This window comes from Phodopus roborovskii, unplaced genomic scaffold, assembly GCF_943737965.1.
Source record: "Phodopus roborovskii unplaced genomic scaffold, PHOROB, whole genome shotgun sequence".
Classification (NCBI taxonomy): domain Eukaryota; kingdom Metazoa; phylum Chordata; class Mammalia; order Rodentia; family Cricetidae; genus Phodopus; species Phodopus roborovskii.
Window position 1 is genome coordinate 12,258,499 of NW_026125444.1, and position 144,179 is coordinate 12,402,677.

A 144,179-nucleotide genomic window follows, 5' to 3' on the forward strand; every position below is an offset into this window, starting at 1 on the left:
AGCCCTGTTTCTAAACCAGGTGTGGCTCCAGACTGCATGGGAAGAAACTGAAAAACGACACACTTTCCATAGAGAATCATTTGCTTCCTTCTTCACACTTGCTTCTTCAAACTTTGCCATTTCCTTGACAGATAGTGGCTCATGAGTGTAATGTTGGACTTCACAGACAGCACCCACAAGCACTCCCTCTCCACAATATACACTCCCTAAAGGACAAATGCTGTCTTCACATTACAAATAACAAAAAGTCAAGAGGGGGTAACCTCAAAGAATGCAAGATCTGGTAAGATGCAGACAAAACTGGGTTATGCCGATAAAAGGGGTGTGAGGTGTGACCATCTCTACACTATCAAGGCCAGCCGTAGCTCTCCTGTCTCCTAAGACAAAACAGAAACAGAAAAGGAGGAGGAGGAGGAAAGAAAAGGGATCTGGTTAGAGAATAATTTAATAAGTGGTACCCCAGTGAGCTCATGCTGTGTGAAGTACAGTCTGGAACTGCAATGAGAAAATATAGCATGCACACTACAGAGATGTAGCTACGAGGTAGGGGAAAATGAACATAGACAAAGCAGGAGAGAATGTACAGGAACAAAAGATAGGGAAATGAAAGAAAAAGAAATGAACATGCATATATATATATATATATATATATATATACATATATGTATATGTATATATATATATATATATATATATGACACTGTGTCAGCTTCATATTAACTCATCCAAAGGTTTCCTAGAATATTTTCTGTCCATTTTCTAAATTAGAATGGCAAACACATTTTAGATAACACTGAGCTGACAGAAGAGCCCTAACTAGAAGCAACATCTTGTGATTGCTGGTCGCCACATATTTAAGCTTAGACAGGAAAGGAGAATATAAAGATAGGCATTTAGATTATTGTGAAGAAATGCCATTTGCTTGCTAAATGAGAAACAGTCTTCATGATGCTTCCGGTTACACTATCTCATGTATTTGTGGAATTGAATAGAAAACATTTTCTAAATTTCACTATTTAGTGCATTCATTTTAATAGGCTAATGTTTGTGTTTTACTTGCAACTTGGAAGACACTTTTGTGTGTCTGATAATGACCTCTTTTGTTCCTGTTTATTTCACTATATAAAGAACCCTTATTAATTGGGCCTACTAGACATTGTGACATCCCTTTCTGAATCTTTGTGAACTGTAAGAAGAGGAAAGGTGTAAGTTAGTGTGTTCATTTATTTAACCAACTGAGAAAGTAGATGGCTAGAGAGGGTGAGGGAGTGAACACGTTTTTTTTTTTTTTTTTTTTGGAAGTGAATTTTCTTGGATTATTGTCAGAAATGAATTAGAATGAAGTTGTGTGTGCACATACACAAGTGTATATGTAAGCACAATCAAATATGAGTATATTTTTTATCTATTGTTACATTTGTAGGATGTGTCAATATAAGAATCTAAGTTTAGGTCAGGACTTTCATGTTTCTTCAGATAAATGATCCTATTGTTTCTGTCTGACTTACAATTGTGTTGCACATAACAAAGTATAGCATCTGAAAATACTTACTTTGGCTTTGGTCCCATATTAGGTCCTAGGTTACCCAGGCATATACCATCAAAGATATCTTTGAGACTAGTGTTTCACTGATATAACAAAATACCTAAGATAATGAACACAAAAAGTGTATTTGAGCTCCCATTGGTTGTGGTTCCAATCCATCACCCACTTGTTCTGTTGCTCTGGGCTTGTGGTGTTGAGTCACATCCTGACAGGAATGCTTGACAGAATGGACACTGCTTATAGCAGGATCTACAGAACAGAGAGGAGGAAGGAGCCCAGTGTCTCACAGTGTCCTTCAAAGTCACACCCCCGATGACCTAAATCTCCCAGGAGGCCCTGTTTCATAACAGTCTCTCAATAGCATCATCATGGGATCATGTCTTTAATACACTGACTGCCATTTGGGAAACTGTGAAGGTGCAAACTACAGCAAGACCACTTCTCCTCAGAGATGCTTGCCATAAACATACGCCAGATTGTGCCCGTCCTTCCTTCATTTTTCTTCTATTTGCTCAAGAGGGAGCAGAGCTCTCACTGTTTCTGGAAAGTGCCATCACTAGTTCTGACTTAACTTTACTGTTGAAGGTGTTCTTCCTTTTCATATAGATTTTGGCAGGATAGGTGTTGAGTGATTCACTGGAAATCTACATGAAAGAAACCAGACTGATACTGATGTTACCAACATAAACCTAAATCATTTTTGGAGGCTCATCTTCATATATCTTCAAGAATTGAAATGTAATTCTTTTAAAACGGACATGTACTTGTGAGAAATTATCTCAATTACCTTTTACACTTTTGCAAACATAGAACATGCCCGCATGAAAATGCTCCTGAGTGTACACTTTGTCACTGCTAGCATCACACTGTTCACTGGGAACTTAACTGCTGTCCTGCAAGCACTGCCAGATCTCTGTCTTCTTGCGTTATAAATTTAACTGAAAATCTTCTGAAATACTTGTTCAAGGATCTCAGTGTAGTTGGTTCACAGTACCTGCTGACTGAGACTAAGGAAAAATAGAAAAACTGGTCTTTGGCTATTCACAAAATATTACAGTCCATTGAAGATATTTTGTTTAAATCTTCTTTAAAAAATCTCAGGAGAAAGTCAAATCCTATTAAAAAAAAACAAACAAACAAAAAACACCAGCAGCAACAACAACCAAAAACCTAAAAACTTACTAGCAAACATTAGCAATGAAGGTGATTTTCCAGATCATGGGCACATTGCTCTTGCTATCTTTGCATCTTGTTCTACCTTAGTGAAAGAAACTCAGAGGCTCCCTATGGGCAGTAATTAGCACATGCCCCAGGGCTGGAAATCATTTCCAGAGTCTTGTATCTCCAACCTCCCCGCTAAACAAGAGACAAAGACCCACATGATTACACTGTGTGTGCTTCCTTCCTTTCTGGGATTCTACCTCATCTCTCCTGTGAGCTGGCTTCCTTCCTAATTTTTTGTTCCTTGTCTCTATATTGGTTTTTGATCTGTTTTATTTTTCCATCATGTGATCTCTCAGTGTTTTAAGCATCTTCCTTGTTTGTTGTCCTCTAAGTGTCTTTTTCTAATTATATTATCTGACACTTGCCATTTTTTTTTGTTGTCCCCAATGTTATCTGCCATTCCACTTGCAATTTCATTTTTTTCTTCTTGACCAACACGTAGTAATTGTACACATCTACAGTATAAGCCATGATAATTTAGTTCACATCTACAAGATGTAATGATCAAATCAAGATACTTAGCAGTTGCAGATATTTATTATTTCTTCCAGGTTTGGAGTCTTTGGACTCCTTTCTTCTACTTCTGCATAAAACAAATGATGAGTTGCTATAAATTATCATCATCATACTGTACAGTAGGGCACATTTCTCCTGTCAGAACCCTGGTCATTTATTATCTCACTTCCCTCTGTACCTATCCTCTTAGGTTGAGTTCTGGAGCAGAACAACTAATCTATTGCCAGTGTTCAAAACTTCTCTCTCTCTCTCTCTCTCTCTCTCTCTCTCTCTCTCTCTCTCTCTCTCTCTCTGTGTGTGTGTGTGTGTATCTCTCTCTTCTTTTTTATAGTATAAAATATAATTTCACTCACATCATGCTTCTTTGGCACATGTTATACTTCCTAGTTTTTATGCCAGCTGGACATAAGTCAGGCTTATCTGAGAAGAAGAGAAGGAGGGGTCTTATTTGAGATAATTATTTCATAGAATAGCCTGTAGGCAAGTCTCTAGAGCATTTTTTTTTCGATTAAAGATTGATGTTGGATGGTCCAGCTTACAGTGGGTGGCACTGATCTTGAACACAAGGTCCTGAGTGATAGAAGAAAGCATGTTGAACAAGCCATAGCAAATAATCTCAAAGACAGCGCTCTTCTAAGGCTGCGCATCTGTTCCTGCATCCGATTTTCTGCTTTGAGTTCTTCCTCTGACTTCCTTGGATACTGAAGTATGATGTGAAAGTGTAAGCAAAATAAACCCCTTCCTCCCCAAACTGCTTAGTGTTGTGGTCTTTATAAAAGCAATGGAAACCCCAAGACAACAGGGTGGCCTTCTCTTTTATCATTGTTGCCTTAGTTCCTGGTCATACCTCCAAGACTATCTAAGACTAGGCTTTGCCTCATCCTGTATGACTTTGGTATCCTAGTAACTTCTAAACCAACTCTCACAGTAAGTCCTAATACCTTTTACAACTCAAGGTTGACTTCCATGATGAAAACATTTTTCAAAATAGAAATGCTAAATGGTTCTCCCCTTGAAATAATAACAATGATGGTTTACTACCAAAACTATTCTGAATTGTCTAGTCTGTCTAGCATGGAAGACAGGAATATGGAATTTCAAATTAAAATAAGATTAGGAACACAAGGAGGTAAGTGACTAAATTAGCTTTGATTAAAATAATGACTAACATAGCTAATGCCTGATTGCAGCATAGAACTCAGGCAAGGTGAGTGAGAAAGAAGCACTCTCATTAGAACTAGAGGAAAATTTTAGGGAAACTTGTCTATCTAGAAGTTGGTGTCCCCCACATGCTTATAACAATTAATACGTTTTTGCATGGGTCTTTCATTTAAAATATCACTATTGTTGTGTGAAGAAAATGTAGGTGTTGATTTTAGTTGAAATAATCTTGGCTTTAGTTGAAAGGAAGGGACTTTAAGGAATTAAAAACGAAGTATTAAAGTCAATCAAATCTAGACTGACATGCCAACAAGGGTGTGGGAAAGTTCACAGGAGCTTGCCTCTGGAGCAAGAGCTACAGGCACCGGGCTGCTGAGAGAGGGAGAATTTAGTCTTTTCCAGGGATATTAAACATCTGATAGTTCATTCAATTTCAAGTGGTCAGTCTTAAATATACACAACGGTCAACGCTAAGCAGGAGCTTTACTTGTATGTGAAGTGTGTGATGTGTGTGTGTAACAATAATTAAAGAAGAGTTTGTGAGTAATTAAAGAAGAATAGTAGGAAACGTGGGAAGAGTTGTAGCAGGGAGAGGGAGTCGTGGGAATTATGAAAAGAAAACAGTACTCATAAATGAAATTCTAAAAATTAAATTAAAAAAAGCAAAATCTATTGTGTAATGAAAGGGTCATAAAGGCATGTACACATCCAAAAGAAACTGATTAGGTCAGCGAGAAAAGAAGTTATTAATAATGTAGATGAGACAGTGACAGTCCAAAAGGGGGACCCTACTCTTCAGATTCCCAGGAAGAACAGTGGAGACATTAAAGAGATGGGAGCTAAAGGCTTGTCAGAACTGGTAAGGCACATCGGTATTTAGTTCCAGGTCTCCCAAAGTATCCCCAAAACCATAAACGACAATTTCCTCAAAACACGATAACATTTTTACAGACAAAGGGGCAGTGAGCTATTTAAGTGGTTAGAGGCCCACCAAACCTGATGACCTGCCTTTGAGTTCAGAGACGCTAAGATGGTTTGAATGAGACTTCTAGTCTCCACACCTGTGGGGCATTTGAATATGCAGTCCCAGCTGTTGGTGCTGTTTGAGCGGTGCAATCTAGTTGGAGGAATTATGGTATTAGAGTCCAGCTGTGCGGTTTCAAAAACCACTCACCATTTGTAGTTAAAGATTTCTGTTTTCTGTTTGTGCTTTGAGAAGGTAGCTCTCAGCTTCCAGTTCCAGTTGCCACGTCTGTTGTGGGCTGTCTCCACCACTATGATCTCTAACCCTCTGAAACCATACACAGAATGTAAACTTTCTCCTGTAAGTGGCCTTGGCCATGGTGTTCTATCATAGCAACAGAAAAACAGCTCATCGGGACAGACACACATGGTAGAAGAAGAGAACAGAGTTCTGAGGCTTGTCCTCTGACACCCACAGGCATGCCATGCACACTCCATTTCAGGTAGACTTGGTCACTCTGGGTATATTCAGCATGGCAAATCCTCATCTCTGATCTGTCAGTAAACCGCCTCCCCCCAGAAGAGTCTTTTGTTCTCCATCTTTTCCCATCACTTTCTCAATCCTAACCACGCTTTGTACTACTTTCAAAATCACACCTCTCAGAAAGATTTCCTTCACCTCCAGGTCTGCGTTATTCCCAAGGGGCTTGTACTTGCACATCATCCCACAACTATCACTGTATCTCACCACTATCCTGGGCACCTCATTGAACTAAGATATGCAAAGACTGGGGTGGTATCTGCTCAGAGCCTGAGCCATAGCCACTACTGAATAAATAACTAAATGTTTAAAATTAACGAAAAAAAGTGAAATGCAGGTACATTAAATATTCACAGTCTCAAAATAGGATACTCATTATGAAACTAGAGTATTTCTTCATGATGGAGCCCTATTCACCAACCTAGAGAGTTATTGGAAAAGTATTTAGAAAATTCATGTAGAATTTTTATGTATATTACTTTAATTAAATATTTGAAAGGTACAAATTATGTACTTTACTTTAAAGAAGCTATGCACACGTAATCTCTACTCTCCGCCATTGAAAATTAACTTCCTGATTTCACATCAACTTCTCTTTTAAGAGCTTCCTTCCTTTGTCTCTGTGTAATGGAAGGTGACTTTCAGAGAGGAAACTGGTTTCTGTCAACCCCCTCTCCCCCAGGATTGTCTGATAATGCACTATAGGTGCTTTTAGTCTTCTAACATTTTCTGACAGACTCTCTACTTTCAACAGAGCACTGGCTTTATATAAATGCAGTTCCTGCCACAGGCTTGTCTTCATAAAACCTTGGTGCCAAATCTGCTTATGCCACGAATGTGTGAGTTGACTGAGAACACTGGTATTCATTCCTCTGCAGGTCTCCTCAGAAAAGGGGAAGGGTCAGGTGATGGTAATTCTGTCTCCATCAAATGCCTATAAAAGACAGGCAAATTGGGGGAACATAAAATTTTCTAGGAGATGTGTTAAAATAAAAGGAAAATGTTAGGCTTTCATAACGATGACTCTTTGATAACAGTCCTCGAAGACCATTATACCACATCCAGTTCTTGGCAGCTGAAAGGACGGTGATCCTGCTGCTGTTCCAGACAGATGTGTCCATTTGAAGGAAGCAGACTCATGAAGGCCTTGCACTTTTATAGCACAGGAGAGCTGTTAAGGCATATCTATGCTGGTAGCTCCAACCCTGGGGACAGTAACAATCAGAGGAATGTGTAATACAGAATATGAATTGCTGAGTTCAACTCTCAATGTTCTGATCCACTAGGTGATTTTTTTCGTTCATTTTCCTTTGTATTCTTGATGCTACTGTTTTAAGATAAGGGCTTGCTGCATAGCTCAGGCAACTTTGAGTTCATTGCAACCAGCTGAAATCCTAGGGCCTGGGATTATAAACTGTTATTTGACTTCTCCTGGGGAGATGTAAACACATGCCTATTTATCCCAGTAGAGCATCTAGGACAGAGATAATTCACCAAAGTCTAATAAAGTGAACCAATAGGCTCATTGAGCTCCTTACTGCAACATGGGTGACTCAAAGAAGACAGCTACATTACCAAAGCCCACCTGAGCAGTGGCAACTCACAAAACCTTGAGAATCAAGTTCAAATCTCTAGAGCTCACATAAAAACCAGGATGGAATTGTGCTTGTTTATAGCCCCAGCACTGCTTGAAGTGGAGACAGGAGGATTGCTGGGCTTGCTAGCTACCAGATTAGCTCCAGATTCAATGAAAGCCTTTCTTACAGGGATTGAAGTGGATAGTCATAAAGCAGAACCCCCAGCTCATTCACTAGTTTCCGTGATCTTATATTCGAGCCCACACCTGTACACACATGTGTATATACAAGGCACATCTTACACACATACACACATATACACCAACACATACACACATATAAACAAGATGTTCTTTATGTGCACCTATGTATTTATCTCTTCTTTTGGTTTTGCTGCCTCCATGTAGGTCTGAGTTCTCAATTTTTAAGGATTTTCAACACTCAGCCAAACCCTTTGGATCCCTTTGTGCTTCTGTTCTGCTAGCATTGGAGCATCAGCTGTATTTATCTGAAGATTCTGTATTGTCTTTCTTTGTTAAAAAAAAAATACACACACATACACACATACACATTCCTTCTGGAGACAAAAATGCTAATGGAAAGGATATTCTTTTAGCACTGTAAGGAATTTATTTTGATGGGCCTCCTTGCTTTTAGTGTATTTAGTGAGAAAGCAATCACCTTTGAAACACCATTTCCCTGTACATAATATTCTATCACCTTCATCCACAGTGCACACACAAAATTCGTTGGCTTTCAAGATTTTCTTTTCTTAGTTATAGCATTTTAACAATCTATACACTTATGGCTTCCTATATATTCATTTTGCTAAATTTCCTCTGGTATTTTTAAACATAGGTTCGTTCTTCAAGAAATTTGATAGACTTCATATATTTTCAGCATATGCTGTTTTATATTTTCTCCCTGTTTGTCAGCTGAGAGACTACATACTACCAATATCAGACAGCCTCATCTCAGTCCTCATATCTCCGAATGCCTGTTCCCTATTTTCAATCACTTTCTCCTTCAAATTGCATCAATGTGTCTCATGTTCAATATTTTCTCCCTGATTTCTTCCCCATGCCCACCTCCTCTTTCCCTCTTCCCTTTTCTTCTTCTTTCCCTTGCCTCTTCTCCATTTCTTTTCTCTGCTTTTGTTGCTCTGGGCAACAAACCTCAGGCCTTGCAAATTGTGGGCAAATGTTCTACTCCTGAGGTATACACCTGCCCTAGTTTAATTGTGTTTTTTTTTCATCATTTCCAATATCCTGTTAGATGCATCACATGATACTGTTTAATCTTCAGTTCAAGAATTTACACTAGATCACTATATGCTGGCCCATATCTCTGGTAGAAGCCTTTCACCCCCATCAGAGATCAGGCCAGTTCCCAGGAAGCCTGGTGAGTCAACCCCCCCCCCCCCCCGCCTGCATCCACCCAGCTTAACTCCAAGTGCCCCTCCTCTCCTCATCACCATATCCCATGGCCCACACCTCTGGTGGAACCCTTTCACCCCATCAGAGAGCAGGCCAACTCCCTGAAAACAAGGCAAAAACCTCCAACCTCACCAAAGCTAATCCAGGATCCTGACCCCAGAGGACCCTTGGCCAGATCAGAGACCACACTCAAAGTCCCATACTTGACCAGCAAACCCTTGCCAACCAAAGGCTATCTAGGCCATCAGAAACCCAGCCCCTAATGTGGGTACAGACCCTCTACTCAACCACAGGCCTCAACAGCCAGAAGAGCAGTGAGAAAAGAGAAACCAAGGAAGAAAACATCCATCCAACAATGACACATTCAGAGATTGGCACCTAGATCTATAACCACTCCAAATCCAGATGCCTAAACATAAGTGAAAGAACACAAACAACAATAGCTGGGTAAATATGTCACCATCACAGGCTAGCCATCTCACTATAACAAGCCCTGAATATTCTAACACAGCTGAAGCTCAAGAAACCAACCTTAAAAACAACGTTGTTATGTCAATAGAGGTCCTTAAAGAGGAAATAAATGCCTTAAGAAATGGAGGAAAAGACAATAAAAAAAAAAAAAAAAAAACAGAGCAAATCAATAAATCTCCAAAAGAATGTCAAGAAAACAAAGCAATAAGCAAACAAACAGTTGAAGCAAATGGATAAAACAGTTCAAAACCAGAACATGAAATAGGAGCAATAATGAAGTACGAACTGAGGGATTCTGGAAATGGAAAATCTAGGTAAGTGAATAGCTACTGCAGATGCAAACATCACATACAGAATATAAGAGATGGACAGAAGAAAGAATCTCAGGCATTGAAGACATGACAGAATAAATAGACATATAGGTCAAAGAAAATGTTAAATATAATGTAACACAAAATGCCTAGGAAATCTGGGACACCATAAAAAAACCTAACCTAAGAATAATAGGAATAGAAGAAGAATTCCAACTCAAAGGCACAGAAAATATATTCAACCAAATCATATAAGAAAATTTTCCCAACTTAAAAAAAGGAGATGCCTATGAATGTATAAGAAGTTTACAGAAAACCAAATAGATTGGAGCAGGTTAGAAGACCCCCCTCATCACATAATAACCAAAATATTAAAAACACAGAACAAAGAAAGAATATGAAAAGCTGCAAGAGAAAGGGGCCAAACAACATATAAAGACAGACCTATTAGAATTACACCCAGGTTCTCAATGGAAACCCTACTAAAAGCCAGAAGGGCTAGGACAGATGTTCTGCAGATTCTGAGACCACAGTTGTGAGCCAACACTACTATAACCCATCAAAATGTTGAATTAACACAGATGGAGAACACAAGCTAGTCTATGACAAAGTCAAATTTTAACAGTATCAACAAATCCAGCCCTATGGAAGGTACTAGAAGTAAAACTCCAACCCAAGGTTATATACACCCACAAAAACACAGGCAATAGCCTTCTACTAGCATGATCCAAAGAAGGAAAACACACAGACACACAGACACAGACACACACACACACACACACACACACACAAACACTACCAGCTACCCCACTACCACCAACTACGACAAAAATGACAAGAAATAAAAATCATTGATCATTAACATATTTCAATATCAATAGACTCAATTACCTAATAAAAAGACACAGACTAATACAATGGATGCAAAATCAAGATCCATCCTTGTGCTGCATACAAGAAACAAACCTCAACATAAAGATAGACATTACTTCAGAAAAAAGCATTGGAAAAAGATTTTATAAACAAATGACTCCAAGAATAAAGCTGGTATAGCTATTCTAATATATAACAAAATTAAACAAAAATTAATCAAAACAGATGGGGAAGAACATTTAATACTCAATAGAAAACATCAACATGTATGCCTCAAACACCTGGGCACCTTCATTTATAAAGGAAACAGTACTAAAGCTTAAATCACACAGTGACCCTCACACACTGATAGTGGGGGACTTCAATACCCTAATCTCACCAATGGACATCCAGACAAAAATTAAACTTAGAAATGCTGGGGCTAACACACTTATGAACCAAATCGTCAATTTCGAAGAACTTTCCGTGAAATGCTGATAAGAAGGTGTATTCTTTTGTGTTTGGGTGAAATGTCCTGTAGCTATTTGTTTGGTCCCTTTGGTATCATATGTAGTAATCTGGGAGGGGGAATCCGTAGCTGAGTTTCTGCACACACTGTTCTTAGATAAAGGTCAATCATTTGTCAAAATTAGTATTTGGAACAGGGAAAGGCCTTGCTTCCCCTGACCTGGGGAAGGTTTTGCCATTTCCAAGGGTCTGAGGCATTGGGGTCCTTGACATGGCCAGTCTCGTGTCATTAATAAACATTCACTCACAACTTCACCCACTTCCTACACAAAAGGAAGGTATTTGCCAAGCATCCTGACTTGTTAGGGTTTATACTGCAAACACTAGTCTTCTCTAACACAGGGTATAACCAAACTCTCCATTGGGCACCTCAAACATATCCACTATTGCCTTCAGCTGAGATGTTTAGAGTCGCCAGGGTTTTTACAGAAAGCTGATTTACTCAGTGATGCTCCATCTCTTAATTCTTTCTTACTGAGGGTAAATTCTGAGTCATTTAGACATCCCTTACTTCTGCTCCTTGGTTTTCAACGCAAAAAACCACAGCAGCTTTGTGCTTTTAGTCTTGCTGCCTCGTTACTGCTCAAACTAGGCTGGAAAAGGAAGAACACAGTTTCTCAGTGGCTCTGCTGAAATTCTATTCTGAATTACTCTTCAGTATCTTTATTACATCGTTCAGATTGTATAACCTTTTTTTGTGGATGGAGGAAGATTAATGGAATTTAACCTGTATCAATGATAACAGAACTGGAACATACCTGTCCTCTTGGTGGGCTGAGGCCTATTTTCATGAAACGTCATTGGTGAGCAGTTTCCATGTGCTGACAAAACTCCTCAGTGCAACAGTGAAGACAGACAAAATTCCCTGTCTTTAGTTACTTGGTTGAAATTCTAGTGAAAACAGGATACAGAAAAAACAAACACAGAAGTCAATGTTGGTAGTGAAAAGTTCTATGGAAAAGATAGATCAGATTAAGAATGAAGAGAGTGAGAGGGATAAGGGGAGGGAATTAGCTCCGTGCTAGAGACATGGAAACAGACCTCAACGGTGAGGAGGCCATTGGGGTTGATATTAGAAGAGTGTTTTTACCTTAAGGAAAACAAATCATAAGCCTCAAGAAAGGCATCTGATATTAGGTTATTGAGACAAAAGGATTAGCCTTCCTGCAGAGGAAATAACAGTGATAGGCTCCAGGAGCCTCTGCAGACAGATCACCAGGAGCCTTGTCAATCATGTGGACTGCAGTTATGGTGAGGTGACTTTGAAGCCAAATGAGGAAACGTTAGTCTGGACTACAAAGTAGAGTTGGACCTCAATCTCCTTGGTGATGTTAGTCAACATGCCTGATAGCATGCTTCTTACCATGCAGAAGTCAGAAGTGACTACATTGTTACCTTTGGAAGCACCATGTGTGTAGCCGATATACCAAACCTTTGCCTGAATATCAGGGTTGGTTTAGCAGGCCTGTCCTAAAATCATGTGACAGAAAAATGCACTGTTTTATAAAACATTTCTGGAAGCACAAACTGTGGGATCAAAGGGTCCTAAATTCACCCCAACTCTCTGGTTTTTAAATTGTATTTTTAGTTTTTGAGACAGGTTCTCACTTAGCTTAAGGATTGACCTCAACTAAGCCATGTAGCCAAGACTGGCCTTGAACCCTTGATGCTCCTGTCTCTGCCTCAGAGTGCTAGGAATATAAGTGTATGATGACATGCCTTCTTTGGATTCAGCTTAACTTTTTTTTTTTAAATTTTGTTTTCTACATGAAAAGTATGTGGAACATTTGATTCTTTTAAAGCGCTATGAGATTCATTTTATAGAGCTTCACTTTGATGCCCTTATTACTCATATTTATTTCAGATCAAAAGTTGTTTCTCTTTATAAGGATACTGACAGTGATTGTACAACAAAACCAGAATCTGACAGGCTTCCTAATTCCTGGGGAAGTCTACAGCACATCTTTGTCAATATGCATGGGCCATTTCGTGAGTATTCACAAGTTATTCTCCTTTCCCTTTTGAAAAATAATTTCAAATGAATTTGACAGAGGAATAAAGAGGTCCAAACAAATTACATTTTCTCAAAGTGAATGAAATAGAAAAACATTGAGTATCACAGAAAATATGTATCATTCAGATTATTTCCATTATTGTTAAGGTTATTTTCCATGAAGGAAAGTCAGCTACACATATCAATTATGAGTCTTCAATGACTTACTGCCAGTAGTTTGAATTTCTTTAGTTATTTCAAGTGTGATATTTTCTCTGTATATTAAAGATGCAGCCAATTTGACCATTAAAGTCACTGCCTGCTTCATAGCTTAAAAAAAAACAAAAGCAACTTGAATCTTCTGTCATGCTGGCCTAAACTTATATTTGCTTATAGTCTTACAAGCTAACCTCTTCATAATGAAAATGAGAAATAATGAGTTCTGCTTCATGGGAAGCTGATGAAAATGGTAGAAAGCTTGTTTATATGCAATCTTAAAATAAGCAATGACTTTTGCTAATTGTATATTTACCTAGATATTCAGTGGAACCAAGTGTTTTTGCCAATGATGATTACAAATGGACATTTCCCACAGTACAGTGAAATATTCTTACAGAATTTATACCATCAGGATAGTCTGATCGTTACTGTAGTACAAAATGTTGGGGAGTACATCCTGGAACATTAATTACCAAGCCTCTGGCGGAGATCCTGTTCACCTGGTGTGCTGGAGAAACAAAAGATCAGTGTTTGGATAAGAGAACATCACTAGAAGCTACCAGGGCACAGAAAGGGAAAAGGAGCACAATGGCTGGCAAAGGCCATTTCAGCGTCACTATATGAGACTAGAAAATACAGACATCTGCTTTGCATTTTAAGAAACCATCCTGGCTTCAGAGGGAGTCCTGTGAGGTGACTGTGGCAGCAGGAGGACCAGGAAAAGTTATGTTTACAGTCCAGGCAAGAGAAGGCATTAGCCTAACATGGGCAGCACAGTAGTAGGGTAGGGGAAGTGCAAAATTGCATCATAATTTTTCTAATGGATTCAATGTATAATACATAGAAAAAAAAGGTGACTAGACCTAATGTTTGTGAATCTGGAACTTAGTAAATTTGCTGGAGATTAATTCTTCTCCTAGCAGACTCCCAGTGGGCAACTGTGTGAAACCTGTTAAACATCTAGCCAAAGAAAGATCTTCATGGAGGTAAAAAACTGGAATGCATAGTCCAAATGACAATGATTTATTAAAGCCCATGTTTTCCCTGACATGAAGCATGGCACACGCAAAACATGCCAGCATCTAGATGCGGGCAGGAAAAAAGAGCCTGTCTCCTCATGGTCATTCCTATCAGTAGAGAATAACACTTTCAGTTTAAAAAAAAAAATCCATGACTTTGACATAGTAACTTAATACTGCTTCTAATAGTTTCAAATTATGTAGACCTCGCTGCATCTTCAAAAGAACTCTCTACTATTCTTATTAAATTTCTGCACTTCAAGTACTCTTGATAACACATACCATTCTGCTGCTTGTTGATTATGCAAATTTACCTTGTCATGAGTAAGATTAATATGAAGTTTGTATAACCTAATAACATATATGTGTGTGTGTGTATGTATATATCAATATATATCAATAAAAGCAATATAACCATGTGTATACTCTTCACACATAAATTTTATTTAACCCCATTAGCATTGCTTAGAATTGACTGTGTACATATTTTCTTGTCCTAGTTCCTTTTTCTTTTACTTTTGTTATTTCCAGACCCAGTAGCGCAGGCACCTTGAACTTGCTTTGTACCCAGTGCTGGCCTTGAACTGTTGGTCCTGCCTCTACTTCCCAAGTTCTGGGATTACAGGCCTGGCCTCCTCTTGTCCTTTCTCCAAAGGCATGTCCCCTATTTGTCTTTTCTCACAAACCGTGACAAGTCATTTTCAGGTATATCCTGTATGAGTAATAACTGAATATCAATTTGTAAGCTGACCTTTAAATACCTATTTTGCACACAGCACATACTATATTTTTTATCTTAACCTCCATTTATGTTTTGGTCTTTGTGTAGAAATATGTATCAGTGATTTCAACATTTGAGGACAAGTTTACCTTTGTGGAAACTTATCCAATAAGGTTTAAGCACATTAAGACTTCCTTAAAAACAAAACAAAACAAACAAAAACCATGCCTTTCTACTGCAAACTGTTTTCATCTGATTCCACAGGTTAATAATTCTGATTTTAAAAGATCTTACCTTGGAGCTTTAGCAGTGGTAAATGCCTATAATCTTAATATTTGAGAGAAAAGCTTGAGTTGTAACATCCTCACAAAAAAACCAAACTGAAGTTTTGTCTTTCCTATAGTGCTACAAGAAACTGGTATTAGCTATACATGCATGCTTTTATTAACTATCACAGAAATGTGGGAAAGAACATTAATTATGAAGCAGCTAAGCTTAGCAAATTACTGAATTTTAAAACTGCCTTCTAAATGGAAGTTAAAAGTCAGCTGAAAAATAGAGTCTACATAAAACCTATTGATTTTCCTCTGGGAATTCATTTGATTTCAAGTGAAAAAAAAAAAAAAAAAACTATTCTAAAACAAACAATACAAATTTAGGTGCTCGTAGAAACTGCAACAATAGTTCAAGAAATATTTTGTTACTAGAGGATAAGGAGGTTAAGGTTTTTAACAGATACATACCCTAACTCTTTAAAACAAAGAGACTAAAAAAAACCCAAACTAGATACAAACAGCTTTCTCAGGTGATTGTCAGGTACAAGACAACACAGCAACATCTGTAAAGAATCAAAACAGAACACGGTTCTCTGCATAAACACTTCCACACACATTCTTCTTCACCACGTGTGACTTTGTGGTCCACATTTCAAGTGCAAAACACAAGCAGACTTTCATGAAGATGCTGCCACAGTGTAGAATCAGTGGCACCTCTGACTAAGTGCCTCAACAGCTGACAGTCAGAGGTACTTTACCCTTACCTCTGTAATGGTAATAGAGGCTGCAGACTCTGCAACTGTTAAATGCACACTCAACTGGAAGGGACATTTATCTCCTTGTAAGAAGATCTCCACTTTGAAACTTTAACCCATCTCAAATTTCCTAGGAGTTCTAATCACAGTACTGCAGGGAAAAATAATACCTAGCATTCCTGAACTACTTCCGACCTCTGTGTAGATACAATGTTTCACATGAGTGCTCCTAAGTTCCCAGGATGCAGAGGCAAAGGCACATTATTTCATCTAGATTTTACTAGTTGCTGAAATCCATTCTTTCCTGATGGATGATAGATTTTAAACTACCTAGAGATCCCAAGGCACCAGCAGAGGAATATAGCTTTTATTTAACCCAAGATGACATTCTAAGATTTGGGGGTGAGTCATCATAGCCTTAATCAAGGTTGAAATTCTTAGTGAAAACCACATAGAAAGTGCCCTTCCCTCCATTATTTCTCTGTCCCTATGAATCTGTTAAAGCGTGAAAAGTATCTTCAGAGAACAGTGCCATAGCAGTTCTATTCTTTTTTAAGCGAGTCTCCAAAATACTTGTCACCTAAAACCTTGTAGACTCTACAGTGTACAAGATATGGTGAAATGAGGTTAGGATCTCTGGATTTGTTTGGAGGGGAAACAAGACAAAAGGCAGAATCAAATAATATAAAAGTATAACATGATTGACAACACACTTATAGGGGTAGCAACACAGAAACAAAGATGTGTTCTAATAAAAATACAAAATCAAATGGTGAGAACTAAGATATTTGAAAGAAACCACAACAGGCATCCAAGAAAAATAATCACTTGGGCTGGGAAATTATAAGCAATGGGCTCCTTCCTCTCTGAACATGGGCATGAGAAAGAAGTCTACCATAGAAGGTGTCAAAAGGAAAATTAGAGTACTGTATCCACAACACAATTCTGTTTCAAAGAACACACACATGTTCTTAGGGAAAGAATCTGGAAACAGATTTGCAAATTAAAGTGACCTCCTCTGGTATAACAGCTAAGCTAGTAGTCACTTCACATATACTCTGTTGTTTAAAACTCTCAATAGTATATATTCCTTTTATTAACGATGACTATGAGGATAAGATTTAGAATGTAGTTAGGAAATAAATTGGTCTAGCAAAGTGATAGAAATGGATTCTTTCTTAAGACCGATGATCTTACCAGCACCATGAGTTTGGGTAGGTTTCTAGTACTAGGCATGATTTCCCTCTTATTCAGGAAGCCCTAAGTCCAATAAGTGGAACTGTTGGTTACCAATGACAAATATCTTAAAATTCTGTCAACATCTTACCGTGTTGTCTAGAGTAGCCAGCATACCACAATAGGTCAGTGCCTCACTCAGTCATCATCAGAGAAGCTTCCTCTTGCAGTAGGTGACCCATAACTGTAGTCATGCAGTGTGAGATATTTGGAACACTTAGTCTAAACAGATTTTTTTTTTTTTTTTTTTTTTTTTTTTTTGGAAAATACAATCTTTCCTCATACAATACATCCTGACCAGTTTTGCCTCCCTGCAATCCTCAGTTCCCCCCTTCCTGTACTTCTCCTCTCCCCAGATCCACTCTCCTTCCATTTTCCTTCAGAAAAGAGCAGGCCTCTAAGAGACAACAGCCGTAAGATAAGGCAAAAGCTCTCATGCCGAGGCTGGACAGGGCAATTCAGTATGAGGAAGAGTCCCAAGAGCGGGCAAGAGCCAGAAACACACCCACTGCCACTACTAGGGTACCACAAACCACCAAGCTAACAGCTATACCATCTACAAGGTGGACAGGGTGCAGACCCTTGCAGGCCCCATGCTTGCTATGTCAGTCTCTGTGAGCTCACATGAGCCCTGCTTAGTTGATCATGTTCTGCCGGTGTCCTCCATCCCCTGACTCCTATATGCTTTCCACCCCATTGCTGAGGAGAGGAATCCCATGGAGACTGGCTTATGGGTCTCTGCACCAGTTCCCATCCGCTGCCATTGGAAACCTCTTCGATGGTGACAGGACAAGGCACTAATCTACAAGTATAGAAGACTATTATTAGGAATCATTTCCCTTTTTTTTCTTTTGCCAGTCATATTTGGTCTCTGGGTTATCCAATCTATGGTTCCTAGGCCAGGCAATGTTAGACATGGACTCCCTAAATGGGATTTCTTTCATTAAACCTCTCCTCTCAAGGTTCAGGTAACTATGCTGAAGAGGAGGTTGAAAACCTGTTAACTGCCAGGGCATGGAAGACCTAAGCATGATACTAGTTAGTCTTATCAATAAAAACCTGGAGTCCATAATCAAGGCAAAAGCTACAAGGTCAGAGAAGCAAAGTGGTAGCCCCAGTTACTGCTTACCTCTTCTCTAAATCCTCAGACCGGAAGGCCCAGATCCTGTCTCTTCCCTGTGTTACTTCTGTCTCCTCTCTGAACAGACCTCCAGATCTTTATGGTTAACTAGTGGCTAGCTCTGCTCTCTGATCTCCAGGCAATCTTAATCCGTCAGCAAACAAAGAAAATGTCATAACAGAGGACAGCAAGAAAACAAGATCTTGTAGACACTCAGGTCTGATACACACATAAACTCAAGAGACTGTGACAGCACATATAAGGCCTATATAGTTTCAAGCCAGGCAGAGTCCACTCCATAAATTGATAAACTCTGCTGAATAAAATTAAGACCATTTAATTGAATTAACAACTCAATATATGTAATATAGGACCATTTTATACAAGACGATTGAAAAGGTAATATAAACATGACCCACAAATATCATAAATTTTATTAGTTTATTAGTTGGTAAGAAATGGAATAACTTTAGTATTACAGAGAGAAGCAGGAAGTCAAATATACTATTTGTTTTAAAGAGATACATTTATCCTAAAATGAGTAACATCATCACCTAAACAAAACAATTCTGCCATGCCTACTTAAAGCAATTATTCCTTTTAGTATAAGGAGACTCACTCAGACAAGCATTTGTTCAAGTGAAACTCAGCTAACCATACATATACTTGTATGTGGAAGCACAACAAGACTTCTTTCAGCAGGGTGGCTAGGCGGGTTCTTCTGCAGACAAATGGAACAGCACAGGATGAAAAGTAGCCACCAGTGTTTCATAAATGCAAGCCAAGAAAGCCTGGTCCTCAAGTGCTATAGCATCATATTGTACCTCCCTGGACATATTGAGCATCAATACATTTTTAACATGTTCACAAGAAGGAATAAATAACTAACAATAAAATGTCTTTCTGTACAAAAGAACCCAACTATGTGAACATGGGGACAATTCTTTGACACAGTGAAGTGTCTTCTGAGAATTTCACAAAGAATAGTAACCTTTTCTAAAATTATAAACCCCACCCTCCCCCCCAAAAAAACAAAACACACACACACACACACACACACACACACACACACTACAGTGAAGGGAAGCACTAGATGTCTTCTGCAACTGTGGTATCAAAAATCTGGTAACAAATTCTTTGCTCTGTTCCAATGGTGACGGTGTAGGACTTGATGAGGCACTCCAGCCATGGGTATGCATCTACAGATCAAAGGAAAGATCAAGTAATCATTAAAGTAAATAAATAACTGGTAATGCTGACCTGGCCTATTTGTATTTTATCTGGTACAGCCCTCAAGCCCAGCGAGCATAAAGCAAGGCATTTCTGTGCATTGCTAGTATTTAAAAAAAAAAAAAAAAAACAAAAAACAAAAAAAAACAACAACAACTTGGCTATATATTTCAAAAGTTACCAGGCCCAGAGACTTGGTATTGAACACCTACCCATGGGCATTCCAACAGCTAACACAAATTAAAATAAAGCAAATGCATCCAAATTAAACTTTTCTCCAGATGGGCCAACATTCCCATCTCCTGGGAACCAATGCTACAACATGGGCCGACTGGCAGAACATACTCTCACCTGGAGACCTCTAGCAGTCACATCAGCAACAGATGAGCAGGCTGAGGGAAGGTGTGCTACTGAGAACAATTACGGGAAGAATCAAGCTTCTTAAAGAGAAAAGGAATCACTGGCCACAGAAGGACACAGTGCCTGCTAACCCTGGTATAACTTCATGCATGCAGGGGCATGCGGGCAAGCCAGTGCTGGTGCAGAAACAACTAAAGTTCATAAACTTTGAAAAGTAAAACCTGAAACTTTTGAAGTCCACTAACCCTGAAAAGAAAACCCACCCGTGAGTCTGACAAAATGAATGCAGTTTATCTGTAGGACATGTTTCTTGTGGAAACTGTATCCTTTTGGTGTAACTGCAGCCTCCATGTCTGTATGCTCTGTATGGAAACTCAGAGTCAACTGTACTGAGACCAAAACTGTTATGCTTTAAAAGTGTTATTTCAAAATATTTTAAAATTCCTTTACTTGTATTTGTCTTAGCCACTGCCTCATCAAAAAGTTACCAGAACCTAGTAATTCACGTGGATTCATGTTTTGCTCACTTGCACAGTCCACATATTAGAAACACACTAGGTGTTTTTCTCAGAAGAGAGGCATCTTTTGAATATTGCCTACCAATTTTTATTTCTGGAGGGCATAGCATATTCATGATTGTTTCTAGACTTCTCTGAAGGTCGTCATCAGTGAGGACTTCTGATGCTGGGATCTTGAAAAAGTTCTCCTAAAAGGGATGATAAAAAAAAAAAAAAGGCAATATTCATCATTTTAAAAAGTGTCAATATGGGGCTGGAGACATGGCTCAGGGATTAAAGGCACTGGCCTCTTTTGCGGTGACTAGGGTTAAAGGCACAGCACCCATACAGTGATCCCAGCAGCACTCCTATTCCAGGGGATTGATGTCCTCTTCTGATTTCCATAGGGACAAGGCGCACACACACGGTGAACATACATACATGTAGGCAAAACATTTATACAATAAAAAATAAAGATAAATTTTTTTAAAAGACAAAGCTTCAATGCACAGAATTTCAATATCCACTTTGTGAAAATGACATATTAAATGCATTAGTCTATTAAGGCTTTGGAATCCATCAACTGGAAAACAGGTCTGAGCCAAAACCTGATTCACTGTTGTAATTCTAAAACAGCTTTCAGATGAATATGTACATACACAGTAAGATCATACAGCAAGGCTGATAATACTTTTGTAAACTAGAAAGTAAATCTATTAAGTATGAAAGGATATAATATTAAATAATATCTATTTAATTTCTTCCCATTCTACTCTCAGTTTCAGAAAAAGTTTTTCTTATGTTGCTAACTATTCTATCTTAAACTCATAAGGCACATAGCAGCTTCCTAGTAAATACTTAGTAAGTGGCTGGGTGAACTGTGGAAACCAGAAAAAAAAAAAAAAAAAAAAAAGAATCTCTTAACCTCAACTTGGATTGTTTCCCAATTTATGGAAGTTAAAACAATCCCCCTTTTCCAAAAAAAAGTTTTTATCCCAACAAATGGCCAGCAGGTCTCCCTTCCTTTTAGCTTTTAATATTCATACTAGTGACTTGAAGATGCTTACTGGGGCTATCAGTTACTCTGAAAGATCTAACAATGTCAGAGTTTGGGACATGCAGTATTAGCTTGACCTCAGCAAGAGAACCATAAGCCATATGGGCAGTCAGTTATGAAAGACAACATACGTGAAGAAGTCAAGGTCTTGGCAAAACTTCAAGTCTACACACTGCCATGCACAGTGAAGGGAAAGTAACAGTCTCTGGCAAGAGGGAGAGGAAGACCCTGTGAATGATCAAAGCTAACGGTGGCCTCAAGAACTAGTCAGTGGACAGTTGCGAGTGTCAGAAATGACAGTAGTCTTCTGGGCTTCTCTACAGCTTACACAGCATTAATGTTTATCTAGTAACTTCATTTCCTTTATGATGAAACCACCTAGCTTACAAAGCACAGTGAGATGACAATGGCGTATAGCTAGATATCTGCTTTTTCGTCTAGCTTTGACATGTCTACATGACAGTGGGAATGACTCTGATTTTGATTCTTCAACTTTACATTTTTTTTAAACAACATGATTTATAATAAAAAAATAAAAGCAAAAGACATACAATATGAGATTTATGTGGCTATATTCTATTTATATATTTTAAGTTATCTTAAATCCTTTAAAGAGCAAAATACAGAAGAACTGAGTTTTGGCTTCAAAGGTTCTCAATAAGTTGCATTGAAGTTAACCTAAGAAGTATGAATATATTAAAATTTTAAACACACATTTTTAATTAAATGTATTTACTCATTCTGTTACTTACAGAGTCCTTAAGGTACACGTCCAGTACTCCTGTTCCATCATCCAGAGTGAAAGTCATCACAAACACATACTGCAGAGGCACGATGCCCAGAGCTAGCGAGCGAAAAGAGCACATTATACAAGGCAGTAAGATATCGTTATAAGGTAAAGCTGACAGTGTTTTATTCTAGCATACAGGGGCAAATGACACTTACTAAGATTATTTACAACAGAAAGAAAATGTGCACATAGAAACAGCCTTCTCCAGTATTAATTTATTGAAGTTATGCAACAGACCACTGTATTTATACAGGGTTAAACTCATGATATAAGCAACTTAATCCTAATACCTGACAGAAAGCAAGGAAAGTGAGTAATAAAATGCACCACATTGCATTTCAATCCTATGGAAAGTAAAACTAAAGTTACAGAACATCCTAAAAAGCAACATGTAGTTCAGTATTTTTAAATTTTATACCTCTTTGCAATATGACTATAGAGTATCCCTTATTTTTTTTTTTTTTTTTAAGAGATCTCACTTGGTTGTAAGGACAAAACTCAGAATTTGGGATTCTATAATTGGCTAAGGTGAAGAAGAATGAATAAATTAGATATAACAAATCACATGAGAATTCACCAGCAAGGTGAACATACTTTCATCAGAAGTTGAAGACACCACATCAAAGAAGTCTAATTAATTAATTAGAAGAATAAATTAGGCACAGACAAAATTTTAGTATTCAAGGACAATAAGACAGGAATAGAAGCCGGGTAGTGGTGGTGCACACTTTAATCCTAGCACTCAGGAGGCAGATGCTGGCGATCTCTAAGTTTGAGGCCAGCCCGGGCTACAGAGCTCCAGGACAGCCAGTGCTGCTGCACAGAGAAAAACAAACACACAAACCAAAAAACAACCAAACAACAACAACAAATTAGAAATTAATGGAACAGCTTTAAGTGCATGCTTTATAATGCTGCTATTGGATGCTGTAAATAAAGTCTAGGTGATAGTCATGTGTGCAAGAGATTGTCCTGGCTAAAGTCTTGGGAGGAAAGGAATAGCAATCTCAACACTTTTTACAATGCTAAGAATTAGAAAGATTTCTTCAGGATCTGTATTTGGGATCAGTGATTAAACAGAAAACAAGTGATCAAGTACTGAAATATGATTGTGATCAGAATGCTCAGAAATAATCTCAAGCATTTTGTGGTATATGAAAGAAAATGACGCCCAAAGGGAATGACAACTATTGGGAGGTGATGTTGTCTCAATTAAATGTTCTTATTTATAAGGGTGGCCATTGGCATGGTCATAGTGTCTCTTCACAGCAACAAAAAGCCCAACTAAAACTTATTTCAAATATTTAGTCCTCGTCTTTCAATAAAGTTATTGTAAACAGATTTCAATTTAGAAAAGTTAGGTTAGTTCTGCTGAAAATACCCATAAATGCTAAAGAACAGATAGGTGACATGGCAGACAGAACTGAAATTACAGAACACAGAAACTGAGCTGACCTTCTGCCACAGCGGAAGGAATCCATAGTCCTTTATTAAGAAGGGAATTTAGGTTTCCTATAGGTTTCAAGCTTGAACACTGCTTACATCTGAAATCAATAAGTTAAAAAAACAGTAAATACATAAAGGCAATCAAATTAATTTAATTACTACATCCTGTTCAAGTAGGGACAAATTTTTAAAGTTAGTTATTAATTAGAAGGGCAGAACACTGCCTATACTGTAATGTGTTTGTTTCAAAAAAGAATTATGATTAACTGTCTACATAAAATCAGTAAAAGATACAGTGAGTGTGGTGGCTTGAATCACAAAGGTCCCAGAAACGTATATGTTTGAATGTTTGGATCCTGACTGGTGGCCAGTTTAGGAAGGGTCAGGAAGTGAGGCCTTGCTGGAAGAGGTGCATCTCGTGGGCTTTGAGGTCTCAGAAGTGCACACAGGTCTGTTCTGCTCACACCAGCTTTCAGGTAAAATGTAAGCACAGGAGAGAAGTTGCCGGGACTCTTTGAATTTATGGCTCTATTAGCAATATCTGACGGCCACAGCATCACAAAAGCAATAAAAAAAAGTTATTCTGAATGAACAGTGAGTACAAATAAGATTTCAGGTAAATTAATGTTTTTAGTAAGCACATATTCAGAGACATAATTTACGATGCTTGACAGTCATCATCTGAAATATAAAATTGGACAATGTTTAGTACAATCTGCTTATTGTATTTTAAGTATATGTAAATTAATTTTTAGGCATGATTAAATGTTTATGAAATATAGTATGAAAACATGCTTATAAGTAAATTCAATAGGCATTTTCATTTATAAATTTGGGAAAACAGGGGTGACTGTTTTCAAGTTAATCATTTAATCAAATATTTATTAATTGCAATAATAAAAATAATGGAATGAAAATTATTCACTAATATTAGACAATGATAAGGCAAATTATTCACTAATATTAGACAATGACAAGGCAAATTACTGGCTAATTGTTCCTTTCCTAACTTAGATGGAAAGCAGGAAGGAAAAGGAACAAGGGATGGTCATGTCAGAACCAACGTCTGGACTACAGGCTTATTCAAAGGAGCACAGTATACGATGGGTTTTGATATTCCAATTAAGTGGTCTATAAATATTGCAGAAGATTTAAAGATGCGAAGACCCTGGGTACTTTAGGGCAAAAACAGCCAATTCATTTTACTTCATTGCTGAAGGTTTTCAGCCATCATGTATGAAACAAAACCAAGGCAAGCCCACCGGTCACTCTAAGGACCACAATCAGGGAGGTATGATAATGGCAGAAAGTCATTTTATAATGAAAACCCAAATTGTTTCATGAGTAATAGCAACTAGCAAATGCTACACATCAGGAGAAGGGCTGGAGAAAGCGAGGGAAGATGAGATGGCAGTATCTATCTAGGCTGCAAACAAGGCTTCTGAAAGCAGAGCATTTTCAGAGAGACTGTTTCATCACAAGTATAGGTGTTTCCAATGTTACTAAGCCCCTTTTGAAAATACAGTAGTTCATGGCATAAACAATACAGACATAGTTAATCCAAAGATCTTGAGCTGACCACATACCCATAGTGATACACTTTTCCTTGGATGAGGAATGGTGCTGAAAGGTCTATCAGCTCCAGGTCCTCAGGGCCGGACCTCACAGGGATCACACTGTGAAACTTGCTTGATAGTTTAGAGACTTCACAGAGCCTTCCTCCTTCATTAAAAAAAACAAACAAACAAAAAAAAAACAAAAACAAACAAACAAACAAACAAAAACCAAACTCTTCAATAACACAAATATAACCAGAGCAAGATGTGGAATATACGTAACATATTAGCGCAAATTCTATGGAGAATGGTAAAGAGAAGGGAGTTACAAATTATTTAAAAGAAAACTTAAACTCAGCAGGATAACAAGAAAACCAACTATTACATAAAAAAATACATTAAAAAAAGAGAAAATAAAAATAGTACAGTTCCATTCTTTTTAAAGTTGTCACTACACGGCTTCTCAAGGCTCTTTTCCTTCATTGAGGTATTACTTGAGGAATTTCATCTCATTTTTATGAAACAACAGTGACATCCAGAGGCCAAGACTTCACCAGCTGCACATGAACAATCAAATCAGCCCTCCTACTACATTATTTTTCAACTAGATCTGCTCAGATCCAACAAGATTATGGGCAGGAATCCAATAGACAAATGTAAATTTTATTCATAATTTGAAAATGCAATTCAGGTGAATGTGTTTGCTCATACATATTTGAATCTCGCTGGTGTTCTGTTTTGGGAAATGTAAATTAACAGTATTTTCATAGGTGTCCATAAAATATAGTTAACAGTGATTAATGTGCAAAACAACATTCTAAAAACTTAATAACAAGTCTCGTACCTTCTATCAAGATTAGACATTCATTTGAAAGAGGGAGGATGTTATCATTTTTCACAAAGTGAACGGCAACCTGCCGTCCTCCTTGGCCTTCAGTGAACCAGACTTTTGAGTCATAGAATGATGTATCTTGCAGCTTGCTGTTTGGAGCTTTAGTTGCAGCATCTTGCAAAATTTTATCTAAATTGTCCTCGTATGGAACTTCTTGCCTAAATTTTGAAAATGAAGTAGTATCAGAAGACAATATACGGATATTTCCCAAAATTCCAATTTAATAAATTATTCAAGGAAGAAAAACACAAAACAAAACACCTTAAGGGCTGCTAAGTGGTTAAAGCACTTGCTACTCCTGCATACACCCAGGTTTATTTCCCAGCTCCCAAATGGAGATGGACAACCACCCAAAATTCCAATGCTGAATTCCATTGGCACCAGGCATACACGTGGTGCACATACATACATGTGGGTACAACACTCATCATACATAAAAATAAGTGACTACAGAACAAATAAAAAAAAAACTACTTTATATGAAGATTAAATCACCTAAACTTTCTTAAATGCAGAAGACAATTCACTTTACAGACTCAATGGATTTTCTTCATAGGTACTTAACATTATATGGTTAGTGTATCTGTAGAAGTCTGGGGACATTTTATTACCATGTGGGTACTCCAGTCACCAGTGTGATAGCAGGCATCCTTACCCCTTGACCTATCTCCTTGGCCCATGCTTGGTTTAGAGTCCAAGGTTATAACCATTCCCAGTACCAATCTGTTGTCCTATATTAGTAGCTCTGTCTTCATCCCAGTTAATTCCACTGTTACAGGATGCCTACTTCAAAACAGTATTAGCTTCATCTGTCTTTAATAGTAATTCATACTAGTGACATAAATTCTTATGGTGTAGAAGTGGCATGCTTTGGTATCAAAAGGTCTAAGGACTGGTCCCGATTCTGTAACCAGCTGTTACAGGCAACCTTACATTCTCTAAGATGCTTTAGTTCAAGATCATGTGGGTAGAAAACAGACTCCTTGAGTTTCATGAAATTGGATTTAAGGATCAAATTGCTCCAAAAAAGACTAGAGTAATCTCAGATTTTGTAAGCAAATATATATATATATATATAATTTTAGAGAGAGATTAATGCATGGTATACAAATACAAATTATGTGGAAATGCACAGCTGGTTTTGTCCATGACAGTGCACTAGAGTTTCAGCTTGATGAACTCTGTCCTAATGTTCATGCACTACCTACATCTCCCAAAATACTATTTTCTTTATTTTGAGGTAATACGATACATTCTATTGAAAAGTCCAACTGGAGATAAAATTCATTATCTGAACAGGTTTTGAGATCAATACTGTTAAGTTTCAAACCTGGGACAAATGGCTGAGGTGCCCATTAAACATCAAAACTGGACCTGGCATCAAGCTTCTCCTCCCAGCATCCCTCAGCCTCACCTGTTATAGCATATGCCTCACACGCCCTGCCCTGCAGTCCCCTACCCTGAACGCTCCAGGCCAGGCCTGCCCTTTCCTCAGAGGCTCTTCCTTACATAATCCAGGTATTTTGGTTCCTAATTCTTTTGGACCTTTGGCCTCCTGGCTGCTGCACCTGGTCCCCTCCCTTTCCCTTCCCCTCCCTGCTCCTACAAGGCCCAGCTCAGTCTGGTCATGTCCACTCTAGACTTTCCCAGATGCCCCTGCTTCTTCTGACTATACTCTCCCACAAACCTATAATAAACTTTCCCCTCTACCATACTCAGAGCAGTCATATCCTTTGCTTTCTATTTATTTTTTTCATTAAAATACATATTAATAAGATTACAAAAAGGACTATATATTTATATAGTCACACAATAATTAGTGTTTGCAATGAAGACACTGCATTTACTATATTATCATTACCAAACATGACAGAAAATGTTCAATTGTATCAAACTTACTAAAGGTTGAATTTCAAGCCTGAAATTAGTATCTATTTTCAGTTATTATTACTAATGATGACTCAAAAGGATTTTCTCTGTTGGAATTTAGTACTTTCCATTTAAGTCATTAGCATTCCTTTAAATCACTACAAACTAAATTATAATTTACTCATTTTAGCACCTAAAACTTTACATACACACATACACACGGGCATGCATATACATGAATAACAAACAATATGGCATAAAAGCCTTATTAAATTTTAGGAAATACGTACAATGAATGACATTTAGGACAAAGAAGCTTAACAGATTGGAAAAGTCTTCTGGGCATATATGATCTCAGTTTTGCACGGATTCGATATTGCTGAGGAGCTTTTTGCTTCAAAATAGCACACAATGGTGTTTTCTCTAAATACTGGTGATCTGTAAGTACTGTAAAGAAATTTTATATTAAATCAGAGTAAATAATGTATGCTAGTCTTACCTGTGTTTGGCATGAATCCCCTTAAAGCAAAGATACACTATAAAATAGTCAATCTCAGCTACATAATAAATATATATATATATATATCTCATGGACACTATGCCAGGCACAGAGCAGAGATCCACCAAACTTACTAAACAGATGCCAACTACCTGGCACAAGGTATAATTTAACTATATACTATGTGCTTACATATCGTGTTATACCATTAAATATTATGTGCTATGCGTTTTTATAAGGGCCTAATAGAAATTTCCAGGAAACTTCTAATTTATGGAAAACAGAAAGGTATATTTCAATAAAAAAAAAAAAAAATAGATGTTACCTGTGTAAAATGTGAAACAGTTAAATGTAAACCTGAGACACCCCATTAGGCAAAAGCTTACATTTTAATTGGTTTTCATCAAATGGATATTAACAAAACATATTCAGTAAAAATTATCTACCACACAGGCTCTTGTCCTGGGTAACACAAATTCAACACTGTATTGAACTCCCTTCATTTAAGAGCCAGAATGTGAGGATGGAAATGATTGTTGGGGGAACCAATTATCAGTCATGCAGTGAGTGAAAGAAAGAGACTCACTTTCCAAGTGGGAAGGGGAAATGGGACAGGGGGAAAAATGCTGTGGGAGAAAAGAAGCAATTAGGGTTACAATCGAAGGAATGAACAGTACTGCCACGGAAATAAAAAATGGAAGGTTTGGGATAGCTGGAATGAGTTTACATTAAACAGCTCTTCCTCAGCTCCTTAGATATTCTAGGACAACCCTCCCCTATTGAGAAAACAGAACAGATGCACAAGCCCTACAAAGCCCAAAAAACCAGGGGTTGTTCAAGATTTAATTCAACAAAACCTTCAAGGAGTACATTTTCCTTCTTGGGGTAAGTGGCTAAGCTTTGTAGTGCAACCCTAGTGCTTTGTAGATCTGATCAATTTAAAATAAAATGAAATACTTGTCTCACTCCACATTTTGAGGTAATATCTTAAAATATTTAAATTCTATTACTTTCAACCTTAAAGAAAAATTGTTAGAGTAACATAAAGGCATCTTCAATATGCTGTTAAAAAAAAAAAAAAAAAAAAAAAAAAAAAAAAAAGATTCACCAATGGTAATATACCATTCCCTGGATCTACCTTTATCTTTCTTTCTCCTTAAAATTTTGTAACTGGCAACAGCTAAAATAGACTTTATGTCTCATTTTCTCCTAACAATTATTTCATGAGAAGAATTTGTTTCATTGACATAGCCACAGTCTGTTTCAAAGACAATGAGCATAGTTTTCACACTATTATGGGATTATCAGATACTTAAATCACTCTGTCTTTCTAATAGTAACAATACAGAATATTTGTCTTTCATGAATTCACATTCCAACTTCAAATGATTCCCAATCTATTTGTGTTTACTTCATGGCACTGACTTGACAAGGAGATACTTACTTTGTTGAGTAAGCATCATTTTCAGTATGGGTGTATTTCCTCACACTCAGATTCTGATCATGCACTTTTGGCACAGAGATTACATATACGACACTGGTTCTCAAGGCATCCTATGGAGTGGGCTGAGAGAGGACCTTGCCCTCCAGGGGAGGGAAATTATGCAGGTAACTAAAGAATGTTCACCATCTCTCTACTCTGAATGAATTTCCCACTGTTGTAATTTGTAAGGGAGTAACTTAGAATCTAATAGTTTAAAACAGACTGATTCATAATTAAACCAATAATTATCACCATGTTTGCAAAATGATTTTTAAACATTTTTTTTCAATCATTAGGTACCATTCTGTCTTTTAATAGTTTTCTATTCAATCACATTTTATTAGCAACTGAATTGATATATTCCAGTTTTACTCAATTAACCTTTATTTTGATGACCACATTGTTCAAGATTAGGTATTATCTATTAACTGAGAATTTCTTATTTTCTTGCAATTCAAGATGTTCTTGATTTATCTCTAATTTCCCAGTCTTAATTTTGGAATCTGCCTTTTCTCCAAAGATACCAGGAATATTTCTATAGGTCAAGTTCTGCCTATGCATTACATATGTTTATTGCTTCCGGAGGTCATTGCCTCTGGATGACAACACCTGTAATGGTATCCATATAGGCATTTAAAGCCTCAGTATGAGGCATCTTCATTTCCAGTAAAACATAAATCTCTAGTCCCTCATCCCATACTTACACTCCTTTCTTCAAGAGGAGAAACTCCCATTTTATAGCATTATACATTTAATGAACTACTTACTGAATTATTTAATATACTTCTGCTTAGACATTTTCATTTTTCTGAATTAAAGCTTTTCTTCAAGTTAGTTCAAATAACAGGAGTGAATGTGGTAAATGTGTTCTATCACTGTTGATATTAAAATTTGAAAGCATAGTGTAAAGAATTTCTTAAGTGTGCATAGTTAAATATATCATATAATTTTATTGAATTAATGTCAAGAGTATAATTTCTATCAATAACCTAATAACATACCTAATGCAATAAATTTTATATATCATGTTGATCTGTAACTTATGCATTTTCAATAAAGAGATATGCACATGCAGGGGTTCTCTCTTATACCACTATAGGATGAAGCAGGGGAATCAAAGGTAAACACAAACACTGACTGAAGGTCTACTGTCACTGAAGGTTGGAGTGTGTAACCACAGGCATTTGCATGCTGGTTACTGTACTGTGAGTGTTCTTACTTGTAGCAGAGACTTGCTGACATCGCTCTACATCATACAGTGATACGGAGCCTGATCCAGAGTCTACAGGGAGAGAAAAGGTATCACACAATTACATAGCACATTAGAAACTTAATGTAAAATTTAAAATACACAACACTGTCTAGAGAAACTGAGCAAGGACTATGTAAACATTGAAATGTTTATTTTCCTTAAATCTATTTGCAGATTCAGGTATTCCTAACCAGCTTCTAGCTGGAGAGAGGGCTCAGAGGTTAAGAGCACTGGCTGCTCTTCCAGATGTCCTGAGTTCAATTCCCAGCAACCACATTGTGGCTCACAACCATCTGTAATGGGATCTGGTGTTCTCTTCTGGTGTGCAGACATACACGCAGGCAGAACACTGTATAGATGATAACTAAAGAAATCTTAAAAAACAAACACACACACACATACACACAAACCAGGCTTAGTTACAAAAAAATTCAACAAGCAAGGTCCCTCCTTTCTTTGAGGAGAAAAAATATAATGAATTTAGAATACTGAATAAGGTCTTGAAAGGGAAGTACATTAATGGATTTAAATTACTTACTTGACTTCAAGAATCTCAGGTATTAAGACTGGCAAGCCAAGAAGGCAAGGAAAACTTGAAATCAACCCACATTTTGATTGTTGACAAAGGAAGGAAGGTCATTCGCAGAGAACACAGTATTTTTTTTTTTTTTAAAGAATGGCTTTGCAAGCACTAGAAACAATTACTAAGAGAGGCTGCATAATTAAAAATGTACTAATAAGTGACACGCAGGAAGCCTCCGATAAAAGCATACTTATGGTTACTTGATGTTTTGGTAGACACTGAAGCCATCCACAAGAAAAAGAAACATACAGTGCTTCTGTCGCAAGTCTCCACACCCCACTTCTCTCAGTAGTAAGAAATGAACTACTGACATCTGTTTCAGCACAGATGAATCTCAGAACACAGCATGCACAAAAGCAATCCCATTCAGTTCAACGAGAAGAATATCTTTGAGAGGTTTGGATAACTCATGATTATGCATTAGACACCAATACACATATACTCAAAACAACTTGGGTTGGTTAAGATAAAAGAGCATCATCACCTTTTTGTCCCTTTTACAAGTTGACAAGCAAAATGGTTGCTTAGGAAATACATATAGTTTTTTTTTTTTTTCAAATGAATACAAAACACAACACATACATTATAAATCAAATAAATACTATCACTCAAATTTGAAAATGTGATTATATATTTAAAGATGAACCAAGCTTAATTGTGCATAGAACAGATAAATGTTAAGGTGTTACTTTCATATACATACACACAGTATAGGTATATGGTTGAAAAAAGAGATATCAAAAAGAAAAGATTTAAAAAGATAAATGTGCTTCTAAAATTATGAGGAAGAAAAATGCATTATCCTTACTTGACAGTTCAAAGTTGTCCTCATTTGCTGATTGACAGATACTATTTGAGCGCTGATTGACTGCCAACTCTGCACCTTCTAAATCTCTAAAATTAAAGAATAGGAAACCAGAAAGTGTAACAAAATCAACAGAGTAAGTTTCAGCTTCACCCACAATATCCAGGAGTTCAATTTGGTATGATTCCAGTCAATGGTCTGTGGCTTTTATCAGATTAACTGAGAGCTCCAAAGCCCTCAACATGTAGAGAAGAAGTCAGAAAGATGACTAGAGCAGCCAGTCAATGAAATACTATAAAACCCAAAACCCTGGGAATGCAATTGTTAACATTATTAGTTACAATGATCACCTGAGCCTCAGACTCTGGAAGTGGACACAAGGTTTCCCAAGTTCTTCTTGACAGCCCCTTTTAGCCTCTCCTTGAAGCTGATCCATGTTCATTACTTTGTGAATCCACTGACCTGCAGAGTCTCTTTCTTTCTTTTTTTTCTTTTAAAATTATTTATTATGTTTATTTTGATTAATTATACTTTGATGATCTTCAGAATGTTTCTTTTTTTTTTTCAGGATTATTTATTTATTTATTTGTTTTTTATTTTACATGTCGACCCCAGTTCCCCCTTTCTCCCTCTTTCCCTCCCTCCCTCTTACCCTCTCTGCCCCCTCACATGCACCCTGACCACCCTCCCCTCCCATCCCCCCACCCCTATTCCACATGTAGGGCAATGCCATCCAGGTGGGGTCATGTAAATCTGACAGGTCATTTGAAGTAGGGACTAGGGCTTCTCTCCTGTCTCTAGGTTAAGGCAGTTTTCCCTCCATGGGGGATGTGTCCCCGAGGTCCTTTTGTGCACCAGGGATACATCCTGGCTCCACTGTCTGAGGTCCCTTAGACTGCTCAGTCCTTCTGGCTGAGGCCCATATTCAGGGGGGCCTGAGTCAGTCCCATGCTGGCTTCCCAGCTATCAGTCTGGGGGCCCATTAGCTCCTCCTGTTTCAGGTCAGCTCTCTCCAACCTGGTCATGTCTTCTCCCTCTGCATCTGGATTCTAGTTAGACTCAGTGTTTAGGTATGGGAGTTTGCTTCTGTTTCCAACAGGTACTAGATGAGGGCTCCATGACTTATCAACGAAGTCAGTTGTTGATCTCATTATCAGGGAAGGGAATTTATGGTAGCCTTTCCACAGTTGCTCAAATTGTTAGTTGGCGGCAGTCTTGCAGGTCTCTAGAACTTTCTTTAGGTTCAGTTTTCAAACCAATAATGGCTCCTTCTTTTATGTTCTCTCTCTCTCTCTCTCTCTCTCTCTCTTTCTCTCTCTCTCCTGTCTTCTATTCCTACCCTGACTCAATCTTCCTAGTTGCAAGCGTTTTCCTCTCCTCCCCTTCCCTTTCTCCTACTTCTCTCTCCATTCACACTCCCCCCCCCACACACACACACACTTCCCATGTGCAGATCCAGGGTCTCTAATTCTTCTCAGCCACTTCTCTTAGCCTTTCCTTCTTAGTTCATCTCCATCCCTTTGTGACCAACCAGCAGAACCGCTCTCTATTAGCAACCCCACAGCTGCCATGCTGTGTGTGTGTGTGTGGGGGGGGGATAAAGCAACCAAAGAACAGAAACTCCCCCAACAGAGACAAGAACAGATAATCTATACCAAGAAACACCTCAAATAGCATAACTACAGATGCCTAAATCACAGAGCAAAATACGTGCAAAGTGTTCAGAGTCTTTGGAACACTCATCCCTAAGTAGGATGTCTTCATCAAAGTGTTCCTCTCAAGGCTCAGGGACCAATTCAAGAGAGAAGGCATAAAGACTGTAAAAGCCAGAGGTGGTGATAATTCCATAGAAATGGCATCTTCCAGACACAAAAGGACTGACGCACATCTGGGCTCATAGACACTGCCAGAACATGCAAAGATCTACACAGGTTTAATCCCAGCACCGAGAAGGGGAGTGGGCACAAAGTGCCACCCTTAACCAAGAGTTCTTTACAATTAAGACCTGTTGGGAAAGAGAAAATCAGTTTTCACCAATGGAGTATCACTGAGTATATCACTCTTGGACAGGCCCCATGCTCAGAAGTAGAAGGCCAACACAAGATGGACTCCATGTGTTATTTATTTTGTTATCCTTTTTTGTCTTACTGATTTTCTTTTTTTAGTTCATCTATTTTGATTTGTTTTCCTTTTTGGGGGGAAGGGAGGAGAGAGGATAAGAAATTAGGTGGGTAGGGATGTGGGGTAGGATTTTGGAGTAGTTATGAAAGGGAAGAGAATATGCTCAATATACATGTATGAAAAAGTTTTAAAAATTGAAAAGTGAAATAGCATTCTGACATATGGTAAATTAAAATAATATGGAACTGGTAAAATAGAAACGTAATGTCAAAGGCAAATTTAAGTAATTTAATTGATGTAAATTAAATCCTAGATGACAATAATTGTATTTTGGCTTATATATAAAACGATATACTTTTTCTTTGAAGATATATGGATTTCTTTTCTAGAATATGGTGAAAATGTTTCTCTTCACAGTACCCACTAAAAACACCAAAGAAGCAAACTGAATTGAAAACATGTTATTTTCTAAAAACTTTAAAAATATCCCTTAAAATGTTTTAAAAAATGTTTAAAAAATACTGCCATACTTTGTGATGTATTTACTCAGAAGCCACTTTAAAAGGATCATCTTTTTGAAGTATGATTAAATATGTTCTTGAGTTCTCAATATATAATCACATAATCAAGTATCAACCAAGTTTGTAACTGTCTGAAACCTCTGTACCATTATTTGTTGCTATACTTAGTGTAGGAAATGTAAAAGAACATGACAAATGAAAAATTGAAAAACTGATTTTTAACTGCTGGAACAACATAAATTATAATGTTGGTTACTAACTCAACTCTTGTATGTAAAAATCACTTGTTTCATTTGGCTTATGTAGTCTAAAAAACATCATAGAGATACAGATAAGAATATAGTCCAGGGATAGTCTGCCTAGGAGGTGCGAGAGTCTGGGCTCGATTTTCAGCAAGACAAAGAGGAGAAATAGGAAAAAAGACTAAGGCCTTACAGAGCCCCAGAAACAATGCTACCTTGCAAAAAGTCTAATGAATACTTCATTTATGATTTCTAAGCAGGGGTATAAAATACTCACTTTTTCAGCTGATCCACGCAGGAGCTAGTTTCTGGCAAAACCCTGATCCCCCGACCATAACTGGTCCCTCCATGGAGATGAAACTCCAGCCTTAACAATGAACTGTTGGTGTCTGTATTAACAGAATGAAGCTTGGTATGGAGGCTATAGATTCTAAGAAAGCTTCCAATCTAAAAAGAAGATTAAGAATATTAGTTCAGAAAAGAGGAACTGATTTAAACAGTTTCTGATAGTTGAAACTTTCACGATCAATAAGAGTCAGTAGCCAAAGACACAACAGCCAAGGGCACTGTCTATCCACAGAAGACAATGGAAGCAGGACAACTCTGTGCCTAATATCAGTTGCATGGATTTCATATCAAATGTGAAACACAGCTACAGGACCATGCTTACGTACATACCCATGTGCACACTACATTACAGAAGCAGGCCCATTCAGAAGACCATCAATACAATATAGTGAAGGAGTCCCAAGACCTCAATGAAATTCTATTTGATAATGTTCTGAAAAGAAATTCTTTGAACTAGCCTAAAATAATATTAAAAATGAGTCATAAAATGCTCTCACTATGAGACATTAAAAAATTAATCATATAGTATAATCAAAATAACATAAAGGCCATATTTATTCCACAGGTGAATGCTCTTGCAAGGCACAGAAATGCTCCTGCTTTAGCCCTCTGATTACTGGTGCCATCCACACATGCCGCCACTTGTTTTCCCTTCGCCTACAAATTCCATGGAAAACTAAGTTCTAATATGGGATTTGTTTTTTTGTACTTTTATCACAGTCTTGTGAAAAACATTCTGTAAATTCAAATATAGAATTAAACCACAAGTTTGAACTATGGTCAATCTCAGCTGTTGTTCTAAATGTATCCTAAAACTTCTTTAACTAGAAAAAGATAACAAATGGGCTAACATAGTAGGGTATTCAAAGTCACTGACACTTAGAGACAAGTGTTCTTGTATGAGCCTCTAGTACCAGCTATGGGGGAAGACAGTGTATGCCCAAATTTTCAAATCCAGCTCAGGCAACTCCACTGTAATATAATATAGACATTGACATCTACCCAAAGGAATATGCTACATAATATAAACTAATATAGATACAGAGATATAGATATACTGCATGCATTTTTGTGAAGATTTATGAGCAAAAGGTAACGGAAATAAGGAAGTTTAATTCACTTGCATATAAACAGCATTCCTGAGTGTTGAATGGGAAGCTACCTTTCTCGTTTTCCCTACAAATTCAGTATAATTGTGTTACAATATATTAGAAAAGCATCAAAGGGAGGGAGGGGCCAGGGAGGGTTTAGTGATGGGGGATAGGAAGGGGGCAGGGAGGGACAGAGAGAGTAGGAATGGCAGAGAGATAGGGGTCAGGAGGGAATGATTTTACCTGCTTTTACATCAGAGGTAGAAAAGGGAAATAGAAGTTCAGGGGACAAAAATGTAAAAACACAAGGGATGTATACACTTACCATGAAAACTCCAAAAAGAAATACTAAAATAGTAAATAGTAAAATGTCTATTTTTGTATGCTTTTTGTAATATTTATTATTTTGATTATACATTAGCATAGCACATGTCTATAACTGTCAAAGGACTAGAAAAAGGCTGAAGCACAGAAAAAAAAAAAAGACCTCTATTAGTAGACAAAGCTTAGCTATCTGAAGTTAAATTTCTTTTACATCACGTTTTAAATATAAGGCAATTTGAGCCAAAAACTTTAGTGTCTTTCATGACATCTGAAAACTTTTTCCAGAAAGGGACGTGTATGGAGGGAAAAGGTCAAGACTGTTCTGAGGAGTAGGATGTGGGGTAAGACAAAAGTAAAATTAATATACACCCTAAGGAGAACAGGGAACATAGCTATATGCTGGAGTAAGAGAAGAATTTGAAGTGCAAGAGACTGAGATCATTGGACACTTTAGAAGGTCCCATGTCCAGCTTTACTGCAGAGGAATATGAAATAAATATTGTAAAATATTAAGGAGAATGTATAAACAGTGAATATACACTATACACCATGTGTTTCCTTTACTACATTGCATTAGTATATAAAATGCACAGGCAAGCATAGAGCTTATTTCTCTGAGCAGATCTCAGAGTAGAGGTGACAAATTGTTATTATCAAAAATGCCTTCTGGAGGCAGCATTGTAAAGCCTGAGTAAATATTATGAAATGTGCCGGGTTGTATTGTCTAATCTTATTAGTAATGCAATAAGATTCCCAAGCTACAAGCTAAGGAATTGTGACAAAAATGGTACAGTTTAATCCATTGTGAGGGTCTAATCAATAGATGACATTAGAAATATATAGCTAGAAGGAAGTCATTATGCCTCTCGGAAAGAGTGTTCTCCAATTAACAAAAGAAGCAGGTGCAGTGCTTTCATCTTCCCCCATAGCTAACTATTATTGGGCCAGTAGATGGCAAAAAGTGATAATGGCTATGTATGTTTTATGCTATTTTAAGAATTTTAAGGATTGCAGCAGGGGAAGAGTGTATTATTTCTGGAAGTTGATAATATTATGCTTCTTACTTCCATTGACTATTGCCATTTATAGAACATTTTTCCTGGTGCTATACAACCAATTATGAAATTATCCTATGAATGCTATGAAAATGCAAATCTGAACCTATCTTGAAGTCCTGACACTGCTAAGCTCATGCTATGAAGTCAGAGAAATATGATGTGCCATCTACTTTCTTAATTACGTGTGCTCATGTCACCCTCTAGTGGACAATGCAGAGGATACAGCAACATTAAAAATGCTGAAAACCCATTCCCAGCATTCTTGGTCTCTCTAACCAGAAAGATATTCTTTAATCCTCAACACTCTGAGCTCCGTTGCAATGTGCTACTTAGGTTTCAGGGAAAAGAAGAAGGAGAGGCGGCGAGAACTCACCTAGTTAGGACAGCAGCACAGGGGAAGCGCAGAGAATTCAAAAAATTAAATGGTCAAAGTAGATTACAGAGTTGAGTAAAAGTGTACATCCTTTCCCCTTACTAAAGAGAGGATTTAATTTCCCGAATGTTTCACTTTCTCACTTAAAATGGAATGAAGCCAGCATTTCCCTCTTGGGGTAATATCCAAATCATCTTGGATGCCTTGCAAATGTTACTCTGGATACTGCTATTCATGCTAATGGTATCTGCTACAGGAGACTTCCAAAAACTATGGATAAAAATGAAGGAAAACTCTTCTCTACCATCTGTGAGTCTAAATTCAGTAAGAACGACCAAGTTTCCCTAGACAGTAAACAAGGTCCAACAATACACAAAAACATACCCAAATTACTATGCACACTAGAGGTAGTAAGTACTTTCTCAAAGAATTATGCACAAAGTCAAGTCTACACTCTGCCAAAACTATTCAGAAAGTGTCAAGATAGTAAGTTAGGGAGCTAGAACCAGGGCTAGAATCTTAGTCGTGTGTCCACTCCAAGGAGCTAACTGTGACTTCACCTGGAACAGACCCGAGAGGTCAGTGCCTAATGCACTCTGGACAAACAGTGACCTGAGCTGATTCTGGACCTCAGCCTACACTTTCACACAACCATGAGGAACAAAGACTTCTTTCTGGCTGTCTAGAACCTGGCCTGGCAGCTCATGGAATAGGAGCTACAGAATAGATGAGCAGTAGCCAGAGCAGCTGCTGCAGAATCTCCTTCTGGATTCTCAGATTCTGCTACAGCATATACTGGTAACTCAAAATCTATTTTAGAAAAAGTAAAAAGGAATACATGGAGATTCTAAAGAAAATATAAAGATTTTTATTTGTTGAATGTAAAGTTTTGATTTGTATAATAATAATATTTTGCATCATATACATTTTGTATGAAAAAAGTCACATATTTCCACTGTTTCTAGTCTTCTTAATTACTTATAAGTGGACTTTGCAAGTGAAAACCAATAGTAATAGCATATGCATGTTGTCAAAATGTCACCCATTTAAATAAAATAATTTGTCATAATTATTTTCATGAAGATAAATATTGCTTTAATGATGGCCTTAAAGTTGCAATTTCTTTTAAAAAGTTTTTAATAATTTTATGTATCTTTGTTTTTTAAAAACATTTCGCTTATCACAAATCTTCTTTACTATTTCTAGAAAAAATATGTATATAGCCATAGTTTAAAAAAAAAAAAACAACCTACTAACACATGAGAATTCCTTTTTTGAGTTGTTGATAAGGGTTGTTTGAGAGACTTTTAAAACACTGGCTATTGCTGAAGACTCCATGACTTTGGACATAGGACCCAGGAAGCCTGAGTTGGATCTCATCTGAAAGACCCCTCCATAAGGCATCACAAAAGCTCCCAAAGGAGGAAGCACCCAACAGGCCTACCCAGCTGTGATGCCCACAAACAACAATAATGACCAACATAGCACGATAACAGTAGGATTATAATAGTGACATGCAAACCTTGGTGGTACCCAACAGCTCTTTAAACAAGAGGGAAATTGTGTCTGGGACTGTGAACCTAGTCAATTCCCTAGGACTAGTGAAGTGGGTCTTGGAGGAGAACCTACAACTGCCACTTTACTAAACCAACATATTTCCTAACTACATTCTAAAAATGTATTCTTACACACATACACACACACTCTCTCTCTCTCTCTCTCACACACACACACACACACACACACAGAGAGAGAGAGAGAGAGAGAGAGAGAGAGAGAGAGAGAGAGAAGGAGGAAGAGTGAGTGGAATGAGAGAGAAAAGTATAGTTCTCAGTTCTCATCCTTCATCAAAGAAAATTTCTCTTTAACCTCTTTAACACAGACACCATCACAGAAGACCGCAACCAATCAAGATGCAGAAATGTATCTCCTAGTCCAATGTATCCGTTAACAACATAACTGTACCTAAAGCTCAGGGAACATTTCAGAAAAAAGGAAATGAAGACTGTTTAAGAGCCAAAACTACAGGAAGTTTGTTATGAGATTGTATCTCCTAGAAATATCAGAGAAGCTAAACCTATTAAATCTTACCAACAGAGCTTGTTAAACATGATCTGAACAAAGACATGTTAATGAAAGAGGGGCAAGCCCACAAGGACTGCACCCCAAACACCCCAGACAAAGAACTACAGACAACTGAGGAACGCTGAGAGCAGAAGAAATAGTCTTCCCCAGGGAAGAACACAGCAACTGGTATGTAATACCAAATGGCCAGGTCTGAAAACATATATACAAGTAACCTTTATAAGGACTGAACAGATACTGTTTATATATTTAGGAAACATACACAGAGACAAAGGAAAAGAGGCCATGGAATTTTAAAGAAATCAGGGGATGGGGAGTACTTGGGAGTGGTTGGAGGGAGAAAGGAGAGGAAAGGGAAAGAGGGAGAGTAATGTAATTATATTCTCAAGTAAAAAGTAATTTAAAACGTATGCATAACTAAAACACATTCAGAGATTTAAACTTAATCTAAACACACATTTTATAACTTAAAACTTGAAGACAAATCGGGTTCATTTCTACACTCCAAATATTACCAACAATATATGAACAAAAATTACAAAACCAGGAAGGAAAACAAAATAGCATCTTTCTACTCAACATCACCTTCAGGGATTTTGCCACTTGAACATGGTTATCATAGACAAGAATGTCTATCACCAGACTCTGGAGCTGTAGAATGTGATTTAAATCACCTTCAAAAGGAAGATCTTGTATGGAGACTCTCCAAGAGGGAAACACCGTCCTCGTCCCGTCCCATACCTGCCATGGGACAGTAAAGAAAAGCTGAATTATCTTTATACAAAAACACTGAGGCAAGCCTAAAAATGAACTGGTGTATGCCACTAAGTGTTTTTAATACTTTTAAATGAGATGTATATCATTCTGTGGCCGAGAAAAGGCTAAATATGAACTATATGCAGAAAAATGTACAAAGACATAAAAATGAAAAGTCCTTGTATGATACAAAACAAAGTATTAACTAGGTGTAGACTTTTGACTTTTTTCTATTGTGTGCTCAAATACCTCCCCATCTTCACCCACCCACCTCTCCTTCTCTTTATCTCCCCCATCTACAGCCCTCACTTCTGGGTATATATAACTTCTGGTTACTACAGAAAACAAAGATATGAGACAAAAGCAAAACATTAAAACAACGAGATTATGCCTGTTTCAAAATGAGTATCAAGACACCAGCATAAGCTTAAGGATACTTAAAAGTATTTCTCAGCATCTACATCAGATGAACGGAGTAACAGGGAAAAGTGGAATGGGACTGTTTAAAGATTGCTGAGGGCTAGAGAGATGGCTCAGCAATACCACAGTGTCCCTGACGAAGGCATGTGTTTGGTTTCCAGCACCCATGTCAGGTATCTTATAATTCCCTGTAACTCCATCTTTAGCAGATCTAAGTCATTTTTCTGGACGTTCTAGGTACCTGCACAAATGTGCATATACTACATATATACATGGAATTAATTAACAAAATGCATTCCTAAAAAAGATTTATTTAATTATGGCTTAAATGCAAACCACAGGTAAAGGGTGTTGCTACAGCCTAGAGTCATCCGGGAGGGAGGCATCCACTGAAAACCTGTCTAGTTCTGACTGGCCTGTGTCCATATCTGTGGGGGATTTGTTTTTGACTGTGCATTGATGCAGGAAGGCCCAGTCCACTGTGAAATCAGGAAGGTGGTCTGGAACCAATAAGAACATTAACTGTATAAGCTGGTGTATAAGCGAACAAACGAAGTGTCCTTCATGACTTCTGCCACACTTCCTCGACTGTGCATGAGTTCCACATTTAGAAATGATGTGGCTGGAATGGGATACTTTTAAGTTCTCACTTGAATACCTATCCTGACTTCCATCCAGACTGTGATCTGGAGATATAAGCCAAATAACTCTTCCCTTCCCTAAGTTGATTTTGGTCAAAGTGTTTAGTCAAAGCAACACAAATGATACTAGAACACATGGCTACAGAGAACACCGGAAATGGATATATCATGATTATTAAAAAGGAACCAAGATTACATTGTGCTCACATTGAAAAAGAAAGCATTATGTTGCATACTAATAACCATAACTTAAAAAGAATGTCTATTTTCCTGTTTTTAAAAGTTATTTCTGATACATGAGAAAATCAACATCAGAAAAAATGAATCATAATTCTATACCTTCAAGGCAGTTAACAGTAAAACATTGCCATATATACTTCTCAGAATATTTCTGCTAATGTAGGAACATCTCTAGTATATAAATGAAAATATAGTACTAGCAGTCTATTATTAAAGTTTATTTCAACAGGTTTAGGATTACAATTTCACTGTATAGTCATAAAACATTCTGCCACAAAGAGTTCAAAGAATCAGTTACTGCATTTCTTTTCTTCCAGGTTTTGACTGTATATGAAGTATTATTTCAAGTATACTTTTTCATACATTTAAAATTATTTCAATAAAGGAATTCCATAAAAATAAATGGTTAAATGATTTGCAAAGGCTTTTAAGACACATATCAAGCAGTCCTCAAAAAGCCTCATTAATTTTCTTATATTTATTTTTCAGTGCTGAATGTTAAATTAAGTTCCTGGGCCTTATTCAGCCTTGCTAACATTCAGGCCTGGAATGGAAGGAGCTGACGAGGCTTCACGCAGAAAGGCTACTGGCCATTAACAGCTTCTGCAGTCCGAAGAATCCTGTTTCTTTGGGAATCTGACAAGGTAGGGTGGCCATGCCCCAGTGAATGAACTCCTCCTCAAGCTCATATGGGCAGCACTCAGTAGACTCAGGGAGGAGGGAAAGGACATGAAGGTGGGAGTGGGATGCTTTGTGGGGACAACCAAGGGTAAGATGAAGGAGGAAACTGGAAGTGGACCGGATCACATTTCACAGTACACATTTATGAAACTCTCAAAAGAATAAATTTTAAGATACAATATAGTGAGCCCTTTCTCCAAGGCTGACTTTTCTAAAAACAGATTATCTCCTATAAAAGGCTATAGGCAAACATGTGTTCCTTAGAGAGAAAAACCATAGTTTTGACTCTATCAGCTACAGGGCAGCAGGCTTTATCTCAGAATTGCAGTTTTTTTTTTTTTTTTTTTTTTTTTTTTTTTTTTCTCTATCATCATAACAGTCAACAGATGCTATCTGCAAAGAGCCAGCTTCTCTTTGTTCCTGGTAATGTTCAACAGTTAACAAGTAGTCATCTGTTAAGGGAGTCACATTGGCCTGGGAACATAAGTTACTTATCTAGGATTCCTTCTAACCCTAGATGATTTTATATTTCTTTACTATAGTTAGGCTTTACTTTAATTAGCTTTTCTTAAAACAACAACAACAAAAAAAATTACTAAGCTCTATGTTTACATAAAGCTGCTACTTTCAACTCCAAAAATTTGGTATTTTACCCAGTGATTTCTATTTTTCAGTGTTCTTTCAAATGTGCCAGCAAGAATCGTAATGTTAAGCCCTGTCTTATCATAGCACTATGGCATTCCATTTCTTGTCTAATTATTCCAAACAGACAAGAGAAAGTTAAGCACAGGATATTGGTCAAACCGTGCTCCTAAAAAGAATCTTCTATAATGGGCAAGCAAGAAAAATAATTAAGCAACTACCTTCTGCAGGTTATTCATAGGGTAGGAGTAAATGAAGACTGGATAGCATTTATGTGACTGTATTTTTTTCTAGCTAACTTAAAACCAAAACAAAAATAATAATCAACATTTCAAAGTCATTTATGCCTATTTTCATAAACAAGGCAGTGAGAGACATGGGGACAGAATTTAATAGCAATATACCCAGAAAGCAATATACCCACAAAGCAGCAGAACTATTCACACAGAAGTGCCACTAAAGGCTTAACAGAATTCATATAGTATTAAAATAAACAAATGTCATACTGTTTCTAAAATTCAAATTGAGAAATACTGTTTTTTTTTTTTTTTTTTTTTTTTTTTTCCCTTGGAGGGAAAGCACAGTGAAATGCAGGAATAGAACTAGTAGTATGTGGCGGGGTGTTTCAAAACAATATGTTAAATTTAACAGTATAAAATGGAGTCTACTAACAGTGTATCAGAATGCTCCAGGCTCCTCCTTGACAGTTATATGGTACTAAATATGATGTCAAATATTTAAACTATACCTTTAGAAGAAATGCTGTTCCGTCCACTTCTGCTTTACCCAGGAGCTGGCAAGTCAGGTCATAATACTGCATGGGTTGAACATCACACAGCTGCACTCCAGTTGAAGAAGCTGAAATGTGTGTGGATGCCCAAACCCGCAAGGCTTCTACCATTTTTTTGTCCTGAGAAGTGAAGCTATACAGTTTGCTTGAAGAGCGTGCAGTGACAGGAGTCCCTAAAGTTCCTTCAAATGTCAGAGATGCAAAACCAGAGCTGTTGATTCCCTGAAGCTCATTTTTATAGACTTGGATCTAAGAAAGTGAGACAAGGTAGGGAACAAACAAAACAGCTTACTGTGGTGGTTTGAATAAGAATGGCACCATAGCCTCAGAAGTTTGAATGCTTAGTCACCAGGGAGGAGAACTCTGATGGGTTGAGAAGAACTAGGAGGTGTGGCCTGTTGGAGGGAGTGTGTCACTGGTGGTGGGCTCTGAAGTTTCAAAAGTCCATGCCAGACCCAGTGACTCTCTCTCTCTCTCTGCCTGTGGACCAGGGTTCACAGCTGTCAGCTACTTCTCCAGCACCATGGCTGCTATGCCTGCAGTCAAGCTTCATACCATCAGGAAAATGGACTGAACCTCTGAAACTATAAGCAAGACCCTAGCCAAATGCTTTTTCTTATAAAAGTTGCCTTGGTCAATGTGTCTCCTCACAACAATAGAACTGCGACTAAGACACTTAGGGATTAAAAAAAAACCTCTGGAACCAATGATTGGAAATGACAAATCTTTCCAGTATAAATAATAGTAATTCTTACTATATTTACTGAAGTAGCTTACAAACAATACAATCAACTCAACTGATGCTACATCAAGCAAGATACATAAACTATGCAAATTTTAAAACACTAAAATGTTTGGCTTTTTCAGACAGGAGTTCTCCGAGTAGCTCTGTAGACCAGGCTGGCCTTGAACTCACAGAGATCTGCCTGCCTCTGCCTCCTGAGTGCTGGGATTGAAGGTGTGCACCACCACAGCCTGACTGAAATTTATACCTTTTAAAAAAGTAATATTAACCAAATTCCATCAAACTTGCATTTTTACATTTATGAGTTTTTATTATGCATTATTTTCACAAGGGTACTATGTGGTTTAGTCAAACCCTGAATGCATTAATGTGTAAAATAATGAATACATGGGAGGTGAAGGCATCGTTATGACTGAGTGTGCTGAACCATGCTGTCAGGAATTTTACTGTGTAAGTCTAGAGGCTTTTATAAATGTACAGCTACCAAATATGTAGTCCTAATATTTTCTTCATGAACTGATTTGTTCCCATTTGAAATCTCTAGTAATACTTTATGCCTGGAAATAAAATAATTATTTCATTTTCTGATTGCCTTATAAAATTGTTTTCTTATACTTTTCCAATTTGCTTTTGTCTTCACATTTAAAGTGCATTTTGTTCATAGCACATATCTGATTCTTGATTTTCTTTTTAGATTATATTTTTCTGGTAGTAAGAGTATAGATTCAATCTCTGCATAAACATTATATGTTCTTCCACCTCGCTCTTCCAAGTTCCCTAGCCCTGAGGGGAGGGATGTGATGGACACATCCCATTTAAGACTGAATGTTCCAAGGTTTCTCACTCTGTGCACACTGTCCAGCTGTGGGTCTCTGCATTTGTTTCCATCTACTGCAAGAGAAAGCTTCCCTGAAGATGGCTGAGAAAGAAACTCTGATGATGGCTGAGAAAAATCTGTAAGTATAGCAGAACACTAGTATTTGGCTTTCTCTTAGGTCCCTGGGCAATCTAGTCTCAGGATTTTGGCTACCCAAGCAGTGCCAGGGATGGAATCCATCTCATGAAATGGGGCTTGAATTATCAAGTATTGGTTGAGTTCTGTTAGCTGAATTGAGTTTGTCTTCCCCTCTTCAGCTTACCGCTTACCAGGACTTCACAACTCAGCACTCTATAAGGACTCTGAAGCCAGTCAGAGTACCAGAGTAGGAACCCAGTCTTAAACAGAATTAAATGAATTAAAAAGACGTTACAAGGATGTATCCTATCCCTTCCAAATGCTACATAGAAACTTGACAACATTAACCATATTCAGAAGAGACAGAATAAACTGGAACTAGTTTAGAATCACTGTTTTCAATGAGCATCTAGGGAAAGAGGACAACAAATTTATTTAAATGAAGAAATATCTAGCTACTAATTGAAGTTGGATACTAGGATACTATTTACATTTCTTAGCCCTGGAGATGCTCAATGTCACTTTTTAACAAGGCAGCCCTATAATTAGTATTAACTATGATTAGTGAACAATACAGATTTCTTATCTAATAAATAAGGGTTGTAGAAAATATGAATTATACCTTCAGCCTGTGAAAGCGAACAATGTCTCCAACTTTATAAATGATTGGAAGGGCTTCATAGTTTCCACTAAAGAGCATGCACGTTAACTTCACATTTGTCTGGTCCACAATTGTTACTACTGAGCAATAATCTGAGAAACAAAAAATATTTAACAAAACTTATTTTAAATTAACTTATTTTAAAGCATTTGATTAAGAATATGCTTATTTAAATATACCAAAAAACTTACTATTCTATATTATTAAGTTTTCTACAAAAAAAAAAAAAAAAAAAATCAGTACCACTGCCAAATTAATCTAAAGAAATGTTCCATGAAAACTAACTTGAAGACATACAGAGAAACAAAATAAAAGATTCTACATTATTTTTGTGGAGAAGAAATAATTTTTGTGTTAAAATTTGAAACTTGTGAAAGAAATGAATATACAAAACCAAAGTAAGATTTGTAAAACAAATATAATTACATTGATAGTGAAGGCTGTGGAAATAACAATGTTTATCTAATATGAGCAAGGCTCTAGGTTTGAGAGAGAGAGCAAGAGATCAAGAATATGAAGTCAGATCTGTACTGTACAGTTGCACGATCAGACAGTTTACAAACCCAGCCTGCCCGGTTATATACCTCAAGACCCAGCAATTCCACTCTTAGGCATATACCCAAAGAATACATTCATACCACAAGGGCATCTGCTCAACTATGTTCACAGCAGCATTATTTGTAATAGACAGAACCTGAAAGCAACCTCGATGCTTCTGAAGAATGGATAAAATATGGTGCAGTTACACAATAGAGTACTATTCAGTGGTAAAAAACAATTACATCTTGAAATTTGCAGGCAAATGGATGGAACTACAAGAAACCATCCTGAGTGAGGTAACCCAGACACAGAAAGGCAAACATGGTATGTACTCACTCATAATTGGACATTAGACATGGAGCAAATGATCGCCAGCCTACAATCCACAGCCCCAGAGAAGCTAGGAAACCAGGATGATCCTAAGAGAAACATGCATTGATCCCTGAGAAGGGGAAAGGGACAAGGTCTCCTGAGTAAATTGGGAGCATAGGGGAGGACAGAGAAGTAGGAGAGAAAGGAAGAGAGAAGGGGATGTGGATGAAAACATGTGGATCAAGAAGTTAAAGTTGGGGGAAGAATAGGGAAGAAGAGCAAGGAAAGATACCTTGATAGAAGGAGCCATTATGGGGTTTACAAGAAAACTAGGGAAATGCCCAGAGGTCTACAAAGATGAGCCCTCCTAACAATCTAAGCAACAGTGGAGAGGCTAGCTTAAATGTCCTTCCCCTATAATGAGATTGCTGACTACCTTATAGCCTTCAGAGCTGGTAGGAGCAAAACCAGACACCCACAGCTAAGCACTGTGTCAAACTCCAGGAATCCAGATGTAAAGAGGGAGGAGTGATTAGTAAAGGTTCAAGACCATGCTGGGGAAACCCATGGAAACAACTGACCCGAGCAAGTGGGAGCTTAGGGACTCTATATAAACTGCATAGGACCTAACTAGACCCTCTGAATGTGGGTGTCAGTTGGGGGGGGGCTTGGGCAGTCTATGGGGCCTCTGACAGTGGAATCAGTATTTGTCCCTAGTGCATGAATTGGCTTTTTGGAGCCCATACCCTGTGAAGGGATGTTCTATCAGCCAAGATAGGGGCACGGAGGGGAAGGTTAGGCCCTCCCCCAAGTGATATGACAGACTGTGATGATCTCATGGGAGGTCTCACTCTCTGAGGAGTGGATAATTGCATAGCTTTGTTTCACAGTGTTCAGTCACCTTTCTAAAAATAGTATTTAAGTGCCCATACTAATGCCTTCTCTCATCATTTAATAAGAACACTAAATAAGGACTGCATGATGCCTCATCCCCAAAGTCTCAATGCCACTCATGGTAGCTTATTTTCGTGGGAATCAGGGTCCAGTGCTCACTGCAGGGCTACTTTACATCAGTAGTTGCTACCATGCTGCATTTATACTCTCTGCAAGCACAGGCAATGACTCATTACAACGAAAGACAAAACTAATGATGTGTGTGACATTTCCCTAAATAAATGGGAGCTGACATTTGAGTTTGGCACACATGGACAGAACCCTGAAAAAGGAGTTAAATTAAGCACTCATGGTTTTAAAGAAGTGATAAAAAACAAAACAAAACAAAAAAAAAAAAAAACAATTTTGCTTGTTTACAAATTTGAGACCAGTTGAAGTCTGAAAAATCAGACAGCACAAAAGGCCCTATGTTAGATTTTGACCACTGATTCTAATTTGTTCAGAGACAAACTAATTATCAGGGCAAACCAGATGTTGGATGCTGGTCAATGGATTTAGAGAACTAAATAAAAACTAGTAAAATATAAAATACACAATTGACAATATTTTAAAATACAGAATATTTGCTACTTCTCAGATACAAAAACACATCTTTTATATTAAGTGATGCATCTTATAACCTGGGCTCCACCTGAACAAAAGACTATATTACTTAATGGTTAACATTATTAAGGCTTCATTATATACAAGGAAGCAGACTATGCAACATATAGATACATATATAATCACAGAAGCTCTTGAATTCTTCTATAACTGTAGGCAGCCAGAGTATTGCTTCTAAACAAGGAAACCCAAATTCCTAAGCAAGCTAGGTAATGTGTCCAAGCCATCGCATCTTGTAGGTAACTGATGAAGCTGAGAGGCATACTTAGCCTCTCTAGCTTATATCTCTATGGAGCATGTTTTTAGAAATGTAATAATCCTAAGGAAAGAAAAGCTTAAAACAGTGAGGGAGGCTTCAAAGCTTTTTTAGCTAAATAAATTATGCTCCAACTCAATGGTGTTGTAGTATTACAGGAAAGAGGAAATATAGTAAATTCACTGCCAAAGAATGTGAAGTTTTGCCTATAAATATAGAATCAAGAAAATCATTACAGACTCTATTCATTCTTATGAACTGTTACTACACACTGTAATAGCTATGATTCATAAGCTAATATATCAAAAAAGAGAGTCAACAAAGGGGTGTCTCATGAGGCATCTGAGAAAAGTGAAATTCTACAGGAAATATTAAGAAGATGTAGGTTACTGAGTACCAGGTTACCTATCCAGGACTTGATAGATGTGATGAGTGGTAAGAGGAGTAGTAAGAAGGTGTTGGCTTGATGATGCACAGGAAAGACATGGCCTACTGCTTGCTAAAACCCTGCTACACAGAAGAACAGGAACACCAATCAATTCCTAGATGTGAGAGTTAAGGGTGACAGAGCATTCATTATAAAGTATTACAGATAAGAGAATGGTAGAGGAGTTTCTAATTTGACTACCACAGTTGTGTGAAGATGCCTGATGTGTTACTAAAATAAGCTACACACACACATACATGACATATTATGGTCTAACATAATGCAGTGAATATATTTCAGGGTGGTGACTACATACAGAATACCTCTGAAGAACACCAGAGTTTAGGAAGCAGATCCATTTTAGTGAGAAAACAGAGACTGTCTATTAGAATTAACATTAAGTCTTCTCAGTTTATAGAATTTATAAAACTAATTAACGTTCTTACCTACAATAATTCTAAAATGGCAATTCTAAAATGTCTCCCTCCCTGAAACCTGGGAAAGACACTGAAAATCACATACTGTTGTTGCACCTCAATTTTCCTATAATAATCCCAGCACTTGGGGTGGGAGGAGGCAGAGGCAGGTGGATCACTGTGAGTTCAAGGCCAGCCTGTTCTACAGAATGAGTTCCAGGATAGGCTCCAAACCTACATACAGAAACCCTGCCTCGAAAAACAAACAAACAAACAAATAAACACCAACCTTCTAAGAGCAGTGCATGATGGGTGCATGAACACAACTTTAATCTTAGCACTGGGGAGGCAGGAGTAGGAGGATCTCTGTGAGTTCAGGGTCAGCATGATCTACATACTGAGTTCTAGGACAGCTAGAGAGAGTTACATAGTGAGACTCTGCCTTAAAGAAAAACAAATAAATAGATAAAAAGGTATTCAAAGGATTGTTGTGACAAATAAAAAGTACTACATGTACCTGACATGCTTTAGTGCTACATGAGCAGTGATAGAGAGGTGGCTCAGAGGAAAGAGAGCACACTGTTCTTCCAGAGTACCACAGTTCAATTCCTGGCACCCAAGTCATATGCTCATAGTGGCCTATAACTCCAGATCTGACACCTGTGTGTGGTCTTTGGAGACAAATGCACCACATGAACATATCCACACAGATATGTGATTAAAAAGTAATAATAATAATAATATGTCTAAGGCAGAGGCAGGCAGATCTCTGTGAGTTCGAGGCCAGCCTGGTCTATAGAACAAGTTCCAGAACAGCCTCCAAAGCTACACAGAGAAACCCTGTCTCAAAAAAAAAAAGCCAACAACAACAACAACAAACAAACAAACAAAAAAACTAAAAGGGGGCTAAAGAAATGACTCACTGCTTTAGGTTCAGATCCTAGCATCCACAAATAAAGGCTAGTAACCATCTATAACTCTAACTCCACAGGATCTGACACCTTTTTCTGGCCTCACTGGCCACCAGTCAGACAACTGATGCATAGATATATATGCAGACAAAACATGTATTCAAATAAAATAAAAATTAGTGATTAAAAAAGTGCTAGCAAAACAGCAACAGGACTTCTACTACCGCTCCTCATGACACACTGTTCTTGAAAGGTTAAGATCTTAAAATCCGTCTGTGCTAGATAGCTGCACATCGACTTGACAGAAACTAAAGTCATATGAGAGGAGGGAACCTATAGAAAGAAAATGCCTCCACCAAAACTGGCTCTGAGGACCTGAGAGCAGAACTGGCCCTGTTCCTTCCCTCAGGCTGGATTGGGTGAGCTAGCCAAAGGAGTGGTAGAGAGCTGGACCAGGTAGTGACAGGGAAAGCTGGTGTCCTGACTGCCTTTGATTATGTGGAACTGTAAGCTAAATAAACCCTTTCCTCCCCGGGTTACTTGGTCGTGGTGCTTTGTCCTAACAACAGAAACCCAAACTAAGACATTATCTTAGGAAGATCTACTATCTAAAAATAATCTGCCAAGACACAGTGCCAAGTTTATCAGACTTGGCATACAACTCTGAAAGCACAGACTCAAAGACAACAAAGGAATGTCATTCAGTTTTCAGGGGTGCCTCACTTAGCTGCTAACTTCACTGAAAAGAAAAGTCTCTATGAATATGAAAAAAGTTTCTAGAAGAACCGAGGGTAGAAAATAACCATATAACCTTACCCAAAAAGTAAAGTAAAATGTCAACGACACAAAATAAGGCAATCCTGTGAGCAATAAGTTAATCAAGAGCCAGAAATACCTAATATCTCACTTTCAACTCAAGACTAAGTGTACCAGATAAGACCAGCAAGGAGCCTACCTTCACAGGCTTTGATAATTGTTCCAAGGAAGCGACTCACTGATCAAAACAATAAAACAAATTAAATAGAATAAATATATTTCTTGGCCCTATTGTTATTTTTAATCTTTCCCAAGTAAAAACACAGAATTTAAGATAATTTAATAGTCTGCTGCCTTAATACCCAGACTACAGTACAATACCTGCTACTGTATTCCTTTACCTATTAAGGAGAGATGGCGAGAGCAGAAAGAATATCACATTAGTATCCTTTACCTATACAGTACACAGTACAAGTATGCACAGGTATACACATGCATGTATATGCTTCAATACTTCAGGAATACTTCAGATTCAAGCTGAGGAGAAGGTATTTAATTAGTTTTACACTGTGGTAATACTTTACATAACTTGGCATAAATCTGAAAAGATAACAAGTGATGAATTAAGCTCTTTATTCTGCAATCTTGAGCAATTCACCTAATTTCCTCAGCATGACTAAGTGTAAATTGCCTTGGAGTTTTATTGTAAGGGAAAGATGGTAGCTTACCTAAGAAGGTCTTTAATCAAAGAAACAACGCAAGCATAAATTACATAATCCATGAGAGATTTCTCAGCCAATGCACTTTCACTTCATCTACAATACTGTTTTATTTATTCCGTGAGTTTTTCAGCAGCACTCACCCATCAGCGTACAAGTTCATTGTGGAAAAATACAAGTAAAGGTTTTGAAAGGAAATTATTGGCTAAAAAACCCATTATGTGTCAATCTTCCTTCTTTACCAGGAAATTTACTATACAACATATACATAAGAACATTATCTTTAATTATTCTGATAGAAAGTCATATAACCTCCCTGCATATTTAAATTATACCTCAAGATGGCATGGGAGGTAGAACAGGTGCATATATACCACTATCCTAAGCATTATGACATAGGAACAAACTTGTCTCACAATAGAGACTATATGTTAAGTAGTAATACTCATTATCTTTTATACTATGTAAAAGACAATCAAAGGACATTGATGACACACCTATTAAACCTGTGGACAGCTAGCTACACTAAGACCAGTAATCTTTCTTTTAACTACAAAATCTTTGAACGTAGAAAACAGTAGCAGTTTTTAAATTAACCAGTGGATACTCAGGAAGAGAGAGAGAGAGGGAGGGGGAGGGAGGGAGGAAGAGAGAGACAGACAGACAGACAGAGAAAGAGAGACAGAGACAGAGACAGAGAGAGCAGACAGAAATGGCTCAGCATGTAAAGATGTTTGCTGCCAAAGCCTGATGATCTAAGTTTGCTCCACAGAGCCCACAAAACAACTCCAGTAAGCTGTCCTTAGTCTTCCACACATGTGCTGTGACATATGCACCCTGTTACATGCACACACACAACACTGATACATTCTATAATACAGATTGACCTCAGAATCATTATTCTCCTAAGTAAAAGCCAGGAGCTAAAGGTCACAGAGATTAGAATCCACAGAAGGGCAATGTGTACTGCTAGGTAACTAAGGCCAGGTATATGAATAAAACTCTGAATAAAAAGAATGGTTTGATATGATATGGTACTGCATTCCTACACCTATTAAAAATAAATTACTTTCTTGATCAAATCACCATACGTAAATATTCTAAATATTGTGTTACTTCAGTGATTTTAAAACAAATTAGTTATCAACAAAACATTACTTTATCATCACACTGTTTACTACAACGAAAGCTACACACACACACACACACACACACACACACACACACACACACACACACACCTTTCCTTGAATATGAATATATAAAAGAATGCAGCATAGGCTTTTAGAACAAATTTTAAGTTTGGGCTTGGTGCCATACACCTTTACTTCCAGAATTCCTGAGGTAGATGTGGTGGAGGAGGAGAGGGCCTAAGAAGGCAGAAGCAGGCTAATTTTTGTGATTCTGAAACTAGCCTGGTCTATTTAGATCATCTAAGGCCACACAGAAAGACTGATAAAACCTGAACAAAACAAAACATAAACAGTGTAAATAAAACTATTTTTATATACAACTATTGTAGCTATAAAATAAAGCAGAATTTATTTTCTAAATAAGCTAATAATTAGCAATAAGAAATTATAAAATGCACAGTGTCATATTATGCACCAACATCCAGATAAAAACCTCAAGCTACAATCAAGAATTTTTCATGTATCTGAGAATAAGTAATACAAGGGGTCACCAGTTTCCTACCCCACTTCCATTCCCCTGGTAGAAATGGGTAGAATATTTATAAATGACACGAGTCAGTTAAAGTGGACAAAGGGAGGTCAACATTCCACATCCTTAACCAGGTAAGTGATGAGCAACCATGGCTTTGACGGCTTCCATTACCAAAAGTCAGACAGTCAAGTTCTCAAAGAAGTGCCATTAATTAGAATCACCATAGCAATCCATTCTAGTCACTGAGAAGAGGAACATCTCACATAGGAACTCCACTATTACAAGGATACAAAACCCTTCAACTTTAACACCTATATTAAAATGCAGAACCAAGAGCTATTGAGGAAATCACTGCAGGCCATATGGCATACCCATGAGTCATGTTAAGGATAAAATGACATCTTCAAGAATCCAAATAGAGGTCTAGGGAGATAGCTAAGGAAGTGATTGGTGAGTAAGCATCAAGACTCAAGTTTGACTAGAGAACCCATGTTTAAAAACAAACAACAACAAAACAAACACAATACAAAACTAGGTACGGCGGCATTTATAATCTCTGTGCTGAGGAGACCAAAACACAAAGACTCCTGGGACCAGTGAGAGACACTTGGTCAGATTAAAATAAACAAAACAGATTGGGTAGATAGTTCCTGAAGTTGTCCACTGGTCTCTACATGCATGCGCTCACACACAGATGAAAGGGAATACACTTGAACAACATACATATATATATACACAAGGATTCTAAGGATTTTATATTACAATTATGAAATTAGTATTTTTAATATTGTATGTTCTTTCACTACCAGAAATGATAAACCTCCAAAGGAATAAAAACTATACCTCTTTCATAACTTACAATAAAGCTTGAGATACATTTGATAACAGTTTTTATTCCTTCAGAGGTTGATCGATTCTGTGATCAAAAATGATAGTACACTATAAGTCATATATAATCTTCAATATTCAGGGTACAAGGAAAAGTATTATTTTTTTAATTAAGTAGTAAAGAAGCCAAATCACACCTGCCACCTCTATAAAAAATTTAACATTTTAAAAATAAATTTAACAAAGTTTTAGGTAGTCATATATAACACTATATAATTTCAAAATCTGCTCTACTTAAAGGTAATTCCCCTACCTATCTAGTTATATATGCATCTAGATCAGAGGTTCCCATGGGTCACCATGCCTTAGGAGTCAGAAAACCAGGGGTTGAATACAAGATATCTGCATATCAGACCAGGCAGTGGTGGCACACACCTTTACTCTCAGCATTTGGAAGGCAGAGGCAGGTGGATCTCTGTGAGTTCGAGACCAGCCTGGGCTACAAGAGCTAGTTCCAGGACAAAGTCACAGAGAAACCCTGTCTTGAAAAAACAAGAAACCAAGATATCTGCATATCAGATACTTAAATTATGATTTACAACAGTATCCAAATTAGTTATGAAGTGGGAAGGAAATAATTTTATGATTGGGCTTCAACACATGAGGAACTGTATGGGTTGCAGCATTACTGTTACTGATATTATAGATCTGCACTGTGCCATCACACTACTTATGTAAAACACACAGCTATGGACTGAACATATACACTTATTGTAGCACTTTTCAGTGTAAGTCACTAAGTTGACCCTTTGCTGGACATAAATATCGGTGTGATTTGCCTGATTTTCATTGCTGTGCTTAATTTTGTTGAAGGATAAGTTTTGTAAACTGTAACTAAAACTACAAGATGCACAGTTTTAAAACTTCACTGTCATCTTGCTGAAGACATCATGCTACGTCTAAAAGATGGATTTTACAGTTTCAATGACTGGAGATAAATTGATGGCATTCATTTTAATTTGTTATCTCAGAAGAAACACAGAAACATATTATCCCCATAATAACAGATGGTTCATTACTAGCCATGAATTTTTTACTAAGGTGCTGGAATCAACTACACAATTCTGCTAGAAATATGAGGCACAAGCATACATACTAAATAATTGTATTTCCCAATGGCATTCCTTTTTATTCATGATTTAAATATATGATCAGAAGAAAGCATGATTATACTATCTAGTAACTAAGTATATACTGTCATTAGTGTTTTAAAATGACATTTTAATTTTACATTGCCATTTTTAATTGCTTCTGAAAACTATAATTTTCTGATCACTTTATTTAAAAACATCCCGTGACAAAAATTAACGTGTCAAATGTAAAGTTTTAAAATTTTATCTTCTACCAAGTAGAAGAGATAAGCTTGGCAGACCAGTGTCAGCCACAAAGAAGTGACAGTAAGCAAGAGGGTCACAGTGCTCATTATGACATGATATTCAGGCAAGGATGGAGAGAGGCCATTACCACCAATGTGAAGGAACCTAAGGGCATGGTGGAGGATGGACAGGGGCTCAGGGAAGGTCCAGTTAAAACGAACATGCTTAGGAAATTCACATGTAGATAAAACTTTATCTGTTTCAGCTTAATGCTTTGTTTTCCTTTGAAACAAACAATGCTACTTTTCACAAATCAGTCCTTTAGGTTACACTTTTAGCTTGGTCAAATTTATAATTATCTCCAGACTAGCAGTATTCATTGCGGCTTACAGAGTAAGCTATCGCACTGTACATTAGTAAAATATGAAAATTTTCTCACATTCAGCCCGCTCATGAGCTTACTCTCAGCTAACTGTTCTGTAATACAACTTTTGTAATTGTAAAAAAATATAAAACTCATAAAAAATGGAAATATTAGTGTTTTTGATAACATGTTTGCATCAAGTCAATGAGGACATCTCTGTATCCCCAACATGACCAGTTTCTAGGATGCAGTATGTAAATAATATTCTTTATTTTATCAATAATACACATTGTTTCATGTTTTTAACATGTCTAAAGTATGGGTCCCCATTAAAAATAAAAAAAAAAATATACTTTTGTAGTACTCTTTGTACTTAATAATACTTATTAGTGACCTTAATAAATCAGTGTTTTAGAATAAGTGAAATAAATAACTTTTCAATATACTTAAGTACATTAAACTAGAGGTAAAGTGTGCTCTGTTTTTTGTTGTATTGTAAAAAAACTAATGGTTTCTGATATACCTTTTCACAATTTGTTTAAAGAGTTACATTATCATACAATTTATGGATCATACTTTTTTAATTTCCTTTGAAAACTACAAAAGTGCAGATAAAAATTAATATAGTTTTTAATTCCAATCTTTTAATTTCATCAAATATTATTTTTTGGGTGATGAGTATAAAAGGATATAACACAAGTTCCACCTATTAAAATTTTAGTGTACTGCCCAATGATTTATACAAGCCCAAAACAGCACAATATATCCCTACAACATTTTTTTTAACCTTCCATGATTGAAAATTTATAGTCACTGAACAGAAAATATTTGTTTCCTATTTACTTTACCCCCAGCTAGCAACAGCCACCTTGCTCTCCACTCCTATGTGTGACTATTTATATACAGCTACAGGAAGTGGTACAAGGCATCTGACCTATTACTGACACAGTTGATATATATATATATATATTATAGATAGATAGATAGATAGATAGATAGATAGATAGATAGATAGATATGGCTTAAGGTTTTTTCACATTGCTGGGGATAAAATGATTTCCTTCTTCATAAACCCAACAATACTCTACTGCAAGGTGATAGGTTTTCTTCATCTACTCATCCCATGATGGGCATTTTGGCTAATTCTATAATTTGTCTATTGTGAAACCCAACAATACTCTACTGCAAGGTGATAGGTTTTCTTCATCTACTCATCCCATGATGGGCATTTTGGCTAATTCTATAATTTGTCTATTGTGAGTAACACTGCAGCAAACAGGGAAAATACAAGTATTTCTTTGTGATCCTGATTTCAATTTATTTAGATAAATATCTAAAAGTGATTGCTGGATCATAATGCAATTTCACTTTTGAGAAAATTCACTTTCATGAGGACTTCAAGAGAGCACAACAGAGTATAACAGTCCACTTTCTTCACAGCCACATCAACATTGTTTTGGCTTTTGTAATAATGGTCCCCTTAACAGGTGGAATGTGGCAGCTGTGGATGGTTACTTTGTTTCCCTAATGCCTGCCACCATGTTTTCTCATGTTCCAACTATTCTCTCTACTCTTTGAAGAACAGTCTATCCAAGTCCTTGACTTAAGTAAGCTTGATTTATTTTGTTTCTTCTTGTTGAGATATAAAACGTCCCTAAATATCTGAGACGAATCCCTTAAGAGTTAAATAAGCAGTCTCCCCCATTCTATAGGTTGTCTTTCATTGTACCGGCCAGCTCTTTGGCTAAGTGGAAGCCTACAGCTCGGTGTTTTGCCATGTGACTCTTTTCAATGAATTTATTCTGAGAGCTTCAATTCCCTGTCATCATGTCATGTCCTTAAATACTTGGCTTTGTTTTTTTTTTTTTTTACTTTTGAATGCGGACATCCAGTTTTCCCAGAACTACTGGCCGAAGAGACCATCCTTTGAGCACTGTGAAGTCTTGGCACATCTGCCAATGATTAGTTGAACACACACATGAATTTTTATTTCAGTTTTACCCCACTGAAATACAGATGTCTTCCTGCTAGGACTATACTGTTTTAATGACTGTGGATTTGTAAAAAGCTTAGAAAATAAGAGCATCACAAAATCATAAACTTCCTGATGGGGGTTTCTCATCATCAAGGGCCCTCTACATATTTTAACATTGGTATTTCTTATTAAAAAAAAAAAAACTGAGACTTTTTTTTTTAAATGCAATAGTTTTTCACATTGCAAACTTCTGAAGACTTACTATTAAGCCCTGCTACCTATGGACACAGGACATCACTGCGTCTATGTGTGTCATCTCTGATTCCAGAAATATTCTGTACAGGCTGTAATTTCCTTCCTTAAGTTTACTCCCAATCACTTTACACCACCCACCAATGCTATTCTACATCAATTCTTTTTGTTGCCCTTGAAATTGCTCATCACTGGTATGCTTATATGTTAAGTTTGATCTTGTAGCTTTGCCAAACTCATTTATCATTTCTCAAAAAAATTGTTTTGTGTAGTAGTATTTAGTTTACTACTTAAAAGATAATGTTCTTTACAAACATAATTTCTTCTTTCCCAATTGGCCATTTATTTTACTTCCTTTCTGAACTGCTTTGGCTATGACATCCAATACTATGTTGAACTCAGTAGAAAAAGTAGGTCACACTTACAACATTCTAATTTCTGAGGGCAAGCTTTGTCCTTTTTACCGACTGGTATTACATTAGCTGTGAGAGCCACATATATAAAGTTGTGATAATTTCTTCTTTTATATCATGGATATATTTCTCACAGGTATTTTCTTTATATTAACATGGGGCTCAGGTAAAATACAGCAATCTATTCTAGGCTTACAAGTATATAACTTGAATTATTTAAAAATTCTCTACTTTCACTTCTCTTCCCAGCACACTTTTATCAGATCATACATGGCATATTCTGTATATCCATTAACATATGTTGTGGCTAGTATCTTTCTTCTGTTTGCCTTTCATTTCATTTTAGACTTGAGGGTGACTGATGTGCTGTTATATTACTACAATATTCAGTATCTGCTAACATGTTCACCTTCACCAACAAATTCTATACTTTCATATCATTTAGCATTCCTTAAAACTGTATTTATGTTGTAAATATGCTGGAATCTAAATGTGTAAATAAGACCCTCTGGAACCTAAAGATCACATTCAGTTCACAAATTAAATAGCCAAAGAGTATCACTCATCAGTATTGTTTAACAATTAAAAATCAGGATTGCAATTGTTCTAAGTTGTGTCCCTGAGATCAATAATACAGTTCTTGGTCATAAAACACCACATACATTGATACCTACCAGTTCCTTTGCTGAGGTATGGAGGCTTAAAGAATTTCACGACACCATAGACATTGACAATTGTACCTTCTTTAAGTAGATTCAGGGGCGTGTATGTATAGGGAGTTATTGGAATCTAAAGACAAAAAAGACAGTAATTATATCACTAAGAATCTATATTTTTAAAATATTATAGTGATATATGTAAATTACCAAGTATATATAATTTTATTTTAATTTTAAAAGATTTATCCTAAAGAGGAGAACTTCAAAATGCCAAGGGGAAAGTTAAAAAAAAAAAAAAAAAGAAAAGGACTACCTCCAAAGGTTACTATAGAAACCAACTAGTTTTCTTGAAATAATTTTGTTCATTAGTAGAGAAATTAACACATCAACCTAGAAAAGTATAATCAGCTTAAATTTTAATTATACTTCTTCAACAATTAAAGTATAAAAAATCCATTCAAACATCAAAAGTTGGTATATAAAGTGAAGCAATATAGAAAATAATTTTAAATATGTGCACCATCAGTGTTAAAGCTCTAAGAGAAATTTTACTGAGGAAGATGACTAAGTAAGAGGCACCTGCCCACTAGAGTGCTGTGCTGTCAATAAAGGATTCTGAAGCTTATGAGGTCAGAGCAATGCTCTGTCTTGAATGTTCCCAAGTGCATTTAGCTCTAAGGGTTGATTCAGAAATCAGTTGAATAAGGTAATCACAACAATAACAAGGGAAAAGAAAGTATCTTGTAAGGCTATATCTCATGCTATCAGCATCACTAAATTAACATGTAAAATTTCAGCAGTCCATTTACTCCTGCCCATTGAGAAATAAATTAACATGACACTCTGAAAATGACTATTTAGAATTTCAAACAGAGATGAATTCCTTTTTCTTTTTAGAAAGCTGATTCTTTGGCACAGACAAAGAAGGACCTTGAAATTTAATCAGTCTTTAATATACAAGAAGTGTGCAGCTCATTAATTATGATAGAATAATGCTTAGTGACAGGAATATAAAAAAAGAAAATTTGCACTGTCAAATCAAGGCATCAAGATAACTGTACCCAGTTATCATGCCTTAAGAAGTATGCCCCTGGTACTGAGAAAATGGGAAAGCCAGTACAGCTTAGGGAGACTAAACAGTATCTGCATACCTGCCTTCTGATTCAAAACAGAAAGCGAGAAAGAAAAGAAACTTTTTAATTATTAATTTGCCTTTCCATGAAAATTAGTTACTATAAATTTATATAGTTATTATTCTTTCGAACATAAATAAATTAACTGATTTTTCTTCATATCCATTCTCTTATAAGTCAGGTTAATGTAACCTTGAATGGCAATTATCTGTGAACATCATAAATAAATTTACATAATACTTTCAAATAAACCCAACATGAGTAGCAATTTGTTTCCCTTGCTGACAGTAAAGGATGATGTCCTAAAATGACACTACAGGAGCCAGGAGGTATCCAAATCACTTTGAACTTTAGACAAATGTTGTTAGGGGAGAGTTAATAGGGTTAAGTAAGCAGAGTGATAAATAAATGTGTATCACTGATAAGTGGTAACATGAACAAAATCCAAAGTCAACAGCATTTATAAGCACTTGGATATAACATTATATCAGGGATCCAAAAGTAGTCTGACAAGCTTATGCAAAGGTGTCTAATATCTATGCCAATAGGAAGACAGTATGTAAAGCATCCTACTGTGCCCTAAGCTACTCACATGATCTCATATTTCTCTTTATGACAGTGGCACCTGTGGCACTTTATTGCTTCATGAACATTCCTAAAGGTACTACAATATTCCTGTGCAATAGGACCTTGTGTGATGAGGGGACTGCTGTAGCCAACACACCAGCAAACAGAAGATTTAAATATAACCAGTGAGGCTGAAATGACTTTTCCTTTTTTGACCTGAGACAGAGTTCCCTTGTGAAATCCAGGGTGTAACCCTCCTGCTTCATTGAGTTCTGCCACGCTGGGACTATAGCAAGTGCCAACAGTTAGCTATACATGTTTTATTGTTTATTTGGTGGCCTCTCATGTCCAGCTGCTGCAGCACTAGACAACACAGATCTAGAAAGACACTTACCCTAAGATACTAGAACATATTCACTAAAACGCTACAGGATATTTTGTGGTGTACAGGTTTTCAAAGTATGACCTGAAGATTCTCTGGATTTCCTCTGTGTCCATTGGTATGCCCCCCTTTTCATTTCTGATTTTGTTAATTTGTATGTTCTCTCTCTGCTTTTTTGGTAAGTTTGGATAAAGGTTTGTCTATCTTGTTGGTTTTCTCCAAGAACCAATTCTTAACGTTGATCCTTTGTATTGTTTTCTTTGTTTCTATTTTATTGATTTCTGTCCTCAATTTGACTATTTCCTGGCTTCTACTCCTCCAGGGTATGTTTCTTTTTGTTCTACAGCTTTCAGCTATGCTGTTAATTCTCTACTGTGGCTCTCCAGTTTCTTCATGTGGGCACTTCTGCTGTGAACTTTCATCTTAATACTGCTTTCAAAGTGTCCTATAAGTTTGGATATGTTGTGTCTTCCTTCTCATTGAATTCTAGGAAGTCTTTAATTTCTTTCTTTATTTCTTCCTTGAATCAGGAATGGTGCATTTGTGCATTGTTCAGTTTCCATGAGGTTGTAGGGTTTCTGCAATTTGTGCTGTTGTTGAATTCTAACTTTAAAGCATGGTGGCCTGATAAAATGCAGGGGGTTATTCCAATTTTTTAGTATCTGTTGAGGTTTGCTATGTTGCTGAGTATGTGGTTGATCTTAGAGACAGTTCCATGTGGAGCTGAGAAGAAGGTATATTCTTTTGTATTTGGATGGAATGTTCTATAGATGTCTGTTAAAACCAATTGGATCATAACTCCTGTTAGTTCTTTTGTTTCTTTGTTAAGTTTCTGTCTGATGGTCCTGTAAAGAGGTGAGAGTGGGATGTTGAAGTCTCCTACTGTAAGTGTGTGAGGTTTTATGTAAGATTTGAGTTTTAGTAATAGAATCCATCCTGAGTGAGGTAACCCAGTCAAATAAAGATGAACATGGTATGTACTCGCTCATATATGGATTTCAGACATAAAGCAAAGGATCACCAGCCTATAATTCACACTGCCAGAGAAACTACAATACTAGGATACAAGGAGGAACCTAAGAGATTGATACAAGGTCCCTCACAGAAGGGGAAAGGGACAAGATCTCCTGAGCATATTAGGGGGGTCAGTGAGTGGAGAGAAAGTTAGGAAAAAGAGAAGGGGAGAAGAGGAGGGGAGAGGAGAACATGAGGGAACAGGAAGATTGAGTCCAGGGAGGAATATAAGAGAGCAAGAAAAGAGATACCATAATAGAGGGAGCCATTCAGATTTGAGTAGAAATCGGGCACTAGGGAAATGTCCAGAGACCTACAAGGATGACTCCAACTAACAATCTAAGCAATAGTGGAGAGGCTACCTTAAATGCCCTTCCACGATAATGAGATTGATGACTACCTTATATGCCATCCTAAAGCCTTCATCCAGTAGCTTATGGAAACAGAAGCAGACACCTAAAGCTAAACACTAAGCCGAACTACTGGAACCCAGTTGCAGGAAGGGAGAAATGATGAGCAAAGGGGTCAAGATCAGGCTGCAGAAACCTACACAGACAGCTGACCTGAACAAGGGGGAGCTCATGGACCCCAGACTGATAGCTGGAAAACCAGCATAGGACCAAACCAGACCCCCTGAATGTGGATCTCAGTTAGGAGGCCTGGGCAGTCTAAGAGACCTCTGACAGTGGAACCAGGATGTATCCCTGATGCATGAGAGGACTTTGGGAGCACATTCCCCATGGAGGGATACTCCCTTAGTCTAGAGACACGAGGGAGGGCCTAGGCCCTACCCCAAATGACTTGACAGATTTTGATGATCTCTCCTGGAAGGACTCACCTTCCCTGGAGTGGACAGGGGCTGGGTGTGGGGGGGGGGCATGGAAGGATGTGAGGGAGAGGAAACTGGGATCAATATGTAAAATAAGAAAAAATATAAAATAAAAATTTTAAAAAACTACAGGATATAATACACTAAAGATAATTTGATGACATCTTCAAAACTGTTTCAATGTACAGGTCACCTAGCTATGTTTCACAGATGTAAAAGGCCTCCATTATGTTTTGATAGCTTCAGACAAAGCTTATCACACAATCGAGCAAGAGAATGTGAGTACTAGGGACTGAGGATGTACCTACCTTTGAGACAATGTGGACTGTCACTTAGAAAAGTTCGGGTTTAATCATTAGAACCAACCAAACCTCCAATGAAACAAAAGCAACACTTCTCATCAAACAAAAAGAAAAAAGAACCACCCCTAAAACAAGCGGTAAATGAAATCTAATTTACAGCAGTGGATAAAATTCAAGACAAACTGTGCTTGAAGGAATGAAAATGTGTCTAGAGGGCTGGGGAGATGGTTCAGTAGGGGAAGCACTGGCTATACATATGTGAGGATGGGAACACCCAGGTAAACACTGGGTGGGTTTGGCAGTCACAACACTCTAGTGTCAGAGACAGAGGATCCAGGAGCAAGTTGGTTAGCTAGACTAGAGTTGCAAACTCTGGGCCTCAGTGGAATATCCTGCTTCAGAATTTATGGTAAACAGTGATAGAAGAAGACATCTGACCACTAACCGCTGGCATATGCATATGTACTTCCCCAGTACACACACGGTGGTTAAAGATGGCTTACTCCTCTTGCAGAGGATTGAGGTTTAGTTTTTAGCATCCATTTTGAGTGGCTCACAAACATCTGTAACTGTACTTCCAGGAGACCCAATACCTTCTGGCATCTGTGGGCACCCGCATGCAAGTGTTGTACATAGACTCCATATACAGACACAGAAATAAGTAGTAAGCAAGAATAGACAGAATATACACATTATATTAGACTTATCAATGTATTGCCTTCTTTCCAGTTTCATTCAGCTGTAAGGATCTAACCTACAAAAAGGAACCTTCCTTTAGATAACCAAAATTTTATAAACCAAAACAGGTTAAAAATGTGTAAATATAAAAATCTTCTGTATTTACAAAATTTGTGAAATCACAATTCAGCACACACACAAGAATCTGCTTTAATACAAGCTGACAAAAGAACAAAAGAAATAAATATGCCTGTGGTTTAAACTAACAAAAATTACATGTCTTCATAAAGAAAGAGCTGGCTTCCTACCAATTTTCTTACTTGTGCACAAATTGTACTGAGATATTAGTAGATAATATAGCAAAAATAATCTAATATTGTTAGATAAATACAAAACTATAATGTAACATCATCATATAAAAAAGTGGAAATACTGGTTTTCCACTGGATTGGCACTCATGTAAAATCTGACTATAAAGTAGACTAATTTAAAACCAAATTACAAAGTGTATCAAAATGTGAAGTGGATGCATAATATGTGTGTGTCACTGTATATTAAATATCACCTTACCAAAGACATTGCTTCTGTGGAAAATCCTCTTAGACATTTACCAAAAACCTGAAAACGAAACAGAAACTGGTTTGGATGTATGTTACTTCTGTTGTGACCACAGGTTTTTGAATACAGTAAATATATATTTAACAATACTCCGATTCTCTATAGTGGTATGAAGTTTGGTTCCCATGACCCATGTCAGGCACTCACAGTCACCTGTACCTGCAGCCCTAAGGGACCCACCACACTGCTCTGATCTCTAGAGGCACCAGCATTCTGCTGCACAAATCCCTACTCAGACATAAATTGCCATAATTAAAATTCTTTTTAAAAATATATTAAAAATGTAAGATCAAATGAAAGTGTACAAAAAAAAGGGAATCAACTCTCTCAATCTCCTGAGAGCAACTTCATTGGCCAATATTACACTCATCACAGAGGAAGAGATTAGTGCAGGGCAACATTACATTATCAATTTGCCAGAATAGATAGCATTAGGCTATGGGCAATTTTAGTGGGGTTACAAGTGATTTTGAAGGGGTGTGGCACTTTTATGGATCTTGAGCACTGTTATCATTTTTATTTCCTCAGAATCCATCTATTGTCATTTTGCTTTCGCAAATTCAATTCAGTAACAATGTTTCAGCCTCCAGAGTAACGGATTGAACCAATCCAGACTAGGCATTTCACTCCCAGACTTACAGAAATATTATTCTATTCAATTACTTTGTGCCAATAAAACTACAACATGACTAGACAATGCAAAGCAACCATAGTTCTTTACAGTTCAGTCCATGGAAAGTTTCCTTCTCACTGGAGATTCTATTTTTTTTTTTTTTTTTTTTTTTTAATTTCTCCCCAGGATATACTTGGCGGAACAAAATAAACACTCTTGAACAAGTAATTTTCACAGAAAAGAAAAAATACTTTCCTTTCAACTGACCTCAGAGCAGTAAATGACAATTTAAATGAAAATAGGACTTCAGACTAATTTAAATGAAAGTAAGATTTTTAGGCAATTGTCTGATCTAACAGATGTGTCAGTTCTAAATTCTAATGTAAACACACAGATACACATGCACACACAAACACACACACACACACACCCCGTTCCCGTTTTCACACATATACATAAAATCCCCAGTAATTCACGTTTACAACTTCAAACAAAATATTATATACAGAGAAATACAAAAAAAAAAAAAAAAAAAAAAAAACAACCAAAATTCATAGGGTACATCTGATTTTGACCCACATATTTACCTAACCTTGAGAAGGGCAGGGAAAGTTGATATTCAGCATTTTAGAAAATTCAGAACAAGAACGAGATGTTGTTATGGGCCTTTTAGTTGACTCAAAAAATGGAAAAGCACGTTCTTCACTGGCCACCATACACAAGCAGCAGGATGTCTTCTCAGGCTCTGTCAGGGCCACCGATGCTAGCTTTGGTTTCTGTCATGTAGGATAGTCCTTCAATCGCTACAGACCTCCACACTGAGTTTCCTACTGGAGATGCCACTCTGGTAGGAGAAAACAAATTGAAGTAGAATTTATTAAACAACCACAGGAACGGTCTCACTTGAAATGTGACCATACGTAGGAACTATGGTCAAATTATTTATATTACATCTGTGTATATGTTCAAAAGATTAGGAAAGCCATATACTAATGCAGACCTTAGTTTTGATATTATTGTTAAAATACAGACGAGAAAGAGCTGGAGAGAGACGAATGAGCTTCCTGCTCTTACAGAGGACCCCACTTCTGTCCCCAGAACCCACATCAGAGAACTTACAACCACCTAAAATTCCAGTTCTCAGGGAGCCAATGTCCTCTACTGGCCTCTTCACCTTCTGGTACCATTAGGCAAGTGGGGCTAACACAGCCACAGATATAATTAAGTAAATCTTTAAAAAAAAAAAAAAAAAAAGAGGTGAATGGGTGAATATTTAGAGGGTCTAATGGTCTTGTGGCATAAACATATATATATGTACATATATATATGTATATATACATATACATGTATAATTTTTGAAGACTATTCTGCATCCTGAAATATGACTTAAATTACATAGTTCATAAATTTGCCTCAAAATAATACACACTACGCAGTTTTACCCAAATAATAAAACTGGTAAGTGTATATTCACAAGCATAGTTACTTTGAAATATAATTGTGAAAAAATAATTTAAATATGTGTAATTCAGGAATGCAAACAAAAAATAAAAATAAGTAAAAGACTAAGGACATACAATGGGTTTAACAAAATCAACCAAAACCAGGCATGATGTTATGTCTATAATTCTAGCACCTGAGATATTGAAGCAAGGACAATCATAAGTCCACAGCCAGTCTATATTGTCCAGTGAAATCCTAGCAGAGGTGGGTAAGGCCTGAGTTGCAGTTCAGTAGAAAAGCTTGTGCATGACCTGAATAAAGCCCCAAGTTTGAACTAAAAACAGAAAAGTGGGCAGAAAATATGGCTCAGCCATTAAAAGGTTAAGTCATTGGTTGCTCTATCCCTAGCACTCACATGGTGGCTCACAACTACCTGCAACTCCCAGGTGCAGGAAATCTGATACCCTCTTCTAGTCTCTGAGAGTACCAGACACACATGTGGTACACAGACACACACGGAGGCAAAGCATTCATACATGTAAAAAAAAAAAAAAAAAAACCATTTAAAACAGATAGGTCAGAAATGCCAGAACTGACAGACAAGAAAACTAGCACAAAGGATTTAATATCAATTAAAAATTATCTAAGTAGAGGAAAATACAAACACAAAAAAGAGGTATGAAAAAAAGACACGTTGGAAACTTTGTGTTGAAAATTATATTAGAGCAGAGTAAAGATATTAGCACAGAAGAAAGTCCTATAAGGAAATGAAAAATACAGAAAGTGGATGACATAAAAAGCTGACACTTGCAATATATCAAACAGACCTCTAGACAGAAATGACCAAAAATAAACAAATTATGACAAGAACTAGAAATGAGCTATCACTACTAATCTTATCAACATTAAAATGCATGAAAGAACAAGTTTACACCAGTATACTGGTTAACTTACATGAGAAGAACAATTTCCTTTAGAAACAAATACTGCTCAAGGTCCCCTCATGTTGAAGGTGACAACATTTATTGTCAATATTGCTCGCATAAAAATGTTGCTGAGTACAACTGGCTTTACTGTGGCTTACTTCAAATGTTCACAAGCATTTAGGGCAGCCATAAGCATTCTCCAAGCTATTTACACAATGAGGAGGAGGGGCCACTGGCAACCTTTTTCATGAGAACTGCATCTTATACAAGAGTGCCGTCATAACAAATCTTCGCACCAAAAGCCTTGGTAATGTAGAAGCTAATACCCATAGCAACTGCAAATGAATTACCAATTAAAACTCACTCGTGTGTGTGTATGTGTGTGTCCATGTGAAATGTAAATATATAAAAGTTACTTATTCCTAGAGTACAAGTAAATGGTAAGGAGAAATGAAGCATGCTTACAATGCTTACGCTACCTTAAAGTCTAATCTTCAACACAACTAAAACTGCTTCACTTCCTCAAAACATTAAGAAACAAGAACAACAACATCAACAAAAACCAACTGAGTTTTCCTTGAAAGGGAAAGAAAAGCAGTTAGCAAAGAAGAGTTTTTAACAATGTGTAAGCAAAAGTTAGAATGTATGGAGCTGTAACACTAGCAAAACACATAAACACCTGCAGATTCTGAAGAAGGTTCCCTTATAGGAGTAGCTGAGAGTTATTGTCATAAGTCTTGGCTACCATGTACACACACACACACACACACACACACACACACACACACACACACACACCTACCTATCTGTGCAACTCTAGACTGATGTAGCCTTTGCTACTAATGTCTACAGCCAAGGATATGGCTTAAGATAATCTGCAGCGAGCACATTCATTTGCCTTTAAAAGCTTGCACTGGCCCAGTCCTCACTATATACTCAGTTCACTATGGAATGCTTTCCAGTTTGTAATGCTATTCCTTTCCTAAATAATCTGACTCACTCTCAGGGAATCTTTCTCTCATACTCATTTAGAGCATTCTTTCAGAAAGTCAATATATTGTGGCCAAGTGAATATTATAATTTACCAGAGAAAAATCAGAAGACCTAAAATAAATATCCATAATTCAATTTGTTAAACAATCCTTTTAGTTTAGATACAAAGAACAATGAAGTAAATCGACTTTTCCAAGCTTTGTTTTATCCTCTAATACTATCTCTTAGTAACAAAAAATAAAGCTTGGTTTTAGAAAGCAATGACAATTTAATAAAGAAAAATTTCCAAATATGAAATGATAAATTCATAAACTAGGATAGTCAGGCCAAATCAATATGCTAGGACACAAGTGTAATATTGTTCCAGTTCAATAACTAACCATTCTGTCAACTTTAAAAAAAGTTATTTACTCAAAAAATCAAAGTGTTTTATGACCACAGCTTTCAAATTTTCTTTGTTTCTTATCTTTAATGATATATAGTCATAGACTCTTTGTAAATATCCACATGGATATCTATTTACTGAAAAATGTTTAAAAGTAGATCCTAAAATACCTACTTCTCAAATTAATATTTCAGACTTACACATAACTAGCAAAGCTCCAACTTTACTGGCCAGACAGAAATCATACCAGATTTATTCATAAAATTCATTGCAAACCAAAGGCAGAAACTAAGGGTAAAAATAATGCATAATGATTCAGAAACAAAGATCTTAAGATTGACTCACAGGTAAAGTGTTAGAAAGAATAACTGGACAACCTGCACATTTCAAGCATTTCTTTCACCCATTAGAGGAGGTATACGGCAACAAACTAACAGAGAACTCAGGAAAGAGATTCTTCATGACCTGCTTACCCAAAACAAAAGTCAGATACCATCTAACAGCCGTGAGGAAATTTATCATTCATTTTTACTGGACAGTTAAGGCCAGGAATGGGCTTTACAACTGTACAATGCACCCAGCCCCTGCTAACCAAGGGGATTTGGTCATTTACAAGCACTTCTTCACAGACTTGAAAGGTTAAGCCCCAAATAGCAGCAGCAGTTACTGGAGGAACCCTGTGTGACTCTTTCCCCTACCTTACCTTTCATTCAGAAAAAAAGGCCTAACAAAATGAGGACTTGGGTAACAAGCCTGTGAATTTGGTAACAGCCAGTGGATGGAAAACACCTTCTACCACTATTTGGACTATTTGGAAAGAGGATACAGGAGTGAGGTCTAAACCTACAGTTGGAGCAAGGTAAAGATGGATGGCCCCCACACCAGAGACCTCTCCAATATCTAAACTTGAATTCAGGGCTTAAAAGTGTGTCTCCTCTCTTCTTGCTCAGAATGGATGGGAATTTAAAACAGTTAAGCTTCCTGACCTTATTAACCCTCTATTCTAATTGTTCCAGATTTTATCTCATCTATCTAGATTTAACTGTCATCTCTCTCATGTGTTATCTATCTGACCTCAGAAACATTACTTAACCTTTTTAAAGTGCAGTGTCTTCATCTATCCAGGTAAGGTATAAAAGCATCAATGTCACAGTATTTGTGATGATTAAATGGATTAACACACACAGGACATAAAATGCCACACAACAGACGTAAAAAGAACTAACTTTTATGGTTTATTAGCATTAGATTACTTTTTTTTCCTACTCCTTCTACTACTCATTCAAATCAGTATCAATTCTTACCTACATTACTGTCATTGCCTAATTGAAGTTTCTCCCTCTAAGCTTTCTATACACCTTATATTCTTTGTGCAGGAAGCAGAGTGGCCATGGTTTTCTCTTGCTAACATCTATTATGGAACGAACACATTTTTACTGCAGCATCCAAATTCCTCAGCATACACATTCCTGCTCTTACCCAAAAGGCAGGTAAAGTAAAATAACCTGTCACCTTGAAAGTCTTACTTCCTCTTTCTCAATCTACTATACCAAACCAAAAAGCTAACTCATGTTCACACATCACAATGCTACACTTATTAATTAGAATTAGAGGTCACCTTTAGTATGGTGTGACTAGATCTATTTATATTTGTACTTCAGAAATGTACTCTAGTTTCTCACAAAACAATAAATGGTTGTTAAGCGAATGCTAGAAAATTATGAGTAACGTTGAAATACTTGATCTCCATTGTAATTGTAAAAATAAACACCAATCTCTCACAAAGATTCTGAATATAAAATATGAGCATTCCTTTTAGGAGAAAAATGTATTCTGAGTTAATAACCTTAGCTGTATATACACATTGCAACGATCACAGATCTGTGGTTCTGGCACCGCTTTGACCTCCTTTATTAATTCAAGTGGCACAAGTTCTGTTTCACAAAGACGTCAAATGAAAATTCAAGTAGGGAAGCAGACAAATTACTGTTGACACAAAAAGGACTGTTTCATTAAAGTATAGCTCGTAATTTGCTATGAGTTACTCTTAATTGTTTTTCTTTAATAAGCTAGTTTTCGGTGTTGGGATGAAGATATTAAGAGAACGTATCTTATAACTTTATTGCAATTACCAACCCTTTGCATGCTTATGAGGAGCTGAAATGTAGTTACTTTCCACTTAAGATTTTGTATTTAAAGTGTTTCTAAAAGCTAGGCTTATGATTCGTTAGTTTCACTGCTCCATCACCATACTTCAAAATGTCCAGACACGGGGAGGAAGTTAAGTATGGGTTTTGCTTTTTTAATTCCTTTGGCAATTAAACTGTTGTGAATGCACACTGCACCAAAAGCTTAATAATTTGGAGAGGTACTGGTTGCCTCCTCCCTGGAAGGCGTAAATACCCTAAGAGAGACGAGAACTGATGTTAGTCCGTGCGATCCACCGTGAACCTTTCTTCTCAGACTTTCTGCCTGGGCCTCTCTCTGCCTAACATCACTAGTTAACGCTGATGAGCACCGACCCACGGTTCGCTAACCGCAGAGAGGCAAGAGGGCTGGCACTCGGATCTATTCTCGCCTCCTCCCGGCAGTGTTCGGTTCGCACTGATGACACGTAATGGAGTCTCTGCAACACGGCACCACGTGTTGAACAACTAAACTGCCCTCGCTATACCCATCCCGGGCCGGACCCGCCTCATACCCACCAGGAACTCCAAACCTTCTGGAGCTCACTCACCAGCAAGACTCGCGGGCAACTAGAAACTGCCTGGACCGACGCGCACGTGACGTCACGCGCGCGCCCGCTGCTGGGTCCACGCATGCGTACTCCACAAGGACGGCCCTGCGGCTCGCTGAAGTCTCCCAGGCCTCTCGCCACTCCCCTTTGCACGCCTCTTGCTGATTTCCGGGTCCCTGAAAGGAGAAAACTCCAGCCTCTAGAGGGAGCCGGGCCGGCTTGTAAGACTCCCAAATCCTGAGCTGGAGAGATGGTTCGACCAGGAAAGGTTAGGCTCCCAACCCCAAGAGAGATTCCCAAATCCTTTTCGCCAATAGGAACTCCATTCCAAACCAGGCAGGGTTCCGGATTCCATTCTGCTCACTAGAAGCCCTCCCCACGCAAAAGCATCTTCTATGTAAAGCATTCAAGTGCAACTTTTGCAAAGATGTGATCACAGGAGAAAAACAATGTTGTTTGTTTTATAGTAGCTTAGGGACATTTATGTTATTTTCAGGTAAGCTGAGGAACCTCGTCATTATTTTACAAAGCTTCCTTTCGCCTCTCCACCCCTGTGTTCATAAAACATAGATGAATGAGGAGCCACAACTATAGTGAAATTGGACTGCCCATTAGAGGAATATAGTAAGGCACAAGCCCCTAACCGTACTGTCATTCTCCTCACCCACATGTGAAATAATGTTTATCCTCATCTGTTGTCTAAGTTTAGCTCACTGTGTGGGTTTTGAAATCTGGGCACTTTGATCCTAATGCAGGGAACCAGAAGTAATTCTAACTCCATGCCAGGGCAGGAGGTAGTCTCAGGCAATAAGTAAGCAGGGAGCCAGCCAACAGGAGCAAACAAAACTGGAACATATTGGCCCAGAGGACAGTTCTTGCTAGGGCTTCATGATAACCGGTTAACATTCTGCAGGGGTGGGAGGAGCTGTAACACAAACATATTTCGAAACTTTGTTAAGTGGCTTGTGCACATTCAAAGCCCCCCTTCCTCAGAAAAAGCAAATCCTCCTCTGTAACTGAAGTACTGTGCATTTTCTTTACCTGTTCCCAGTCTGTGACAGGCTGCTGTCCTTCTTTGGGAAGCTTTGTGTTTGCTTCAGCATTAATTCCTCATCTGACTTGTATCCAACATCAGACAAAGCCTCTGCTCAGCTGGTGACAGACACTCTGACTTCCACCACAGTAAAATGACATATATTCTCCCAAAATACACTCATGCTTTCCTCACGAACCCCGAACCACTTTCTCTCAGTATTTAAATACGTGCTCTACAGTTGAAGTTTACCAAGAGCAGGGAGAACTGTTTTGTTTTTAGAACCAAGACACATATATATATATTCTATACACATTAAATGAGCAATATGTTTCTTTCGTTATTTTTAACATCAGCTCTTCCTTCCCAACCCCCAAAGGACTACATACATGGAAACTTCTCTTGAAAAAAGTAGGGAAGACTCCTCATTGCTAAAACAAGAGGACATGTTTTGTCTCAAGACGTTTGTTTGTTATTCGGTCTGAGAACACAATGGTTTTGTATTACTAATATCATCCTGTTTGCCAAGGATTAGCTTAAGTTATGTGAACTTAGATTCTTTTCCTTTGTTTGTTTGTTTTGGTTTTTGTTTTTTTCGAGACAGGGTTTCTCTAGCTTTGGCGCCTGTCCTGGAACTCACTCAATAGACCAGGCTGGCTTCAAACTCACAGATTTCTGCCTGCCTCTGCATTATCGGTGTCCAATAGGGGGCAATACTGTTGATGTAGTATCGGTATAGCTTCCAAGTCAGTTTCTAGGAGAAACAATTTCACAGCCATCTTCCTGGTCCTTTGGCACTTAACAATCAATCCACTCTCTCCTCAGATGTTATCTGAGCCTTAGATGTGGAGCTTGTGCTGAAAATGTATCCAATGGGGCTGGGTAGCCCATGATCACTTGTTTTCTGAATTTTGATCGTAGCTGGCTTAAAAGCAATTTCAGTTTGCTACTACATAGGCCTAGTTTTCTTTGTACCCCTTATCAAATCAATCATTATTTTTTTTTTCTGTTCCTTTTGTTAGCACATGCATAACCACCTACTACAGGATCTAATGAAGATGTCTAGCGGAAGTATACGTTATGTCAGCATATACTTGTTATAATGATTGTTCTCAATGTCTCTAGGGTGTCAGTATGTCCTACAAACCAGATAACTTGTAATATCATTTCATTTCATGATCTCTCATTTTTATAGCAGAGTTTGGAGTGCAACTGACTCCAAAACCTTTACTGTGTTCCCTCACATCAACAATTAGTTTGCATAAGTAGAGAAAATGAAACACGAATGTGTAGAACATTTTAAAATTATAAGATAAAAGGACAGACTGAATTAACTAAAAATGCTTTAATTATATATTAATACCAAAACAATTAGTTTCTGGTTTCCAGTGCCAATTGGAGTAGCTTAAAACAGCTATTGTGATTATAGTAATTGATGTGTTAACTTTTACATTATAGTTTTGAATGTATTAAAATGTTTTGATATAAAATTTGTAGTGTACACACATTCCTTTTCAAGAAATAATTTAAAATGATACTCCCACTAATAAGTAATGTGAATCAAAAGTGGAATGGGAAATTTATTAAATAAGATATTATTATAATGAGTCATACAGTTGTTATATGTAATAAATTAAAGATGAAATATATTAATTTTAAATTGACATTTCCCACATCTTTGTAGTTTTCAAATTGATTTTCAGTACTTTTGAATATCTCAATATTGAATTCATTCACTCAACAATTCAATACAACGATTTGTTTACATTTTGATTTTTTTTTTTTTTTTTTTTTTTTTGGTTTAAAAGATTTATTATATATACAGTGTTCTATCTGCATGTAAATCTTCAGGCCAGAAGAGGGCACCAGATCTCATTATAGATGGTTGTGAGCCACCATGTGGTTGCTGGTAATTGAACTCAGGACCTCTGAAAGAATAGCCAGTGCTCTTAACCCCTGAGCCATCTCTCCAGCCCTTGCATTTCGATATTTTTATATGCTCTATTTGCAGTATATTTATTCTGCAATCTCTTCTCATTATGTATATCCCTTGTATATCTATCATAATATATTTAAACCTGAGATATTTTCTAGCAGTAATTTTTGAGACTGAGTATTGAAATATTGCCTAGGCCTGGAATTTGATCTTTAACCAAGGCTGTGCTGGAAGTTGTGAGCCTCCTGCTTCAGTCTCACGAATGCTGAGAATTCGGATCTATAAGTCGATGTCATGCTGAGACACATACACTTGTTATAATTCTCCTTATGCACATAAGTGGTTTCTGTGTCTGACTCAGGACATCATCTCCCCTGAATCTTTGCTTCACAGATGTTGTATTTTAGGTGCTCCATGGGATTTCTGTGAATGCTGTCAATTTTCCTTCTCATTTTTTTCCCTCTGACTTGATGTGAATAGAAATAAAGTTATGATCTCTTTAATATTTAGAAGTGCTTAGTTGTGACATGTCATATTCAGTTTTCTGGGGATTTGTAAAACCACAATTGTTTAAACATTATGTGTAGTTCCAAAACTGCAGACATCTTCTTCTTTTTCTTTTTTTAATGATCTCTCTGGAGCATGTAATCTAATTATTCTAGGTATTTGCCTACCTCTTTCAGAGTATGAGAAAGCTGTCAAGATCTGTCAGAAAATTTAATGGCCTGCTGCTAAAAATTGTATAGTTCCCTCAAGACTCAGAGCTAACTGTTTCCCTGAGATGTGTGGAAGGCCAAAACCTGTCTTAGGAGTAGAGCAAAAATGAATGCTGTTCTCTTCCAGTTACATTTCCTTTGGCTCAGGTCATCCTTGCCACAATTTACCTGTACATATTTGTGAGAAAAACCTCTTAGCTGAAGCTTAACTGTCCCTTTTAGCTTTTTTTTTTTTTAATTTTACTTCAGTTGTTTTTCTTTTTATTAATTCAAATAAAATTTTAGTTATTTTTTTAATGGAAAATAACTTCTGTATCAAAAATTGGCTCTCTCCATCAGATCAGGTTGCCTTATTCTATTTATTTGTTCAGAGATTCCAAAACTATGTTCATGAAATAATAATATTAATTTGCTATTATGGAGTGGGTAATTTGTGGAGTATTTGTTTTATTTAATTAAAATCACCTTTTTCATTATTTAATCACATAACTAATGTTAACTAAGCCAAAATATTTTTGAAGCTTTCACACCTTCTTTAAGCTCCCTTTAGTGTAAAGATTATCTGATAGCCATATGTACATTTATATATTTATGGAACTCATATTCTACATCTATCACTCACCCCATATCCAGAGTTCTAATCATACAGTCATGCTAATTTTACAGCTTCATTATGTCCCATAGTGGCTATAAGTTGAACCAGAATGGACTATGTTGAGCATTATTAAGACTGTTAATTTCACTTTTTTCTCTGCTATATACAGTCCTTGACTTGTAATAATTAATTCAAATGTTGGGACCATTCATTCACTTAACCAGTGAGCACAGTTATATCTATCATGTTATGCCTGATGACCTCAAACAGAGAATCAGTTTCTTTGACAAACATTGTGCTATCCACATGGCTGCCTGGCTCTGAGAACCAGCAGCAACTCCGGGAGACTACCAAAAGTGTGTAGTGGTTCACAGAACACAGATTGCCAGACTACCTGCTCCAGTCATGACTGTTCTATGCCAACTGCATTGACCTTAGAAGCCACCACTCTAAGACAGGCTTCAGAGAATCCCAAATGATCCTGCCAAAGAGAGAGCTCTTCACTACATAGCTCAGCAGAAGGCTTGTTGGTGGTCCACGTGTAAGACCTGTGATTGGTGGAACTGGAAGCTGGGTGGTGATTCATGCCTACCTTTGAGGGTCTTTTCCTTGAGCTGGGTTGCCTTGCCCAGCTTTAATGTATTTGTTTTTGTTGTATCTTACTTTATTTTGTTATGTTTGGTTGTTATTCCTTAGGAGCCTGTTCTTTTCCTGATGGAAGACAGAAAAGAATTGGATCCAGAGTGGAGGTGAGGTGAGGAGGAACTGGGAGGAATATGGGGAGGAGAAACTCTAAGAAAGATATATTGTATGAGAAAAGAATCTATGCTCAATAAAAAAAAAAAAATCCCCCAAAGGGAAAAGCCTCTATTTCTCAACACTCAAAGTCACGACTTCTGAGTCTGTCAGGCTGATTCAGAGACCACTGAGTCATTAAGGCCCAGAACTATCACCGTCTACTTGAGGTTTGTGAATATAATGTGTGACCACCCCCTACCCTACGCCCACCGCTGATGGCTGATCCATATCACCTTGTCTCACAAGGCAGCCAGTCTGTTTCCTGAACTAAACATGAACTAATGAAGCCTTGTTGATTAGATTTTTTAAAATGAGCTATGAGTGTCATTTACATAAAAATCTGCAAGGACATGTAGGAGGGTACTACTGTCACCATTCAATGGAGCTTTTAAACATCAAAGAAAATTAAACTACAAGGGAAGTTGAAACATGAATCAGATGTACACAAACACATGAAAGGATTACTGAGGTTTTACTGTCTTTGATGTCATTCTTCATAAGGAGGTGACCATTCTATTTGATCACGTTAGAAGTGTATGAAATTCATAAGAATCTATTAGGTTTTGTTGGCTTGTTTGTTTTTGTTGTGTTCTTTCCTAACTGAAGGAATGTGAGACATATTCAATGTTATTTTTTTCATTAAATTTAATTATATAGTTTTTGAGATTGTCATGTGCCAGTACTCTATTTACATCATTTCCATCCTTTCCTCTTCGTCTTAACTTTTCCCATATCCCCACATACTACCACTTCAATGCATGACCTCTCTTGAATGTCTATTGTGATTTAATTGCAATTACTTTTGTTACTGTTGTTAAATTTTCCTCATCCTAGTTGGCATGCCAACTGGTTGTAATAGTTCAGTTGTTTTGGCAACAATATTGTTGAGTTTCCATGGGTGTAGCTTTCCTGTCATGTTTAGATTAGAAGACCCTGTCTCACAGCAGGCCTGCTGGTTCTCTGCCTCTTTAAGTCTTTCCTACCCCTGGTGTTTTCTGGGCCTTAGGTTTAGGTGTTATTTGTAGAAGTACTACATGGGGTTGGGCACCACAATGGTAACTTATTTTCTCCATTTAGACCAGATGTGGATCCCCGTAATAATTTCCATGTGATGTAAAATGAAGCTTCTTTGAATAGGGATGACAGCCACACTTATCTGTGTGTATCACCATCTCCTAGCTTCTGACTGCTAGGATTAAAGGTGTGTGTCACCACTGCCTGATCTCTATAGCTTGTGGCTGACTTTGCTTTTCCTAATTCTCAATCAAGCTTTAATAAGTCATAAATAATGTATCATTACACTTTGCATAAACACAGATGTACTTATAATATGACTATATTTATGGTTGTGAGCCTAGCCTTTAACGGTTGAGCTATCCCTCCAGCCCATAATATGACTATAAGAAACAAACAAATTGCCTACATATTCCAGGAATAGAAATAGAAAATCTAACATTATAAACACCAACATTATATTTATGGAGGTGGTGTATGTGCATATGTTTATGCATGTGTGTGTATTTCTATGTATATCTTATGAGTTATATGAAAAACTACTATGGCCCATAAATATTCCAAGACCATATTTTGTGAAGTATGAAGAAAGACCTTTGTTACAGTGATTAGAGTCATGTATTAGCAAAGATTTAAAAGTTTAAAACCTATGTTAATTGAATGAGACTTGTTAAATTTTAAATTGGTATGTCTCTTTTTTATTCTTGTATTTATGTCTTTTCTTTTCACAAGGTATTGCTGTCTTGCTCAGGGTAAATTAACCTTGAACTGCTGAATTCAAGCAGTGCTCTTACTCCCCAATAGTTAGACTACGTGTGTGCACTGGTCCCCTACTTAACCGAATATGTTCATTGATCTTTGGAGTTGAGCATTTCCCCCATTCCATCTTTTCTTTTAGCCTAAGAGAATTATTTAAGTATTTATTTTTGTGTTTGTGTGAGTGAAGTCTGGGTATGAGTGTGGAGGTCGTAGGAGTTAGTTTTCTCTTCCCACCTTTACTTGGGTTCTGGGCATCTGACTCAGGTTACCATGCCAGTCTTGTGTAGTAACTATCTTTACCTGATAAGCCATTGGGGTGGTCTGAAGCTTTCTTTACTTCAGGCCATGTTTCCCTTTGCTTCTGGTAGGATAGTAACTTTGAATAGAAAGATGAAAACAAATTCAGTGAAAGTCTTTCCTACAGAAAGGCTAAGAAATTAACATACAATAAGAGAAACATGGATACCAGGAAATAGAAAATAAATATTTCAAAGTGAGCACTCTGGGGGATCAAAATGTGTGGATCACAGTGCGAACTTAGCAAAAAGGACCAAATCATTTATTGTCTTGTGGGCACTTTTCTGTTCTTAGAATATTCCACTTGGTACTTAGCCAACTATGTTTTCAAAAGGCACAGAACTGGGGAAATCCATCTCAATGGGAGAAACTTTGGTTCAGTTACACAAAAGACATATACAGAGATGTTGTGGAATATTGCTTAAATATGTGTTACCTTCTGTTATGGTGTGTGAAATATTTGTTCAATGAAGAAAGGTGCATTGCATCCTTTTATTTTGCATTTGTTTAACTCTATAAAGCTGTGTTACTTTGCCTGCCCAAACAACTTGATTGTTTTAACAAAAAGCTAAATGGCCAAGAGCTAGGCAAGAAAATGGACAAGGACTCTCAGGAGAAATACTGTACTTTAGTTTACTTTGCACTCTAAATGTTACAACTGGTTAGACAATAAGGAGTTTTTGAGGAAAATCATTGACACACTTTGTATACATTTTGATCCATGTATGATTGTAGCACCACAGGAAAAAAAAAGGTTAATAAAGAACATCGCAGAAAATATTGCCGAAAATTAACAGACATGGCTGGCAATATATTCATAGAGATCATATTCATAGAGATCGTACAACTTGTTAATATTGTAGACTAATATTTACTGGCATTATCTGTGAATCCCTTTCATTGGCAGGTCTCAAATCCTTTGTCACTGAAAGGTACCTATAAAATGCTGCATAGAGTCACTTTTATATTTAAGTTTAGACTATAAACGTAATGTTGAAATGATGATCCTGTTCTAAAAGTCAAAGCACACAGGAGCAGGTAGCAATTTGTTAGCCTGAAAATGTTCACTTTCTTCCCTGCATTTTTGAGGGATCAAAATTTGCATAATTTAAGAAAGTTTATAATGAATAATTTTGAATAATGGAAAGCTGATTAAGAGTCCGTGTGCTTTAAAAGTTTATCATGATTGTTTGGAATAATTGGGACCCATTTGTGTCAGGTTCAAAATGCATTTTTAATACAGAATAGCATTTTGTACCATTGTCAAAACTTTCCCCTCTTAGTTTAAATTGAATATACATATTTTCATTATACTCATACATTTTCATAGGAAGTTGGGAAAATAATGAAATTCCCTTTATAAAAATGAAAATAGTTTAGTTTTTCACTTGCATACATCAATAATGATGTTTAACAGAAAATGTTAATCTTTCTCCCTCTCAACCTGTTCACTACAGACTGTGCACTGACAGCAAAGATGGGATTGTGTCCATTGTATTAATTATATAATGCAATTTTACTGATTCCTATGTTTATATCAACTAAAAAATCAGTTCCAGATGTCTTCCCCTATCAATAGAGAACAATAGAGGTTATTGCCATCTAATCACATTAAAGAAACTTCAGTGTGTGAAGGGATATTGCATGTAAAATATGTCAGAATTTGGCACAAAGGAATGTGTAGAAAACCAAATGATTTGGTATTACTATTTATTTTGCCATTACAATGATGCAAATAGGACAAGTTTAGAGGTGGGTATATTATACTAAAGGGAGACTTTAAAAACAAAATGTGTTTCTTTGGTTTGTCACTTGTGTCTGGCCATCTATGCTGTTGCCATCCATATTAAACTTGCTAATACTAGCAACCATCACCTAATACTAGGAAATTTGATTGTATTCAAAGCTATCCTTTTCATTTCTTCCAGATAGCCTTCATACCATCTGTCCTTCAGCTGAAAACAGCCATCCTCTTTGCTTTGCTTAGATTTAAGAATGAGTCTAGGGTTCAGATTGTATAGAGATGCAAAGCACTGTCTTCTGTCATTGCTGTGGAAAATATGTCAACAATTTCTATCTATGTACAGATATAGTGTGAAGTCAGTTTCCTCTTTTACCGGCACCAAATAAGAAAGTGTATGCACCACTGACTCTGCCTGCTATCACATCATCACGGGGGACCATACTTAAGGAGTAGTCAGTTCCATGTTTGACTTGGTGATAAACAAGATAAAAAGTAAAAGCAAATTCCCGCCCCTTGCAATGTGAAGGCAATGGTCAGCCCTTAAATCAACTTTTATCAAACCATGCTTATCTCAAAATTTCTAGGGAAATTTTGTGCCCTAGCATATTTTCTTATTTGTTTTTAATTTTTTACTGATAGGAACAAAACGCAGTCTTATTTTGGGCAATGCCAAGGATCTCAAAAAATACAAGATTTTTAATCACTACTAACCTGCATGTTTTGTTGATAGAATATAGGAGAACACAATAAAATAGAGTGTGGCGTTGATAGAATATAGGAGAACACAATAAAATAGAGTGTGGCTAGTGAATACACTCTGCACGTCTGCATCTACCCTCTAGCAATGCCTTGCTGTTCCTTTGGCGAACCCCTACCCTTCTTGTCTTTGCATCTCCAGTTGCATTTTCAACTTTTTTTTCCCCACAAAGTCAGTCCTCCTATTTCAGCTTCAAATTAGATATTCCTAATGGGATGTTCAGCATACCTCTCCATCTCTCTAGCCATAATGATTCAAAGTACAAATACTGATTTAAGAAACTCTAGTATTTCTCCATTTAAATGCTCACTATCTCAATCAATGGCACCATCCTCAGGCAATCACTTAGGCTGCGGTAGACTGAATGGTATCCCTTAGTCATATTATGAAGCCCTGTGGTGGAATTGGAAGGGAAACTTTGCAGAGGAAGTAACTGGGCCATGAGGTACAGCTTTCATAGCAATGAAAGAGTTTTTGTTAAAAAAAAAAACAAACAAACAAACAAAAAAACAAGAGTGATTCATCTATGCCATATGAGGATACAAGTAAAATACAGTCATCTGTCTATCAGGAAACAAGGTCTGTGCTATGGTCAATGGAAGCCTTTTGCAACTCCTTTACCATCAAAGGTTAGAATAGCTGCTGCTATTATAAGTCTATGTTTCAACCATTCCAGAATGTGAAAAGTTTTAATCTCTACTTAGAAGTTAAAACTCAGGTCTTTCAGCAGTATGGATGCACAGGACTTCTTGTGTTCTCAATTGCCATTTCTCTACTTCAAACACTAAAATTGTGTTGATTTGTCATTAATGTGTGTGTGAGAGAGAGAGAGAGAGAAAGAGAGAGAGAAACAGAGAGAGAGATTTATTGTATTAGATACAATTTATTATTGTATCTTAATATTTAGCAGAATAGATATTTGTAACTGATTTTTCTTTTATCTGTTTCAGTAGTTTATTTTCTTTCTCAATTATCTATTATTTAAGAGCTCCCTTTGAATTGTTTGATGCCAAATAACAACACCATAAAATAAGCATAAGGGTTTTCATTAAAGTTACAAAAGATTCAGTTTTTCAGTTAGATATTGATAAATAAAAAATGTCATCCTTTCTGAAATAACATGAAACAGAGGGTCCCATTGCATTTGTGTCAAAACTTCTATTAAGGTGAGGAAGCTAGCCTATAGTTTCCATAGTTAAAGAGTTGAAAAATGAAGTGAAAAATTCTTTTTTTGTGACAATCCATACATATTTTGAAAACAATGACTTAATTTTCCAGGAATCAAGAACTAAAAGTTGGTTCCCAAGTAATTATTAAGTATTAAAAAAAATAGTGACTACAAATACAACATCAAATCCAAGTAGGATGTATAGCCCTTATTATATTCATACAGGAATTCACTCATGCTATAATTTACCTAACAGAATTACACACTGGAAGACTTAACAGTTTGTGAATTCAGATCTCAGCTCTGCAATATGTCATTTGAGTCTAATATGGGGCAAATATCATGACTGCACTGCACCTCAGTTTAGTCATCTACAAGTGAAAATAAGAATAGCACCATCTTACATAGTTGCTATGGATGTTAACTAGGTTAGTATTTCTATTTATAACAATGTCTGGCATGTTATACATCATGAGTAGATTGGTACACATTTTTAATTTTGTGATTTCTAACAATAACAAATGTAAGTCAATCTCTTGCCCACAGAACAAATAAAAGACATACATATCACATTTATAAAAACTCAGAATTAGCTGGTTGTTGGTGGCACCCAGGAGGCAGAGGCAGGCATATCTCTGAGTCTGAGGCCACCCTGGTCTACAGAATGAGTTCCAGAACAGCAGGAACTACACAGAGAAGTCCTTTCTCAGAATAATAATAATAGTAATAAAAGGATTCAGAATTGAAAGCATAGCTAACAGTTCATATAACACATGCATATTCAAAATGACCTGCAAAATTTAATTCACTGAAACTAGCTAGATACAACCAAAGAAGGAAAAATAAAGTTATATATTTATATTCTCTAAATTTCTAACCTATAATACTAAACACATAAATAATTTTTTAGTTTTAAGGTCTGAATAGTTACATAAAATGTCTCATTATTTATAAGTCCATGTTAATTTAACTTTGCATATAATATCCAGTGAAAAGAAACAAAACAATTATATTTATTTCAGAACATTTTTTTTTATTTAGGTCTGTCAATGTAATTTTTGTTTCAGTTTTTCCCACTCTTTACATGGTCCCCCAGATAAGTAAGCCACACATGTACTTTGGCAAATTTCCACATTTAGTGCTTACACCCTTAGGTTAGATAGCATTGCTTTATGTGGTGTGGATGTTGAAGTTACTGCACCATCCAAGTGGTTTTGATTTTGTCCCTCACTGTTTTTATAATAGTTCTCCCAAAAGTTCCGAGTATCTGACATGAGCACTGTATGCAGAGACTGCTGTACTTACAAAGAGTCTTCTAAAGGAGCATAACACAAAGCTATATCACCAGACTGTCATTAATGGGAGGCAGTGGAAATTCTGAGATGTATGGCCTAGTAGGCTATCCTACGTCCACTAGAAATGCACTCACCCCAGATGTAGTGGTACTGCAATCTTTTTCTCATTCCTTTTTATTCTTAGTCATAAACTTAATGACTATTTTATCATTCCCTGCCTATTATACCACAACCCCATATCAATTGAGTCGCTTGATTATGAACTGACCTCTAAAAGCATGAAGCAAAATAAACCTTTTCTTTCTTAATCATTGTATACAATTATATTTTCTTTTCTAAAATTATTTTTTTTTAAATTTTATTTTACATTCCAACCAAAGTTCTCCATCCCACCCCTCCTCCTGCCCCTTTTACCTTCTTCCCAATCCACCCCCATCCAAGCCTCCCAACAGGTAAGGGGGTAAGGGCTCCCATGGGAAGTCAACAGAGTCCGGCACATTGAGTTGGGGCAGGACTAAGCCCCTCACCCCTGCTTTTAGGCTGAGCATGCATCCCAACTTAGGGAATGTGCTCCAAGAAGCAAGCTCATGAACCAGGGATAGATCCTGGTCCTACTGCTGGGGACACCTCAGATAGTCCAAGCTTAACCCTTTTGTTAGTATGAGTCAATTGTCTCAGCTATTTGTTATAGTAACAGAAAGATAACTCACATAAAAAGACTAGTTTTATTTTTAATCAAGTTACTTTGACACAATGGGAAAATCTATAACCAAAAATTTCACATTCTTCAAATTCTAATATTTTCATAGTCATCTTAATTTTAATCTTTCATAAATTGTGTTGCATTTTTCATCATGTTTTTTCCCTCCATCCATGCTTTTCAATGGAAGAAGTTCACTCTTTTCGCAGTTTTATTTGTTTCTTCCACTTTGTGGTTGTTTAGTTTCCTTATTCTGTTGAATTTTTTTAGAGTTTAGTGTGGGAAAGATGAATAAAGTGCTTTTGGTTGACATAAAGAAAACAATGATTATAACTGCTTTGCTGCAAATAGGATACATACACTTTTGTTTTCTTCATTCTCCATACCTTTGCAACCCCATAAAGACAAGGAAAAATCAGGAAGGCTGCCTACACACCTTATACCCTCGGTAATGAATGAGGTCAGACATACCAGTTATTACAATTTCCATGCATGGCCTCAACTCTCTGGAGAGTTGCCCCTCTAGAAAAATCTCAAGGTTTTCAGTGACTGAACCATGTTAGCCTCCAGTCTCAAAATGGCTCAATGTTTAGTCATTAGCATATTTTTTTTTCATTTTTGTGTCAAGTGCATCAGCTGGTTTATTGAGGTTACTTACAACAGCATGGATGCAGTGTTACTTACAGATCATGGGAGAGCAAAGGTGTCTGCTTCACTACGAAGTCCACCCTTGAGTGCATAAAGCCTAATAGAAGCTGCATCCAAAGAAAGACGCACCTTGGATCCCCGGAAAAATCTTATTGTTATTTTATGTCTTTCATGGATGTTGTTTAAAGTCTAGGATCATTAGTGTTAATTTCGAAGATAATAATTCTATCTCATATTGTCTTTGCAAAAGAGAGCATAAACTTATTTCCTTTTCAGTTTAAAAATTGATCTTCCTATGAAGGATTTGAAAAGAATCTTTCACCATTCTCCACATTATCTACAGTGACTCATATTTTATGTTGAGTTATATTTGTTGTCAATTTACAATCAATCAATATTTCCCTAAAATTTTCTCTTTAATTATACTTTATATTTATTGGAGTACTTTTTTTTTAAATTAATTTATACCTAATACTGTAATTCTAAAATAGGACATTGCTCCTTGGTGTGCTGTTTGTGATTCATTCTTAAGATGTTCACTATATTCCTTTGAAATCGATTGCTCTCTAAAATATCAAAATTGGTTTCTTGTCAAACTGGTGGCTACTGTTAACAGAGACTACATTTAGTGAGGGTGCTTTTCTACTTTCTGGTATTTTTGTGTGATGATTTTTGCTTGCGGGAATGTGGATAGAGGTTCTGACATCAGAGTTGGCCTCGAGAATGTGGAAGAAAAATGATGGACAATTGTGCCAATTGCATTTGCCTGATTATTTCTGGCTTCAATGATCTAAGCACTTGCCCCCACCACTTTGCTCTGAGGGGGAAAATCTGCTATTGCTCAGTGAAGGAAATGACTTTGCCCAACTCCTCTTAGTATATTCACACAAGTCATCTTTCTCTGGGGACTCTCCAACAGTTTGCATGTATTGGCTCCATGGTTAAAAGACTCTGTTAGTACAAGTCTACACCTGTCACACAGCATGTTCTTTGCACTGTAGTTAATATGTTAGTAGTTAATATATTTTGTATTTACATGAACTTCTCCAATTATATGGTTAATTCATAGACATGTTATAGCTTCCTAGTTCCCCTTTCTATTTATTATTTGTAATTACTTATTATTTATCTATTTTAAAGGTAATTTGTGTAGGAGAGAGTTCACAATAGTCTCTAACTTTGATTTAAAATTTGTGTTTATTCTATGACATGTAATAAATATTTCTAAGAAGGCAACATAGTATCTACATGGACTTAACTATTTTATAATAGAAAAGTTTGATTTAGAGATTCATTTTGTGATTTTTTTTTTTCCTGGAAGAATGCCTTGCCTTGGTTTTTATAATGAATAAAGCAGATCTTTAGGCCATTATGGGAGAGATAACCAAGTCACAAAAAGACATAGAGCAAAGGATTTCTAGCCTACAATTTGCACTGCCAGAAAATCTGGGAAACAAGCAGAACCATAAGAGAGACATACATGGTCCCCTGGAGTAGGGAAAAGAGACAAGATCTCCCAAGAAAATTGGGAGGATGGGGGAAGAGGAGAGGGAGTTAGGAGGAAGAGAAGGGGAGAGGTGGGCATGAGAGAGCAGGAAGATCGAGTCAGGTAAAGAATAGAGGAGAGTAAGAAAAGAGATACCTTAATAGAGGGAGCCATTATAGGTTTTAAGAGAAACCTGGCACTAGGAATATGTCGAGAGACCTACAAGGATGACCTCCAACTAGCTATCTAAGCAATAGTGGAGAGGCTACCTTCAATGTCCTTCCCTGATAATGAGATTGCTGACTACCTTTTATGCCATCCTGGATCCTTCATCCAGTAACTGATGGAAGAAGAAGCAGACACCCACAGCTAAACACTGAGCCGAACTCTTAGAATCCAGTTGCAGACAGGGAGGAGTAATGAGCAAAGGGGTCAAGACCATGCTGGGGAAACCCACAGAAACAGCTGACCTGAATAAGGGGGAGCTCGTCGACTCTAGTCAGATAGCTAGGAAATCAGCATAGGACTCACGCAGATTCTCTGAATGTGGGTTATTTGGGAGGACTGGCAGTCTATGAGGCCTCTGGTAGTGGATCAGTATTTAGTGGATCCCTAGTATAGGAATGAAGTTTAGGAGGCCATTCCACACAGAGAGATACTTTCTCAGCCTAGACACATGGGTGAGGGCCTAGGTCCTGCCCCAAATGATATGACAGACTTTGAAGGCTCTCCATGGAAGGCCTCACCCTCCCTGGGGAGCAGGAAGGGGATGGGATGGTGGTTGGTGGGGGAGAACAGGGGAAGACTGGAGGGTGTGGGAACTGGGATTGACAAGTAAAACAAACTTGTTTGAAATTTAAATAAAAAATATAAAAATAAAATAAAAATGTCATAAATTGAAAAAAGTGACTTAAAGTATGTATAATTTAGAAATTTTTTCAGACATTTTTCCTCCTTATGCTACTGTTATACATAGACTTTAAAAGTTTAACATTAATCAATGGTGTTCTGATAGTCTATTAATGTAGCTCTGGTAAAGCACTGCTACACTATCATAGTCATAAGCTCAAAAAAATTAAATTTCCCTTATTATCTGCTAAGTGTATACAAAAAGTGTTTCTCACTGTGCTGAAAACATCTCTGTCTAATCTATATATCCAACCCTCTGGACAGAGAGAAATGTCAATGATTTCTACTCAAAATCCTTTGGAGTCCTGAAGCTTTTATTATGAGTTTTTGTTTATTTTTATTTTTATTTTTTTTATTCTGGGGACATGGGGGTTTTGAGATAGGGTTTCTCTGTGGCTTTGGAAGCTGTCCTGGAACTAGCTCTTATAGGCCAGGCTGACCTCAAACTCACAGAGTTCCGCCTGCCTCTGCCTCCTGAGTGCTGGAATTAAAGGCGTGGGCCACCACTGCCCAGCTTACTGGAAGTTTTTACTATGACTCAAAGACATAAATCCACTGCTTTATCTTTAGTGTGGAACAGATTACAATTTCAGTACAGATTGCAAACCGTGGTAGAGCTAATATATCTAAAACTTTTATCTCTTTTTGTAAACTTAAAAGAATTTACAGAAGCTTCAGGGACTCAACATGGATGCACTTCTATCACAGGTCCAATAATCCTGAATTTCTCTACCAGCATGATCCTGGGGGCAGATCTGTCTCTCTCTGTTCCTCTCCCTCCCCCCTCTCCCTCCCCCTTTCTGATCTTGAGAGTCTCCCAAACTATCAGAACCATAGGTCTATAAATTTCAAGTGTAAACCCACGATAAAAGTTTTCCTCCAAATTCCTTAACCTTACCTTCCTTCCCCAGTGTATCTGTCCCCTCGGGTTTCAAGTCAGCCTCGGACTGCTCCAAGGTTGCCTAAATGAGTGAAGCATCAGACCCAGGTATTCCTTAAGAGTATGTATCCTGGAGGACCCCAAAGCAGCTATCCCCAGGTAGTACAGCATTCCAGAGTACTCCAAAGTGGCCTTTATTTTCCTAACTGGAGGTGGCCCCACAGAACCAGGGTGTCAAGCCAAAGAGTCTTGACTTCTCTCCTAGCCCTTTGAATACCATTCCAGCCTCCTGGGCCCAGACAAATGATTCATTACTTTTCCTCCTGTCAGCTTAGGGCTGGGGTGTTAGTTCTTAAACCCAGGTCAATTCTCACTCAGTACCTGGGGCTTCTTCCAACACTTCTCACTCTGACCCCTAAACTAACCCTCTTCCTCCTAGGGCCTGGGCTTTGTGCTTCCCTTCCCCCAGAGGAACTCCTATGTAACTCGGCCTTTTTTTTTTTTTTTTTTTTTTTTTTTTTTTTTTTTTTCCACCTGGGCTGCCTTTCTTGATCTGTAGTGCCTCTCTTGCTTTTCCACCCCTTCTCTCCTCTCAGGACTTGATTTAGTTTGCCAACAGTGTTCACCATTGACTCTTCCCTCTGCCTTATATCTATAACATATTTTCTTCCTTACGTCTACAATAAACGCTTCTCCGTACATTGGGAGTAATCATGTCCTTGTATTTCATTTTCCATTCACTTGTTTTAACCCTTATCGGTGATGTCTTAACTTTTGAAATGGGTGACAGAATCATTTGGGATTGCAGTGTGCTTCATTTACTTTAAAATCTTGCCAGTTTTCTGTTTAAAATGAGATAGTTTGGTTTAGTTCCCAATTCAGTTAGTGCTACATGAATTAGTTCATGTACTGCAGACCATCATGTCATGATTAGTTCGATTGATATCATCTTTACCCAACCCACTTCCACAATAGTGTGCTAGGGGTTTTTAACCAATAGTTTGTCATAGTTATGACTTTACTTTCACCTGTAGCCCTCTTTACCTTGAACAATGCAAAACTCAGTCCATATATGTAGGTAAAATGATACCAAATTACTGAAAAATTATAACAAAAAGTGTACTCATTTTGGTAATATTTAACAAGTAAAGAAACTTATTTTGTTTGATTTTAATGTGATTTTACGTTTAAATAGAAAAGAACCTTTCGAATACATGAGAATTTTTTTTACAAACATTTAAACTTTTGTTCATTAGCATTTTTTATTGAACATAGCAATTTAATAGCTAATTAAATGTGGAAATCTGGTGCTCTTTTAGAAGTAGGATAAAGAACAGAAATAATTTATACTGAGCAATTAATATATTTTAGAATACATAAATTTATTCCCTGATGTGATCTTTTACTTCCAATATATTGTGTATATCTATATAAAAATAGATTCATATTTGAAAATACTATCATATTTCACATGAATTTGTTCTGGAATTTGTCCTAAGATTTTTAGGTACATCTGGATAGAGATATTAGCCATTAACATGAGCACACATGACTAAGATGACCAAAATCCTGATCTACTTTCTCTTCTTTTTAGATCAGTTCTTGACTACTTATGTTTATGCTAATGTACATTGGTGTGTGGATGAATGAAGACATCTCCTGCCTTTATTGTCTAAGGCTGTTAATTTTGGTCTAGATTTAAAGATAAATAACAATCCTTTATATCTTAATTGCAAGAAAAGCAAAGACCAAGACAATGGGACAGACAAGATGGAAATGGTTGTTCCAGTGTCTGACACCAGCAGCTTCATGGTCCACAGAGATTTTCATATCAGCTTTAGATTTTTGTCTTTAAAGTTAATGCCTAGCCATGAATGTGGCTAGTCTCCTAGAGGTTCCTGTGCTGGTTGGTCTGTTGGTCTTTGATGTGGCTGTATTAAGATGAGGTGCTTCCTTTAAAAGCTGAATTCTACTAGGAGATGACTAAGATATTCAGAATTTACTCTAAAATAGTTAATACTGGTCTTCTGGACTCAGTTACTTTCCAGTACAGCAAGTTACTCCAAAATTATAATTTGTGGTCTCTTCCATATCTACTCCAACTACCTTGCTGCAAGGAGTCCTCACCAGGCCTTAGTAAAGCCTAGTACTATGATCTTGAAGCCCTTAAGATGTAACAAATCTTGGTTCTTTATCCAGGATTTTGTTTAAACAAAGACTTAACCAGTAGTGTGTTAAATAAATTCCATCAGTATCAGTTGAATTTTGTTATACCTCTATTGAAGGTGGCATTTAGCTTTACTTTTCCTCCTCTCCCTATCTTCTTCCTTCCTTTACATTAACAGTGTATACACACACACACACACACACACACACACACACAACCATATACATATACATACATATATATATATATATATATATTATATGTTATGTAATTCCTTATCTGTTGGCTCCTTAATAATTTTAAAAGATTCTTAAAATATGAAGTCTTCTATAGAGAATTCAGATATTTCAATCTCTAATAGCTGCCTGACTGTTCTTCAGAGATGCACATAGAATCCAGTTTTCCACATATAATTCCTAGACATACTCATTTCCCACAGAACACTTTTAAGCACCAAGTGGACTCTTAACATAATATAAGTAGTACCTGTATGAGAAGAGAAAAGCAGAGGCACACAGGGAAACATCCTGTAATGATAGTGGCAGTCTCAGAGAGGTGTCTTCAGTGAAGTACCTTCAAGAGGTAAGACAGAAGCCAGGACACATTTCCACCTTCTCCAGTTTGAGCAAAATATGTCAACATTTGGGCTTGAGACTATTACCCTCTAGAACTATGAGAGATCCTCCATAGTGTGATTTATCCTGCCTTAGGATACAAATATGTCTTTTTTTTTTTTTCTCCATTATCCATTTCCTACAGTAAAAAAAGAAAGAAAGAAGGGAGGGAGGGACAGAGGGAGGAAGAAAGATTAAATAGACTGCTTTAAAAAAGTTGGGTAGCAACTGGTTTTAAAGGAAGTGGCAAAGGTGAAAAATAGTAATTGTGATTTCCTTTTCAGGTGTGGGTAGAGGAACTCCTAAAGATTTATAATAAGGAACAGAAGGATTCAAAAACCACATGGCCAGGCTAGGCAGACAGATCAGAGACAGACCAAAGCAGGAGGTCTGCCATTCTCATGTAAATAATCATCCAGTAGGTGAGATGAAGACATCAAGACAGCAGGGGGAGGTGGGATGTTTAAAGCATTAATGAATCAATGTTTGGGATTAAAGGATCGAAGACCAGGTAACATTAAAATAGAGAAACAGTGAATAATGGAAGGAGGAAAGAGTCAGTAAGGAAGCTGAAGTTGTTGGCTCCACTGTACCTCAGTTCTTTTATTTTTGTGTATCACAGAGGAGTTTTAGTGCTCAGTACTCTTGCCTGATGCCTATTGGTATTAATACCTAAAAACAAATAGCTCACGAAGGTGGATTTTCCCAAGCACGGTGCAGACACAGTTCTCTGGCAAAGGAATTTCTTCTATTGAGCCCGCAACTTTATTAAATATTAACATTACAAGAATTGGTTAGAAGATGCTAACTGCTGAGAGCCTCTGCTGAGACCTGAGCTCATACTGGACTGTAACTCCAACAGGATGCTGATCTTTTAAATCAGCAAACACAAGGGCACTTTCCCTTTAAACTACACAGGGAACCTTGGAAGGTTATTGTGAAACACCCTGTAGTTATTGAACAGTAAAGAAATATTTTTCATTTTGCTGTAACACCTGAAAAATATGCTGGTCACTTTCAACATCTTGTGTTTCTAACTTTAATTTTCAGCATTCAGCATTCAGTAAGATACTGCTGTAATCTCAAATAAGAAAAAAAATGTTCAATGTTATAAGGGATAAATACATAATGTAGCTAACCACAAGTAGATAAATTTACAGCATAAACATTTTAGAGATATATTTCTGCTATAGGAAAATAGTTCTACATTTGCTGAAATGGCAAAGCAGATCTATGGCTGAAAATCTTAAGGGATATTTTCCCAATTATTGTAAGATAGAAAGATCTTCTAAATTCTTTTTAATAATATATTTTAAAGGGCATGTCAAAGACACAAAGTCCTTGCTATACAGGTCTTTCACTTGTTTGGTAAGCGTTACCCCAAGATACTCTATGTTGTTTGTGGCTATTGTAAAGGGTGATGTCTCTCTGACCCTCCTGGAAGGATCACTCTCCCTGTGGAGTGGGGGATGGGTGGGATGGGAGGGTGGTGGTGGGGCATGGGAGGGAGGGAGAGAGGAATGGAGAGAGGAAGGGAGAGAGGGAGGAAGGGAGACAGAAATGGGATTGGTATGCAAAATAAGAAAAAAAAATAAAGGGCATGTTATCCATGATATCCTGATTTGGTTATAATTCATTTACCTAAATTTCATGAGCCTTTTATAAATAATTGGAATTAAAAAGACTAACATATTGTTTGTATTCTAGGACATAGATAATTGATGCAAGTACATATGCTCAAGTTTAGCTCTTCTTGGACAAATGTCATAGGTCAATAATAGATTCAAAGTACACATAAAAACACAATTATGAACTAGTAAGGGAATTTCTTGCAAGAAATGAGACATGAATGTGTGAGCTGAGTCTTAAAAATCAGGTAGAGTTTTGGAAGAAAGGAGAAAGTCAGGCAAATAGTGTTGCCATGAAAGCTCCTAAGTAGTAGATTTAGAGGTCAGGACATCATCCCATGTGACGGGAGTATTGTAGTAATGAATTATGTTATTCATATCTTGCTTGGCAAATATATTGGACACAGTTTAACTTCCTCATACCATATCTTTTCTGGGATGCTGGGACAGCACATATGTTAGAGTTATGGTCAGGAAAGCATGGACAGACAATAATCAGAACTCCACAAGGTACCTGAAAGTGTGATTTGTTATATGAAATATGCCCCGATTGTGAGTCATTTAAGTAAACATTGGCTGTGTTCCAGGTAAAGCAGTATTCCATTCTTGACACTTTGTGAACACTTTAATCTAGCTCCCTTGGTTTCTGTTAGACCATGGTGGCTAGCTGTTCTGGTGCTGGAATCCCAGTGAAGTTGAAGACTCTCAAAATAGGCATACGAGGTCAAGATTGCAGAAGGACTAGAATGCCACAATTAAATTATTTGAATGATAGTCTTCATGGAATAGTAAATTATTAAAACTATCAACAAAAATATAATGCATAAAATATTTGACCTTTACAAAAAGGTATGTTATAATCACTGTGTCATCTACAGGACAGGTTCTTCTTAGTCTTACTACCCAGATGACAGATTTGTTTGCTTTCCAAGAATTCTCCTTGTTTAGCTATTTCTTGACAGCTTTTTTCTTCAGATTCTTTTAACATTTGTAATATAAACCTTTGAAACAATGTTTGCATTGAATTATTTGACCTAGCCATTTGTACTTGTGTATCATCAATAATTTGTGCAAGACCTGATTTAAAAAAAAAAAAGAACAACAACAACAAAAAAAAAAAAACCAAAACAACAAATGCTTATTTATTGAACATTCTAGAAGTAATTAAAGGGAGGAGATTCGGGAACAAGATCTAAAAGCACAGTATTAAATTCTCAAAGAATTAATAAAAATATTTTAAAATTTCTGGCATGAATGTCACCACTGTTTCATTAACTGAATGCTTCAAAATCAATCTGTCCCCCTTTAACCTAATTTTTAGCATAAGATCTACAGAGATCACTCAACTGGCATCAAAATTTGATGTAGCAACAAGATAACTGAATTGACACATATTCCTCAGAGCAATTCTATCCACCAGCTCTTTTTCTAAAAGAGGTTTGACAGCTTGTCAAATGTTTCCTTATAGAGAGTCATCACATGACTTCTCTCATCAAACTACCCGTCAGTCCACACCCATCCAGGCTTGAAATAAAATCAGTGTTTCCTCAATTGGTTTTAGTGTTGAGTATGAATTGGTCAAGTCCTCGCAACCTGAGAGGAAACAGTTTAGTGCATGGGACAACAGAGCAGGTGCTTAGAATTGAATCTTCTACTTCTCATTTTTTACTCCTTAATTTTCATGTAGGCCACATGCTTCTGCTTCACAGCAGTCTCTATTCTCTTAAGTAGCTGCTGAACTTCCCTGGAGGAATTTTCCATATGTTGGGAAGATGATGCTGATGTGGAAGATGTAAGTCCACAAAGGGGAGCATATATCACATATAACACATAAATCAGAGAAACAACTTTTCTGTTTTTTCTGCAGTTTAGAGTTCTTACATCAAGATTTATGGCTCATAGTCCTAATTAAACAGATTCAACTTGAAAGCTTTTAATCAAACCAACTTTTTTACTTATTTTTTTTAAAGTTGTTAATATTTTTTTCTACTTTATGTGCATTGGTGTTTGGCCTGCATATATGACTGTATGAGGGTGTGAAATCCCCTGAAAGAGTTGTTATCTGCTTTGTGGGTGGTGGAAGCTGAACCTTAGCCCTCAGGAAGAGAAGCCGGTGCTCTTAAACACTGAGCCATCTCTCTAGCCACCCCAACTTCTTCAGTCTTGTGAAAACCCTTGTCACATCTTTCCTTTGTTTTTAAGAGCTTAATTATAACAAAGTGAAATGTTCTATGTTGCACTCTTTGGTTATTTTGGCCAAAAATGATACTGAGCTGTTTGTAAAAAAAAAAAATGTTTCATACCCCTATCTCATTCCCTCCCTCCCTCTTTCAAATTTTTTACTTACATAAAATATCTTTAAATTTTGGTGCTCAAAATTTTTTTTAATTTTTTTAATTTTAAAATGCTAATAAGGATTTTCCAATAGTTAATTTTGTGTTATGACACTTGGATTCCAATTAAATAATCAAAGTTATAAAATATATGATCAATATAAAAAATAAGATCCATCTATAAAATACATTTTAAATTGGTCTGAATAGTTTTTTAAAATAATGTCTTATTCAGTTTACTATTTTAAAACCTTAATTGTACCATAGAGATCCATTTAGATATTATTTCCTTCACTTGAAAGGATCATAATGACAAAAATTATGTATAATATAGGAACATCTTTTATGCAAGGAGTCATATTTAACTAGTACAAAAACAAAAATAGTATACATTTATGGACTTTGTATCAATTGTATACTATAATTATATATTGACACATTTTAGGATTAGATTGATATCTTAGGGGTCCTATTGCTTTGAAGGGACATCAAGACCAAAACAACTCTTACAAAGGAAAACATTTAATTGGGACTGGCTTACAGTTCAGGGGATTAGTCTCTTATTGTTATGGTGGGAGGCATGTTGGCACACACAGACATGGTGCTGGAGAGGTTGCTGAGAGTTCTACCTCTGGATTCATAGGCAGCAGGAAGGGAGGCAACACTGGATCTAGTTTGGGGCTCTTCTGTAACTTCAAAGCTCACACCCTGTGACCCATGTCCTTCAGCAAAGCTGTACCTCCTCTTAGTAATGCAGCTCCTTGGTGACCAAGCACTTACCTCTATGAGCTACTAGGGGCATTCTTATTCAAACCACCACACTTTACATACTCAAGATCTCCTGCCTCCACCTCCCTAGCTCCGAGTCTACAAGCCCTGTTCTATAAGCAAGGCAGAGGTGGGGCTCATTGCTTCCCTTGTGTAATGCAAGCACCCTTTTAACCAAGCTGCATGTCAGACCACCCTATAACCACTAACAAGGAGAACTGTCTCCTGACCTCCACTTTTAGTGAATTTTCCCACTAAATCAGTCTGATTCTTTCAAAGAGATGAAATCTTAAGTTGACAGTGACTCAGGGAGAAATCTGTCCTTCCATGAATAATCCCTTTTTAGTTCTCTCTTTGGTAAAACATATTATTTGTCACCTTGAAAATACTTAGAGTTGATTCTAAAGAATCCTTAAGTTAGAATAAAGTATCCTTTCCAGAACTGGTTATATATAGCATTCCAGGATTCTACTAGCAAGCAAAGAGATACTATAGAATGGAATATGAGTGATAGAGAATAAATTGTCATGCTCCCTGTTTTGTATATGTGAATTATACATAGGTTATATAACTCTGTGCATAGAATTGAAAGCATGTAACAGCAAAGTGTTTTGTAATTTAGTGTATCACATTTAAGCTAATTATAGAAAACAGTTCCCAGAATTTGGATATTTTAATGCTAAATCAGTAACTACGCAAATTAGTTTATTCTACTTTTACCTTTGTACTTATAATTAGAACTTATACTTCTTTGTATTGGGACAGTACACTGGATATATGTGCTAGTCAAAAGATAAAGATAAGTACTTACAGATGCAGGGATGGTTCAACATACAAAAATCTATCGAAGCATTCCACCATATAAATTGAAAAAGAAAATCACATGATCATCTCAACAGATGCTGAAAAAGCATTTGACAAAAATTCAACAACCCTTCATGATAAAGGTCTTCGAGAAATCAGGGACAACAGGAACATACCTAAACATAATAAAAACAATATACAGTCAGCAAACCAACAGCCAACATCAGACTAAATGGAAAGAAACACAATGTGATTCCTCTAAAATCAGGAACAAGACAAGGCTGTCCACTCTCTCCATATCTCTTCAATATTGTACTGGAAGTTCTAGCTAGAGCAATAAGGCAACAAAAGGAGTTCAAGGAGATACAAATTGGAAAGGAAGAAGCTAAACATTCACAATTAGCAGATGATATATGATAGTTTACATAACTGACCCAGAAAACTCTACCAGGGAACACGTACAGCTGATAAACACCTTCACCAAAGTGGCAGGATACAAGACTAACTCAAAAAAAAAAAAAAAATTAGTAGCTCTACTATATACACATCACCTTTATAATAGCTACAAACAACATAAAACATCTTAGGGTAACTCTAACCGAACAAGTGAAAGAACTGTATAATAAGAACTTTGAATCTTTAAAGAAAGAAATTGAAGAAGATACCAGAAAATAGAAGGATCTCCCATGTTCTTGGATATATAGGATCAACACAGTAAAAATGGCAATCTTATCAAAAGCAATGTATGGATTCAATGCAATCCCCATCAAAATCCTAGCACAACTCTTCACAGACCTTGAAAGAACAATATTTAACTTTATGTGGAAAAACGAAAAACCTGGGGACAGCAAAAAAGAAAAAACCCTGTATAATAAAGGAACTTCTGGAGGCATCACCAGCCTTGACTTCAAGTTCTACTATAGAGCTACAGTCCTGAAAACAGCTTGGTATTGGAACAAAAATAGACAGGTAGACCAATGGAACCAAATTGAAAACCCTGATATTAACCCACACACCAAGAACACCTAATTTTTGACAAAGAAGCTAGATTTATACAATGGAAAGAAAAAAGCATCTTCAATAAATGGTGGTGGCATAACTGGATGCTGGCATGTAGAAGACTACATACAGATAGCTCCATATCTATCACCATGCACAAAACTTAAGTCCAGATAGATCAAAGACCTCAACACAATTCTAGTAACACTGAACCTCTTAGAAGAGAAAGTGAAGGTTCCCTTGAATGAATTGTTACAGAAGACTGCTTCCTGATCATAACACCAGTAGCACAGACACTGAGATAGACATCTAATAAATGGGACTTCCTGAAACTGAAAAGCTTCTATAAGGCAAAACAGCAGCCTACAGAATGGGAAAAGATCTTCACTACCCTGACATCTGACAGAGGGCTGATTTATAAAATATACAAAGAACTCAAGAAGCTACTTACCAAAACACCAAGTAATCCAATTAAAAAGTGGGGTACAAAACTGAATACAGAATTCTCAATAGAGGAATATAAAATGGCTGAAAGACACTTAAGAAAGTGCTCAACATCCTTAGCCATCAGGGAAATGCAAATCAAAACAATTCAGATATCATCTTACTCCTGCCAGAATGGCTAAAAACAAAAACAACAAAGACTTTATATGTTGGAGAGGATGTGGAGAAAGGGAAACACTCCTCCAGTGCTGGTGGGAATGCAATCCTGTACAGCAGCCACTTTGGAAATCAGTCTGGCAGTTCCTCAGGAAAATGGGACTCAGTCTACCTCAAGATCCAGCAATTCTACTCTTAGGCATATATCCAAAAGATGCACATTCATACAAGGACATTTGTTCAACTATATTCAGAGCAGCCTTATTTGTAATAGCCAGAACTTAGAAGCAACCTAAATGCTCTGCAACTGAAGAATGGATAAAGAAAATGTAGTACATCTACAAAATGGAGTATTACTCAGGAAAAAATAAAAAAAAAACCAACTACTACTACAAAACAAACAAAAACAACAGTAAACAAACAAACAAAAACAAAGGAATCTTGAAATTCTCAGGCAAATGGATGGAACTAGAAGAGACAATCCTAAGTGAAGTAACCCAGTCCCAAAAACACAAACATGGTATGTACTCTTTTATGTATGGATATTAGACATAGAGCAAATGATTACCAGCCTACAATTCATAGTACCAGAGAAGCTAAGAAACAAGGAGAACCCTGAGAGAGACATACACGGTCCCCCTGAGAAGGGGAAATGGTCAAGATCTGAGCAAATTGGATGTAAGGGGGGAAAGGGAAAGGGAGTTAGGAGAAAGAGAAGGTGAGATGAAGACGGGGGAGAAAGACATGAGGGAGCAGGAAGATTGAGTCAGGAGAAGAATATAGGAGAGCAAGAAAAGAGATACCATAATAGAGGGAGCCATTATAGGTTTTAAGAGGAACTGGGATTGACATGTAAAATAATATATTAAACTAAAAAAAAAAAAATGTTTTGACTCCAAAATTTAAGTTGAAGGACAAGTTATTGGGGAAAAGGATTTCTATTTTTGTTTCCGCAGAAAATGAAAAGATGTGGATTCCTTCCCGACTAATGTGGTTTGATCACGCCAGACCGCCTGAAACAGAGTACAAGCTGATCCTACATTCAAAACAGCTGGACAAAACAGCCCTACAGACTACAGCCAGGATATCTGAATCTTCTTCGAATCCCCCAAGACAGTGCCCCTTACCAGCAGGAAGTAGTTTGGAAAGAACGACTCCCAAATTCCCAAATATTGTGTATAAATGTTTGTTTTCATTTAATTGGACTGTTATATAAAAAATTAAATAAAATTAAAAAAAAAAAAAGAGAAATCTGGCACTAGGGAAATGTCCAGAGATCTACAATAATGTCCCTAACAAAGCATCTAAGCAATAGTGGAAAGGCTATCTTAAATGTCCTTCCCCTATAATGAGATTGATGATGACTTTATATATGCCATCCTAGAGCCTTCATCCAGTAACTGATAGAAAAAGAAGCAGAGACCCACAGCTAAGCAATGAGCTGAATTCCAGGAATGCAGTTGTAAAGAAGGAGGAATGATGAGCAAAGGAGTCAAGACCAGGCTGGGGAAACACATAGAAACAGCTTACATGAACAAGGGCGAGCTCACGGATCCCAGACTGACAGCTAGAAAACCAGTACAGGATAGAACCAGGACCCCTAAATGTGGGTGTTAATTAGGAAGCCTGGGCAGTTTGCAGGGCCTCTGGTAGTGGATCAGTATTTATCCTTAGTATAGGAATGGATTTTCGGAGCCCATTCCCCATAGAGGGATACTCTCTCAGCCTAGACACATGGCAGAAGACCTAGGCCATGCTCCAAATGATCTACAGACTTTGATGATCCGCCATGGAAGGCCTCATCCTTTCAATGGAGCAGAAGAGGGATTTGATGGTGGTTAGTGGGGGGGGGGGCATTTAGGATGACAGGGAGAGAAAACTGGAATTGATACACAAAACAATATTGTTTCTAATTTAAATTAAAAATGGAAAAATTTAAAACTGTGTCTGCTTAAAACAAAATGTGAGTACTTACCTATGACCTCTTTATAAAAAATAATATTTTATCAAGAACATTAATAATTTTACTAGGCTGCCCTTTCTTTATTTGGGTCAAGGAATACTAAAATCAGATGTAATCAATACATTTTTTCAATATAGAGATTAATTATGAAAATATATGTTTTTGTAACTATGCATCTTCAAGATTACTATTCATTCATAATTATAAGAAATACTCCTTAATTATAAGAAGTGAAAAGAGAACCATGTCTGGGTCTCTCAACTGTGTTTTGTGGTTGGCCACATCATATTATTCCATTGCAAAGAGCAGTCTCATGTTACTTTAGCACTTTGCACAATGCTTTGAACATCTAATACAAGGAGTACTGGTTCGATTATCTGAACTTGTCATCCAACTGTCACTGAGAGTTCAGAGAAAGGTTTTTATGGGTTTGGAGAAGGGGGATTTACTGGCAGAGCAATTTATCATTTGGCCTCCCAATCACAAAGACATTTTGGCTCTTACTCATCAAGCCACTGTGAGAGTTGCATTGAAAACAAGTACTTTACTACTATCACAGAAATATCTTCCAATTTTGAAGTTTGGCTCCATTTATACTGGGATTTAACAAAATTCCAATTTAAGTCAGTCTGTCTTCTCATTGGAAAATAGCTTTACGTCTCACTATTTTCCTTTTAAATATGCCCATTAGGATTTAAATAAACCATTTATATCATAATAGTTTCTGTGTTTTCCAAGAACACATGTTTTCATTAACATCATATAAAAAGATTTCTATCACTTTTTGATATAAGTGCTTTCATATAGCTTAGCACTTTAAGACCAGGGGTGTGCTGTTATTTTTCATGTTACTATATTTTTAATGAATTCACCACATTATCAGAAAATTATGGATATTGCAAAACAACTTATTGAAACTGAGACTAACATGTCCTTTACTGAAGTCTAATATGTTTGGATCACCATTTGTCCTTGGAGTCTCTATAATGTTGTACTCATGGGTAGTCACAGAATACCTAACATGGAAGAGATTTTAAAAGGTACTTGGGTCCGACCTTTGGTAGCTTGTTTCAACACAACCTTTCCTAATTGTCATCAAATCGTCATTCTAAATTCTCCTGTCTTGTTGAAATAGTAAATGACCAAACAAAATTTCTAAAATGAACTATATTTGTTTGAGCTCAATTCTTCCATCTTTATTGACATGCAATGCTTTCTATTGCATTTAATTTGGAAGCAAATATTCTTAACACTGCACGTGAAATGCTACATGCTGTATCCCCATGCACAATGTGAATGAGCTCCTATACCTTTTTACAAAAGCTATATTTCTGGAATTTTATGACCTGATTATTAAAACCAGAAACTGTTTAAATATAACTAAATTATTGTCTTACATTAACCTACAGGTCAGGGTGTTAAAAACAAAGTTAAAGCTTAAAATGCATCACTTATAATTGACATCACTTCTGACTATCATTTTATCACATTAAGTTATTTCACCTATTGTGTGTATGCCACAGAAATGTCACTCAATATATTGTTAGTTACATTGTTACCCAGAAATTTACAACAGAGAGAACATTTATGTCACAGAAATTGGCAAATGCTAACAAATATAGTTTACTGTTTTGCTGGCTACAGAGACTTAAGAATGTGGTACAGAATATAATAGTAATATATTAAAATTTATAAATATAATTTTTATGTTATATTATGAAATTATTAAAGCACTCTATTTTAGAAGACCATTATATAACTTAGAAAAGTCCTTCATGTCATTAACCAATTTTCCATTTTTCAATCTGAAAGGCTTAGGCTATCAGCTCATATCATCTTAAAAACTACATGGCCATTTTCAAATTGAAAATAATCTATTCCTTTTATTTTCTTTCTGAGGCAAAATTTCTTATAGTCTAGGCTGGTCTTGAACTCATTATGTAGTCAATGATGACCTTGAATTCCTTATATTTCTTTCTCTGCCTCCCAAATTCTGGAACTACATGCTTGTTCAACTATAGCTCACTTCATTTTATTCCTCTTACTTCTCTCTTATTCGCATCAAGTTTTATTATGTTTCTTAATGTCATTTCACAGAAAGTCTTTGTAAAGATTTTGTTGTAGATATGAATAAACCCAGAGACCCACAATTGGACATTGTGCAGAGAATGCGAACTATTCGGCTTATTTGTTTATCCTGATCCTTATTTACCACAATAGGGGTTTTTGTTGTTTTTTGAGAGAGAGCACATAACAATGAGTGGGTAGGGAAGTGGAGATGGTCTGGGAGGAGTTGGGAAAAAGGAAAACATGATAAAAGTATGGTGCATGAAAAAGAATTAATAAAAGTTAAAACATAGTTCAGACCATAAGAGAATAAAAAAGACAAACAGATAGAAGGTGGGAGGGACTGAGGGGGGAGGGAGGAAGGTTGTGAGAACTTTGTGGTCAATGTAATCCCATTTTCCATTTCATTTTAACAAATTTCAACCAGGGGTTGTGTCTCCTCAGTTTGTAGGGAAATTGTTCTTGAACATCGCCAATGCTGTCCTGATCCTACTTCTACTCTCAGTATCAGGAGCAATAATTTACCAGCTCTTACACGTTTCAGTGGATGTTGCCCGTCCTTTCTCTCTGGTTACTTCTTTTATTCTGAGTTCTGAATGTTGTTGTTGCATGGGAAGAAAACTTCAGTCGGTTCGTTTGTATATTCCCTCTATAAATATTTTCATCCATCTTGTGGCTCTCACAATATTTGGTTTACTCCCTAATTTGCATCCTTATCTCTGAGTATGTCATAAATCTAGATCATACATGTACTGCATCTTTACATTTAAACATCTCATAATGATATAAATTTTTATAGTGCAAAAATATATTTGGTCTTACTCCTTATTTCTATGTACCACAAATTTCTTAGACCATTGACACAGACACAACTTTTAATTCTTTGTTCTCTCATGAATTTCATACTGAGTCTCTTAAGTAACATATTAACACTACAATTAAAGCAAAACCAGAATTGTAGCAGACTGCAAATAAATTGCTTTCTAAATATAGTTTCAAAGAGGCCACAAACAGATGTGGTAGCATATGCTTATGATTCTAGCATTCATGGGGTAGAAGCAGTAGAATATAAAAGAGTAGCTAGGGCTACCCATAAAACCCAGTACACCAATAGAAAAGTAGAGAATTTAAATTACAAAATAAAGAAAACTAGACTAGACTTTCAAGAGAAATAAATGGCAATCAGCATGCTGACCTCTTTTCAGAAATGATTTTGATTTTGTGATTTTATCTGAGGTAGAAATAACCTATCCCCCCTGTTCTTATTTGCAGATAGAAATGAAAATATCAAATGGCAAAAGCATACATAAAAGTGGAACAGCAAAATCATACATGTGGCCACACAAGTGCAGGAAAGAATCAACAAATGGAAAGAATTGTTCCCATTAGATTCACTCCCATGAAAAACACTCTGATTTTTGTAAGAATTTCAGTACCCCAAGACTGCACAGTCCACAGAAAGACCTTGGCTGACAGAGGCAAAGTACTCTTAGAGCAATTGAAAGAAGCAGCTGTGAGCTATGTAACTCAGAACACCTAGTAGTAATTAATAATGGAATAAAAAATGAAATAAACTAGGAGTTTATTGCATAAAGGAGATAAAATTCCCATCCAAATTTGCATCAAGATCTGTGGTCTTTTCCAGAGAAATTCTGATAGAAAAAGAAAAACAAACAAAACTTTCATTGACTTTCAATACCAGGATTTGCTCTCTATGAGAAGGAATGCCCCAGATGTTCTCAGCATGAGAGTTCTTAAATACAAGATAATAATATAAACATCAGTCCAGAATACATTAATTGCACTAGAGTCAAGAAACCTAACATGGAGAAGAGCCATTGTGAGAATTGTCCTAGTTCCATGCCATTAACCATTATTTCAAAGGCAATATGTCATATAGATAGCAATGTCTGTGAATAATGCATTATGTAGCACTAGATACAGAAATTCACAGACATACTTTAGAAATGATTGCTTTAGGCATTTACTTTACCTTCTATTTTTGAACTGTTCCTATCTATCATGTGTATAACTAGAAAAGTAATTAAATGTGACAAGTAATAGAAATTAGTTGTCATAAAACTTCCATTTAGTTAAAATATTTTTATAAAAGTAATTTTGAAATAAAAACATTGTTTACTGAGAATTTTTTCTAAAAACAAATTTTGGTGGTTATACTACTGTTAAGTTCAGCAGGAATGTCAGCTTCACTCATTTCAGATTTGTCTTCTTCCCATTAATTAAAGTAAAACCTTGAATAATTACTTGTGTGTCCTACATGCAAACATAAAAATCAGAGTGCATGTGCTGTCTTTGGAGCTTACGCCTCCCAAGAATGCATGAAACATTCATTAGCTTCACCACAGAGAAAGGTGTCCTTGTTTACATATTTGCAAATTTGCACTGCATACCCAGAACAAGACTGAAAAATGGTAATGCCCATGCAACCACCTTGATTAATTTCAAATCCTCAGTAGACACCTGAAAACAGTCCTGAAAACAGCTTGGTACTGGTGCAAAAAAAAAAAAAAAAAAAAAAAAAAAAAAAAAAAAAAAGAACAATGGAATCAAATTGAAAATCCAGATATTAACCAACACACTTATGAACACCTGATTTTTGAGAAAGAAGCTAAAATTATATAATAGAAAAAAAGGAAAGCAACTTCAACAAATGGTGCTGGCATAACTAGATGCTGGTGTGTAGAAGACTACAGAGAGATCCATATCTATCATCATGCACAAAAAGTCCAAATGGATCAAAGACCTCAACATAAATCCAGTCACACTGAACCTCTTAGAGAAAGTGGGAGGTACCCTTGAACGAATTGGTACAGAAGACTGATTTCCTGAACTGGTGTTAACCAGTAGCACAGACACTGAGAAAAGCTTCTCTAAGGCCAAGGACACAGTAAACAAGAAAAAAGTGCAGCCCACATAATGAGAAAAGATATTCACCAACCCCAGATCTGACAGAGAGCTGATTTACAAAATATACAAAGAACTCAAGAAGCTAGTTACAAAAACACCAAGTAATCCAATTAAAAAGTGGGGTACAGAACTGAATAGAGAATTCTCAATAGAGGAATCCAAAATGGCTGAAAGACACTTAAGAGAGTGTTCAACATCCTTAGCCATCAGGGAAATGCAAATAAAAACAACTCTGAGATTTCATCTTACGCCTGTCAGAATGGCTAAAAACAAAAACAACAAAGACTTTATATGTTGGAGTGGATGTGGAGAAAGGGGAACACTCCTCCAGTGCTAGTGGGAATGCACACCTGTACAGCAGCCACTTTGGAAATCAGTTTGGCAGTTCCTCAGGAAAATGGAACTCAGTCTACCTCAAGATCCAGCAATTCCATTCTTAGGCATATACCCAAAAGATGGACATTTATCCAAGGACATTTGTTCAACTATGTTTAGAGCAGTATTATTTGTAATAGCCAGAACTTAGAAGCAACCTAAATACTCCTCAACTGAAGAATGGATAAAGAAAATGTGGTACATTTTCAGCAGGAAAACAAAAAAGAAACAAAAAAACCAAAAAACAATGGAATCTCGAATTTCGAAGGCAAATGGATGTAACTAGAAGAAACCATCCTGAGTGAGGTAACCTAGTCACAAAACGAAAACCATGGTATGTACTCACTCACATGTGGATTTTAGACAGCGCAAAGGATTACCAGCCTACCATCCACACTGCCAGAGAAGCTAGGAAACAAGGAGGACCCTAAGAGAGACATACATGGTCCCCTGGAGAAGGGAAAAATGACAAGCTCCTGAGGATATTGGGAGCAGGGGAGGGGGGGAACAGTGAGTGGAAAGGGAGTTAGGAAAAAGAGAAGGGGAGAAGAGGAGGGGAGAGGAAGACATGGGGGAGCAGGGAGATTGAGTCAGGTAAAGAATATAGGAGAGCAAGAAAAGAGATACCACAATAGAGGGAGCCATTATAGGTTTTAAGAGAAATCTGGCTCTAGGCAAATGTCAAGAGGCCTACAAGGATGACTCCAACTAACAATCTGAACAACATGGAGAGGCTACCTTAATGCCCTTCCCCAATAATGAGATTAATGACTACCTTATATGCCATCCTGGACCCTTCATCCAGTAGCCAATGGAAGCAGAAGCTGGCACCCACAGCTAAAGACTGACCCGAACTCCTGGAATCCAGTTGCAGAGAGGGAGGAGTGATAGGAAAACGGGTCAAGACCTGGCTGGAGAAAGCCACAGAAACAGCTGACCTGAACAATGGGAGCTATGGATCCCAGTGTGATAGCTGTGAAACCAGCATAGGAATGATCCAGACCCCCTGAAACGGTGTTAGTTAGGAGGACTGGCAGTGTATGGGGCCTCTGGTAGAGGATTTATCCCTAGTATAAGAATTGATTTTCAGAGCCCATTACACATAGAGGGATACTCCCTCAGCAGAGATACACAGGGGAGGACCTAGGCCCTGCTCCAAATGATGGGACACAATTTGAAGGTCTCCCATGGAAGGCCTCACTCTTTCTGGGGAGCAGGAAGGAAATGGGATGGAGGTTAGGGAAGGCAGAGGAGAAGGGTAGGGTGAGGGAACTTGGATTGACATGTAAACCAAGCAACCTAGATGCCCCTCAATTGAAGAATGGTTAATGAAGATGTAGCACATCTACACAATGGAATACTACTCTGCAGGAAAAAAATAATGGAATCTTGAAATTCACAAGCAAGTGGATGGCACTTGAAGAAACCATCCTGAATGAGGTAACCCAGTAACAAAAAGAGGAACACAGTATGTACTCACTCATATATGGATTTTAGAACTAGATCAAATGATCACCAGCCTATAATTCACATCACCAGAGGAACTAGGACACACTCTTTTTTTTTAACAGCCTGTTTTTCTGAATTCCAAGTCATTGCTAATTAGCATAGCTGAGCCAAGTTTCACAGCAAATTTTTAGGAATTAAGGAATCAGAAGATGATGTGTGTCTTAATTAAGACTCATCATCAAAATTCCATATCTTTGATTGCCACTATCTGTCTACTCACCACATAGTAGACACTTGGATGCCTCTTGTTTAATTTGATTAGTTATGTACAGTTCAGCTTCCTCACATCAAGCTCACAAAATGAAATTGTAGTAAGACTATTTGTCCAAGATGGACTGAGCATAGGTCTGCTTCTTACAAAATTATTTTCTATCAGTTGTACCAGAAAACCCAGAGAAAAGAATTTTGTAAGAGGCAGGGAGAGAGGGACAGAGAAGAGAGACAATTGCATTAAAGAGGGGCTCCTGGGCAATAGAATACCATTGATGTGATTGCTAGTCTGGGTTTTTTTTTAAAGGACTTACAACAGCAACTGTTGTGAAGTATGGAGAGGGAGATGAGCTGGCCAGTGATGGACTGGCCATGAAATGTCCAGGTGCCTCCTGTATCTTTGGAGTGTGTCCTGTTTCACAGCCTCTGGGCAGAGGTGGTTAATTAGAAGAAGCAATAACAAAGAAGCAGAAGTCACTTCTTCATCCCTGGATTATAGCAACAACATTCTTTTCTTTCTTTTACTAAAAATTTATTTATTTAAAAGTTCTTTTTTTTTTTTCATTTTTCATAGCAACTACTGTTCCCCCTCCCTCCCCTCCTACCACTTCACTCCCTTTCTCCCACCCTCTGTAAGGGTAAAGCAAGTCTGGCATATCAGGTTGAAGCAGGACCAATCCATCTTCCCTCCTTTTATCTAGGCTGAGCAAGGTAACCCTCCATATGGAATGGGCTCCAAAAAGTCAGTTCATCCTAATTCTACTTCCAGAGGCCCGACAACCTGTTCACGCCACATAATTGTCACATTCAGAGGGCCTAGTTTGGTCCTATGCAGGTTCCCAACCTGCTAGTTCAGAGTCAGTGAGCTCCCACTAGCTAGGTCATCTGTCTCTGTGGGTTTCCTCATCAAGAGGCACCCTCTCCACTATTGCTAGGAGTCTTAGCTGGGGTAATCCTTGTGGATTTCTGGGAGTTTCTCTAGCACCAGATTTCTCCCTATCCCAGGAATGCCTCCCCTCTATCAAGATGTCTCTTTCCTTGCTCTCCCCTACTGTCTCTTCCCCAACCCAGTCCTATCACTCTCTCGTGTTTTCCTCCATCTCACTTCACTCTTCCCCCTTAATGCTCTCAGTTTACTCAAGAGATCATATCTATTTTCCCTTCCCAGGGACATCCATGCATGTCTCTCTTAGGGTCATCTTTGTTACCTAACTTCTCTGGGGTTGTAGATGATAGGCTGGTTAGGCTGGCTATCCTTTTATTTACATCTAATATCCACTTATGAGTGGGTATATACTGTGTTTGTTTTTCTGTGTCTAGGTTACCTCACTCCTTCACTCAGGATGATTTCTTCTAGTTCCATCCATTTGCCTGAAAATTTCAAGATGTCATTTTTTTTAACCATTGAATAGTACTCCAGAGTGTAAATGTACCACATTTTCTTTATCCATTCTTCTAGATTGTTTCCAGGTTCTGGCTTTTAAAAATAATGCTGCTATGCACGTATTTTAGCAAATATCTTTGTGGTATGAATGTTCATCCTTTGGATCTTGAAGTAGGTTCATTCCAAATTTTCTGAAAAACCAACATATTGATTTCCAAAGTAGCTGTACAAGTTTGCACTCCCAGCAGCAGTGGAAGAGTGTGCCCCTTCCTCTGTATCCTCTCCATCATAAACTGTCATCAGTGTTTTTGCTCTTAGCCATTCTGACAGGCATAAGATGGTATCGCAGAGTCATTTTGATTTTACCAAGTAATTTAAATGAAAATGATAACCCCTATTTTCTTTTAAATGAAGCACTTTAAACAGAGCATTTGAATTAAAGTTCTATGTGCTGTGAGTTTTGTTAGGACCTGTATGCTGTTCTTGTAGTGAGAATCCTTGAAGTCTGGTCCTCCCCCTCATCCCAGCAGATGGTTATATTTGTGATGAAACTTCACTCTGTCCTGTTTGGTTAAGCAGTTCTCAGCCTGTAGGTCTTGAATGACTTAGGGGTTCCATATCAAATACCCTATATAATTCATAACTAGAAAAATTACAATTGTGAAGTAACAGTGAAATAATTTTCTGGTTGGAGGTTACTATATAACATGGGGAACTTATTTAAGGGTCTCAGCATTAGAAAGGTTGAGGACCCCTGGAAAATGAAGGCGTAACTTTTAAATCTCATTATAGCCATGCTACAAGAACATGCACTTCTTGTTACTACTTCAGGAGGAGTTTAGATGCAGTAGGAAAAGTTTAGAACTATACCATTATATTCTTACTACTTTAACTTCCAATTGAGTACATTCATGTACCGGAACTCAGTATGTGTTCATGTATCATAGGGATATTTTGTGGTTATCTACAAAATTATTTCACTTATTTTTTAGACCACACCTGAAATGAATTTAGACAGTTCTTAATGGCACAGTTAACCCATAACCTTATATAATATTGGTAGAGAAATACTATATAAAATATTCATAGGAAAAATAATGACCCATAATGGTTTACTGAAATCTTTACTAAAATCAATGTCACTTCTGCAAAATAAAATAACTAAAAATACAACTTACTGCATCTGCTATGGGTTTTAAAATAGAGGAGAACAGAAGTAAAGGCAAAGAAGACATTCTATGTCATATATATTTTATTATTTAAAAAAATGTGTGTCTATATGTGCCTGTGTGCCTGTGTGCGTATCTGTGTGAGTGTATGTGTATGTATGTATGTCTGCATGTCTGTGTATCAGTGTGTGTTTGTCTTTGTGTATGTATGTGTATGTGTGTGTATATGTGTGTTTATGCGTGTTTGTATGTGTGTATTCACACAAAGGCATGTAAGTGGAATTTAAAGGGCATATGATATAGGGAGTTGATTTTTTCCCTTCCATCATTAGGTCCTGTGGATAGACCTGAGTTGTCAGTGCCTTTACCTATCAAGCCATTTCACCAGGCCTTCTTTAATATGTTATGACTTCTTTTACCAGAGATTCACAAAGTACATTTAAATTAGATAGCTACATTACCAGTTGCAACATATTCCATTTTAAAATAGAAGGAAATAACTCCTAATTAGGAATATTGTTCAATATGCAATGTTTGCTATACTAGCTGTGCCAAAACAAGAAATATCAGGTGTCGGTGAAATGTCCTTTGTCTTGTAGGAAGATGCATACAGTGGTTTGAGAAAGATAAGGACTTGATTTATATTTATCCCTTTGAATAGAACCACGTTAATTAAAGTTATCAATTCACTAGTACTTTTTGTTCCATTTGTTGGCAACTTATATATGCTACATACTCTCGCTACTTTGGCATCACAGAAACTTTCATCTAACTAAAATGTTTGAACAGGCTATAAAAACAAAGCAGACAATACCTTCCCTACCTCCCCCGCCCAAAAAAAAAAAAAAAAACAAAAACAAAAAAAAAAAAAAACAAGGAAATGTACACCTTAATGTTACCTTGCCTCCTAGGGACTAAAGCAATGGCTCATGAGTAAAATGCTTTCTGTAAAATCATGAGGCCCTGCTTTATAGGCTGTAGTAATGGCTGGACTTCATTGAATTTAGAATGTGACCATACATATAGTCCAATTCCAAAATATCTAGGCTTGAATAGTTACTGGTCATTTTCTTATATTCTGAATCCATTGTTTATAAAGTGAGGCAAAGATACCACATAGTTTTTGTGAGACTTTATAGGCCTGGAACATCACTGGATGCAGTTTAGTAACCATAGCTAATATAGGTGGTATGGCTTTGATATCTATGTACACAAAGGGAAAAGATAACAATAGTAAACTGTGTAAGGAGTATGGTTTTCCACCCACAGCCTGGTCTGGTCCTGCTGTCGCACCAGCCCCAAATAATACACAGAGACTCTGTATTTGATACAATGCTGTTGGCCCGGTTACTTGTTTCTTATCTGCTAGCTCTGCCTTAATTATTAACCCATTTCTGCTGATCTATGTATTTCTCTTACTGGGGAGCCGGCCGGCATACTGCTTTCTCCAGACTCTCCATCTTGGCTCTCTTCCTACTTCCTTCCTCTTATCTCCTAGTCCCGCCTATCTTGCTTTCCTATTGGCCAACAGTGCTTTATTCATTGATCAGTATGAGAAACATATACAGAATGACATCTCCCATCAAAACTGCTCTTTGATTATCCATGTGCAATTAATTGGGGATTTTTTCACCTCTGTGTGTTTTGTAGTTGATGTTTGCCATTGCATATGTCACTCTTCTTTTCAGGATAGTAATGTGTCAGTCACGAGGATGCACTTTCAGAAGTAGCATCTGCCCTCAGCATCCTCAGGAAAAATCAAATTTATGGAAACCAGGTGTCTGAAATGTGGTGACATTCTATTTTTTTTGGTGTCAAAAGTTTTGTTTTACTAGTAATGTTGTATACAAAACCCAAGAAAACATTTTAACGCTTTCAGAAAAAAAAATCACATATATATTGTGTTTTCCTTAGTATAAAGAGTATTCAAATATATTTGTAGTAAGACATATTAATTAATGCTACTTATGATTTTAATGTACATTTAAGTGATTTTAACTTTATAATACAAATCCAGATTAAAATAAGGATGCTGGGCTCATGATATAGTTTGAGATTATAAATGGCAACTTTTTCCCTTTGATGATAATCTGAAATGAATAAGTTTGTATATGTGTATCATGAGCACTTATATCTGAGAAATGTTGTATTTATATTAGATGGTTGAATCACAACTTTGCCTAATTCTTATAATCACTCATTTTTTTTTCATAAAATTTCACCGCTATGTATTACAATCAGAAATATAGCTTTTTTCTTTTTTTAATTATTTTTATTTTACATATCAACCCCAGTTCCCTCTTTCTCCCTCCCTCCCTTCCTCTTTCCTTTTCTCTCACCCTCCCATGCCTGGACCACCCTTCCCTCCCATCCCCTCCCACTCCACATGTAGGGTGATGCCTTCCTGGAGGGGTCATCTAAATCTGTCAAGTCATTTGGAGTAGGGACTAGGCCTTCTCTCCCGTCTCTAGGTTACAGGAGTATCCCTCCATGGGGAATGTGCTCCCAAAGTCCTTTCGTGCACCAGGGATACCTCCTGGTTCCACTGTCTGAGGTCCCTTAGACTGCTGAGGCCTTCTAACTGAGACCCACGTTCAGGGGGTCTGAGTCAGTCCAATGCTGGATTCCCAGCTATCAGAAATGTAGCTTTTAAAATTATGTGTAAAATGTGTTCAGTTTAACAATGCAATTTTGTGAAATGACACCTGATATAGGCTCTCTTCTCTTTTTTATCCATTTAGATGCTTTTAATGATGAGTCTAAGTATATAAAGGCTTCTTTGCACTTCCTTTTCATAATCTTTGTCCATTAATTTGTATTTTATTTACAGTTTACTTCATCTGAAAGAGACTTTTTCAAGCATTATAATTATAAATACTTACCAGGATTGCCTTTTGAGTTTATTAGTGATATTGGTGACTATGAATACATTCTTCTGTCTTATTAAAAGTATATATATGCACATAAAACGTTTGACCAAACATACTCCCCATTTCCTCTTCTCTAATTCTCCTAAACACTCCTATCATTTTTCTCTCCAAACTTCACGTAACTTTTCTTCTTAAGAGAACACAATGAAACACTGGGTACACTAATTCTGCCTTTCTCTGCATAGATGTAAGTCCATCCACTGGAGTGTGGGTAATGTTTATTGACCATATGTCTCTAGTAAACTTACTCTCCTATCTCCAGCAGCCATCAACCACCAATAGCTTCTCAAAAAGGGGTAGAACTTCAGGAGCTGCTCCCCCAATCAATACTGGGATTTTTGTTTGGCTTGATCTTGTGCCAGTCTTATACATGCAGTCGTAGCCTGTGACCTCATGTGTACATGGGCCCTATCATGTTGCAAAAATAATATTTTGCTACAGGTGTGAACTACCTCTCACTCTTAGAGTATTGCTGCCATCTCTTCTGCATCGATCCCTGAGCTTTGGAAGAGGGATACAGTATAGATTTTCTTTAGACACTTAAGTAATCCACAACCTCATTTTCTCTGTATATTGACCAGTTGTGTCATCATCTATTACAAAAACAAAAAGATACCTCTTTTCTGAGGGTTGAGAGATGCACTACTCTGTGGATTAAAAGATACAGATGTAGGAGGCAGCTTTACACCATGTCCATTTATCAGAACAATAGATTTTCTATTAGGACCTATAATTCGTACAAGCATGAATTTTTGACACAGTTAATGGCAGCAAGCATGAGTTATCTATGGATCAGACTTTAAATAGAACCAGATAATGGATGTTTACCCCCTATAACATTTATGCCACTCTTGCACATGTGGGCATCTCTAGCCATGCCTATTGTCATTGTAGTTCACAGAGTTCAAATCTGGGCAAAGCTGTTCAATACTTTTCCTCCCAAGTACTTTTCTTAAAACAAAACAAAACAAAACAAAACGAACAAACAAACAAAAAACAGTGGAAATCCATATTTTTCCTAAAGATTCTGGTTTTGAGTCCTGGTTCGTGCACCTGTATGACTTTTAAATTTAACCAACAAGTACAATTAACACTTTGTGAACTTAGGATAGTATATTAATATTTTGGTGCCTCTTCCTATACTTTGTAGTTTCTTTACCTTTTCAGGTATATTTTATCTCATAATGATAATCTTGAGAATATGCCAGAAAAGAAACCAATTCTATTCTAAATTGTGGTGGGAACATTTATTATCATGAGATGGGCTCTGATAGATAGATATATACCTATAGCTTTAATGCTCCTGAACACTAAGGTGCCCATGAATTTGACATGAAGAAGACTTCACTCAGACTGAGTCAGCTTTGGAACACCTCAGGTTCTGATGCTATATAAAGGTAATCCTTTGTTTGTAAAGGCTTGTAAGACACAAAATGCAGATCAACTCTGGAGGAAGCTGACATCATCTTATGACCTAAATGACATGATTTGCACAGTTAATTTTACAAATGTGATGTATGGAATGTAACAAGCATATTTCCATCCAGAAACATGAAGCACAAAGACTATAAAATTCATCAGAAAAGGACAAGATTTGGAGTTCTAGAGGAAACTGCTAATTGTTGTTAAAAAGAAGAAAATAGACTTGAAAATCTGGCAGAAAACTGGAATGCATGGGCAACTGAAATTGATAAGATTAAAATATATGTGGATTGAAAATGAACAATAAGTAATTAGCAGTATGTTAGAAACATTTTAGAACAGCATTTATATACAAATGAAAGAGCAACATAAAGCCAGAAGAAAATACCTGTAATGAACTGAGCATTCAAGATTGAGAATAGAGTATTAGGTGAAGCATAGTAGTATGGGGGGTATTGTTGTGGCTATAGACTATTGTTTTAAGGAAATGTAAGTAAAAGTTAAAGACAATATTTGTAGATGAACTTGAAGGCTATAAAGCTCACTGGAAGATTTTTTTTTTTTTTTTGCTTTGAAAAACCTTTAATGATAATTTATGTGTTATATGAAAATTTTAATTAATGATATAAGTTAAGTAGTAAATCTTAGAATGAAAAATAAACATGAATGCCATGGCACCAACAGGAGATCTACATGATTTTCATTTAGCAAAGGTAACACATTTGCCAGATAATAACTGAACGATGGGAGAGGAAAGAAAAAGCAACAAAAATAAGAATTATGTGGCACAAAACACTTTATTTCCCGCTTGCATTTAATCTAACTTTCACAGTGAGCTTACTTCAATTCTCTGATATTTTACTTTCATAGTTTTGCCAGTAATTATGTAAATGATTGCTTGTGGAAGTTTATGCAGAAAGTGTTTATAGAATCATTGTAGATTAACCAGTGGGTGAAGAAACTTCCATGAATAGTAAACTGCTTTGCAGCCTTACATTTTTCATTATGTTTTCAACATCAGTATTACTTGCTAAAAAAAAATTAATGTCTGCTTTATTTTAGCTTTGCTTCTTTTCCTAGGTGTTTGTGCTTGGTTAAAATATGTTCACCTGGTGAAGATATGGGTTAATGTTGCCTATTTTAGATAACTTTACTTAATTTGTGTGGGACTTTGCCAGTAGATTCGTTTAGTAAAATATTTTTAATGGGGTGACATTTATATTTAAATAATTTATTTTTTTGTTTTGTTTTCTTTTCATTTATCCAGCTGGAGACTCCAGGGATGCATGCATTAACTATCCTCCTTTACTTTTACTGTCTCCAATTCTTGACAGTTATAGCGCTAACCCCACTTTTATTTTCCATCTAACTGAATTTTCAGCAGTTTTTGTTCTGGGTTTTGTCCACATTTTTAGATTTCTGCTTTTCATTTTATCCACTCTATCTCTTTTAATTTTTTTAACAACTCAGCCATTTTTCTACCATGTTCATCTTTGCCATTAGAATTAGTGTTTCTGTTTAGAACATGTTTTTTTCTCACAATAAGTGACTTCATTAAGTAATTTAAAATAATCATAGCAAAAATAAATGGTTTGGTTTTCATCCTGCTTTTGGGTTTATTTATGGTTAATGCTATTCATCATGTAGAAAGATTTGCTATGGTTCCCATTTATTGTCTTAATGCTTGATTTACATATATTTTCATCCCTTCCTAATTTCTAGTGCTTTGATAGGCTTCTTTTCAGTCCTATCAATGACCTAATGCTCTCCTGAGTTAGAACTTCACTGTTTGGTATATGGTTCTATTTGAGTTTAATGATCTTTACTTTCCAAATGCCTATGGACTTCTTGGTGTTCACCAAGCCCTGGGGACATCATAATGAACATCAGATATTCAATTTCATAGAGTTTATAAGATCTGAATATAAAAAGACAAATGGATTTAATACAATTCTAGGAAGGAGAAATAGAGACTACTGTGGAAGCACATATTAAAGACATTAAGCATTTAGATTCCTTAATGAGCTTGCCCCCAAACTACATTTTGGGGAGAATTCTTTTCATGTATTTCTAGTGTTTGAAAGAGTCATGAAAATACTGTATGAGAAAAGAACTTGTTCCTAGCTGAAGTTACTGTAATGGTATAAGAACATCGGGAAGGAGTTTATATTTCATGGGGAATACATTTCATTGTTCTGTTTTATGAATCTTTATAAGGAGAGATTCTAGGAAGGTATTTGCCATTTTGCATGGCATTCCCGTGAAATGTTAGTCTGATATTTGAATTATAGGTTGGTCTCTGCTCTTCTGCTTTTGTTGTTAATTATGTCTTTCTTTGATGAGGTTTGTATACAATCATTCTGATTACTGTCGCCCCCACCATCTGTCTTTACATGCATCTCACCATTATCACCCCCTGCAGTTCTTTCCAAGATTCATGACTTACAGTTCTGTTCTGTGATGCATTTGTTTACCATGGCCACCTGCATGACTGTTGGATAACAAACATCCCATTGTACATCATTTTCCAAAAGGATCCATCAAGTCCATTTTTAGGACCAGTGTCAGCTTGCTTTGAAGCTTCAGTGACTGCACTAAAGTGAAGGCAGCCGTTTGGAGTCGCCTGCAGCTTGTACTTCAAAGCATGATGCCCATAGTCATGGAGCAAACTGTACACTTATTATTAGCAAGAGCTGCTACTAATTCTGATATTCTTTTGCACATAAGTGAGTTTTCATAATATTTCTCAGAACGAGGCATTTCAAAATTCTAACAGCAGTGACAGCATGTTTGCCTGATGAGTCCTGGAGATGATAACGAAATGAATATTATAGAATTCCTATGATAAATTTCTATCTTACCACTGCTGGACAGGATTCATGATGTCTTGCTAGACCCTTAAGTTTGTTTCTGTGTTTAGAGATGGCATGGAGGCATTAACTAATCTATCCTATTTATGGCACAGATGTTGAAGTCTTGTTCTAATTAAATCCTTAGAGCATCTCCTTCTATGTATATAAAAGAAAAACACACTTAGGTGACTGTGAATCCTTTTTTTTTTTTTTTTCTTTTCCTTTTTTTGTTTCAGAATTGAAGCTACAGCTTGTTTATTTAATTGGTTTGGCAGAGAAAACTCGGTAGAAGGGAAACAGAACAGCAAATCCATGGTCATTTTTACACTCACATTGTGTTCCCCAAAGTAAGTGTTTGATTTTTTTTGTCTTTCTTTCTTTTCTTTTTGTAAAGGAGGACATCCACCTACAAAGACTGAAAGGTGGCAGGTTATAATTCACTGCTGGCGGTGTGAATCTTTAGAGTGACATTGGAATAAATGAATAATGTGACAATCATGAGATAAGCTGTTTACTGATTCTATTTTTTAGAGTATAATAATTTTTGGTGAATAAAGAAGAGCTACAAGGTATAGAAAAAGTATAAGTCAGTCCTAGGGTGTTAATTTTAAAATCTTCATAAGTCTGAACTGAGGGAAAATAACACATCAAAGGAGAGCAGTCAGAGTTATTATTGTGTTTTTGGATCAATGTTTGCTTTTTGATAGTTATGTATTTATGTGCATATGTGCCAGTGTGATTGCGTGTGCACATGGAGGCCACAGTGGGGTTTTGAGATCTATGAGAGGAGGGATATATGAGTCAGCATACATGTGTACAGGGATTTAATTCCTCAATGTCCTGAGAGACTGGAGCTCATCAACTTTGAGGCATCTCTGAAAAATAGACCAGTGCTTATAAATAATGAGGCATCTCCCCAGCTTCCAAATGATTACATTTTTTTTAATGTAGTCAAGCTGTGTTTCTGTGCCTGAGACAGGTAGGTGTTTTATGTTTTTACTGTTTTATAGACCTGCACACAATTGACAGAAGATTCTAATTTTCAACATTTTCTATTTTTTCCTAACCTTCCTTTGATACGTAGTGTGATCATTATGAAACACTTGAACTTTCTGATATGAAGTAAATTCTGCCTGTATCGCTTATTATTTGTGTGAACATGTACGGGGGTATTTGAATTATTCTTCTTTCAGTTGTTTATTAAAATTAGAGAAGAATAAGAAATTTTCATAGATCCTCTAAATTTGTCTATCAATCATCTTATCAATTATTTATCATTCATCAATCAATAACTTAATCTTTTTATCTTATCATAGCTATAAAATTAGCATATATCATGTATCTATATACATCTTTCAAGTATTACATATCTATATCTATCTATATTTATCTATCTGTAGGTTTGTATATATATATATGTATATATATATATATATACATATATATATATATATATATATATAATTTACTATTTTACATGTCGATCCCAGTATCCTCTCCCTCTCTCCCTCCTTTTTACCCTCTCTGCCCCTCACATGCATCCTGGCCACCTCCCCTCCCATCCCCCACCCCAATTCCATATGTAGGACAACGTCATCCAGTTGGGGTCATGTAGATCTGACAGGTCATGTGAAGTAGGGACTAGGGCTTCTCTTCTGTCTCTAGGTTAAGGCAGTTATCCCTCCATTGGGGATGTGTTCACAAGGTCCTTTTGTGCACCAGGGATACATCCTGGTTCCACTGTCTGAGGTCCCTTAAACTGCCCAGTCCTTCTAGCTGAGACCCATATTCAGGGGGGCCTGAGTCAGTTCCATGCTGGATTCCCAGCTATCAGTCTGGGGGCCCGTTATCTCCTCTTTGTTCAGGTCAGCTGTCTCTATGTGTTTCTGCAACCTGGTCTTTTCCTCTCCATCTGCACCTGGGTTCTAGTTAAACTCAGTGTTTAGGTATGGGTGTATGAGTGTTTGCTTCTGTTTACAACAGGTACTAGGTGAGGGTTCCATGATGGTGGATAAGTTAGTTGTTGTTCTCACTATCCAGAAAGGGCATTTATGGTAGCCTTTCCACAGAAGCTCAAATTGTTAGTTGGAGGCAGTCTTGTAGATCTCTAGACCTTTCTTTGTGTTCAGTTTTCTCTTCAAATCAGTATTGGCTCCCTCTTTAATGCTCTCTCTCTCTCTCTCTCTCTCTCTCTCTCTCTCTCTCTCTCTCTCTCTCTCTCTCTCTCCTATCTTCTATTCCTACCCTGACTCAATCTTCCTAGTTGCACGTGTTTTCCTCTCCTCCCCCTCTCTTTCTCCTACTTCTCTCTCCATTCACTGCCCCTCCCACTTCCCCTGTGCTCTGGGGGACTTGTCCCTTCCTGCTTCTGTGAGGGACTTTATATGAATCTTTTCCCAGTCTGTGGGCTGCCGTTTGATCTTGTCCACTGTGTCCTTTGCCTTACAGAAGCTTCTAACTTTGAAGTGGTCCCATTTATTAATTATTGCTCTCAGTGTCTGTGCTCCTGGAGTTATGTTCAGGAAGCGGTCTCCTATACCAATTTGTTCAAGGGTACCTCCTACTTTCTCTTCTAAGAGGATCAGTGTGGCTGGATTGATGTTGAGGTCTTTGATCCATTTCGACTTGAGTTTTGTGCATGGTGACAGATATGGGTCTATCTGCAGTCTTCTACACACCCTCATCCAATTGTGGCAGCACCATTTGTGAAGATGCTGTCCTTGCCCCATTGTATTCTTTTAGCTGTTTGTCGAAAATCAGGTGTTCATAGGTGTGCGGGTTAATATCAGGATTTTCAATTCGATTCCATTGGTCTACCTGTCTATTTTTGTGCCAATGCCATGCTGTTTTCAGAACTATAGCTCTGTAGTAGAGCTTAAAGTCAGGAATGGTGATGCCTCCTGATGTTCTTTTATTGTACAGGGTTGTTTTGGCTATCCTGGGTCTTTGTTTTTCCATATAAAGTTGATTATTATCATTTCAAGGTTGGTGAAGAATTGTGGTGGGATTTTAATGGGGATTGCATTGAATCTGTAGATTGCTTTTGGCAAGATTGCCATTTTTACTATGTTTATCCTACCTATCCAAGAGCATGGGAGTTCTTTCCATTTTCAGGTATCTTCATTGATTTCTTTCTTTAGAGCCACAAAGTTCTTATTATAGAGGTCTTTCACTTGTTTGGTAAGCATTACACCAAGATACTTTATGTTGTTTGTGGCTATTGTAAAGCGTGATGTTTCTCTGATTTCTTTCTCTGCCTCTTTGTTGTCTGAAAAAAGTAGGGCTACTAATTTTTTTTGAGTTTATCTTGTATCCTGAAGGTGTTTATCAGCTGTAGGAGTTCCCTGGTAGAGATTATTTGGTTGCTTATGTAAACTACCATATCATCTGCAAATAGAGACAGTTTGACCTCTTCCTTTCCAATTTGGATCCCCTAGATCTCCTTTTGTTGTCTTATAGATTTAGCTAGAACTTCAAGTACGATATTGAAGAGATTTGGAGAGAGAGGGCAACCTTGTGTTGTTCCTGACTTTAGAGGTAGGAATAGAACACAGGAGAGAGGGAGAAAGAGAGAGAGAGAGAGAGAGAGAGCGCACATAAAAGAGGGAGCTATTATTATTTTGAGAACTGAACCTAAAGAAAGATCTAGAGACCTACAAGACTGCCTCCAACTAACAATTTGAGCAACCGTGGAAAGGCTACCATAAATGCCCTTCCTGGATAGTGAGATCAACAACTAACTTATCCACCATCATGGAGCCCTCATCTAGTACCTGTTGTAAATAGAAGCAAACACCCATACACCCATACCTAAACACTGAGTTGAACTAGAATCCAGATGCAGACGGAGAGGACAAGACCAGGTTGCAGAAAGACATAGAGACAGCTGACCTGAACAAGGAGGAGCTAACAGGCCCCCAGACTGATAGCTGGGATGCCAGCATGGGACTAACTCAGGCCCCACTGAATATGGGTCTCAGCTAGAAGGACTGGGCAGTCTAAGGGACCTCAGACAATGGAACCAGGATATATTCCTGATGCACAAAAGGACCTTGTGAACACATCCCCCATGGAGGGATACTCCCTTAACCTAGAGACAGGAGAGTAGTCCTTGTCCCTACTTCAAATGACTTGAGAGATTTACATGCTATCCAGGTGGGGTCAGGGTGCATGTGAGATGGCAAAGAGGGTAAGAGGGAGGAAGGGAGAGGGAACTTGGATAGACATGTAAAATAAAAATAAATAAATAATAATGAAAAACTTTTTGGTATAGTTGGGATTTGCCTATACCTTTTTAAATTAATTTTTATTTAAATTAAACACAATCTTATTTTACATACCAATCTAGTTCCCTCTTCCTCCCATTCTCCCATTCCCTCCACCATCCCCCATCCCACCTCCCCCTGACTTAGTTCTCAAGAAGCCTCCCATAGGGGAATCATAAAAGTCTGTCACATCATTTGGGGTAAGACATTGGTTCTCCCCCATGTATCTATTATTTTATTTTTAAATTGTTTCATCCACCATGTATCTATTCTGAGTCTATACTTTTAATTTATAAGGTTTTTTTCACTAATTTTAAAATTTGCTGTACTAATTTTACTATATCCTTCAATTCAATTTATTTTTTACCATTCTGATATTTTATGAATTTTAATGTTGGTATATGCAATACCCTATTATATGGTGAACTTATATTCTGGACTAATTTCTGGGGTTATTTATGGCATTTCAGGCAGTTAACATAGTATTAAAAAGTAGGTTGTAGGCCTAGAGATTGAAATAAAAGACAAGACAGAGGGTCATTCGTGCAGCCTGAATGCTGAATGTGGAATGTGGGTTTATTGAGGGGAGGAGCGGGCTTATATACTGACTTACAGCACAGTAGAAAACATTCAAGGGTCAAGTGTGCAAGTTCTCGGTCTTAGTTCCTCCCCAGCAGATGTGTGTTAGCAAACCAAGAAGAGTACCAAGAAGTACTCTGGTGCAATTTGTTCCAGCCAACAGCTTCAGGTTTGCTCAAGGTGCCTCGGTGGTCTATGTAGGGACCTAGAGTAGGTTCCTTAGAAGAACAGAACTACAAGAATGAACATGTATCAAAAGGGAATTTCCTGTCTTGGCTTACATGATACAGTCTATATAGTCTTATAGCAGCATGTGCACTGGAGTTTCTTAGAAACAGCAGGAACTCTATCTATGGGAATGTATGCCTTAGTACCCCCAATTTGGTGTGTAAGGCCTGGGGGCATTCTTGTAGAGCCACTGGTATGCTATCCATGTTGGAGACTGAAGTGTAGGGTTCTAATGCTAGTGATGCAAGTGTGGGTGTGAACTTAAGGCCAAGGAAGATAAACTCTCCAAACAGAGGTGTAGATGAGCAGGTAAAAGCAAAGCTTTTCCTTTGGATGTCCTCATACCTAGTCTACTCCTGGAGAGTGAATTATATATAAATTTAAGGTGGTTCTTCCTACTTCTATTAACCTAATTAAGGAAGTTCTTAACAGCTATGCTTTGAGGCCTGCATTTTAGTTGATTCTAGACACAATCAATTTAATATGGAAGATTAAATATCACATCTAGAATGCTCTCCCTCATCCAGTTAAGTTAAATTCAGTAATGGACAGAAAAAAAAATTAATGGAACTCATAAAATTAATCCCATTTATTTTTATTTTTTTACATTTGGACAATAATAACTGTGTGCCATTATAAGAAGCGATTTATTAGGTTGGGTCATATGGCCAGGACTAGGACATTACATAATGGCTACTAGGCAAAGATCTGGGGAAAGCAGTAGATATTCAATCTAAAGGAATAGAAGCATCAGAACCAAAGCAAAAGTTGATATAGTCCCGGTTCTAGGTTGAAACCCTAGAAGACAAGAGAGGTGAATGTAAGTGTTCAAATGCTGTAAATCTGAGTTTGGTGTTTCTTGAAGATGCTTCAACAATAAAAATAAAAACAGAAAAACTTTCCTATCAAGAAGTCTCCATGTGCTAGCATGGAAGACTTCCCTTTCTTCTGCCATTCCTTGTGACTGGGTCTCCACAATTTATTGGAAACTTTATGTATATACAGAATGGGTATTTCCCACTCAGTGTTTTGACCCATGTGCCACTGCCTTTGAGAACATTAATACAGATAATACTTGAAGTGTGCCTGAAGTGCGTATTAATGATGTACTAGGTATCTTTCACACCAGACAAGATGACAGGCAATGCTAATCATCACAGGTCAGAACTAAATCCAGCAGCTCTTTCTGTCTATGTAGTCTTCAGCCTACAGACTGGAACCAGATCAGTGTTGTTTCCCATTCCCTTCTTCTTGTTTGCAAATATTGGGGCCTGTCAGTCTCTACAATATATCAGTCACTTCTTTATAATCAATCTCTGTCTGAACATAAATATACACATACACACACACACACACACACACATATACATAAATAGATTTTACTAATTTTTCTTCTTTTCCTTTTGAAATAAACATAATTTTATGTATTAATCCTTACATTTACTTTTATTTTACATACATATATTATTAATTGGCATGTCTAATATCAGTAGAATTTATTAACATTTTCATCATTTCTCAGACAACATAATACATTTAGACAAATTAAATCTATTTGTTTAAACCTTGAGTTGTGTACTATTGGATCTTTTAAATCTTATGTATGTAGAGGCATACATATACACATCTAAACAATATGAACACATATGCAAATAGATGTACACACATGCATATACAGCCATGCTTGCACCTAGAATTCCATAGAGCATTTTTAATCAGAACAGTCCACAGGCATTTAGATTCTTCTCATTTTCACATTCCTATACTTGTCTGTACTTTTGTATTATTATGCTTCTATTTTCTGACCTACTCTGTTATATCCTTAGGCACAGTTGTCCTTAAATGTTTAAACTCAGAAGTTTATTGCAAAATTTCCTCATTATACCACTATTTAACGGATATTTTCAGTGGTCATAGATGTTTAGATTCACAGCTTTTTTTTTTCCCCCAGTACTTTGAAGCTGTCATTTCATTTCTTTCCAACTATGTCAGGTGGCATGAGTTGTCAGCTTCAGCCATCGCCACTGCTTTGAAGGAAGCATCTTTTTGACCCTTTGCTTTGTTTTCTCTGCTTCTTTTTCAGCATGTGATTAACATATTCCTTCTAGTTGGATTTTTTTTTAAATTTTCCTACTTGATCATGGAAGCATTTTTTGATGTCTTTATAGGCTTAATGCTGATGGTTAGATTCTTATCTAACATGGGCAATATATTTTCAGTCCAACATGACTTAAAATATTCTTCCTTATTGTTCATTTCTGGACTCTTACTCTATGCACACTTGGTATTTCTTTATTATTCTTATTTTCTAAATAAATTTATTTATTTTGCATCCATTCTAGGATAACAACAATGTACTTCCTGGTCAGGTACATACTCTTCTCTCTCTTTATAAGTAAATTTATTTAATTTATGTCCCTGTCACAGTTTCTCTTTCCTCCTCTCCTCTCGGTTCCTTTCCCCAATAACCCTCCCCCAACCCACTCCTCCTTCATTTATGTTATGAAAGGGCAAGAATCCCATGGATATCAGCAAAACATGGCCTTTCAAGTTGCAGAAAGATTAAGCAACTCCCCATGTATTAAGGCTGAGAAAGGCAACACACTACGAGAAGTAGGGTCCCAAAGGACTCTAAAAGAGTCAGAGACAGCCCCTGTTCCCACTGTTTGGCGTCTCACTAAAGGATCATGCTATACATCTGTAACATGGATGCCGTGTGCCTAGTTCAGTCCCATGCAGACTTCCTGCTTGTTGGTTCTGCCTCTGTGAGCCCCCATGAATCCAGGTTAATTGATTCTGTGAGTTTTCTTGTACTGCTATTGATATTTCTAATCTTAATTTTTGTTCTCATTATATATTTTAAGATTTCCTTATTTCTTTGTATTTACATGTTGATCTTCCTACTTGATAATCTTCTGCTTTGATGGTGATGGTGTTATATTAACATTATATTAAAGTCACAACTTAATTTATTGTGCTTTCAATTTTACTGAATTTGTCATTGTTTAAGAATTTTTTTTTGCTGGTAAAGTTATATATCTTCCTACCAGTTTCCTCAATATAAAAGCTCAGCCATTTTTAAGTAGCCCTTTGATGGCTGAAGTGTGTAAGTAAACTATCCAAGGTCTTCTTTCCATTTCCCAGGTTTGATCATGCTTGAGAATCATTTGGGAAAGGTCACAGACTTTTAGAAAGCATTTGCAATATGTTTAAATGATGTTTTTGCCTTTCAGAAGCAAACCAATTTTATTATGACTGTAAATAAAGTAGCCTGTATGAATATCCAGATTAAAATCATATTGGGTTCTGTGGATACTGTTCTAACTGGATTTTATCATTGTAATATGAGACTACAGTAGCTATTTGAGGTCCTCCTCTAGCTGTCTTAAATCTCTGCTGTCAACCTTCTTTTTTTGAGAACAGGCTTCCTTCACTCCTTGATGTATTTTGCCTTGCTTGTGTGAATTAGTTACCGGACATTAATTCCAAGATATCCCATGCCGCATGTACATTTGTGTCTACTCTTACTTTAATACTTCACATCTCAAGCATTTGCCTGTCCAGGCAACCTCATTGTAAGGCAGCCTTTTAGTTGAGCATGAGGTTAAGGAGATAATTACAACTTTCAATTTCAACTGCTTTACAGAGTACCCTGTAATCTAGGATCAACCTAATAGCTATCTTTAAGAAACCACTGTGATTTAAAGAGAATAACATTAATTAATTAGTTATTTTAAATTAATGGAAAAATAAACCCTCAAACCAGAAACATGAAATCTGAGTGCATCTAGCATTATCTAAAATAGAAATAATATCAATACCTAAAAAAGCTTTCTTAAAGTAAAATTAAGAATAGCAACTCTTTAGATGTTCCCATGCTTTGTCTACATGTTACTACTTTATAGAAGGGAGAAGGGGCTCAGAGTATTGACACCATTTGCTCAACCCCACATAGCAACTGTCAGAGCTAAGTGTCAAAGTGTCAATTCTAATCCAATTTTTTATTTTTTGTTTTATGGTTAACTACACAATCTTCAGTCTTCTCTACTATATGTATTTCATATAGTAAATTTATAAGCATGTTTGTGTGTTTTGTGTGCTTACATATGCAATAAATCACTTGAAGTATTGTAAATGTTACATTTTGGATAAGGAAAAGTGGTATTATGATATTTCATAAAGTAGATTTTGAAATCTTAAGCTATTGTGAGTTCTTGTTCATTTTTCAAACTTTGGAAATTTTGCTAAGTGATATGTGTGTGTATATGTGTGTGTGTGTGTGTGCAGATATATATGTATGAGAAAACTTGTATAAGACTCAATATTAGTTTTTGTTATTTTATAATGTTTTATTGAAATAATTTTGTTTATAGATTTAAAAGATGAATGCGTGGTAGCTAGAAGTAGTAGAATCTAGTGAGGTAAGTACTCAGGTTAAATAAGGGGGTTACACATGAGTCGGTTTCTTTGCATATTTAATAGAAATAAAGTGATCAGTCTATTCAGCATTCCTTTTATTGCAGTGGTCTGCTTCATTTAGACTCAAGTATCTACATTACAGGATAAATGCAGTTAAATACGTGTTTCTGTGAGTTCCAGAATATTAAGTCATATGATTTGTACACTTATTTAAATCTGTGACCTAAAAAACACTAATGATAAATAAACAGCAGGGAGCAAAATCCCCCCAATCTGGTCAACATATATTTAAAAGTACCCCAAAGAACAGTTATTAAAAACAATTTTTATTTTCTCCTTCAATGTAATGATAAATTTATTAGATAAGGGAATACTGAAGATCAATATGTTATATATATATATAATGGATTCAATAGCCTGATGAAATGCCATGCAGCAACCACAAAAAAAAAAATCAATTTTAAAATACTAAGATTTAAATGTCACATATTTAAAAGTTAAGGAGAGTCAGAAGAAAGTGAAATCACTCTTAAAATTCCTATGAATTTGTTCAGCGAAGAGAGTATCTTCTCCCATCCTTACAGCCATACCACGTGCATTTTTACTATGGACACTGAGTAGTAAATTGCTGTTATTTGTCGTTTTCCTCCCCTGCTATTTTCTCTCTGTAAGCTATTTCTTGACAGAGAAACACTTACTCATTTTAAGTCTTTAATCCCCAATAAAATGCCTGACACATTTTGTGAAATTCTTTATTATGGCTGAAAGTTGCTAATTTTGTAATTATCAAAACATCAATTTTACTCTTAAACTGAGTCTGAAATCTCCATAGTATGAAGACATGTGGGTTCTGATGAGTGTTTGGTTGAAAATAGTTATTTCTTAGAGAAAAGTGTCATTACACATGAGAGGATCTGGCTTTAGCTAACCAACTATACTAGAGGAGAATGCAACATCCACCTAGGACGGACAAGCGGAATCAGACAGCCTCTTGTGAAGCTGATGATTGAACCTAGGCAAAGACTTCTAAAGGTTTTGTTTTGAAAGTTACTCTATAGGGTTGTGAAATTTTCCATCTTAAGTATGCATTTTGGAGCAGGTGCGTAGATGGAGAGTAATATGAGAGGTCGGGTAATTTAGGCTTACAATAGAATTGTGCAATCTAATATCAGACCACATTAAATGTACTAGTTGTTTTGAAGAAAATTGTAATATGCTATTGAAATGAGGCATTGTTGACTTCTCTGTGTGGAACTGTCTTCAAATAAAGATTCTGTTTCATAACAATCCATCGATCCAGAAGGTATAATGATAAGTGTGTTTAGTAAGATCTGCTAATGTAATAAGGCATTAATTTCAAACTAATTGACCTGTGATAACTTCAGGCATAGAAACAGCCTGCTTGCCTGTGACAGTGGTCTATTGTATGCCATATTAGTGTTTCCAGGCTGAGAATATCAAGATGGGGTGAGCAGAACAGATGAAGAAAACACTACCTGAGAGATTCTTGGAAGGTACTAATACGGAGAATACCTATACTATTTTTCTTGAAAGTGGACATGATGTGCTGAGAACTTATTCACACGAAAATAATTGTAGCAATTCCCCAAATCTATTTACTTATTAGAAAAATAAATTTAAGGTATTTTTTGCTCTCATTAAGACTTCTTATTAAAATTATTCCTAAAATAAACTCTTTTATGTTTTGAAATGCCAGAACTGGAACAAAAGTGCAAGTATAGCTTTTTAACAAAATTTCTTGTAACTAAATTCACACTAATTAAAACTCCTCTGTTACCACCAAGATCACACTTGCTAAGTGCACTTCCTGCCTAGCCTGACAACCTCAGTTTGATCTTCAGAACCTAGATGGTGGCAGTGTAGGGCTACCTTCCATAAATTGTCTTCCCACTTCTGCATGCACATGGTGGCATACATGCATGCACAAGCACACAAATAACCAAATAAATGCAAAAACCCAAACAATTTAAAAGTCACTATTTATTTGACACACTGTGATATCATTCATTGGAAAAATTTACCAGTAATAAAAATGACTGATCTCATCTTTCATCTACATTTTCCATAGAAAATCCTGAGGTATAGAAATAGTAGAAAAGTGTGGAAAATGAAGTGCAACTATTTATTTACAAATGTATACAAAGCAGTCAAAAACCAAAGCGAGAAGTCATACTGACTCTAAAGAAATGTCCAGAGACCTACAAGGATGACCCCAACTAATAATCTGAGCAACAGTGGAAAGGCTACCTTAAATACTGTTCCATGATAATGAGATTAATAACTAATTTATATGCCATCATAGAGCCCTCATCTACTAGCTGATGGAAACAGCAGCAGAGATTCACAGCTAAACCCTGAGCCAAACTCCTGGAATCCAGTTGCAGAGAGGGAGGAGTGATAAGAAAATGGGGTTCAGACCAGGCTACAGAAACCCACAGAGACAGCTGACCTGAACAAGAGCAAGTTCATGGCCCCCCAGACTGATAGCTAGGAAACCAGCATAGGTTTCCTGAATGAGGGTCTCAGAAGGCCTGGGAAGTCTAAGTGACGTCTGATATTGAAACCATGATGTATCCCTGGCGCACAAAAGGACTTTGGGAGCACATTTCCCATGGAGGGATACTCCCTTAGTGTAGAGGCAAGAGGCAAGAGGCAAGAGGGAGGGCCTAATCCCTACTCCAATGACTTGAGAGATTATGATGATCCCTCCTGGAAGGCATCACCCTCCCTGTGGAGTGTGTGTGTGTGTGGGGAAATGGGACAGGAGGGAGGGTCAGGTGGCATGTGATAGAGGGAGGGAGGGAGAGTGAACTGGGATCAATATGTAAAATAAGAAAAAAATTATATATATATATATATATAAATAAAATTCAAATGAGAGAAAATATTTTAAGATATATTTTGACAATCTGAAGGTGAGAAGTTATAATCTTTACCTCATACGAAACTTGAAGAAATTTTTGCCAGAGTATATATAACTCATCTAAAAAAAATTCCCATTTCTCAGAAGTGATGGGTACATCCTTCTGCATGCTGTGAATATAAGTTTCTCTTATTTGTTTATGAATAAACAAATGGCTAATGCATAAGCAGAATTTATCTAGGTAGGAATTCCAAAGAAAGTGGCAGGGAAAGAATGGAAAAGAATATAGTAGCTGAGGAGTCAAGAGACCCAGGCATCAGCAGTAAGCCAAGGCCATGTGGAGATACACAGATTAACAGAAATGGGTTAATAATTGAGAGAGCTTGCCAGTAAGAGACCCAAGCCATTGGCTAAGCAACTGTAACTGGCATTAAGTTTCATAGTGGTTAGTTTCATTAACTGCTGTGGGACCTGGTGGGTGGAGAGAAAACTGGTCCAGTGGGACCGAGATAGATGGAGAAAAGTCTCCTACAGAGAAGAGCCAAAATAGTTGCTTACAAAGTTAAGCCAGGGACTATCAAGCAAATAAAAACATTAGTCATTTCAGTTAATTTTTAGCTGGTAGCAAAACTTGTCCAGAGTTTTAGAAAGCGATGATTCAAGCATGGTGAATTTCTGTTTTTGACAATTTAATAAAGCCATATAGTAATTTTTCTAACATTTTAATAAAAATTTTAGAAATCATTATTATTTATCTTTTACATTACTAATTTTCATGTAAGGGTTGAGATAACATAATAATTGGAAAATCTTATAATAAAGGAGCAACTCTTCAATATGTAGACTTTGGAGGCTGGTTTAGAGAGAAAATGTAAAAAGGACCAGGGGAAGATGAGACAGGAAGCAGAAAAATAAACAAGTCACACAAGCTATATTACATAGGGCCACGATTTGAAAGAGATGTGATTCTTTAATAAGTAGCTGTTATCCCACTTGGGGTAGTTGCTGTTACTTACTCTACAGGACTGAATGAAGTATGTTTCTTTTCTTTTCCATCCCAGCCTACATGAGTCTACCAGCAGTTCACACCATCCCTTTAAGGAACTACTTAAAGAAGTCAACACAATATCCATTTTGCAAAGAGTGTTTTCATGAGACACCCATACTGCCTATTGATTACATTCTTTAATTTATGACTAAAGTTCATGCCAAAGAGTCAATCCTAATTCAGCTCCAATTGTGAGTTCAAAACCATTTCTACTTGGATATGCTCTTATATATGCATGATTATTAAAGATAGTAGATGCTATTTAAAAAAATAATAATTATTTTTCCATCAACAAAGTGGTGTTTAAATCTTTCTTGGAAAGTGCGTATGGCAACCTACAATGATAAGAGAGGGTACTTGGACAATGCTCTCAGTTACATTAGCAGCAAGGCTCTATTTGTGTCAAGAAGAGTAGCAATGAAAGTTGCATATGAGCTGAATAAAGAAGGTCCTTGGCAGCTCTTTAAAAGCTAGGGATGTAGATGTGAGTCACCTCCTCTTTTAAACTCAAATATAGTTCTCTGTCTCCGTGAGCTAAAGTTTCAAAAAGCACAGGCTATTCTGGCTCTCCTTTGCCTTTACATTTTAGAAGTTCTGATGGAAGATGTCATTCTGTAAATACGTTTCTCTAATTGGTTAATGATTAAAGCACTGTTGGCCAATAGGAAAGCAACATAGGCAGGACTAGGAGACAAGGACGATGCCAGAAATAGTGAAGAGGAGATTCAACATGGAGGACTGAAAGAGTAGAACTCAGGCCCTCTCTTCGGTAAAATGAGACCACGTGGAAATACTCAGACTAATAGAAATGGCTTAATATTTAAGGCAGAGCTAGATGATAAGAAACCAGTAACTGGCCAACATCATTATATCTAATACAGCCTCTCTGTGTCTTATTTAGGGCTGGTGTGGCTCAAGGACCAAGCCAGAGGGAAAAGCATACTTGTAACAAAGTTCAAATAATAAAAAGAATTATGACTTTAGCATTTTTTGTAATCTATTAAAACTGTGGCAACTATGATCCCTTACACATAATGGTTGGGACTCAGCCAGTTTATAATAACATGGCTATTGTCATAATTTTCTCAAACAATGGAGGTAAATATCACCAAGAAACTTTTAATAATTTTTGATAAAATGACAAAGCAGGCAAATATAGTCTTTAGTGGTGCTGTAAGTTCCCTGTATGGTACTTTATTGTTCAAAAGATATAGTTTTTAAATACAAGATAGATATTTTCACATCTTAGTAATATGGGTACAACTTTATGTCAATGTGATTAAAAATATCAATGTAGTGATTATGTTTAATTGACATTTTAATGGTATAAAATAATTCTGTATTTTAGAATTAATGTTCTGTAAGATTTGGAGAGATGAAGTGGAAGACTGAGTTTTTGTTTTTGAGGGAAATCATTGTATTATATCCTATTAAATAATCTATCAGTATATCTAAGTTTGTCAATTTATCCATGGATGGCTCTCTCTCTCTCTCTCTCTCTCTCTCTCTCTCTCTCTATATATATATATATATATATATATATATATATAATTTTATATATTGATCCCAGTACCCTCTCCCCCCAATGCCCCTGACATCCCCTCCCGTCTCATCCCCCACCCACTACATAGGGAAGGTGAAGCCTTCCAGGAGGGATCATCAAAATCTGTCAAGTCGTTTGGAGTGGGGTCTAGGCCCTCCCTCCTGTCTCTAGACTAAGGGAGTATCCCTCTATGGAGAATGTGCTCCCAAATTCCTTTTGTGGAAGATTGAGTTTTACAAAGACTTGTCTCTCTGCAGATATTTGTGATCATTCAATGACATATAAGTGGCCAATATAGCATGTTACTCCTCATAGGGATATACAAATACAAGATTCTGAGGTGGAAAAAAATGAGTCATAAAGCTAGGTTTAGGATCACAAAGAATGTCTTAAAGATGGCAGCCTTTCAGTCACTGTGATGATTGGTGACAGATATATTTTGGTCAGTCTTTATTTCTGATACCACTGAAACCTCTTTCACCGATCCAGTATTAGTTAATGTCACCCACTGCTCCTGCTCCAATCTTGATCTCTGTTACTGTACATTTCTTCTAAGCTTGCCCTGTCTGCTGCTGCAAACTTAGAAAATCTCTCCCACTACTTCAGTCTCGGTGTTTGGACCTGAGTCTGTGACCATGATCAAAGATTCTCTATGTTTAGATTTCCTCATCTTTAAGTAGAGAGGTTCAGTGTGACTCTTAAGATCACATAAAAGAACAGCATAAACAGGCTATATTTTTAAAGTAAACACACACACACACACCACACACACACACACATACACACACACACACACACACACACACACACACACACATATATATATATATATATGGATATGTGTATGTATGTATCAATAATCACTGAAAAATATGGTATGAAATTAAAGAGAGTAAGTAAGGTTAGATAGGAGAACTGGGATTGGTGGAGAAAGAGGGAGAGATGTAATGATATATAATCTCAAAATAAAAGAAATAAGACAACAATAAACAAGAACATGACATGATAACTCAGAAGTAGTGCAATGCCTGGGACATAAATAGAAGAAAATCTTCAAGGAAGACTTGGAAGAAAGCAAATTCAGAAAACTTGAATTTGTCAGGAGTCACAGAAAGTCTCCTTGCTGTGAGTTTAGCCTGAATGCAACAGAGGTTGACAGACTAGTTTTGAAATGGATGTTTTTAGCAATATTGAGGGAGAATGTCTTCTGCTTAATTTAGGGTATGAGTAAGAGAACACAACGGGATGAAAAAGGGAAAACAAACCTCCTGTTATAAAATAACTGTCCAGCAGTCAAAGGTCTGTGCTGAGGTCTTCAAAACGAAGGTGCAAGCCTCATAGTGGAAGGCCTACACATTGTAGGTTAATACAAAAACAATAATAGCAGGTATTTATACACTATATATATGTGTGTATGTATGTATATATATGCATATGTATTTATGTGTGTGTGTGAGAGAGAGAGAGAATATATGTATCCACATATCTGAATGACTTATTACAGCAGTTAAAACATCTCAGATTTTCTCAGTGTGAAACAATTCTACTACAGTTCAGGACAGTGTACAAAAGCACAAATACCACACAAAAGGAAGACATGTTTTTCCAGCACATTTATGTACACAATGCATCATATTAGATAAGAAAAGAAATAGACTCAAAGCCAAATAAAGCTTTTGAAAATGAGTATAATTTACACAGTCTTGAGATAAACAGGACAAACTTCAACAGTAGGAAAACAGAATGGTTTGGACAGATGGGAGATTTTGTGAGTCTTTAGTTTGGGGTGATAATAAGTATTAAAGTTCCAAGAAAAAACTAAATTGACTTTTCTTTGACTTCAGTTCCTAGTACAGAATGTGGTATATAGACAGGTCTTCGATAATATCTGAGGAATGAAAAGATGGGTGAATGAGACCCTTTGAACACAAATGGAATTTTATTGTCTGTATGTACCAGATTTTATTCTTTCATGATAATGTAAAGTGAAGACCATAGGAAAATTGAGTTGAAGGATGTTCCATTCATTTTCAGCAAGCAACACAATCTATAATTATTTAAACCCATGGAGTACAGAAATGACTGTCAGGCACTTAGAAGAAATGGTCACATATATTCTCATTTTTATAACCTGGTACTTATCATAATTTAGAAAATATGATCAGAACATAAATATTGGGTGGGTTATTAGGAATTTAGTATATAATCATCTAAAAGCTTATATACTTTTTCTAACAGTTTAGAACAACACTTGAGTAGTTATCATACAGATGCAGTCCCTGTCCCTAGCATGCCTTCCTCTTCTTATGATTTGGTTCATTTAATTGTGTTTATTTTGCTGTGTTATATTTTATTGTGTGTAAGAATATATTTGCTTTTCTGCCAAATTTTTGCTCAGCTACATTTACATGTGTATTGACAAATCACAGTGTTTCAGTGGCCTTATGTTTCTGCTGAACAGACATGAGAGGTTTTATTCGCAGCATCTGTGTATTTTAAAATATTCTGACTAGAAGATGCAAATTTGTCATGTTAATAAATGTAGCAAGATGAGATTTAAACCTTGGTAAAAAGGGGAAAAAAAAAGGTTCTGTAGAGTATCCATGAAATACTATCTCCCTACAGATTCTGATGTAGTTAATACAGAAAAGAGAAAATTGGAATCTATTGTGTGATTGCTGTCGTTTATCTGATTATCCCAACCTGAGTTTGACAAGCTCTTTCCTATCAGGTTGGAGCTAATTTGAATGTAAGAAAAGCACCCTCCTTCACCAGCCCTTCCCTGTCACCATCCTCTGTTTATTTAACCTGTGCCATTTCATCCTCGAGCCAGGAGTAAATATGTCATCTCTTAATATTTGCTAATATTTACTTGTGATTGCATGGTCTTTACAGGTGGTAATTAACTTCCGCCAATTGTCAGTGGACCCCCTCAAAGATACTACTCCTGCCCTCATTATCTTTTTGCCAGATTCATTTGAAAAGAATCCAATGACTTTAAGCAAAGGAAATTTCAGGATTGCTTCAAAACGTGGACCCCCCCCCCCCCACTGTAAATTGATAAAGGTCTAACTGAGAAATGCAGGTTAACAAGTTTCTCTTTAACTTAATTATGTCTTTTGGTAAAATATAAATAAAATAAACAATTAAAACAAAGTTTCTCACAGAATATTAGCTCCCTGTTTCTAAGACTGATGCATGGCTAGTGAACAGTCATTTTCAAAAGAGAACAAAGACTTAGTAGAACTCTATATAAATCTAGTCTTTGAAAATACTGGCTACAGACAAGGAGATCCACCTGCTGTCCTACGGAAGCCATGAGGAAACATGCCCCCTCCCGGTGCCTTATGGTTCCTGGGTGGTTGGTAACTATTGTGGTGAGCAAATGCATGCTATGACATGGGAGAGAAAGGGAAAGAACAGAGTGGACAGAGAAAGATCTGAAAAGGAAAAAACAGTGAGGAGCATGCTAAGGCAGGCGGCTCGCTTATCAACTGGGGCCATGGTGATTATCTGTCCCGGGCTGCTACCAAGGGCCATGCCCGGGTATATGGTCCTGCTGCAGCCAGTTTGTGTTGATGTTCATGGCTCCTGACACCACCAAAGGCTGAAAGGATAGGGCTGTACAAAGTTGGCACTGCCTCTCACTTGCTCTAACACTGGAAAGTACTGGCCCTGTCCCTGCCCGACTGCAGCACTTGGAGAGCTGCTCCTACACAATAGAGCTAGCTGACCCTCTCAGGGGTATGGATGGGTGAGCGGGCCCTGAGGGTGTGAGAATGGCAGAATGGTCCTACCTCTGTCGTTTGACATGTGGTGGTGTGGGTGAGGGAAAGATGTCCTCTCCCCCTCGCCACTTGCCGCATCACACATAGCCAAATTAGAGACAGGGCTAGATATTTTTTATAGATTATTCAAAATACAACTATGGGAGATTTTGATGTTATTATACTTACTAAGAATATATTCTTATCATAGTTCTAAATAGTGAAAAAGCACTGCCTTAAACACAGGAAAAGATAGAAGCAATAACCCAGTGCCAAGAAGAAAGCCAGATATGTAGTAATCACTATGCTTTGTTGAATGATTAGTCCTTTCAAAGGTAGTAACTGAGGAAGATATTGTGGACATTCAAATTCCAACAGTTTTATTTCCTGTGCGTTGTAGCCTATGTTATTCTCCTCTTGGATCTTTAATCTTTATTCATGAATAAAACATGAAAAAGACACATATTGTCACCATGATAATGCTGATATTTAATTAGTTTTATTTGGGGTCAGCATTCTTGTAGGTCTCTAGAGAATCTGTATCTTTCTAATGATAGGTAAGTGACACGTTCTCTGCAACTGCAGATAAGATAGTGTCTTTTGTAAGAGAATGGGCGAATAAAAGAAGAAAGAATAGCAAACGTGGGTTGTACGAAAAGAAGATAGAAGAATATTTATATTTATTAACCAAACTAGTAAGTAGCATGGCTTTGCATAATCTACCATGTTTAAATGCTAAAATCATTGTATTTCATTATACCAAGTTTATTATCTCTAAAGTTACCAAGCATCCAAGGGAAAAAAATAAATAAAAATTAAAAAAAAATAACTAGGTAAAATTTCATATTTGTTTCTCTAAAAATTGAAAGCATTTTCCATGATTAATAAGTTATTTTGTTATTGATTTCATTTGGATGTACTTAAATGAATACCATTCTTAATTCATGTAGCATACAGATTGTTTATTGGGCAGTTGGAGAGCTTTTGACACAATGCCTTTGTAGTTTTAATTTTTCACTCTTTTAGTGAGCATAAGAGTTGGAAAGGGGCACTGATAATATATTGTCTGTAAGGAGTATGTGTTTTCTGCTGGTCTGGACCCACCGCAACACCAGCCCCAAATAATACACAGAGATTCTGTATTTGATATAATTCTGTTGGCCAGTTACTAATTTCTTATTGGCTAGCTCTGTCTTAATTATTAATCCATTTCTATTAATCTAAGTACTTCCACATGGTCTTATCTTACCAGAGAGAGGGGCTGGTGTTCTTCTCTCTTCGTCCTCCATCTTGGATCTCCTCCTTTCTACTTCCTTTTTCCTCCCTGTGTCCTAGTCTCATCTATCCTGCTTTCCTATTGGCCAACATTAACCAATTATTCATTAACCAATATGAGAAACATATTTACAGAATGACATCTCCCATCAATTGTCTGTTTCTCTAATCATCAATGTTCTACTTACAGCCTTATCCTGATTACAGAGGACATCAACCATCAACACCATTTTGAGCTTAGAGGAAGCCTTAGGAAGAAAGATTCTAATTGGTGCAAGTATAACAGGGCATGGCATACACCTCCTTCCAATGAGAATCACTATCCCAAATAATCTGTCAGGGATATGCTATTATTTCACCATATCCTTAACAAATTACAGCATAAAGAGGGTGTGGGAGAAGGAGGAGGGTAGAAGGAGGGAGGGAGAGAGATAGAGAGAGGGAGACAGAGGGAGACAGAGGGGAAGAAGGGAGAGATAGATAGATAGATAGATAGATAGATAGATAGATAGATAGATAGAACAGAAACAACATCTGTACCTAGCAGGCAACTGAGGATAAAAAGCTCTTTCATACCTTATTTCCAATTTTATTGCTTTTGATGGCACAGCTTGACATAATACACATTTTTCACTCTGCACATCTTGTTTAGATTTTCTTGAACATGAATATCTGTAAAGAAATAGAGAATGTTTCCACTGCATCTTTCCCTTCTTATCCTATTTAAATGTTTCTGTTTATGAGTTATGTCCTGTTGTGCTAAGGGTCACATAGATCATTCTCTACATTCATAATATCCAAACATTATCAGAAGAAATGGAAATGCTATTACAAGAAGTTAGATAAAATTACCTCCCAGGAAATTTTCCCTAACATTTTATTGTTTGTTTTATAAACCTGGTTGAGCATAAAGTCAGGGGTTTTACTTTATCAATATTACTAGGTCCTAACACATCACAAATTCTCATAAAAGATTTGTAAAGTAAATTATACACAAACTTCATTTAAAGCTGTCAGTTTTCCATTGTTTGTCAAGTGTCCCAAGTTAAGAAATGCCTATTTACACAGACATACAGAATGCAGATGCTCAGAAGTACATCTTTTGATGACATCCTCACCATGTTAAAGTTGTTTCCATTAAGTATTTAACACATGTTACTATATATCCTTAGTACCAGACTAGGTTATGCTAGATTAGCAGAATATGACAGTGCAATGTTAGCTTTCTTCACTGTCTATGTCAAAACCAAATCTCCATTCTACACAGGGGGATACTCTCTCAGCCTAGACATGTCGGGGAGTGTCCAGGCCCTGCTCCAAATGATATGACAGTCTTTGAGGATCCCTCATGGAAGGCCTCACCCTTCCTAGAGAGCAGAAAGGGGATGGGATAGGGAGTTGGGGGGTGTCTAGGGAGGAGAGGAGGGAGAGGAAGCTAGGACTGATATGTAAAACAAGATTGTTTCAAATTTAAATAAAAAAGGGAAAAAAGAAATGGATTATGATCTTAACTCCCCAAAACAAACAAACAAAAACTAAATTTGTACTTGAGCTATTTCAGAAAAAAAAAAGATGCAGAAATAAAGCTCTATATTTCCAGGCAACTTAAAATTTCAGGTATCTGTGGACTCATTAGCTAACTGAATTAAAGGGTCAGAAGTGTATATACGTTAGTGAGTTGTACTTGCGATTTCATTGAATAGCCAAAGTTTATTTCTGATTATGTTGGGTTTAAGTATGTCTTTATCAATATTCTGTTGCTGTGAAGAGGAACCATGACCACAATAACTCTTATAAAGGAAAGCAATTAATTGGGGCTGGCTTACAGGTTCAAAGGTTTAGTCCATTATGAGCATGGTGTTAAGCATGGCATCACACAATCAGACATATTGCTATAAAGGAGCTCAGGATTCTACATCCAGATCTTCAGGCACCAGAGGAAACCCTGGGTCTGGCTTGAGCATTTGAAACCCCAAAGCCCACCCTTACTTTCTCCAACAAGGCCACACCTATCTCAACAAGGTCAGACCTCCTAATAGTGCTGAGCATTCAAGAATATGAGCCTATGGGGGCCATTCTTATTCAAACCACCAGAGAGTATAAACACTGGAAGGATATCTTATGCATGAACTGCAATCTGTGAACACATCAGTGAAGATAGACATCTGTGAGTTGCAACATGGGTTTCATCTTCTATCACAGAAAGATTTCTTTAACATACATACAACACACACAAATAAATCATTAAGTTGGAATTATATTAAGTGAAGTTAAATTGTTTTGAGGAATAACATAACTGTTATCAAGACACAATGTCTAGTTGCAATGAGACAAATCTCAAGCGTCTCTTTAGGAGTAAGAATATTTCCTTTATAAACTAAACTAGAAATTTAATACACAGAGAAGGTAGCTGTTAAAATAATCAATATAACCATTTTTAATGAGCCAGTGAATGTATTTAAGGGCGTCAATGAAAGTAGGAATTTTTAATGCATAAATTCTCTAACTACAGCTGAAATCCAAATTAACACAGAATTATGAAAGACTAAATAGCATTTGCTGATGTATCATGAGGGACATATTTCCCCTTGGCTACGCTGGCTGCCTCTGCAGGATGAATAGTCAATAATTATTATTTGGTATCACATATTTTATAGAAACTGTCAGAACATGCAATTAGTCAGGAATGATGAATTGGTAATAAACGAGTTAGGAATAATGCATTGGCTGTGTAAGTCATGAGTGTACGTCACATACAGTTTAAAAATGTTTCCTAGCCTACTGGTTATTAAATGTGGTCCTAGTTGGTAGGAACAGATGACCTGTGGTTTAGGGGCTTTAAAATGTATAACTCTCACTTTAAAATGGACCACTTTTGTCCAGTAATCTTACCCCTCAGTATACCATAAGACCCTCTGTAACTCAGTATAGAAATCTACTATAGAATTGGTACCATTGTCTGAAAGCATTCATTATAAGAAGTTATACAAAAGCCCCAGCTGTAAACTGATTTCACAGCACGGATGCTGTGAACAGCAAGTCTCTACAGAAACTGTAACTGTGATAGCTGAGCTCTGAGATCAGCATTGAAGACACAACTGACTGTAAAATTTTAACTTTAGATGAAACTCTGACCTCTCAGAATATTTCTTAAGTACTCAAAGATGCTATGAATCATCTTAGGTAAAAATGGTTTTTTAGATTTTCCTGCAAATTAACCCATGGGCAACAAGCAGAGGTCAACAGCCATGTAGAGAGTTTAGATGTTTCTATTTTTTAAGTCATAGGTACAGAGATATATAGCTAAAAATTGGATTTTGTATTTTGAATAAAACTGGGATACCATAATTCCCACTGAAAAATTCTCAAGCTTATAGGGTATAACAATTTAAATCATTAGTTAGTAAGATGTGATGATCTGTCATGCTCCATTTCACCTTTGACTGTTGAAATCACACCCTAATGATAACCATATTATAGTGATTGATGGGGTGTTTGGAAAATGTCTGTGGTCCAGAGTATCTGGTATGCAAAGGAATATTTCACAGGTGTGTAACCAGAGAAGAATAGTTTAACATAACATTTCTCATCCTCATAATCCACATTAGAGTAGTTGAGATCTGCTCATTTGTGAATCTTTGAAGGTGGTGACATCTGACATACATCTGAAATGTGAGACTGAATTTAATATCCATAATGAAGTGTAGACATCCACGCTTTACTCTCATACTTGGCAACATTACACGGGCATTAAAAACTCGCTGTTGTGCAGCAGATTTTTAAATGAGCATATTTCAAAGCTCCCTATAAAGTAATGAATTAGAAATTGGCTTTGAATTCAGCTTGGTTGGCAGCTCTTATTTGGTACATAGATCTCATGAGACAGTGGCTTGCAGTCACACAATAGAAATTTGTAAAATTATATGATGATATTGAAAATACTTCTTAGGTATTGCATTGGAACCAATTTTTTCAGGGTTTATTTTCATATTTCCTATGCGAGGCTGTAGCTTACACTGTTGTGGAGAATGTAGAATTTAGGAGTGTTGATCCCATCCAAATGTATTTATTACTTGAAATATCAACAAGATCACATTGTACCAAGGCTTAGTTTATAATAATTTCCACAACATGATCTCATAGATAGCACTGCAGTTTCACTTTCTGGGCTACAAGACAAAGAAAAGTGATTAGATCCTAAAGAAATGAAGAACAACCATTTTTAGGGTGTCTAGTTATATGGAGAAGTATCTTGTGTTGAACATTTAATACCATGACTTGTATCATACTTACCATTGCACTGTTCAGATTTTGCTTCTGAGAGCATCAAGAGGTCTTGTCATAATGCTTTTTTATTTTTCCCTTCACAATCTCTAAAGGCTTGCTTTCTACCTCTCAAGTGCATAATGTTCACATTTCTCTTTTCATTTTCATTCATGTATATAATTTTATTTTTAGCCTCTGATACCTTTTGCCTCTAGCCTTTTGGTGGTAAAGTGTTTCTTCCTTTGATATTATCTGATGCTACTCCACTCAGTCATTATGGCTTATTTTCAGCATTCCTTAATCTTGTTTTATTACTTGAAGTATAATAACCAGTTTTATTTTCAAATCAAAAATGCATTAAAATCTGTGCAAATTTTGTCATGTGTAGCAGGCGTTGTTTTGTGCCAGTGTGTGAACACTGTGTGCTCCTTTCCACCTTTTGTAGAAGCCACTTGATATCTATCTCCTTTCAACTTTCAAATTTACTTAAACTAAGTTATATTTTTCCTATGGAAATTTCTAACTACTCATTATTTTAGCTACTAAGTATATCCTCTTCACAGTTTATATTGTTTTCATTTTAGCTATGGCACCAGATTTGTACCCAATTGTCCAATTTTTCAATCATTCTTAAAAGAAACATGTGTGCATAGTTTGTCTATATTTAAGTCTATGGACAGTTGCCTGCAGTGCCCATAGAGGTCAGAAGAGCATTACCTTTGAACTGGAGTTTCAGATAGTTATGTGCTCCAATGTAGGTGCTGAAAATTGAACCTGAGTTTACTGAAAAATCAGCCAGTGCTGACTGTTGAGGTGTCTCTTTATGACTGTGTAGCCCCAACTGTCCTGGAACTCATTTTGTAGAAGTGACTGGCTTAGAACTCACAGAGATTCACCTGCCTCTGCCTCCTGGGTGCTGAGATTA

The 144,179-nt window shown here is 36.8% G+C and overlaps 1 protein-coding gene across 8 annotated transcripts; it reads right to left on the reverse strand.

The window, feature by feature from the left end:
- Nucleotides 1–19,504: 19,504 nt before the first annotated feature.
- On the reverse strand, nucleotides 19,505–73,600 carry Pot1 (protection of telomeres 1). 8 transcript variants are annotated; one of them, XM_051175770.1, is made up of 16 exons: nucleotides 73,492–73,575; nucleotides 66,379–66,426; nucleotides 60,919–61,033; nucleotides 47,439–47,569; nucleotides 45,075–45,365; nucleotides 41,532–41,687; nucleotides 35,945–36,114; nucleotides 32,787–32,872; nucleotides 31,363–31,425; nucleotides 28,452–28,608; nucleotides 26,245–26,450; nucleotides 25,431–25,566; nucleotides 23,854–23,942; nucleotides 22,361–22,452; nucleotides 20,655–20,760; nucleotides 19,505–19,663 (listed from the first exon to the last, which is right to left on the reverse strand). In XM_051175770.1, the coding sequence occupies exons 2-16, from the start codon at nucleotides 66,385–66,387 to the stop codon at nucleotides 19,554–19,556; spliced, it is 1,917 nt and encodes a 638-aa protein (XP_051031727.1). In that variant the 5' UTR covers nucleotides 66,388–66,426; nucleotides 73,492–73,575; the 3' UTR covers nucleotides 19,505–19,553. The 8 variants fall into 8 exon arrangements, with proteins under 8 accessions (XP_051031727.1, XP_051031729.1, XP_051031728.1 ...); XM_051175772.1 differs by lacking the exon at nucleotides 73,492–73,575 and adding an exon at nucleotides 67,632–67,853 and having other exon boundaries at nucleotides 60,985–61,033; XM_051175771.1 differs by lacking the exon at nucleotides 73,492–73,575 and adding an exon at nucleotides 67,632–67,852.
- Between the last annotated feature and the right edge of the window lie 70,579 nt (nucleotides 73,601–144,179).

What these genes read in the sequence shown, in the direction of transcription:
- Pot1 (XM_051175770.1), bottom strand. An exon ending in ATACCTCAGCAAAGGAACTG is followed by an intron (nt 47,570 to 60,918) that starts GTAGGTATCAAT and finishes TTTGTTTCTCAG; the next exon opens with ATTATTGCTCAGTAGTAACA. An exon ending in TCAGCAAGTCTCTGCTACAA is followed by an intron (nt 28,609 to 31,362) that starts GTAAGAACACTC and finishes ATTTCTTTACAG; the next exon opens with TACTTACAGATCACCAGTAT.